The following is a 144,179-nucleotide window of genomic DNA, read 5'->3' as shown; positions in this document are numbered from 1 at the left end:
TGCACGTGACATAGCAGATTTTTATTTTTTCCTGATGTTAATTCAAAACCTTCAAAACCTCAGCTTATTGTAACAACATTATATTTTCAGCTAACTCGCCATCTCAATGGGTACTGTGTACATTGTGTACTAATTCTTAAATGACCTTGCGTTCTGCAATTTCATTAAATATTTTTGCAGTGTGCTTTGAGATAATGGCGACCATTTTCTCTGGACGCTGGTACATTCCTTATTGAGATAGTAGAGGAAGAATACGAACAGTTTGTAGAAAGTGAGAGGTGACAAAGGAGTAAACAAAACGTTAAAGAAAATATGCTAAAATACGTTTGCTCATAAGCACGTACTAAAAATGTTTTAAAACCTCTTGCATAAACGTGTAGAAATCATTGGCCCATGCGGCCTGTTTCATTCATTGCCGTGCTATACAGAGCAAATGCTAGCTAAACCTTGATTAGTATGCTCTTTTATGTATCATATTCTGGGAGTGCACCTCGACCAGAAGGAGCATCAATTTGTGTCGACTCTGATAGAACAAATAACAGGTAGGATGCTCCTAAGTGATGATTGAAAAATGATGGATTAGCACTATGCGGCAAGAAGCACATTGTTTTCTCTAGCACAGCAAGCCATTTAGTTTACAGTGCTTCTTAATGAAACATTATGCATATCTGCAAGTGGATCACTGCCAGAAAACTGCACGCAGCCGGGACAGCCTTTTATAGCTGAATGTTAATCCAAGGGAATCTTTCAACACAACTAATTCAAAGATAGAAATGCGAAGTATTGTCCTGAAAATAACGCGTATTAGTACAGTTTTAAAAAAACAGAGCAAGTAAACATTTTCTGTGACTTCTAATGTAATAGTGTGTTTCCCGTTTGCGCACATCAGCAACAATGTGTCTCCCTTGTGGGAAATAATTAGTGGTCTCAGGGTCCAGAGCCTAAAAGCAATTTAAAACGTTTCAATGTTCTTTCATGTTAACCCTTTTGTTTATAAAAATAGGAATGATCAAAGATAAAATAGCACACAAAATGAAATCATATTTAATTTTAGGAGCACTCTGAAGAGCACACAATCAGAGGAAGCAACAAGGCCGTTAGCCACAGTTGCATAAGTGCCATATTTTCACAGATAATTACCTTATGCCCTGTAGTGTACGTGCATTTCATTAGTAAGCACATGCTTGCAATTTTTTTAACACTGGAGCACGTCTGCTTTAGTTGCATTGATCAATATTTCAGTTTTGGCCTCCTGTAGGAAAGAAACTATTGAGATAACAAGCTAAAGGGCATCTCTTCAAGTCGCCATATGATAGGGCATTACATAAAAACACGATTGCACATAAGAGTGCATGCCAAACATCAAGCATTTCGTGAGTAAATGCACTAAACTAAGTTATATTTCATATTAACCAGCTAATGGGATATGTACTGTTTAGAACAAAACACTTTAGTAACATTTAAGTGTTCACGAAAACTCATAACAATGTATGAAATGCAGTTCATTAGAGCCTAACTTAAAGTGGAGAGCTGATGACATCACACATTATCAAGAACTTCACCTATGATAAATGTGACATATCAGTAAAGATCTATTAGGGCCGGATTCACAACGCTGGGTTTGCATCACATGTGACTGAAAAATCACAGTAGTGATTAACAAACTTTGAATTTGCACCCCTAAATGGATTTAAAAGTCCGACAGTATAAATGTGCTTACAGGGACAAGTCGTGGGTCTTGCTTTTACAAACCTTTCATTACCTCTACGTCCCTCGTCCTCGACCCAGTCATCACACATGAGGTATTCCACACGACAGGAAACAAAACAGGAAACACTTTTAGACTCCACCCACCCTCCTGTCAGGTGCTATAACACACCTCACCACCAGAAGCATATCCTGTTTTGTTTCCTGTCGGATGGAATTCTGATGGGGGACGCTTGCGTGAGTGCCGGGCACTTACCTGCTACGCCTGTCCTGTGGTTTCCTCCTTTGCTGGGCATTGGGGGTGCTCATGGACCTCCGTGGGGTGTGGAAACTGGGCTGCTGGGCTTCCTGTGCTTTCCTGGATTGCTGGGGACCTGGGTTGTGGGGCCTCTCGGGTCCCCGGGGATTTCGTCCTTTTGTTTGACTTTGGGGGCTGGAAATCTTTGCATCGACTTTCCTCGTGTCTTCGCTCGGATTTGACAGTGCCGGAAGGGGACCTGTGGCTTCGGGTTTCACTGACTGGCACGCCGTGGCTCCTCGCGCCCCGGCCATTTCACTTCTGGGTTGTCTCTGCTGGGTGCGATCGCCCCCTGGACGGGGGCTGCTTCTACCTCGAGGTGTCCGGTTTGGCTCTGCAGTGTACGGTGGCCGTTTTCGCCTTGGCTGCGGGGGCTGGAGGCTCCAAGACGTGTCGGAAGGCGGCTGGGAGGCTGCGTTAGGATTCTGCTCCTCATTGGCATGTGCAAGCACCTGGATGGGCTCCGGGATGCTTGTCTTCCATCCTGATTGGTGAGAGGGGGTGATGTCATCGTTTTCTTTGGAGGTTTCATTCGACGCCGCTGCTCGGCCCCTCCTTCCCCCTCATTCTTCCTCGTCAGTTCTTCTCTGTGGCTCAGCTGATGGGTGAGTGTTTCTTCGTATTTATTTGGTGGGATTCTGCTGTTCTGTCATTCCTTTATGCTGCTTGTGGTACTGCTGGGTGTCTCAAGTCTGCTCTGCTTGCTTGTTTGCTGTGCTGCTTTGCTATGGGGAAACACCACGGGAAGATAAAGATTGTCTCCCCTGTTCGGTCTTCATCTTCCTCCACGGATAGTGGGGATTCTGCTCCTGCTTCTAGGAGTGCCAGTTTGGGTGGCACTAAGCGTCTGAAGTGCCTGATTTTGGAGACGCTGTATGATCTCAAGGCTTCCAGAAAGGGTGCTGGGGGTCGCACTGAGCCTGCTGCTACCCTGCATTCGGATATTTCTTCCTCTGCTTCCTCGGGTGAGTCCACTTTAGGAGCGGTGGATCTGCAGGGTAAGTACATTTCCAAGGACCTGATGCCTGATCTTCTTTGTCATGTTAGGGAGAATATGGGCTTCCCTGACGACTCTGTGCCCAGCGCCTCCCAGGACACTGTTCTGCCGCAGTTTCGGAAGCCTGTGTCTTCTTCCATGCCCATCCACCCCTTTGTCATGGATGTCCTCCTTAAGGAATGGAAGGACCCGGACCATATTTCTATGCCCAGATTTATGTCAAAGCTTTATCCTTTGCAGGATATGGAGGTTGCCCTGCCTGATTCGGTGCAGGTGGACTCTATTGTTGCTTCTCTGGTGAGTCGGCCTTCCATGGCAGATGATAATATCCTGAAGAATGGCGTTGATAAAAAGATGGACTCTGCTCTGAAGAATTCCTATGCTGGCTCTCACCTGGCACTTCGGTCGGGGTTGTATGGTGCGTATGTTGCGCAGTCTTTGTTGGCTGACTTCAAGACTTTGTTTTCTACTATGCAAGAGGGGGGCGCTTGTCCGGAGTTGCTGGAATCTATGGAACGTCAATCGGAGTTCCTTTCGGACATAGCCTTTGACTCGGTCAGGGCTTCGGCTCTGTCTTGTGGTTCCTCTGTTGCTGCCTGTCGGAACTTGCTGCTCCGGGGTTGGAAGACGGATGCTGCGCAGCGGTCTATGGCCTTGAGGTTGCCGTTTTCTGGTACTCATCTTTTTGGGGACGCCCTGGAGGACAAGCTCCATAAGGTCTTCAAGGAGAGGAAGCATTCATTGTCCTTCGTCATACTCCTTCTCATAAGGGGTCCTCCTTCTCCAATGCCCGGTCCTTTCGCCAACCTTCCAGCTTTCAGCCGTCCTCGTTTAAGGGCCAGCGTGGTGCTCGTAGGTCCTTTCCTCAGAGATTCCAGAAGATGCCCCAGCCGGATGGTGGGTCTGACGCTCCTCGTTCCTGACTTCGCCGTTCCGGTGCCCGGTCTCGCTGGTGGTCAGCCCGTGGTTGGTGGGAGACTGCGGCTGTTCCTCCATGCTTGGATGCTGACGACCTCCGACCAGTGGGTGCTGGATGTTCTTTCCAGGGGTTACCAGATCGAGTTCCTGTCTCCTCCGCCTCCCTCAGGTGTTGTGGTGACCCCTTTGCCTTCGGACCCGTCTCGCCGTCTGGCGTTGCTGGAGGGTGTTCAGGTGCTGTTCGACAAGCGGGCGATTGTCCCAGTCTCCCCCCCCGGGAGCGAGGGATGGGGACTTATTCCATTGTCTTTGTGGTTCCGAAGATCACGGGGGTTACCGTGTTGTCATCAATCTTCGGGCCCTGAATTTATTTGTGCGGAAGATCCCTTTCAAGATGGAGACTTTGCAGAAGGTGATTCCCCTGATCCAGGAGGGTTGGGTGTTCACCTCGCTCGATCTCCAGGATGCCTACCTGCATGTTCCGATGGCGTTGCTGGATCAGCAGTTCCTGCGCTTCTGCCTGGAGGGTCATCACTCGAAGTTCTGCGTCCTTCCCTTTGGTCTCCGGTCCGCCCCCAGGGTGTTCACCAAGGTGGCTGCCCCCTTGGTGGCTCATCTCCATCGCCTGGGGGTGTCCGTGTTTCCTTACCTGGACGATTGGCTGCTGCAGGCTCCGTCTCCGGAGGTCATGTCTCGCCACCTTTCCATGACCATGCGTACGCTCGGAGATCATGGTTTCCTTATCAATCTGTCGAAGAGTCACCTGGTCCCTGCGACTAGGAGGACTTTCTTTGGGGCGGTGTTCGACTCAGTTCAAGGCAAGGTCTTTCTCCCGGAGTCCCGGATTCTTCGTCTTCAGTGTTTGCTGAGGAGGTTGCTCTCCCGGGTTTCGGCTCTTCTGCTGCAGTGGCTGGTATTTCAGGGCCACATGTCTGCCACTGTGTTCACAGTGCCCTGGGCCAGGGTTCATCTTCGGCCTCTGTTGTGGCATGTTCAGAGTTGTGTGCCATTTCCTGTCCTGGACTTCTCGGTTCCTGTGCCTGTGTCTCCAGAGTCGGTGTGTGCTCTCCAGTGGTGGCTGGATTCTTCGAATCTGTCGAAGGGCATGTGGTTCCATCCTCTGCCCCCCTTGGTGTTGATGACAGATGCCAGCGCTTCCGGATGGGGTGCGACTCTGGGCCCTTTGGCGGTGCAGGCGCGTTGGTTTCCTTCGGAGTCGCTCCGTTCTTCGAATTAGAGGGAGCTGTCTGCGGTGGAGCGGGCTCTTCGCCTGTTCAAGGATCATCTTCTGGGATGCAACGTGTTGGTGAGATCGGAAAACACTGTGGCCGTGGCCTACATTAACCACCAGGGCAGTACCCGCTGCCTTTCCCTGAACTTGGTGGCGTGTGCAATTGCGAGTTGGGCCGAGTGTCATCTGGTGGCCCTCACTGCTCTGCACATTCGGGGTGTGGACAACGTGGTTGCGGATTCCCGTCCTCTCTCTCCCTGTGTCTGGCTCCTCGGATTTTCCGGTTGATCTGCCGGAGGTTCTGGACTCCTGTGCTGGACCTGTTTGCCTCCCGGACCGATGCCCTGCTTCCCCTGTTCTGCTCCAGGACTCCGGTGTCGAGGGCTTGGGGAGTGGATGCCTTGTCGATCCTTTGGCCTCCTTGGTTCCTCTATGCATTCCCCCCCTTTCCTCTGATCCCTGCCTTTTTGCTAAAGGTTCAGCGGGTGGGGGCTCAGGTGGTGGCTGTTCTCCCTTATTGGCCTCGCCGCTCCTGGTTTCCTCTGCTGCTGAGTCTGGCGGTGGGCCCTCCGTGGATCCTGCCCCGCTACCCATCTCCTCTGGGTTCCCCATCTTCCTCCCTGTTGGTCCCTCTCACCTTGGCGGTCTGGAGGTTAAACGGCTGTCTCTTGGAGTCCGGGGTTTGCCCGACCACCTCATCACTGTGATGCAGGCTTCTCGTCGGAAGTCCACTCTTTCCTCCTATTCCAAGCACTGGGTTTCCTTTCCTTCTTGGTGAGCTGCCCTGGGCCTGTCCCCTGCCTCCTGTGATGTTTCTTCTGTTCTTCAGTTTTTTTTGGATGGCTTTAAAAAACGCTATGCTTTGTCCACTTTGAAGGGTCAGTGGGCGGCTGTACGAGCCTTTCGGGATCCACCTTCCCTTCTGCGTTCGGACGGGTTGTTGGTTTCCCGTCTGTTTCGGAGTTTCTCGCTTTCTGCTCCATCTGTCCGCTCCCCGGTTCCTCCTTGGGATCTTCCTTTGGTGTTGGGTGCCTTGCAGTCCCCTCCTTTTGAACCTTTGGAGTCCGTGGACTTGAAATTCCTGTCTTTCAAGGTGGCCTTCTTGGTGGCTGTTACTTTGGCTCGGAGGTTGGGCAAGCTGACGGTGTTGCGTTGCTCTCCCCCCTTTCTGAGGTTTCTGGATGACGCTGTGGTCCTTTCTTTGGACCCCGGATTTTTGCCTAAAGTTCGTTCTCGTTTCCATTCCTCCCAGGAGTTGATTCTTCCTTCTCTCTGTCCTTCTCCTTCCTCGCCTTCAGACGTCTTGCTCCATTCTTTGGATGTGCGGCGTGCCTTGTCTGTCTATGTGGCACGTTCTGCTGGGTTTCGGTCTTCTGACTCCTTTTTTGTGACCTTTGGTTTGGCTGGTAGGGGTAAGGCTGCCTCACGTCTTACTTTGGGTCGCTGGATCAAGGCTGTGATCTCTTTGGCATACCAGGGCTCTGGTTTGCCTTGTCCATCTGGGGTTCAGGCGAGATCTACCAGGGGTGTGTCTGCTTCTTGGGCCGCTTTCCATGGATTTCCCCTTGAGGAGATTTGTAGGGCGGGGACCTGGGCGTCCGAGTCCACTTTTGTGCGACATTATCGCTTGAATTGTGCTCTGTCTGGCCGCCCTAATTTTGGTTCTGGTGTGTTGCAAGCTGTGGGGGTCCCCACCATTTCTGATTTGTTTATTTCTGTTTGTTAATAAACGTCTGTCTTGCTGCACTCCTTGTTGTCTGGTCTGTTTTTGTTTGTGGTGTGCCAAAGGCCTTTGTGGGGTTGCTTTGGTATGCCTCATGTGTGATGACTGGGTCGAGGACAAGGGACGTAGAGGTAATGCTTTGATTACTGGGGGTAATCCCCATTACTCTTAGTCCTACTTGTCCTCGACCCAGTCATACATCCCGCCCGCCCTCCCTCCCTTTCCAGGCATTTGGTGCTTGGTACATCAGGATATGCTTCTGGTGGTGAGGTGTGTTATAGCACCTGACAGGAGGGTGGGTGGAGTCTAAAAGCGTTTCCTGTTTTGTTTCCTGTCGTGTGGAATACCTCATGTGTGATGACTGGGTCGAGGACTAGTAGGACTAAGAGTAATGGGGATTACCCCCAGTAATCAAAGCATTATATGGGTATTGAAATACATTTGGTAAGCACCGTTCTAAACCTGGTTATGATCCGGACTTTAATTATGACAAGAGCAGATATATTTTAAAATCCAGAGTGGGAATGGGGGTGGGGGCGCTCATGCAACATTACTTTAGTAAGCAGGAGAATGCTTTTCTTCAAAGAGAAAAATAAGTAGTTACAAAAAATAGCATGTGCAAATGCACTTGGAGCATGATACTTCTACATGCGGAAATGTGGACAAGGATACTTTGCTATATTTTAAAACAATATTAATTGTTTATACAAAAAGCTACTATCCTACACTGAATGCCACCATTGAGGAAGTGGGGTGTAAATGCCCTTTTTTTCTGCTCCTACGACAAATTGTCTTAAATAATGATGACCCTACTAAACAAATTATTGCTAGATCTAAAATGTTTCACTTCAACTGAATTCAATAAATATTGATGCTGATTATATTGGTGATCATTTTCCTTCGATAATTGTGCTTGTACTTTTCACAAGTTTAAGTACTTTGAAGTACATTTGGTTGGTTACAGGAATTCAGAGATATACTTATCATGGAGAAGAAATGGTTATTTTATAAAAAGGGTCAATGTTGTTAAGATGAATGACAGAGAGAATGATAATCTTAATGGTGCATGGCTATTGCCATTCCCTTTATAAGCCATTTCTCAACTGAGATAAAAGGACCACCTAAAGCAGGTGGAGAGAGAGAAGGATTGGAGAAGATCTGCTAAGGACTACGTGTCCCAACATTTCAGGTGGCCAGAAGGTAGCCCGCTTCATTGGTTGCACCTGCTGCCAGTGCTATATAACGCATTGAGAGGCTCCAGTGCGCGGGACGCGTCGGGTCAAAGGGCAGGCCTGTCTGCACCCATCGTGGCATGAAGAGGGTGGGCCGGCATACCCCTCTTGGGCTTTGGTATTTAACCTACTTAGCGGTGGGTGGACCTTGAGATTTCCTTGTACAGACAGTAATATGCATCTGCCCTTGGGCATAAGGCCTTTTGATGTCTTTTGCATTATCCTTAAAAAAAATAATTTGCCATTCACTTCGCTACAACAATAAAACTTATATTCTCCTGGAAGGGAACATCATGGGAAAAGGAAGGTAGCTGGGTACAAGAACCTTGAGAATGCGAGATATAAAGCTCATACTGCGCACCGCACAATTCTGGACACTTTCTTGACAGGAGCAGTTGGGACTGATATTTTGGCCATCCTTGGCTCTTTTAAATCTGGCTCTCCTTCTGACCCTTGTCCGGCTCGAGTCTTAGACAGCGTAGCCAAGGAGGTCTGTCTAGTGGTAGTAGATATTGTTAATCTATCTCTTCAGACGGCTGTGGTGCCGACCCGATGGAAACACGCAAAATTGCTCCCCCTTCTGAAGAAACCCTCACTGGACCCTTTGGTTCTTGCCAAATACCGACCTATTTCGCTGTTACCAGCCCTGGCCAAAGTCTGTGAGAAAGCTGTCTTATGGCAGCTGGAGACGTTTGTGGAGACATCCGGTGCTTTGCATCCTGCTCAGTCCAGATTTCGGTCTACCTACAGCACGGAGACTGCCCTGGTGGAAATGTCGAAGGCTATCAGAGAGTGTCTGGATGGGGGCGGCAGGGAGGCCCTGATTTTGCTAGACCTCTCTGCCGCCTTCGACATGGTGCCCCACCAGATGCTCTTGGCTAGGCTTTCGGCGGTCGGGATCTCGGACCCGGTCTGGGAATGGATGAAATCCTTTTTGGACTCTCGTTCGCAGCAGGTCTGCATGGGCCCATGCGCTTCCTCCTTCAGGAACCTGGCAACGGGGGTTCCACAGGGCTCCACCTTAAGCCCCCTGCTTTTTAACATATATCTTACTCCTCTGGTCTACCTGGCTGAGAAGCTGGGAGCAAAAGTGATAGCATATGCCGATGATACACAGTTGCTATTCACTTGGAAGGGCTCGGACCTGTCCACTGTAGCAACCCAGAAATGCCTAACGTCAGTATTCCGCTTGCTGGCCCAAGCCTCTCTCAAATGTAATGAGGATAAATCAGAGGTCCTCATCTATGGTCAGTTTCCTCTGGATTTTAGACATCGTCTATGGCCTCCTTACTTCCCTAGCCCACGCTCCGTGGAAGGAATAGCCAGAAATCTGGGGATTTGGTTCAGTGAGGATTTACGGTTTGCTGACCATGTTAAAAAACTGACGGGAGTCTGCTTTGGCACCCTCAAGGCACTTAGGAAAATTGTTCCTTTGCTTCCGCGGGTGGCTAAAGAGACGATCGCCTGTGCCTTGATCCTATCGAGGCTGGACTATGCCAATGCTTTATTCATAGGCCAGCCCGGCTATCTTCTGCGGCAACTTCAAATTATTCAGAATGCCGCGGCAAGACTCCTCTTTAGCGTTCTGAGGAGATCCAGCGCCCGACAGCACCTACGTGACCAGCACTGGTTGCCGGTCGCCCAGCGAGTGCAGTTTAAAGCAATTACCCTGGCTTACTGGGCCCTTAACGGCTCTGGTCCCTCCTACCTCAGGAAGAGGTTTGCCTTTTATGTGCCGAACAGCCCTTTGCGATCTACCTCATTCTGCCGGATGATTATCCCGCGCTTCTGCAGAGCTCGCTTGGGAGGCCAGTCACTTTCTGTTAAAGCCGCTGTTGCCTGGAACTCGCTTCCCCCAGAGCTGCAACTTATCCAAGAGTTGCAACTCTTTAAAAAGCACCTGAAAACACATCTCTTCAGTCAGGTCATCTAATGTACTTTTCGCTTTTGACCCCAGCCAACTCCCGCGCCAGGACACTTCTGAGTATCGGTGCGCGCTATAAATCCACTATAACATAACATAACATCTCGAAGCAAATCGACCTCACGGACAGGCATCTAACCATGGATTCAGGGGAATGTTCTCTTTTATTTCTTTACAAATTTTTTATTGAGCAGAATAAAAACATCTAAGAAGGCAATAAAAAATAGAAATAGAAATATTAATACAATTCATACTATACAATCCTTTTCATTAAAGAGAAAATGTAATCACCACAAATATTATACATTAGAAAAAGATAATTTCAGGGGGCAAGATGGCCGCGGGTGGATTGTGGTGAGAGGTCGCATCCACTCCTCTCTCCCATCATCAACATCATGTACAGAGCAAGACTCTGCACGGACTGAGCGATAATCCCTGATGGCCCCTGAACTTTGGCAGCATCCCCGAGGTCTATTATCTGTTGGAGCAGCTCTGAAATTTCACCTAACAACAGAATTGTTCTGGCTCAAGACGAAGCTGCGAGAGCTGATGAGTGCCATCAGCTCTAAAAGATCGGCACAGCTACAGCGGCAGTGGCAGACACAGGCGGCTAAAATGTCTTCACGCGCGGCGAAGAACGAAAGAAAGGATAAAGTCAAAAACAAAGACCAGCCGCCGCAGGACTCAGCAAAAAAGGTATTTACACAAGAGGCTTTGCTGCCTGCAAAAAACCCAGGGGCAGTGCGAAAGGTAGCAGCCCTACAGCAGAGAACGAGGACAGAGCAGCGGGGGAAGTCTAGCGCGATACCCGTCAATAGTGCGAGCAGTCCTGATATGCCCGCAAAGAGTACAGGAAAAATAAAAGGAACGCCTTTTAGGCAGCCTACCCTGACGGAGGTCTTCACCGCTCGATCGCAGAATATCACATGCAGTGGTAGTAACTCTGGAGGGCCAAGTAATGGTGGAGCCGGCCTCGAGGACGCCACGGATGCACTGAAAGCGGCGCCAGTGGTTGCTAAGCAACAGCCTGAGCAGGGCGCTGGGAGCGAGGAGATTACCGATTGTGGAACACAGGCAGCAGACATGGCTCAGGATCAAGAGCAGAAAGAAGCAGCTCCTGACTCAGCAGAGGTGCATGCAGAGACAGAGGCAGAGACCAAAGACAAGGGTGAGATTGGAACTGGAAGCGCTGATATGATGAGCGCTATTATCTTACTAGAGAAGGAATTAGCTGTTGCGAATAATGTCAAGCCCACATGGGGGAGCTCAATGAGCCTGCTGAATAATGATCTGTTATCTGGAGGAGGTACAAGGGCTCATGACTTGGCGAGAGTGGGAGAAGTCACGACAGTGGAAGGGGAGCACTTTTATTCCGTGAACGAGGATTCTGATTCAGTCATGCCTACTGAAGGGTCATCTGAGGAACAGGGTGACGATGATGAGGATGAAATTACTGGCCTTAGCTCCAACTCCTCAGACATAGAGATGGACAAAGAAACTACACAGAAGAAAAGACAGGGTAAATCTAGTAAAGGGGCGAAAAGCTCCCCCGGGGGCTCAGACAAAAGACTACTTTGGGATTATGCAGCAACTTCGCAGACTTATCAGGAAGAGGATACAGCCAGTCCCTCTAAGCATAGTGCCCCATTTGATCTCGTGTTTAATATGCTGAAGCAAATACAGACTGAGGCCAGAGCAGTAAGCCGGAAAGCAAGGCAGGACGCTAAAATAATCCAATTGGCGTTGAAAAAAACAAATAAACTCTATGATGATTTGGTAGGGAGAGTGACAGAGGTGGAAGAGAGGACCTGCAAATTAGAAGATGACCTTGGGAACTGGCAAACTTTTAAGTCAACGCAGGAAAGGCTATCAGAAGGCCTCCAGTGGAAGATGGAAGATTTCGAAAATCGCCAAAGGCGCAACAACGTTAGACTCTTAGGGGTGGCAGAAGGGCTGGAGGGCCAGGACACTAGGCGATTCGTGATAAATCTACTCAAGGGGGCATTTCCTGAGTCCGAGTGGCAGTGGGACAGGGAAATTCAGAGGGCGCACAGGTTCCCTTTTAAACAGAAAAAGCTGTATGGTGCAGAAAGAGGTGGTCAGGCTCCCTTTCCTAGAGCTATCCTAGTTTATATCGGGAACTTTTTGCTGCGCCAAGAAATTATTGATAAGGCTAGGCCCGATAGTAAAAGATCATTCGAGGGATCCACTTTTTTCGCCAGGCCAGACTTTTGCCATGTGACAGTCGAGAGAAGGTGGAGGTTGAGGCAGTTGATTACGCAGTTTCAGGCTCTGGGATCAGAGGCTTACCTGCTTTTCCCTGCTAAACTGAAAGTGGTTACAAAAGGGGGGGTTAGAGTGTTCCTCTCAGAGATTAAGGCACAGCAACACTTGGAAGAGTTAAAGCGGGTTAAGGAATAATAGACATAAGTCGGTTGTGTAAGTAGGGATAGTAACAGGGCTCACATGGGTGCCAAAAAGGGCATTAGTAGGTTTATTGGTGGAGGGGGGAATCGTCAGAGATGATGGGAGGGGGGTGCGACTGTCACAATTCAGAAACGGCCATACATAGGTCATTCATGACCTATTTGCCTGTAAAGGGGGGGAGGGGCAGAGGGGTTGGGCAAGCTAGGGGAGGGGTAGGGGGCTGGGGGGTTTTAAACATGGTTAAAGCTGTTGTTTTTTTGATTGCAATATCACACATATTCATTGAAGTTCAGTCACAGTATAAACAGTTCAGAATATACGTGAAGAAGGTAGAATATGTTTATATGTTTGATAATTTCCACTATGAAGGAAGGTTTATAAAAAGAAGGACATCTGATATGCTTTAATGTCTTGTAAAATTGCTTCAATCAACATATGTGGACTTAACGATCCTAATAAGAGGTTGAAAGTTGCAGGATTATTGAGAACTCTCCATTTAGATTTGGTGTGCCTCCAAGAGACACATATAGAAACCACACAGGTGCATCTTCTAGATCAGTTGGGATTCAAGGTATTAGCTGCTAGCAAACAAGGAACTAGGACCAGAGGGGTGGCAATTCTGGGGAGTAATAGGGATATGGAGGTCCATAGAAAAAAGGAGGATCTATGGGGGAGGTGGGCCATTGTGGAAATTCGCTGCAAAGGGGTGAAATTGACATTAGTTACAATTTATGGGTCCACTGACGACGATCCAGATGTATGGCAGTTTATGGACACCGAACTAGCCCACTGGCCTGAGCCCATTGTATGCTGCGGGGATTTTAATATCCACGACCCAGAAAGCTCGTTTGTGGTACCGGGGGGTAGATATATGGGGAGGAAGAGAAAGACATACAGGGCGTTAGCCAACATGGTACAACACAATTCGTTAGCTGATCCTTGGAGGGAGCAACATCCTCACTTGGATAGCAGCACTTTTTATTCGGCTCCTCACAAAATCCTGGTCAGACTGGATTACTTTTTAGTCTCTAATACACTGATCACCGGGGTGCAAGTGGAAAAGCTTCCTAGGATTGTCTCAGATCACAGCCCCCTGGTTTTAACTTTTAAGATGCCTATAGCCGAAATTACGAAAACACGGTGGACCTTTGAGCGTACCCTCCTAAAGGATGGGGCCTATCAGAAACATATGGAAGCCTGGATAAAATTTTATTGGGATATAAATAGAGGATCAGCATCTCCAGTGGCGGTCTGGGACTGCTTTAAAGCTGGCATAAGAGGAGAGACAATGAGCTATGTATTAGCTAAGCGAAAGAGGGAAAGAATTAGAACTGAAGAAATTCGACAAAGGCTAGCTGTAGAGGAAGAGATTTTAGCTGCAGCTATAAGGCAGAATAGCACGGTGGAGCCAATTTTACTTAAAATCATAGCCCTCAAAGGACAGGCCATAGAAGGTTTCACTAAGAAAATGGCAGAGAATTACTTGGCCAAAAAACAGGATGCGTATGAACTAAGTGAGAGGGTTGGACACGTCTTAGCGGTGCGAACTAGGCAGCGCACGGCGGCAGCTGATATAAAAGAGATTCTTGATTCACAGGGGGTGTCTGTTACAGACCCAGACTTGATTAGGGAAGTTTTTAGGAAATTCTATGATGATTTATACTCCTTGGATGAATCAATAAGTCAGAATCAGATAGACAGCTATTTATGTGATATCCCTCCCCCTTGTCTATCACCGGAAGAAAAGGAGAGGTTAGATCTACCTCTCGGTCTACAGGAGTTTACTTGGGCTCTGGGGAGTCTCCCCTCAGGGAAAGCAGCCGGGCCTGACCAAATTCCGATTGAGTTTTATAAAATATTCCAAAATGTTCTCCTGGCTGATATGTTTGAAATTATGGATTATACACAACGGGGAGGGATACCTCCTGAGTCCTGGGGCGGGGCAGATATTATTGTTATAGCAAAAAAAGGTAAACCTACAACACTTCCCGGTTCATACAGACCTATTACTCTTATGAACGCAGATGTCAAAGTTTACTCCAAGATCTTAGCAAAAAGGTTAGCTGGGAGTATCGAACATCTGGTAAGCACATCACAGCATGGCTTTATACCTGGGAAGGGTACGACCCAGCATGTTAGAATGGTGATTACGATGTTCGATGCTGCTGAGAACCTAGGAGACCCTATCGCTGCACTATTTTTAGATGCCGAGAAGGCCTTTGATAGGGTCGCCTGGAAATTCTTATGGGCAGTACTGAGGTGGAGTGGTATTGGAGAAGGGTTTTTAAAAGCCATACAAGTTCTGTATAATAATTCCACTGCAAGCATCAGAGTAAACAGAGGGCAATCAAATATAGTAAAAATTTTAAGGGGGACAAGGCAAGGATGCCCCGCATCCCCACTGCTGTTTGCATTATATTTGGAGCCATTTTTACGGAAATTAGAAAGAAATGGAGGGATTCCACCAATGAAAATGAATGGATCTACTGTTAAATCGCTAGCTTATGCAGACGATGTGGCTATATTGACTCCAAATCCAGATACTGCTATCAGGGGGGTGGAATTGGAAGCCCATAGATTTGGTCAAGTCTCAGGATACAGGTTAAACAAATCCAAGACGCAAATTGTTATAAATCAATTCACGAGGTGTGCTGACAATAGGGTGGCTAGATCAGCAACATACTTGGGGATCATAATTACCGCAAATTTGGACATGGTGGTGGAGTTAAATACGGCCCCTATATTGGCCAAAGTTAAGATGGATTTGGAGAGATTGAACAACTTGCATTTTTCCTTGGTCGGTTGTATTAATGTGCTAAAAATGTTGATTCTACCGAAGTTTCTTTATTTATTCCGCACAATTCCCCTTTTGTTTGATGCTAAATGGTTTAACACACTGGAAGGCACTTTAAATAGGTTTTTGTGGGCTCACGGGAAAACTCGGAGGGCCTATAGATTCATGTCATTGCCTAGAGAAAGAGGGGGTTGGGGAGCGCCAGATTTTAGGCTATATTATCTGGCGGCGGCACTACAATATATGCAGGGATTGATCGGAGGGGGTGGTCAGCTACAGAAAATAACAAATATGTCAACAGAAATATATGCAGTAGTGTTAGGACAGGAGGCAGAAAACTGTCTGTTATATCATATTGATCCAGGATATTTGAGACGGAAAAAATCAAAGACCGTAAATGCCGCCCTCACAATTTGGAATATCTTTTTGAAGAAATCAGGCATGGGCAGATATAATAGATATATCAAAATTTGTAACAATAAATCATTTCCCCCTGAAATATTCTCTGACTCGGTAATGGTTGCCTGGGAGGATAAAGGAATAAGTCAGATAGGGGACTTAAGGAATCAGGAGGGAATAGTGCAATTTGAGGATCTTGTAAGGAAATTTAGTATAGATAGAAGAGATTTCTTCAAGTTTCTACAAGTCAGGAGTTTTTTGGGCAATAAACAGGGGGGCCCAGCAGGTTATAATTGTAATGATCTTATGGAGAATATAGTTAGTGGTGGGGAATTAACTATTAGGTCAGTGTATGCTTTCTTGATGAGGGGCAAATCGGACGATATGGCTAAGTATAGCAACAAGTGGATGGAGAAAATAGGTGTGGACCCTGAAGCCTTTAAGGCGTCACTGGACCTGGGTCGTACTAGCCTGTGCTCAGCTCCTCTACAATCTCAGCATTACAAAACGCTATATTCGCTGTACCACACACCAGCTAGAATTGCTAAATGGGGGGGCTCTGAGGGGACCACGTGTCCTAGGTGTAACTCACCTAATGCCGATATCATACATATGTTTGCTATCTGTCCTCAGCTATACACTTTAACTAAAGATATTGAGGGCTTTCTTGATATGTCATTAGGGATACAGATAACTTTAACCCCTACTTGGATATTGTTGGGAGTTGGTCCAGAGGGGAGTTGTCCTGGACAGGCCGACTCCTTCATGTTTATGGCTATGGCAGTTTTCAGATTAATGATAGCAAGGGCCTGGTTGGACAAGACCCCTCCGGTGATGCAAGTTTGGCTGGCGAACTTAATAGCTGTGCATAACCTAGAGAAACCTATATATGCCAGGAAGGGAAGGATCAGGAGAGCACGAGGAGAGAGAATCTGGGAGCCCTTAGCTCGCTGGAGGGATGGGATAGGGTAATAGATGAAGGATTTTGACTTAGTATTACATACGATTTTGAATCATAACAGAGGGATCTCTGATTCATGCAAAGTACTTTGATATGGTCTTCTTTTCCTACCTTTTTCTTGTTTTTATTTTCAGTTGTATCTGGCTGTTGTTTTGCCTTCTGATGACAAATTACCCATGCTCATGTTTATGTATATTATTAATGTCATGATATTACAAGACTACCTTGATGTGATTGTTTTTCTGTATGAACAAACCATGGAAAATATAATATGTGTGAACAGAAGTAAAATAAAAAAGAAATAAAAAAAAGAAAAAAAAAAAAGAAAAAGATAATTTCATGTATACTAAAGTGCAAGTGCTAAAGTGCCATAAATCTGACAGAAATGTTACCCCTGGAGATCCTTTTCCATTTGATCAAAATACTTTCAGACTGAAATACATTTTCTAATAGCTCCCACCCTTTTCTCAAAACTTCGTCATAGGTTTTTACTCATTTCATTTTGTTATACCATTCAAGGAAGGTCGGGGCTTTAGTTGTTTTCCAATTCTGGAGAATCAGTGAACGTGCCACCAAGAAAGAGATAAAAACATTACCCCCCCTCTAGTTAAAACCTGGATTTGCCTCTGTTTGATTAAACCAAACAATGCCGGCTCAGGTTGTATCTTACTCCCGAGGGCACGGCTGAGCTCACCACACATTTTCACCCAGAACTGGCTCAGCCTTGAGCATGTACAAAAAAGATGCAACCAGCCACCCTCGCCGACCTGCTGGCACCGAAAACACTTATTTTCAACCTCTGGATACATTTTATGCAAATCATATCGGGTGTAATAAGCCGTCCAAGGGGATAGAAAGGCTATTCTTTTAAAGTTTGCAGCTCTCAGTGCCTTTCTGTCATGTTGGGAAATAGTTTGCCACTCTCTAATTGGAAAATTGCAAGATAATATGACAGCTCTCAGTCAACCCATAGTGTGCTGGGCCCCGGGATACCCATTGTAATTTCCCCAATGGCTTTCTGACAGAGGAGTCTCTGATGAGATCACAACCAAAAACCAAAACACGACCTGATCCTCTAATACTCTAATAAATATTTTTAGCCAATGTATATGCCATGCGGGCCAAACAGCAGGATCCGTTCTGGTTGGATTGCCTCACTAAATTTGATATTATTATGCTACAAGAGACTTGGTCCACAGATGAAACTGTATAGGATGGCTATGAAAGCTTCTCAGTTCCAGCTGTTGCTTCTAGAGGCCAGAGAGCACGGAGTGTTTTAATCATTCTGATAAGAATTTCAATGGTTTGTAGAATTGTCCCAATTGTACGCAAGCATAAGGGGACACAGATCTTGTGAATTGATTTAATTACTACGTTTAATTTCATCCTTGTGAATTTGCATAATTTATGTGGGATGCCAAATTGATGCCCTGTTCAAAATAATCTCGATCTTAAAGTCATGGTCATTAAACCTTTTTTAAATTAGTTTTGTATGCTTAGAGGTGGGGCTTTTACTGCTAAACTGGGCTGAAATCCAACACTGTATGATCCGTTAATTAACAGGGTAAGTCAATAACTTACCCTGTTGCCAGGCTGATTGTAGGGGTCTGAAGGTGCTCAATATTCTACACAACGTTGAATTATTGAACACTGCAGAAATCTTGGTAGATCTGCATAAACAACCCCCTACGTTTGTTGGCTGGGGCTAACGCTCAGTCATTGATTACATTCTCATCTCTAAGAATATGTAATCCTTTGCCAATTCAGGAATAGGGACCGAAAACACTTTTAGCGACCACAATCTACTTGTGCTTACCCTTAAGTTATCAGAATGTATCCAACCATCAGCCCCATCAGGTGTAACTGGTTTGACCCAGAAGAATGGCAGCCCAATGATAAGCTGGAGAGCTACTCCTATCACCACCCTGTTAAGATGTCTTCTTGGCTCTAATTTTGATTTTCTCATGTGGTCACATCTAGGCCTGAGTTGGTACACCACCATTTTACATGCTCATTTTTTCAATGTGCCATCTTTTCTTAAACGCTGGCATCTGCCACGCATTTGCTTGTGTGCCTCGGTAGGATAATATTCTCTGAAATGGCTTTGCTTACATTTACACTTCTTCATAGGCATATTATCAAGCATCTTGAACATTCTGTACAGGGTTAAGTTCAATACACAAAATGCTGTTGTTTGTCATTGTCCACTCAGCGACTGAGTTATCACAAAAAGCTTAACAATAGCATCCTGACTGGGGCATCCAGCATGATTGCATGAGTGTAGTTTATTATATAAACATCGCTCCTTTGTTAATGTAGAGGAGCATTTTACTGACACTGCTGAGGTCACCCCAATGACAGAATTCCAGCTCAACTGATTACTGTTTACCTCCTGCCAGCAATAATGTCCTGCTCTCCAGCAATACGAGCTTCCTGATGACACTTAACCAGAGGTAACTAGGATATTAGATCACCCTACAGGGATTCTGGCAGATTCATCACCCTAGACACACTAGGATAGGAAGCGTTTGTTTATCTTTTCACCATTCTTGTAATGCTGATCGCACTGTTCTGTTTCCTTCTATTGATTATTGCAGTACACATATTTTACCCAAGAATCATAATGCTTGAATTCATTTTGAAATGCCATGTTGTGTATTTTTTGTGTATCTCTTTGGGTATGCATGAGTTACAGAACGGAAGGGTTCTAGATCTGTTTCCATGATTTCCCTGAGGAGTCAGGGTTGCCATGTTCTGAGCTTGCACATACCACCTGTTACTTTGTCAGGTTACTAGTACAGATGATGAACTGTGAGCTAGGAGGACTAAGCCCAGCATATCCTGTGGTGTCCTTAGAACCAGTATTGCACAGTTTTGACATTTATGTTGTCCCCAACAAACGCATAGTTTTACTGAGAAAGTATGAACCCTAAAACAATTTATTTAGTTGCTTGTTAACTTTCAATCCCCCACCAATTACCCTTTTGGATGACTTTAGTCTCCTAAATCAAGCCATAAGAATTTTTATCCAGGGACCAATCAAGGAACAAAGGGGCACCAAAACATGGGTGGTTTGACAAGGATTGCAGAACTTCAAATTGCAGCCTGCACAAAGCCCTCATTGCTAAGCCCAGGAATCAACAGCATATAGCTGAGGCAAGGGTAGCCTACAAACTTGCCAAAAAATGGAAATCTGTACTTAAGAATGCAACCTGGGAAGGATTAGTCCATACATGCAAAGTTAGGGACTACAAGGGACTCTGGAAAAATTGTTAATGACACAGAATCCCTACCAGTTATGTCAGAAGGACTTGGATCTAATATCAACTCCAAGAACTGGTTAGAGCATATTAAAATCATCTTTTCATATGGGGATGCCCCACGACAGAGGACGTAGATGGCGATTCACACTTCACACTGGAAGTTAGCTTCAGTTTCGATGATGTTTCTGTTGCTAAATCGGTTAGCCCATTGAACAAGGCACAACCCATGGAACTTTAAAAGAATAACATTCAGCTGTGGGTGCCCAAAATTAATAATTTTCTAAACATTGCTGCCTTCCCTGGTATCCCTTCTTCTACGTACACTGCCACTATTGTGCCTGTTTTCCAAAGAGGTAATCAGCAGGATCCCTGCTGCTACAAGACCATTTCATTTCTGTATTCAGTGGTAAAGATTGTGGGGCAAGTTATTCTGCATAGAATTGAGGACTGGGTGGTAAAATGGCTCCTTATGGCTTCAGGGAAGGTTTGGGTACTGTAGAACAGTGTCTTAATCTGGCCTAATTTGTGGAATATCTTAACCAACATAGGATTACCCCTTACCTTCGTGAACATTCTTTGTGCCCGACATAATGTGGTTAGTGCATCTGTGAGATATGGAACAGAGAGGGAATGTACCGACTCCTTAGGCCTGTCTCGGGGAGTTCCCATCGGACGTGTCTTGGCCCCTAATTTATTTCTCTTATATAGAAATAGTTTAAGTTATTTTTTCCAATGACAGGGACAGATAGGCCCAATGTTAACTCGATGTTTATTTCAGCTCTACTTTAAGTTAATGACAGAGCCCGGCTTTCACTCACAAAAAGCTGTCTCAAGGGACTCATTGATGTGTTTGTCTTTTTTATGGACAACCTTGAGCTAGAAAGCAACATTGTCAAGACACATTATATTGTGTTATGGAAGGGTAATGCCAAAGTGATGGCAATATATATCAAGGGCAATTACATCATGAGGGTCATTGAATTTCCATACCTAGGCATAACGTTTGAATCTAGGATTTGTTGGTTGCCATGCCTTGCAAACTGCTGCCTGAGTTTTAACCAATCTGTGGGGGTTTTACTTGGGCTGGCAGCATGGGTGAGGAGCAAGCCTGCTTGACTTGTGATTTTCATTATTTTTTAGTAGCTAAGTTTCTTTTATGACCATGGATGGGGTGTAGTGATTTCCTTTTTGGGCCCAATGTGGTTCTCCCTTAGTTTTACATTTTAGGTGTTTTATGCTGACTCTAATTCGCATAGCCAGATATAATAGTTTTGTTTTTATGACATTATTTCCAGGAACACTCTGTACATGTTGTTTGTTATTCAGGGACTCTTCTTGCGATTTGGTCTGCATATCTTGTACAAGGTTGCTCTGAATACATCACAACGTAGTGTACTGTTTTTCTCTGCTCCTTCAGCAACAGCTTCTCATGTTAGACATAACATGTTTGCACAGCTGCATCTTCCAACACAGTAGTTTTTATAATATAAACTGTAACACATTCCCTTTGGGACTAAAGTGAAGGGTTCTGGCAGAGAGGACGGTTCTGGAATAAAAGCAGTGTCTGACATGCAGGCCTGCGTAAACTAAGTTTACATTCATGATACTGACCACCTAACTAAATACTCCCGGTATGGGGTCTGAGGCCAATCAAAGAGATCACATATATAGCCCTATGATCATACTGTGAGGGTAGATTTCACCAGATACATAATTTTCTGTGGTTTGAACGTTTGTCCTGTACACCCTGTTGGTAATGCTAATATCTGGGTTTAGTTGCATCTGCCTAATGATCGCAGCACATTGTAGATGTGGGTGGTTAACTCCGCTCCGCCAGTGGAGTTTGCAGAGTTTTGCCACTCCACGCTCTGTTTAGAGCACAGAGTTTGTTAAATACTCTGCCCACCATGACGTGTTGGAGTTTACTTGCACCCACCTCTCTTTAAGCTCAGTATGCAGTATTGGAATGTGCTTTTGGGCGAGTCATTATGGTAGGTGGCCCATCGCTTCCCTTTGTACCAGTGGCAGCACTAACACCGATTGGAGTAGAGAGGCTGCCTTCCCTCCCTGTTCTCCAGGGCACACAACTGTATCAAGTTTGTAAAGGAGGGCAGTTGTTGAAGGGAAGTGTGCCAGAGACTGAGCAGTGGTGCAGCAGGCACAGCCTAGAGGCCAGTTGGCAGTGTAAGCGCTATGCAGCACAAGAGGCCTGAATCTGCAGTCTCCATTGCCCACGACCATACCGTGGCCCAAAATGAAAAAATGTTTTGCCCTAAGGCAAGCAAGAGAACCACCACCAAAGTCTTCTGCTGGTCAGCGTCAAGCTGCTGCAAGCTACTGCTGATGGGCTGCACCAGCTCAGGTGTCCAGGCCAAAACGCCTTCTTTTGGCTGTCCCCAACAGCCCAGGAGCAGGGGGTGGGGTGAGGCAGAGAGACAGGCCACTGGCATTAAGGATCATGGACCCAGACATCACACGGACCTTCATATTAGTCTCTCTTCTATATGCACACAGTGGTGGGCCCTAGATATGGACATTATTTGCATATGAGGGGGTCTTTCCTTGATAAAAATGGAAACTAGCAAGTAGTGATCCATGGAAAAGTACTTGTCTCCCCGCAGTTCCTGTTGAAGCAGAAGCGCAGATGAGCATCAGCTGCCGAGTGGAAGCCTAGCAGCTCCTGCCACATAGAAGGATCTGGCCTCATAGTGCCTTGGGGCCATATGTATCAAGGTACCCATTTGCGATTCTGAAATAGCGATTTTTAAGAAATCGCTATTTCAGAATCGCAAATTGGTATGTATGTACAGATGCGCATTTTTTTTTGCGAATTCTTAGTATTCCTTAATCGCAATTAAGGAATACTTTCCCATTCATTTCTATGGGCCAGGAGGCCCATTGGAATGAATCGGAAGGTATTCTCAATTTTGCGATTCGCAATTTGAAAATCGAAAATTGAGAATAATTTCAAGGGTGCAGGGGTGTCCAAAGGACACCCTGTTGCACCCCTGAAATAAGCATGGGTGCACATGTATGTGCGTCACATGGCACTTTGAAAAATGCAAAAATGGGAATTTTTCAAGGAATTCGCAAATTACCACCAACTTGAAATTGGATGTAATTTGCGATTCCATAGGGACAATTTGCATTTTTTTTGCTTCATACATTGCATTTAAGGAATCGCAAATTTTGCGATTCCTTATTTTGCACCAGATTTTCCTTTATACATACATGCAAATTTCGGCATTTGCGACTGCGAATTTGCTTCATACATATGGCCCATAGAGCCCATTGCGAAGCAAGGCTAGGCACTTTATGAAAATACCAGGCTGATGGTTTTGAGCTGGTTTGCTACTGCTAGCACCTAAAGAAGGAAGATCCACCCAATCCACCACTACATTGTCCATCTTGTGCTCGAGTGTCTCCTTCACGTCATTGATAGCCAGGAGTATGGAGTCCAGTTTGTCTTGTGGGTCTTCTAGCATAACCTGCGAGGGGCCTATGTCCCCATCACCCAGGGAGGTTGTCACTGCTGCCGGACCAGGTGGCACTTTTTTCCAGTCGCACTGGAGTCCAAATGACTGCAGTGGGATGGTGCACAGTGTGCACAACGAACCTCTGCACTGAGGATCAGGAGGGCAAACACCGCACAGCAAAGTCCTACTGTGGACTTTCCAGGGGCTGGTCACTGCCCCTGCTTGATAAAAGGCCCCAGTGTTCACCACCGTTCACCACCAATTCTGCAAAGGAAGGACCAGAACACCTAAGAACAAAACAGCAGGAAGCAATGGCTTAAACCAAGTGAATAAGGTCCCAGTCCTTGTCTCCCTTGACAGACCTCACATATAGCAAGCTGGAACCTTGCTCTTAATGTAGAAGGGTGGCCCAGTGGTCCTCACGGACAGTGAAAGTCTCAGGTAGATCACAACAAGCTTGGGACCTCAGCCCCTGCCACCATGCAGACAGTACTGCTCCCTCACCAGCCACACAGGAAAGTCTGCTTGTCCACTTCACCAAGGAGTTCCACACTCACCAGCCCCAAAGGCTCTCTGCAGGCCATCAATGGGGTATTAAGGGGCCCCCAAGTTGCACAGGCCTCCCAGCGTTAATTAGGATTCAGGCAGAAGGCCCTCACAGTACTTTTAGGCCTCATATCAATGCTCCACAATTCCCGCAAGGTGCCCACTAAACCTCACCACCACATCAAGGAGTCCAAGGGAAGCATCAGTTGCTGCCAGCTGTACAGCAGCATGTGCAAACTGCGTCAGGTCTACCAGTCTTCAGTTTGGCCCACCTTGCTCTTCTTTTGAATTACTGAGTCTGGACGCTGCCATTTTCTATGTGGCCTGGAATGCATACCAGGCACGCTCAGCAGCAAGTCCTGGGGGACATGGGCTTGCACCTCTGTGTCTCTTGACAGGGGCAACAAATGTCAGGATTGGGCCAGATGAGAGAGCCCCGCCGGAAACTCCTCAATCCACGTCTCAACCCATTGGCATCAGACCAAACCCCATGTGCCCATTATCTCTGGTGATAGTTTTGGACAAATGGCAGGATTTTGCATACTATCCCATCTACATAGCTGTCACTTCCTCAGACTTGATCTTCCAGACCTGCCTATTTCTAAGAAGATTGTGAGGCTCGTTAAGGATCTCAGAAAATTTTATCATGTTTTCTGACCTAAGTACCCCCTGCGGTGGCTCCTGATAAAATACAAGATTCAGCATGAAGTTCACATTCCACCCACTGAGTCTTGCATAAGTCCAGCTCTGTATTTTTATCCCACTTGGTGAGCCACTGCCCACTTGTATAGTTGTTATCCAATGCCGTTTCTGTGCTCTGCATGCTACTATTTAAATGGTCACATTGTGGTAGCAAAGCTTTCCATAACTTAGGATCTAAACTCTTGAACAATGTCCCCCTGGAGATATGGACACTCTATTTTTTTTTTTAGTTTTTAAGGTGGCTGTGAAAGTTTTTCTCTTACCTAAGCTTTACGCCCTGTCTTATTGAATTTTCTATTGTTGGTTCATTCTCTCTACTCTTTCATCCCTAGTGACAAGGTGCCTCCATATATGTCTACTTAATAACTGATAATGAACTAATTAATAATAATGATAACAATGATAGAAAGAAGAGTAATAATAATAATAATAGTGGAGGTATATGAGATTTTCTGCTCTGAAATGTTTTACAAATTGCCTCTGAATACTATAAGGTGGTATTTCCAAATGTACGGATACAACAGGCAGATTTACTAATTTTTCATGCAATGCAAGACAGCAAGCAAAGTTGCTGTGCTGTTTTATGTGAAAGAGAGACAGCAGACTTGCACCAAATCAACTAAGGCATGGTTTATTTCAGCTGTTTCCTAGAGCTGGTGCACCGAGTGCTGCCTAATGCCAATAAGGGCAACCTTGCATTCTGGTGCAAGAGTGCCTGCCTCGCAGGCAGGATGATTTTGTGTAGGAAGAAGCACCGTCCTGCAAAATGACAAGTACATCTGTAGAGTAAATCTGCCCCCACATTTCCAGGAATTCCCAGACAGATATGCACTTCATCAGTTACAGAGATCATTAGAATCAGTCATTTTAATGAACTTCTAAGACCTATTGGTTTTGATAATGATTTAATCCATACCATACAGTACTGTGGCTGCTGTAGGCATGGCAAAAAAAATAAAGAAATATTCGATGAGGCAGCCACCGCATCATTTTGTAGGCTTGCTCATGCGTTTGGAAAGCTTCAAGATGAGGATTCTTTTTTTTAATTTACAATCTGAGATGAATCAATAAATCGAAATAAAAGTAGCTTTTAAATCAAAGCACAAATGTATTTCTTAAAAAAAAAGTTATTGAGGGGTTTGGAGGTGAAGCAACACAGCAGGCAGGTAAGAAGCAACAAAAGGTAGAGAACACATGTGAAAGAGAGCAATGTGGAGTGATTGGGCTGCATGAATGAATATATTTGTAAAGCGCAGCATTCACTCCAAGGAGCATCGGGTGAGAGAGAGTCACACAAGTGTGGGTGGGCAGAGAGAGTGAGCGGGGAAAGTGCATAAGGGAGACAAATGGAAAACACCTGCACTCTCATAAGTTGTGTTTAAGCAAAAAGAAAAAAAAAGTAATTCCCTAAAAGTGAAAAAAGGAGGAATAGTAACAAACCAATCAAAGAGATGGTAAAGAGGCTTTGCTTCATGGGCAAGACAAACGCAAGATTGACAAATACCCATCATATAGGAAGCAGCTAAATGAGAGTGACCGAAAAGCCAAGCAATGGTAAGTAATGGGCAGGCTCTAAGCCCCTGTATGTCCTTGGTAATCCCACAATATGTCTTTCACAAAAAGTAAACTATTGCTGTCTGGTAGGCCGGACCTAAAAAGGGCTTATACTATGTTTACCTTTCTTTTCTAGGGCCCTACTGCTCTTGGATTAACCCTGTCTCCCATTTTTTCCTAGTTGGCTCCATTTCGAAAAGCATACCCTAGTGTCATAAGTATGCCTGATAACATAACACTATACAACATAACATAACATACCAGCTGACAGCATAACATACCACAAAAACAGACAAAGGGCCATACGTATGAAAATTACTGCTTGCTAATTCCAAATAGTGATTTAATAGAAATCGCTATTTGGAATTTGCATAATTAGATGTACGAAGGTAAGTATTCCACTATTAATGATTCTGTCAAATTTGCCATTGCAATCAGGAAATTTCCTGTTTGGAAATCGCAGTGATGCAATTTCCAAATAGGAATTCGCAATTAGGTAAACCCACATTTTGGATGCAGATTGATGATGTAAGATCCAGGAAGTTTAAAAATACCGGGTGTGGCTACAACTCAGAAGCCTGGGAATGTGCTGGAAGGAAGGTTTTTCCCTGTATGACTACTGGCAGTGACATATACATTTCCCTACAATGATGGAAATAAGGACCTTGGCAGCAGGAAGAGGAAAGTTTCATTTTTTGATAAAGAGCAGGAGTTGAGGAATGTGTGACACACAAGGACCAGCTGTTTGGCATATCATCTTTTCTGTACCTGAGGCCCAGAAAAACAAAATTTGGAACAGCATCCTGTAAAAAAGTGAACTTTCTTGGTGTCACCCAAAAGGCCGTACCTGAAATAAGGAAACCCTGGTATGACCTAAGATCCCATACTATCAGGATGACTGAAGCTCGTGGCATAGGTGCTAGGCCCTCCAAACATATTCCTCCCACTGTCAGACATTCACACCTTCAATCCTGCAGACTCCAGCCATGGTAAATTATTTTCTTCTATAAATTTGTCCATGGCATATAGTACTAAGTTATATGGTATAGGATGTCACTGTATAAACTACATATATCTATGTATAATATTCATGTCAAAATCACATTATCAACAATACTATGCAAAGTGAGTAACCATTTGTTTACCATAACTATATACATAAATGTCCATAGTTCACACCCAGGACGTGTCTGAAAACATTGAGGCTGGTGAAGCAATTTACATGCAAGTGGAATTTGATGACAGCACAAATGCTACTCCTGCCACGCCCATAAATCAAACGCCAACTACTAGAAGAACAAACATGGCACCACTACCAGACTTTGAGGAAGGCGATGAAGAGGAAACATAAGGTAGGAACACAATTTCTTCTGTGCGAAGGACACACAGACAACTTAGAGTCCAACAACTAACAGTTCACAATGATGATGTCTCTGATGACATGTCAGACAATTCACAATGGTTTGGTGGCCTTGAGAAATCCACAGTCACAGTTCAGCGCCTGCAAGCCAAACAGATATAGTGAATAGGCATCTGAAAAGCATGTCACATTAAATGGTGCAATTGCAGGAAGGTCAAGAGCATTGAATTGCTTCCATGGAGAATGAGCAACCTATGCAAAGCCACAGGCACAAACAGCACATGGCACACTACGGTGCATTTATGAAATCAATAAAACAATTGGCTGTAGCCACCACCCCTCTTGCCAGGAGAACTGTGGACATCCAAAAGGATATGGGGTACTGCTGCCAAGATGTAGCACACAGGCTGGTTCGAGTGACTTGACTACAGCTCTGGAGAACATTCAAACACATAACCTGTCTGTCTCCAACATAGTGCCACCACGTGAAAATGAAGACGGCGCTAGGATCAGTGGCATATCGTGCTAGATGGATGCTGTACATGGCGAACATGCCATGACACATCTGACACAGATACATCCCAAAATCCACTGCCAAGTCCTGCTGAGAAGAAGGCCAACCCCAGAGGTCATAAAAAGTAACTTTTGTATGCACTCAGATGTATGATACGAGATTGCTATGTTTGTGTTTTCAAACTTCGTTGCTTTGTTTAAACAATGATATCCTATAGGGATAAAGTTGATCATAGATAATGAATAAAAAGGTTATCTTTCAGTAATGGAAAAACATTACCATCATGTTTATTGGCAATTTCTTAGATGTAATTCTTCTTACCTTAAAAATAGTTGTTTGCGATCTGTGTGTGTCATGTCCCGTCCTGCTGATTTTGTAGTGGTGGTAGTTCATCATCTGAGTCTGATTCTGGTTCTGTGTTGATTTTGTGACGACGCTTCCTCATGGCTATGTTGTGAAAAATAGCACATGTGACAATCGTTTTTCAACTGGTCTCTGGTCTGTAGAGTAGTGTTCCACCAGTCTTATGTGGGCATCTAAAACATGATTTTAGTATTCCAAAAGTCAGTTCAATTATTCATTGTGTTGTTGTATGTGCCCTTTTGTACTGTCTTTCACTTCTGGTTCTTGAATTCAAGGATGGTGTCAGCATCAAAGGGTATGAGAAGGAGAAAAACATTTGATTATTTTACTAACATGCAATTGAACACTATATGAATTGAGGTGGTACTCCTCTTACCGAGTATAAAACCATTGCCAAATTCACCCTGAGACAGATGGTTATTTAGTCCGCTGTGACGTAAAATAAAGGAGTCATGTATGCTGCCTGGAACTCTGGCTACAAGGTCAGTTAAAATGCATGAGACATCACACACTACCTGAACATTGAGTGAATGGGTGCTTTTCCTGTGTCTATAAATGAATTAATTTGCTGACAGAGGGCATATGTGTTCCATCATCACAACCAATAACGTTTGGAAACTGTACTACCCGATAAAAAAATATTTTTGTGTGTTTATTATCTTGGGGAGTGTTTGGAAAAAAAAATATTGGTTCAATATGCCAAGCATAATGTCTAAACAACTAATGAAAAAAAAAGAAAATGCCCTTTTTGGCAATCCCCCTGCCACTGCTCTAACTTCCTGGTAACTGCCAGAAGCTAAAACGTGTAGACAACACAATACCTGCATATGTGGTAGAATTGCACTGCTTCTGACTTTTGGAGTTTATAGCTGAGGAAGTAACTCAGCAAGTATATCTAAAATTATCTCGCTACTACTTTGCCGCTTGCCATGAAGGCTAATGGCCTAAAGACATTGTTTTCCCATTTTGTCTTGTTCATGAGCCAGTTAGATCCGGAAACCAACCTAACAAACACCTTTATTATTGTTTGTGGCCCACAAAACATAAGAACCCCTGTATTAGTACTGGGGGTGAGTGCCATTGAGAAAGTGACCCATTTCCCATATCTTGCCATAATGTATAAAAGCACGTGCACTTGTGCTCTGTGTGTCAGCAACAGAAAAAATTGTTTTCTGCATGCAGTTGGTTCAATTTTTTTCTCTTTCCTCCTCCATATGAAACAAACCCATACACTCTTTACTTGAAATCTATAGGAGGAAGAGTCTGCCAATACTGTTCTATGAAGCAATTGTATGGTGCTATAGGGGTGTGGGCAGTATCCAAACCGCGTAAAATAGAGTGCCTCGCATTTTGTTGGGGGTCCCTTTATCAACGTTGCATTTTGCTATCCACCAGGAACTGGGCCTGGAATATATCGAGGATCAGATTAACCTTGCTCCCCTGATGCTTTGGTGATCAGTTTGGTATAATGAGGAAGATACGTTGAACAGGGACATTATTTTGGATTTTCTTTCCTGCTGTTATGGTTACAGTGTGCCCTGGCTTAAATATATTAGGTAGACAACGTATGCCCTTGGTTGCTCTTCTATTTATGAAAAGCAATCAGATATTTGCAAAAAGATAGAGGATGGATCAGGGAGTGTTTTCTCTCTGGTAGAAGGGCCCAGAGAGAGGATAAATAATTATTGAAGACCTGAGTTAGGGAATATTGTCTCTTACAAACTACGCACTGGTGGCACCTTATCTGAGTCTGGTCCACGGCACTTGGGAACGTATGCTGTTATCCTAGTTTAGGTTAGGGTCAATTAGGTGGCTACTCTGTTTCCTACAAGGACAATTTACTTCCTCTGATATATGCAAACACCAGTGTGCTGAGATGTCTTCACAGACCCTGTTACATTTAATTTTCTTCTGTAAATACTATCTCCCCCTCATCATATGCTAGGCTTTGTCAAATCAATTGAAGATTTGAGACCAGATACCCAGTTCTCCTTGACATCAGCAGTTTATTTTTTAGGTTTAAGATCAATATGTTTAACATGCATAGTTCAAATTTATATAGACCATGGTATAAGCAACTAAGATGCTCGAAGGTTACCTTCAATTATTTAGACGTTAGGACAGAAAATGACTCAACATAAGAGTACACAAAATTAAACAAAAAATAGAGAATACGTAACGGGTACATTGTTAAAGTGATTTGTTGCTTCCTCGTTCATCTTCCTTGCAAGTCCCTATACTCTGAAGAATCCTTCAGTCTCACAGACATTTATTAAAGTTACGTCAATATGGCTATCCTTTACCAGAGTGCCTAAAAAGAAGACCTTTGTATGAAAAAATATCTTAAATACCTCCACTAGTTTGAGGTATTTAGGATATTTGTTCTTATTGTAGTAATGTTATTAGTATGTGCTTTGCTTCTTCCTCGTACAACTTGCAATAGCAGTCTCTTATATGTCATGTATGGTCTTAACTGTCTTGCACAGCAGACAAGACTGAACAACCTTTGAAACAAAGACTCGCTAAGCTGCTTTTTCATTCTGTGAGTGTTCAAACTATATTTGCGTTATAAAATGTTGAGCATTTCATACAATATAATTTTAATATATTTTAGGAGCTTTTTCAGAGTATTACATTTCTTGCTCTGCCTGTCCTTCCTATGACACCTCCAGTTAGGCTTTACAGTCCATGTTATCTTATTGCCTAGTAACTAAAGGGAGAAGCTGTGGTTGACTCCAAATTCAGCAACACAGAGAGTGAGGACAGACTCCAGGGGACATTGATGAAGAGCTTCCTTGCTTATCATTGGAGGCTCCCTCTTTATCAGCTTTGCAGCACATGAGTGAAGCTGCAGTTTAATTTGCATTTAAATACAGATAGGGATCCCCCCCTGCAAAAGTCCCCAGGGTTACAAACTGATGGAATGGAGGATGCCTATGTAGACCCTGATAAGTAAGAGATAAGCTGATCCCTTCATCTAGGGCTCAGAGCTTGTGGAACTCCAGCGTTTAAAGGAGCATTTGAACTTTCCTCCTCCTGTATCTAGTGGGGAGGATGAAGCCTTTTACTAAGCGTCTCTCCCATTGAACAGTGTCATCGTATGTGTCCGTATACCCAAATGGTAACAGTTGCCTGCCAGTGTGAAAGTAGATAACCTCATGGTAACATTCTCTTCATTAGGTATTGTAATTTCTGAGGACTCTCCTCCTGCTGAACCGGTGGACCAAAAAAGTTGATGGCACTTCCAAAAAGTTAATAGCTACACAAGTTAGCTGGCCCAATCACATTTCAGTGATTTTCAAACTTTTGCAGAGTGGATGTAGGAGGTGGTTGACTGTTCTTCCTTCTTGGCCATCATGGAACAACAGTTCTGCTTTATATCTGATGTCTCCTTTGACAACTCATGTGCATATGCAGCAGCTTCAGGGGATGCTATTATTGTGCGCTGCAACATTTGAATGTGCTTTTGGAAGACAAATGCTGCACAAAAGATCATTCTAATGAGGTTACCAATCAGAGGTTTCAAAATATTCAGATAGCAGCTCACTCAAAGATATGGTTAAGCAATCAGTAAAAAAGAAAAAGTTAGTGATTTCTTTCTGTTCATTTTACAGAGGAAAGAGCATTGGTTTTAAACAGGCTTTTGGTCCAGGAACTAAGAAAGGTAACAGCCAGCCTTTTTGACATAGGGGTCATGGCCAGGGGCCACTCTTATCAACAAGTCCCAGTTCCAACCTTTTTCACTAACCCCCTCCTCCCAAGGCATGACTATTCCTGTGTGGGGGTCATTGCCTGCTATTCCAAGAGATGTGGGATAATTCAAAAATGTATCCCCAGGTTGTTTTTGAGGGCTACATAACAGACTTCACCAGCTCTCCATTGCATTTTTTTCGCCAGACACCTCTTGCAAAGGATTTAGTTTGGCATCAGTCCATTTCTAACATGTATTCAACGCATGCTGGAAAATCGGTGATTTCTCCAGTTTCCCTCAATCAAAGATTTCAAGGCTACTACTGCAACTTGTTTCTGGTTCAAAAGACTCCTAGAACGTTTTGTCCTGTGCAGGACCTCAAGGCCGTGAATCAAGATATCTTCTGCAGAACATTCAAGAGGGATGCCTTGCAGAGCATTCTATCTCTCCATTCAAGTGGATTTTCTGACCTTGCTCGACATGTAGGATGCCTATATCTATGTGCCTATCATGTGTTTCACTGTGATCAGGAACTATCAGTTCTGAATGCTCCTCTTTGGCCTTTCCTCAGCGCTAAGAATGTTTACCAAACTTTTGGCTCCTTCGGTAGGTATCTTGCACTTCAGAGGGGTTCAAGTGTATCCTTACCTTAATGATTGGCTAATTGGAGTTTTTCTTACTCAAAGCAAAGGAGGACATTCATCACACCTGCAACCTTCTCCAGCATCACAGCTTCCTCTTAAATTACAAGAAATCTCACCTGCTTCTGTCTCAATCCCATCAGTTCATTAGAGCTCTGCTTCAGACAGATATAGGGGAGGTCTTTCTTATGGACAAAAGGTAAAGAAAACTCTCATCTCACCTGTGCTTCCCACTGGGAGGAAACCAGGCTTTTGCAAGACTCTGGTCCAGAATCCGGGGGGAGATGGTCTCAATACTTCCAGTGTTTCCCTGGAGTCATCTCTATTGTTTAATTCGTCCTCTACTGTGAGACCTGGCTTCTCTGGATTACAAAGCATTGGTTCCTGTTACCTCACTCCACAGGATCTTCAGTGGTGACTCAATACGGTGAACCTTGACAGAGCCATGAGTTGGTATGTTTTCCTCTGGTGATGCTTTCTACAGATGCCAGCAAGTTTAGCTGGGCACTGTTGTGAAATACTCAATAGCACGGGGTAGAGGGAGCAGTCAATAGAGGTCCCATTTATGCAACTGGAGCGAGCTAGTAGTAGTTCAGATGGCACTTCTTTAGTTTCCTCCTTTAATCTGGAAACAGGCTTATTGTGTCCAGATTAACATCCAGGGGGTGAGACTCTATGTCAACCATCAGGGAGGAATGCAGTGGTATCTCTCTCTTATTTGAATGGATATGCATTGGGGCAGAGCAGAATTTGCACTCTCTCTCAGCAGTGTACCTTCTGTGGAAGGATAAAGAGCCTGCAGACCTTCCTCTGTGTTTCTATGCCTCTTTCCTCTGCTTTTTCAGGAGATTGTCCTGAGGTTCAGCCATTGGGGCTAGATCTTTTTGCCATGGAAACCAACACCGTCCCCCACTTTTGAACTCTAATTCTACCAGAAACGTGTGGGTGATAGACACTGTGTCGATTCCGTGGCTTCCATGGCCCTCTTTCTTGTTATATCCTATTTCAGCTGCTTCCCAGAGTCCTTAGGAAAATTCAGGAGACCCATGCCATGGTCCCTCTGGTGGCTTGGGGTGGTGTAGCAGGCCTTGGTTTGCCCTTCTTCTTCAGATGGAAGTCCTTCCTCACTGGCAGTTTCTGATCCACTCGCTCCCCTGAGTCTTCTGTTTCAGGCACCGGATACCTTCTGATGCCTAAATCTGGAGGTATTGCACTTGAGAAGTTAGCTCTTATAGCCAAGGGATGCTCTAGTGTAGTAACTGAGAGCATTTAGCTCTCCAGAAGGCCCACTATCCTAAAATCTTACCATCGCTATTGGCGTAATTGTGATAAGGATCTATCCCCGGCTTTATCCCTGGCTTCCTGTCATCCTGACAGGGTTCTTGATTTCTTAAGAGATAGCATCCGAGTGGGCCTAGCAGTCTATACTATTAGGTCTCAGTGGGTGGCAATTCAGGCTTTTAGGGGAGCTGAAGTTTCTTCAATTTCCTCCCTAACCTCTTACTTGTTGCGGAATTTCTTTATCTGTAAACCAGTGACTCCTTGTCCCATTCCTTCCTGGGATCTTCCAGTGTTTCTTCAAGCCTTACAGGCCCCTGGAATCCTCTGAACTAACATTTCTATCACCAAAATAATCTTAGTAACCCTTTGTTCTGTTTGAAGGTTTGGGAAGATTAGACCCTTACTTGAATCTTCTAATTGTTTGAGACTTTTTCCAGAAAAATAAAAACTAAGGCAGAATACACTCTTTCTTAGCAGGGTGACCCCGAAGGTTCCATTTTTCTGAAGATATACTCTTGCTGATCTTCAATCCCAATCCTTTGTCACAAGGAGGAAGCAAAGCTACATACTACTTGATGTGCATAAATATCTCTAGATTTATCTAGATAGAACAACTCCTTTTCGGAAGTCTAATTCTCTGTTTATCTCTTTTGGCCTTTTGGTTAGGGATCTTCGCCCTGCCCCATATACTCTATCTAGGTGGATAAAAATGGAAATTGGCAAATCATATGTGATCTCGCGTTTATACTTGGCAAATCACATCCAAGGTACCTCTTCCTAGCCAGCTTTTAAGGGTGCTTCCCTTAAGGACATTTGTTGTGCTGCTACTCAGTTGTTTCCTCAGATTTTTATGATGATTACCATCTGCAGTTAGGGGGGGAGAGATGTGCAGATTTCAGTTCTCACGTGTTATCCTCAGTTCTTTGTCTCTAACATTGTAAATTTAGCTCGCAGAAATAAACTCACGATGTTGCATTTCAGATGTTTTGTCTGGACTTGCTTCTTATTTTTGTTAGGAAATCAAATATCAATTAGTTCCTTGTTGGGTATCTCAACATGTAAGGGCTATATAAGGGAGAAGGACGAGGAGTAATCACCTGGTTACTTACCGGTAATCTTCATAAATCTGAGTACAGGTCTTTCTCATCACAGTCTTGAACCTTTCCCACCCCACTTCCAGGTTCTGTGACAGATTTTTGTTTTCTTTTGATTGCCCTTTCCAGCCAAGTTTTCCTTGATGGTGACAGACAGTAAAAACTGGCCATTTGACCACCCACTCTAAATCGGGTGGGCGGTCATACACCCAAACCTAAGACAGCCTTAACCCCATTGGGCCATCAGAGGTGGATGTCAGTGATGGAGACAGAGCAGTCTCCATCACTGACATACTGATGGCTGGCCTGCCTTTAAATGAGGCGGGTCGCCCTTCAGTTTGGAGTAGAGGGTTCTCCACTGCAGTTGGAATGGAGTACCGTCTACGTCAAATTTTAAATCAGGCCAAAAATATCAGCACATGCACATTTGCTGATGTTGAAAAAGTAGGATATGGTTTTTAACATGATCCCTAAAAGGGTCTTTGGTATTTGTCATAGGAGGTGCTATTGTGTGAGACTAAAATAGTGTCATGTTGAGGGAATTTGTCTAACCAAAGCATATCTTATTCTCCTGCAGCCCAATGGTTTTTGGAATGTAGGAAGATCCATGGAGTTGTACACATTATTGGAGAAAGTGTCTGTAAATAGCTGAGAATTTGACTCAGAGTGGCAAGAATGTATCTTTAAATAGCGTTTGAGAGTGTCAGTGTGTCAGTGAAGCAGCCTATCTGATCTTTCATTACTATGAATAATTCTGCATATGCAGAAAGTGTTCCATATCTAAGTACCTCTACAGACATTGAAGTTATTCCGAACACATATGTGTCAGTAGCATACACACATGTCCTACCACTGTGGCCTTGTACCTCGGGAATCTCTTTAATAGATAAATGTGTGAGTGTGTCGTAACTTGTCCCTTCCCACAGCACTAAACCAGTACGCAGTGCTGAGGTACAGTGAAAAGAAAAAATAATTTGCAACCTAAATTTATGTACATAAGTGCATTTATTGTTTTAACTTGCCATAATTATTGCTATCATATATATAAACTTTCTAACTACTTACTTCCACATTGCAAGTTGCCTGGAACGGTATTCCTGAAGGGACGAGGTACCACTTCGAACAAATACAAGTTTTCCACTGTCTCCAAGGCCAGAACTATTAGGTCCTCACACTTCGGACCTGGTAATTTTAGGCCCAAAGTCTCAGGCCCCTGAGACTTCAGAAGGGCTGCAGTGGCTGCAGACAGCTGTTATGCCTGGCGCCCTTCCACTCTCATACTTCAGCTGTGTAGAGAAGAAGAAACTTCCCCCAACTGAAAATAAATTATATATCTCATCCCTCTCTCTTCAGACCAGCCCCACGGCCGAGGAAAAAAAATGATCAACCTTTACCGTTGGCTCTAAGGATGTGGTGAATACTCGCAGATCTGGGCACGTAATTGCCCTGGAAGGGGAAAAACATACAGAATTGGACACGGATTACTGGCTCCACACATAACTCCCCATTTTGGGAGAAAACTTGTAATCCTCCTTATCTCACACAGAGATATCGACCAGAACTGTTAAAGCCAGCCCTGGATCTCCAAGTGGAGAGAACGTGGAACTCATTATGAGGATCTTAGATATGTATATTTACCATCTATTTGTCGTACTCACAAAAATGTAATTTTTGTCTGAACTTGTTTTCCTGGTACCTGATTCCAGATATTCAAAAATAACACTGATGACAATGGTTTCTTTTATCTGGAATGCTGTGCATCTGTAACATGCAGGGCACCTTGGCTGCAACCCATACAAAGAGAAGACATACAGGAATGCCATTGTGCACGTCACAAATCCATTTTTCTTTGCAATTAACTTCTTTAAAATGGTTTGCTCAATATTTGCGTTCAGCGCGTTCCTTTGTCCCTCAGAGATATTTTTCTTTTCATTACACACTGCCACAACCTTTTACACCTGAAAATGATGGATTACTCTTTCAGTCTAGCAAAATATGGAATCAGTAGGAATCTTCCCCTATACTCCTCTGCCGTTAACCCGCAATCTGTATGCACACTGACGCTTCCACAGACTCTGCTTTTCCCTCTCATATATCTTCATGTGCGAGATGTGCACATTTAATTATGGTACTTGCACATTATCTTAAAAGTGAAAGGACAGAAATACATTTCTTGTAAAACATTAAAGACTTGTAATAAATGGTCAGTGTGAGTATGCTTGAGACGCAAGCATTATACATTACATTTTCATCATACAATATAGCAGGATGGATGACACTGAAGCAAAAAAAGTACAATGTATCAAATATATAGGGACTGGGTCAATATTATGACAATCCACCAGTTGACAATGGTCTAGTTTTTGGTTCATGCATATAGTTTAGTGCTAAGTAATAAATGTATTAGCTCGTAACAGGCAGCGCTCTACAATAATAAGAAACAAAGCATAGTAACTTATTGCTTGTCATGTATAATCTAATTTCAGAAGACTCAACAAAATGATTATACATGCACACAGTATCTATATTGAGGTGCATTATGCTTCATGCTATTGTAGGACGATTAGAACTGTGTGATCTGTATAGCCAGGCTATCTCTTCTTTCTGTTGCACCCAGTAGTCAGTATAAATGCGGGGTGTTTGTAAACTTTCATCTAGGTTAGCCTGCGCTATGCATGTGAGTCCAGCATAGTGATGTATTTTGTAAAACGCAGACCAATTGCCATTGTAACTTATACCTGCAGTCTTTAAGGTGAAACTCTGTAAAAAGAATGAAGCAAGGGCCTTCTTGAAAAAATGGCATTTAATATAAAACTATTGTTGCCGTTATCTATTGTATTTCAATATCATATGACTGACAAAAAATAATCACTAAAAAGCAACTCCAAGCAATTAAGTTGAAACCTAAATCCTCAGAAATTGGAAAGACTCGGGTTGTCTTGACTGAGAAAGCAACACAAAAAGCTGCGCGAAGGTCAGTGCCAAGGTCAATGAGACCAACATTATATGGGGAAAAAAATATTCTGGCCAGATTCAGCTGTGGATTGCACACCATTCCCAACTCCCAACTCACAGGAGGAGACCTGGACCTTGCACATCCCTTTCCCACACGGAAGTCCTAAATTGGCGCAGGGCTACTGCACAGAAGGCAAAACGTTATAGGATAAGCAGATACCCCTCTCATCCCGCCACTGGTTAAGTATTGCATGGGCAGTGAAGTTCTATCTAACGCACATATCCTTAAATTAGAGGTAGGGATGTAATTAACAGTATTGACATGAAAGAACCATTGACATCAGCAGGCCCTCATGGGTTTACCCTGGAGATTCTCAAGACCCAGTGCAGAGGGCCTAGGCCCTTTGGTGTGACATGCATGAAGATGTGTCTGCAAATTCAAGCACAGGTCCTGCGACAGTAGTCCTTTAACTGCAGATTCTGATTGTCTCCTATCATTTGAAAGGACATTTGCCTCTCACAAAGAGGGACACATTTTATGACACTTGTCTTTTGTATTAGGTTTTCATAGACAAGGGTGAGGAGCAACGAGACACCGTCCCTGTAAGCAGAAGTTCTCCTCCTTGTGTTTTTCATTCAGAATCACGCCCTTCAGTCACCACAATTGCAAAAGGTTTTAGATTCATGCCATTTTCGGGGCAAGATTTTAATTATTTTCCCCAAAAAATAGCGAAGGGTGAATGATTACAGACTTTGTTTCACAAGGTGTATTTATGGATTTAAGGTTGGTTGTGTACCAAAGATTGAGAAGACACTTAAGGCATCAGAAACATCACAATTAAAAACATCATCGTGCATGTGTCCAGTGATGTGCAACAACTGAAAAAACATATATCTGGCTGCTCAAATACCCAGGACACCATTGAATTTTAAAGGGCATAATTAGGCCGATTTATTTAAAAGGTGGGGATGAGCAAATGAAGTATTATCTCTTTAATTTGCAAATCTGCCTCTGCTGCACGTACCTTGCTAACTTCGTTATTTCTGAACATTCCCAAATAGTAATCCTGGAAAGTCATGTCAGGTATAGGCTTCCAAACATACTCTTTGGAAGGTGTTGTGAATGCTTAGAGTCCTAGGGGCAGATGTATCAAGATTCCATTTTGCGATTCCTAAATAGCGATTTTTAAGGAATCACTATTTAGAAATAGCAAAATGGAATGTATGAAAAAAATCGCTATTTTTTGCGATTCCTTACACTTCCTTATTTGCGAAATCGCATTTTGCGAATTCGCAAATAAGGAATAATTTCCCATGCATTCCTATGGGCCAGGAGGCCCATAGGAATGATTTTGAACTAATTCTCAAATTGCGAATTCGCAATTTGCTAATCGCAATTTGAGAATTATTTCAAGGGTGCAGGGGTATCTGAAAGACACCCTGCTGCCCCCCGGAAATGTACATATGTGTGCATATGGCGCACATACATGCCCCAAGGGCATGTGTGCGCGTCACATGCCACCTTAAAAAATGCAAAATTGTGCATTTGTTGAGGACTTCACAAATTACCATCAACTACAAGTTGGTGGTAATTTGCGATTCCTTAACCAAAATTCGCAAAAGAAAAATGCTTCATACATAGCATTTAAGGAATCGCAATATTTGCGATTCCTTAAATGCTATGGCAAATTAAGGAATCGCAAATCTTTGCGATTTCTTAATTTTCGAATTTTTGATACATTCAAAATCATGCAAAATGACCATTTGCGGAGTCGCAAAACGGTTGATACATCTGCCCCCTACTTTCCCTGTATCGAGTTCTCCATGGTGGCGAATTCCACACAGGAAGAATAGGATCCTCATGCTCAAACAAACACTTCTTTTCATCCATGGGGAAATTATTGTACTCCATGAAGAGAGCCTTTCAACTACACCCATGGTAAATTTGGGGGTTGGCCCATTTCCCTACTTCTTGAGTGGGATTTAGGGCTGCAGAAAAATGTGCACTCATTTTGCAACTTTCTGCACACCTAAAAGGGCTTGCACCTACTACCGCCCCATTCACAATTACCACAATCAATTGATATTAATGTAGCCATTCAGATGTTGAAGTCGAGTCTTTAACAAACAAGATCATGTTACTACAATTTATGTATTTTCAGCGTTACACAGACCACGAGTGAATTTGTATCATTTGAATCTGTTTCCATCTTTGAAGACTTTAGCGATTTGTGTCCCAAATGCCTTCACCTCTGTGTTTTTACGAAAGTGCACAACACCAGTCAATTTACCTACAGGCATAGCAGAACGATTTGAAACAGAAGTGCACATGGCCCATTTCAGTGGGACCGTGCTCATCAGAAGAGAGGAAAAAATAGGCCAGAGGATCAAGGGCTTGGTTGAAAGAGAGGTGGACATGTCTATCGTAGATTGGTGGTCATGGGCTAGTGGAAAACAGAGAGAGAAGCCGACTCGGGCCACAGGAAAAGAGACCACCAGCTTGTCATGAAGAGAGGTGATGCAGCCCATCTTATATTGTTTGTCACAAATTTGTTGGTATGAGATGCAGACTAAGGATACTGCTGTGGTGTTTAGGGACTTGTGAAGGATAGATGGAGCTCACCCACTGCAGATTGTTCCATTGCAGTGGTAGTTAAGGGCTTATTGGAAGATAGATCGAACACACCCACCTCAAATTGTTGGTCATTTGCTTGTCAGAAAGAAAAGTGCATGTGTACCATCACAGACTTCTCAAGGGCTTGTCCGAAGACAGGTTGGACATGGTCCATTACAGATTGCTGATCATGGGCTTCTCAAAAAGGAAGATAGATTTCGGTCCATGTCAGAGGTGGGCAAAATTGTTATATTCTGGTCTTCTCCTTCCCTGCTGCTCAGCCTGTGTGTGTGTGATGTCATTGGAATGTTCATGTATGCATGGTTTGAATGTGTGGTCAGTTTGAGTGAGAGGGGCTGAGCAGCCGGATGCTGCTCCCGGTGGGGCCTTCCTTACTACCAACTTATAACTAAGAAACCTACTTAAGAACACCTACGGCTATTGGATCTACTTCCCTTACAAAGTACTTTTTTCAATGTAACAAAAACCCATCACATGTTGGTGGTCACAGGCTCTACGAAAGAGAGGTGCACAAAGCGAACTAACGTTCAATAAGTCCACAAATATGTTTTTCGCTCTTACTTTCATTGTGAGGGTGAGAAAGTATGCTGAAATAGTCATGCAGGTTTTTAGAAGGACTTTCAAAATCTCACAGGTACTTGACCTCCATAGCATCCATTTAACAAGGTGACCTTGTGTAAAGGATATTTTTTAAAGAAATACCCCTCCATGGTTTGTGTGGGTGTGGAACTACAATTGTACAATATGTTTGGTGAATGCGCACTAACGGCTGAACGCGCCATATGCCACAGCCCCCCTCCACTTCTAGGATGACGGCGGCAGAGACGCTGCATCGCTGTGTGCACGTCCGAAATGGCCACAGACGATTTTCTGTGTGGGAGCCTGTGAGGCTCTAGTGCTCACTGTGAAACCGAGCATCGCTGTGGGGATAACCTCTTACCCTGGATGGCAGGAAGGGGTAGGAAGCGGCTGCATGAAAGGGAAAAAGGAAAAAACAGCAATCCAGACACAGAGCAACTGGAAGGAAAGCATCCTTAACTTCAAAAGCAGTATTTAAAGATTGACTGGTGGGAACCTTAACACCAACCAAGCTCCTGGGTTTCTATTTTTATTCCTGCTGGGCTGCTCTGGCATAAATACGGAGGAAGTGAAGAATATTAAGGATGCATTTTTTTAAACATCTGTTGGATTGGGCAGCGTCACCTCCCAGTATTCAAGCAGGCTTGCTACATCTGAGACTCGCTTTCACTGCGCCATCGGGGGTCCACCAGGTTTCTCTCCAAGGGGTAAGTGCATGTACTCTGCTGCCTGTCTGTGCATGGTGCTTTTGTATTACTTGGTAGAGGGTCGCTGGGGAGTTCTATGCGCTAAAGCCTTCTTTCTCCTTTCCTGGGACCCTCCGGTAATCTATCACGAGAAAGTAGTAGAAAAACTTTCCAGGACTCTCAATATGCAAAATTGCTCCAGAAATACATCGCATCTTGATTCCCCAGTCCTGGTTTGGAGGGTTAAAAAGCGCGCTGGACAAGCAGCGGCCTAAACTAATTATGCATCAACTTTGAGGAAAGAACTGTCTGCCCACAAAAAACTGGGAGATGGCCACCGCAGAGCTCTCCCAAAAACACTACCGGGGGGGTGGTCATCTGCTGATCTGGACACGAGTATCAGTCCCGTCCTTGTTGTTTCCCCTGGGGCCGAATCCCCAATTGCGCAAATTTGGAGAATCCAGAGGTGACAACTCCGCGGGGTGATGCTGTTGCTGGAATATCCAAGGAACTTAAAAAATACCCTCTAATTTCCAAAGCTGAATCTGGGTTAACATCTGACATAGAGGGGGCGGAGAGTGTTCCACCTACAGTTGAACAGCCTGTAGACTCCTGTGAGGGTATGTCTCTCGGTTGGGCAGCATTGTTCTTTTAAAATATCAGTTACAATCTTCTCATGGACAGGGTTTATAGGGTCTACCCACTTTTGAAGACGATGGGCAGGCAGTACCTGATAATACTGTATTTTCTATAGCATCCACCATTACATCTGTAACATCTGCAGTGCAATATAAAACTGGGACTGAATCAATTCAGAAAAATTCTTCTAAGGATGATAGTTCTTTTTCTTTGCAATGGGATGCTAAGAGCCTTCTCAACTTAATTCTGGAAGAGATTAGAGAGCTCAAAACCTCTCAATCCACGGAAATTGCTGCCATCTATGTCCGCCTCCCTAAAATTGATGATAACATGGTGTTCACCTCCTCGGACTTTCTGTTATGTTGCATTTTCTCAAACATGTCTGCCTCCACAGCTAAAAGGCGGAAATAATATGTTGTTAAAAGGCTGCACTGATTTAAAGAACCGGGGCACAGGCTATGATTGCACAACAAAGCAAACTAAAAGTGCTTGTGAAAGGTAGGTTTCACGTATTTTGCAATATCCACGAAGCACAGGAATTACTGAAACAAATCTCTTCAAGTAAGTCCTAGATTTCTCAGCTTAGGGCCTTTATAGTTGCCGCTATAATCAGTTGTACTTTTGTCTGTTTTCTCTTCCTTTTTTAGTCTGTTTTTCTATTTTCCTATTTTCCTTATAGAGTATTGTGGGGTTTAACTTTTGTCATTTTCTGAGTTTATCCTTTTTTCTTTTTTTTTTTGCCGGTCCTGGTTGAGGAGGGAGGGGTATGTAGGCTGGTAGTACCTGGCACAAGGTCGAGGTACCAGTTTTAGGGAGTTGGGTATGCCTGTCAGGCGTGAACAGGGACGGTGCACTGCTCACCACAGCTTTCGGGGAGGGGGGTACACGGGGTGGAATTGGTAGCAAGAGGAAAAAAGAGATCTATTTGTAAATTATAGATTCATCCATATTTTACCTATAAATCTATATTCTGTTAGGGCGAGCGGGGGAGTAATGACAGATTTTGTGTCCCTCCAGCAAACTTTAGCCCATCAAGTGTACCCTATAGGATCATATTGTGTAGTGTATTAATGGATAAAAAGGAAATCCTTAAGGTGGTCTATTTTAATGTAAACAGACTCAATAATTAAAGGAAAACCCGGCCATTATTTTAATTCATCACAGAGGGGTAGCTAGCAGATTCTTCAATGTTTAGGTCTGGGCAGCATACCGTAGCTTCTTCTCCTTCTCTGTATCACATTGCAGCACTGTGATTTTCTCGGGCAAAAACCTTCAAGCCATGGTGTTTAATTTTGTAAGTGATCAGGAAAAAAGGTGGTGTTGGGCGACCTGTAAATTGGGAAATAGATGTTTACCCTTTGCTAGCATTTATGCCCCAGTGCATGATAATCCAGCACCATACAAAGACTTTTTTCAAACCCTAATACAAACTCACAGGGGAGTGATTATATGGGGAGATTTATTTTCCTAGCGAATCCAAAAATGTATTCCTCAGCCATTTCTAAAAAAAAACTATTAAAACCTAAAACCTTTACAATTATGCACCGATTTCTTTCTCATATCGAAGACCTTGATTTTTTAGTCAGCAGAAAACCCTTTCAAATGGATTTTCAGATCATGCAATGCTCATTTTAGAGCTTGAGTTAGGTAAAATGTCGGCTCATTCTAAGAGATGGACCTTAAATAGGCAACATCTTTCGGAAGAAAGATGGGTTCTTCTCTGTAAAACAGATATAAAGGAGTTTCTCGCAGGAAATCGCAGGACGGCTCCTCCCCACATTGTCTGGGACTCTCTGAAAGCTTATATTCGGGGCTTAGCTATTGGGGAGGATGCTGAAAGTTCTAGAAAAAGAAGGAAAAAAGTGAAAATTAGAACAGGAGGTGCAGAGGTGCTATGACATTTTTCACAGTAGCCTCTTGGCCCCTAATCTTTTCGGAAAATCTTTTCGGAAAATCTTAAAAACATATCTGTATCCTGGTAAATAATGCCTCTCTTGCCTACATTTCCTTCTCTGGACACACAATCAGAATCAGAACACTCTTTTGTTACAGCAATAGCGCAGAGATACCCCTTCGGGGGTCTAGTCTGGCGCTTTATAAGAATATAAAATAAATAAATAAATAAATAAATAATCAATGAAAACCCGATCAGGCCAAACAGGATCTTACTGAAGCCTAATATGTTGAATGTGAAACACTTAATAGCAACCATAGGCAAAAGGTAAAAGGTAAATGAAGAGAGCAATTTCACTGGGAGGTTCCTCGCATGGCAGGCCTGGTAGCATGCCACAAGCAACCGGATTAGTATTTTGAGATGTTCTGTAACTGAGACCCGAAGCGAAGATCTAGCGGTCATAGGAGACATAATGCTTCAACACTATAAGAATATTTATGGTCAACAACAACCCATTTATAAGGCATCCCTGGACAAGTGTCTCCAGTAACAGGAAATTCCGGTACTTTCTGCGGCCAATAAAAGTAGTATGATTGCCCCTTTTTCTAGAGAAGAGCTGGGGGATATCATAAAAAACCTCCCAAATGGCAAAGCCTGTTGACCGGACGGTCTCCTGGCTGAGTTTTTAAAAACATTTTCAGATGTTGCTTTAGAAAATGTTTTGCTGGTTGCCAATTCAATCTTAGATGGAGATCGGATTCTGCTTTCATTCCAAAAAGGGAATGGTGGTAGTTTTTAAAAATGGGAAAAGACTGCGAAGACCCTATTTCATACCGCCCAATCACACTTTTAAACTCTGACTATAAGATCATCACCAAACTATTAGCCAACAGATTTAATGTTATAGCCACAAATCTGATCCATTCCGACCAAAATGGGTTTATAGTAGGGAGACAGCTTGTGACTAACACGCATTATCTCGCAGAGGCATTGGATTATTTAGAGACCAAGAAAATACCACCCTTGTTCTTTCTGTTAGATGCCGAGAAGGCGTTTGACCTGATGGTCTGGAAGACTTTATTCCATATCCTCTCCAGTATACCTCCTAAAATGACAGGGTTGATTCAGAGACTATATCTCAACGCAGAAGCCAATATTATCGTTAACGCCTCAGAGGCAGGACAAAAAATCAGTGTAAAACGAGGGACCAGACAAGGCTGTCCATTGTCCCCCATTTAGTTTGCTTTTTTTATTGAACCTTTGGCTATCGTTATTCGAAACAATGCAGAAATTTGCCCCTCCTTACCTACTATGGGGAAATTAAAGTTATATGTGGATGATATCGTGCTTATAATTAAAGGTGATAAGAGGGTCCAAGCAAAAGTCTTTGAGGTTTTGGAGCAGTTTGAACTGTTTGGAGGGTATATGATCAATAAAAAGAAAATTGAAATAATCCAGTGCGGATGCAAGCCCGATGTGTTACATTCTGATACCTTGTCCTGTCTAAATTCGAAACCAAAAAGATATTTGGGGGTTTACTTCTCCTCTCGAATTGTTGACTTGTATGATTTCAATGTTGTCATGCTTTTGCGGAAAGTACAGGATTTACTGCATTGGTGTAACTCGTTCCCGTTAACTCTTATGGGAAGGGTCTCACTGATTAAAATGTCCGTTCTCTTGCTATTTAATTATTTTACCACAAATTCCGTGTGTTCTAAAAGCACCTTGTTGGTCAAATTGTTTACATCCTTTCTTAGGGGAAGGAAAACTCCCTGAATGGCACCAAGCACTTTATATGAGGAGGTGGAGAATGGTGGGTTAGCTCTTCCTAATCTCAGGGATTATTATTTTGCATATTTTGCACAACATATGTCTAGGTTTAAGTCAGATTTGAACACAGGACTATGTGTAAATTATTTTATGAATTTAATCTGTAAAGAACATCAGATATGTTGTCCAATACAAATCTTGAAATCCCCTAAATTAGTTTGTTATAAGTGCAAGCAGTGGTTCCTTTATAACTGTCAGGACTTTTATAGAAGATCTACAATTCCAATTATTAATTCTTTACCTGCTATCCAAACTTACTTCAGTATTTGGGGCTAGAGAATCAACCAAAATTATTCAAAAATGGGCAAAGGCCGGCTTCTGGAAGATCTCAGATTTTATAAGGATCGATAGGTGGCTGAACATTTCCGAATTGTACGATCTAATTCCGAAAGATTTTCTTCTTCTCAGGTCATTTATTATTCTTATCAGGCTTCTTAACAATCTGAATCTGATACAGATTAATGAATGTAAAAATATGGCATAAACTTTCTTTGGAGTAATTACAGTCAGAAAACCAAGGCAGTGGAATTTTTTGTCTATCCCCTAACAGGGGTTCAGATCTCTCTGAGAAAGCAATAACAAAATGGGAATAGGGCAACGCGTTGGAGGTTACAGCAAATGTGTGGTCCCAATTAAATAAACTTAACTTTACAAAATTAAGGGGAGCTAATTGGCGCTGGATGCTATTTTTCAGAAAATGGCTTCTATATAGAGCCCCACATTCTTTATCGAAGGTTTACCCAAGCCAAACCGGGTGGTGTTTTTGCTGCTTAAATCATCCGATTGCCAATTGGACGTATATTATATTACAGTGCCCTTCAATTCAGGGGTTCTGGAATGAGATTTTCCTTGATCTGGAGGCTGAATGTTTCATCACAATAGCCTCCAATAATTGGCTGAAAGTCCTTGGCTATGACCCTTCCTTACTTCTCTCTGATAAACTGGTTAAATTACTACATAGTGCAATGGCAGTCGCCAGGTCACTCCTGTTTCAGAGATGGCGATCAGACCTGGTACCAACAAAATGTGAATGGGTTCGGAAAATTAAGCAGATTAGGAATAGTGAGTGCTTGTATGCATTATGAATTGGAGGGATTAAGAAGTTTTAAAAAGTCTGGGCGGCCCATTTTGACCGAATTTTTAATATGACCTTACACTTTTTAAAGGTTATACTAATATTCAGAACGTTTAAGTAATGTCGTATCTGTTGACATATTTCTATACTCATTTGCACTTTATTACACTGTAGATACTTATTTTACAGCACTTTATTGCATCATAGACGCTTTAGTTCCCTTTTTAAAATGGTTTGAGACAACAGGACAAAAATATTAATTATGACCTATATGTTGATATTTTTGCATAATTTATTGGACCTAATGCACTATAGACACCTTAAGCTCATTTTAGATTTGGCAGGCGATGTTGCATTTGTTCTTTAGCACGCCAAAACACCATAAGTAGCCTTAATTTTGGCAATACTTTCAGCCTTACCCAGACTTATATTTTACTGCTTCATGGGCACTTTAGTGATTAACTAGTTATTGATGAAAGAATACTGTATCTGATCTATAATGTTTTGTTTAATCTAAGGTTATCCTTTTTTTCTCGTACTATGTAACCTGTTTTTAAGATCAATATGGCTAATGTGAAAGGTTTTAATATTGGATATGTGTATTGTGGTATTTGGATGACTTTGTAAATTCTTGATGGATCTCAATAAAAAAAAATTAAAAAATGTTTCAAAAACTGTACAATATGTTTGGGATGCTTAGCCCCTCTTCCCAGAATAATGTCTAGACTACATTGGAAATGTAACTGGTATTTCATTGAAGTGAATGAAGGAATACTTACACTTCAGATTGAATAAAATTAAATCGGGATAATTTAATTTCCCCACTCACATTCCTGCTATATCAAGGTGTTTCTCTCAGTGCCTACCTTTTTCTTACCTCATTAGAAAAATTCATGGTTTGAGTTACTGCTCATCATCCACTGCCAATATACCCCCTCTATTTTCACTCCATTAGATGCCACTATACCCCCTCTGAGGAAACTCCCTCAGATATGAATGCTCCTCTGCACCGTTCACCCATTTTTAGCTTGATGCGCTTCTCAGGAATTCATTTTTAATCCTTAAACTATTGTAACTGTCGCTGTAATGGAGTTATTTCCTAGTGATAGCTTGATATCACAGGTAGGCCATAATGCGCTCAAGATAAAATACCTACCTAACCTAAAACGGAGCCAAAAATGTCAAACATAATAATTGAAAAGGAAACCTGATCTGTTTTTCTCTGATGTTTACATTTGTGTCAATAAAGGAGCGGTGGTTACTGATTTAATTTTCTTCACCAACAAAAGAGCACAATGGAGGCGATTCAATGCCTCAGTGCTCAAGATTAACACATCTAGGAAAACATCACATTGCCTACAAATCTACATAACAACCTCAACGATCTTCTTGGCCTAAGCTAACATCTCCCTTTACAACAATGGAAATGTTCTCATTCAATATTCTGACTGTTATCTAGAGCTGTTTGATGAAATATTCATGAGGATCAAAAATAGGATGTCCCTTTCTCCTTCAAAAGTCTACATCTCCCCTCTTTCTCATCAACAGAAACACAGACTTCTTCCAGCATCACCTTTGCTTGCCCAGGAACAATCTTGATGTTCCATCAGTGGAACCATCGCCGAAGATCACCTAAGCCAGGGGAAGACTCCTCCTCTTTCCCTTTATCTCACCTATCTGAACAGCCCTGATTCTTTGGGCATAGAATAAATAATACCCATAAAGAGAGAATGAACAATAACCTTAGGCCGAACATATTCATGAATGCTTTGTTGCCTCCCTCAATCAATGGTATACCCTCAACTGCCTCATCTGCTTCCCAGGGTTCGACCCAATCATTCATGTAGGACACCAATTTAGTTTTAGTGTCCAACTGACACCATGTGCTCCCTGATGCTCTGCCCACCCCTCTTCCTATCACCATGATAAGTAGACCCTCTCTTAACCCCAATCCTCTTATTATGTCACCCATTTCACCTCCCCTGAGCAGGCTGTGTTACTTACTATTCCTTCCCCTAGGATGGTGATCACTCATCTTCATTCCCTAGCCCACAAGCCACTTCCACAGGCGCTAACCATCTCCCTTCCCTGGAGAAGAAATTTTCAGAAATTAGTCAAGATCTTCAGTTAGACAAAACTAATCTTCATGAACCTTATTCATTACACCTCAAAGCTTGAGTAGATCTTGAAACTCAAATTGACCCATCTGGCTAACAGAACCACAACACCAAAAAACATAACACACCTCAATGCTCACCCTGAAACATTCCCAAACTAGGCCAGTGCCCTCCTGTGAATACCTTGGTATGGAAATATGGAGCAAAGATAAGATAGTATGCAACCTCCTCACGATTTATCACCCTCCGGGAAATAACCTATCTTTCATTGAAAAATAATGGAGACCATCTCCACTAACTCGGATCAGCACACTAAACATATCTTCCTCTGGGAGTTCAACATACATTGGAGTGATTCTAATGATCCGTCTAATGATAATGATCTTGAACTATTACAAGGCCTTCCTCACGGATCTCAATCTTACCCAGTCTTGTAATGACCCTACTTAAAACAGATGCTCCATCCTTGATCTAATCATCTCGAACATCAATACTATTGAACTAGAATCCATAACCCTTTCTGACTGGTCAGACCACTACCAAATCTCCATCCTTATCCTGGAGCAGTTGATGACTAAAAAGAGCAACCCACTTAAACCCAAACATTGGTCCAGAGATATGAGAAGCATTAATCTTTCTGATGTAACCTCTACCAGCAGCAACATCCTACAGCCTCCCACAAACATGACAAATGTGAATGATCTTACTGAACATTACATACAATCCATGTCAGAAATACTTGATACAATTTCTCAGAAACAGTTAAAAAGAATACAGATCTGACACTCCAAACCCTGGTTCAATGGCAGCCTTAATGAGGAAATATGCAAATTAAGGCTAGCTGAGAGAACATGGAGAAGTTCTCCCTCCATCACACACCTCAAGCACATGAGGTTAACAAGGAGTCCCTACAACAAGCACATCCAATGTTTCAAAGCAGAATACTGCAGGAGGCAATTAGACAATGCCAAAAACAAACCCAAAAATGGTTTACAAATCATCAATCAACAAGTAAGTAACAAGCAAAACTAGCCCACAATTGGTAGACACCAGATTCTTGCCAAGCAGTGAGTGGTTCTCTGCCTATTTGATTGAAAAGACAAAGTGGATTGACTCAGACCTGCTTCATGCCTCACAGTGTGTGTTAACCCAGGGCCAGTCCCTCCCCTACCTGTACAGCACCAGGCAATTTTCCCTCCTGTTGAGTATACTACTAAAAACAATGCTAATTAAGGTGCCTTCAAAATCCCAGATGAAGACCCTTTACTCACACTATTAACAACAATAAAACCCTACATCTACTTCAATGACCACCTTCCTTTCAGGCTCATCAAACAGTTTAGTCCTTCCATACTACCTCTTTGGACAAAGATTGTCAACGCATCTCTCTCTCAGGGCATAATTCCCGATTACTTAAAGATAGGACAGATCTCCCCTATTCCAAAAAAAAAATAAATGCGGACCTGTCTGTCCTTTACAACTACCACCCTGTCTCCAACATCCCAACTCTAGCAAAGCTGTTAGGAAAATACTTTTCACATGCAACTTTGCAATCTCATTGAACAATTTAAACTCCTTGATCATCATTAATCTGGCTTCAGGTCATTGCACTGAAAAGGCTCTAACACATATATATATTTTTTTCCAGTCGCGATTGGAGTTTCAGTCTGCTCAGGGAACCTCTTACCGATCTTTCGAATATCTCTAACATTAACTACCCCATGTATGTTGATTAAATACAACTATGTTTGATAATTACCTCCCTCAATGACATCAAACTGCTCATTTACACCCCACAGAAAATCCAACAATGACCGATCCTCAAACACCTCATACTTAACACCCTCAAAACTAATTCCTCCAGATCATACCTCACTTTGTCTCTAAAGAAGACTGGCTCAAGCAACTCACTGCTCTTAACTATGTTCCACACTTGATTGATTCCACCAGATAACATTGGACAAACACTTGAATATGCAAGATCATATCAGTACCACTACTAAGTGAGCCAAATACCATTTAAACATATTGAGGAAAGTTTTCAGTTAAAAGTCCAATCCCACATTTTAGGCAGCAGCAATTTCCGATGCACATATAAGATCCGCACATTACAGATTTAGAGAAGGATGTACTGTGAGCTATTGACTAATTTCTCCAAATTCAAGGGACATCACACAGCTTCCATATGCTCCTTGTGCGCACACACATTATTAAGCCCAACTGACTTGTGTACCCTAAGAAATGTAACTCAAAATATGGTGATGTCTAACCTTCAGAACTTCAAAGGCTGTTTCTAGTGAGTTATAGCACCTAATGGCCTGGCACAGTGTTTGGCCATAGATAAGGTGATATGTGATAAAAAAAAAAAAAATTACATAACACAACATTAGTAAATATCAACACATATGTAAACAAAAGATATATATGACTTGCTATAATTCTCTTGTATGTTCTTAAAACAAAATAAAAATTTCTTTAAATGAAAAAAAAAAAAAAGTCCAATCCGTAGTTATCTCCTGTTTAGATCATGGGAATGCTACTCTTGCTGGTTTACACAAACTACAGCTGGCTCCACCAAGAGCCACATTGAACTCCGCTGTCAGGCTCTACACTGGATCCAGGAGATTCACCCAAATCACACCTGATCTCAGCCATCTAAAATGGCTCCCTTTTTTTTAAACCATAATCCAGATGAAGATAGCTTGCATGACGCACAAGGCCCTTTCCCAAAACACATCTGTCTACCAGGCCAAACAACTTGTACTATCCAGAGGTAGTCACTCCTCAAGATGTTCTAAGTCCCTACTGCTGAAGCCACAGAAGTTCAAAAAGAAGAAGTGCAACCGCTCCTTCTCTAGTCTAGCTCCTAGAATATGGAACTCACAACCGCCTAAAACTAGGACAAACCACCTCCTCTACCTTGTCCAAAAAGGAAGAAAAAAATATTCGGATGAATAGATTCCTTCACTAGTCTTCTTTGTTCATTCAGCCTCATCGTTAACATGTTGAGTCCTGGGGATCATGCATCCTCCTAACTTCTTTGATATATTGTATTTATTTGTGGTTTTGTTCTCCGCTTTGTCCCTCTTGCATTTTCTCTTTTATGTATGACCTGTAGAGCGCTCTGACACCCTGAAGGGTCATGGCTGTGGTATATAAAACTCTGCAATTAAATAAATAAATAAAATATATGTGTGCAGCTAAAAATAATATGTGTTTGTGTTTGTATTTACATATCGTCATCTAAATGTGATTGGTACAAGTTACACTGTTTGGTATCCTTTGCGTACAAATTCTCAATCACAAACAGCACAAATCTATTTTCCTTTTCACAAAAACAGTGCTCTCAAAGTTAATTTCAGCTTTTTTCCACACTTTTATATGATTGCACACTTGGCTTGCCACTCTAGAAGTTGCGACATATCAAAATCAAATGCAGGCAAAGGAAAAGGAGCAAATGCTTCTGGTCTGGATCCCCCACTGTTGCCCACCCATCAAAAGTATTCCCTTAGAGAGATGTGCAGGTAATAAGCCCAGCACACAATAGAGGCAATACTATTCAGTTGTTTGAGTGTGCTAAGATTAGCATGTTTAAGCATGTTTGAACATTCCAAGGGCAAGTATATGAGGGCACTGAGCAGCACATCCTTCTCACTCATGATATTTTAACATGCTTTGACAAATGCATTGGACATAGAAATAGACAAATACGGTAAATATAAAAATTCGCAGGAATTAAAGTCTGGATGGTAAACATCGTTTACAACGCGGTGTTTACACCGCAGTGCCTTTACAACGATGCCATTACAACACAAGTCGTTACTACGACTTGCGCTGGATGGCGCTGTTGGGCAAGGAATGTTGTAATTTTATATTCCAACACCTTCCCTACTGTTACGTGGACTGGTGTTGGAATATAAAATTATAATATTCCAAAATCCGCGCCCTCCAACGCAAGTCGTTGTAACGACTTGCGTTGTAATGCCAGCGTTGTCAAGTACCGCGATCTTTTAGATCACGTTGTACTGACATACATCCGTCTGGATAGCATGGGAACATGACCTGCCACACTAAGAGAGATTAAAAGAAGTCGGCACTTCCTTACAGAAAAGAAGATATGTACGAGAGCACACATGAAGAAACAGTGCGACATGAAAGAACCAGTTTAGTTCATAAAACAGCTGGGCCCTCAAGCAGAAGAGAAGGACAAATGGAAGGGGGAAACTTCACAAAGCAGGCTAGTGGGGATTATTAAATATAAAGACCATAATGAGAAAATACATGAAAAAATAAATATATTCTAGAAGATCAAAATAATAGTGGGCGAAATGAATAGGGGGTAGAGGTGAGAGCTTCACATGGATTGGTCAACATTATTGATAAACAACTATAAAACTAACTTGATACTCTAAGTATAGTGTTTCATCTCCAAACAGCATCCCAAAAATTCGAGCACTTTTCTCCCCGCACCTTCACAAATGATGTTGTTTGTGAATGGGTCAAGTTCATTGATCTGTATTCTGCTTATTATGTTAAGCTAACTTCACATCATCACACTCAGATTGGTATTTTACATGAGTCAGAATAAAAACGTGTTAGGTTAGGCTGCATATTTTGGTGATGTTTATGAGTTCAATAGTAAAATCTCATTTACTGCGCTTAGAAATGCAGGAAGTGGTGTATAACGTACAACACATAAAAAAAGTTGTCATTATTCATTTGCATAAAGGTTTTGATGAAGAGATCTTTCCCACAGTATATCACTGTTTGCCACTCTCTTAACTGGCATTTGCCCTTTCTCTAATAAGTGGGTTGAATATCCAGCAGTGAGCTGGCTACTAGTTTCAATAGGGATCACTGTGAGCAAGGTTTGCTGGGGAGTGATTTAAGGGGGATTTTAATGTTCACAGTTTTTCAGATCATTGGCACCTTCAACATGTTCACTATTTCAAAAACAATTTTATGATATTACTGTGAATTCCAACTGTATACTCTAGGTGGAGATGTATTCTTTTTCTGGATTGTAGTCAATGCGGACTTTGCGGGAAGGTTGACTTTTTTCCATGTATGCGCTTGGAATCTCTCCCTACAACCATCTGATTTCTCCGTTTTGGTAGTTAGCAAAAGTCCCAAGTTGTTCATTCGTGAGAGTGACTAAAACTTTCTGGGACTGACCTATTATTGTCGGCTTGTTCCCTTTCAGCTGTGCCATGTCCTGCCTTTCTTGAACCTCTCAGAGGATTTGATGAAGGCTATCCCGCGTATTTCATTCCCCCAGTGACTAAATCACTAGCTAGGACTTCCTCTTGGGTCAGAATAAGCACATCCGTGTTGCTTAAAGTGCAGTGTCATAAAGGTCTGAAGCAGGGAGCAAAAGTGTACCTTCTTGTACATCTTTCTGTATTTTCACTCCCCTACTACTTTGGCTCAATAGTAACTAGATTATTCGATCACTCTTCTCATCAATGATCTCAGCGAAGACTCCAGAAGTTATCAGGAGATTTTTGTGATGCTGCTACTATCATTGCATGCCTTATCTTTTGCTTGCTTGTCCTTGGCACAATTATAGGCCCATCATTTTTAAATCCTTCCACTTCCACAAATGTCAGTCTTTGAGAAACACATCCCTCATTATTTACTTTAAGCATTTTAGGCAGCAGCAATTTCCGATGCACATATAAAATCCGCACACTACAGATTTAGAGAACAATGTACTGTGGGCATTCTGAGCCATTGACTAATTTCTCCAAATTCAAGGGACATCACATAGCTTCCATATGCTCCTTGTGCACACACACATTATTAAGCCCAACTGACTTGTGTACCCTAAGAAATGTCACTCTTAAAAGAAGGTGATGTCTAATCTTCAGAACTTCTAAGGCTGTTTCTAGTAAATTATAGCACCTAATGGCTTGGCACAGTGTTTGGCCATAGATAAGGTGATATGTGATAAAAAATTTAAAAAATCACATAACACAACATCAGTAAATATCAACACATATGTAAACAAAAACATGCATTCCGATCCCTTGTTATGTCATTGAATATGGTACTTTGTGATGCCATGTGTGACATCATGTTAGTGGTCACGAGCAGTGCATTGTATGCAATTTCTGGTTGTATTTCTAATAATAACTGAAGAATATAATTTAGGTACTTTCCATTTTTGTAACAATTGGCTTTCTCTTCGAAGTATTTACACTTACTTAACACTCAACAAACTCTTTTTGAGAATATTTGTAGGTTTGTAATGATAAGATTATTATTCCCCTGACAAAACAAATAGCCACTGCTGTAATTAGGTGCAGCTGCAAGCCTACATCTAGGTTCTGTGGCCAGCTCCATCCCACTTAGGTTAGCTGTGCAAGCTTTAGGGCCCCATCCCACTTAGGTTAGCTGTGCAAGATCTATGGCCCCGAACAGGGGTTTCTGCATGCAGAGACTGTCTTATGGCCAAGCTCTATGCCCAGCTCCTGGCCACCCAAACCACCAGACTAGGGCTTTCAGTAATGTGCAGCAATCTCTGAGTGCAGAAGTTGGCTTATAACCCACTTGGGCTCTCCCTCATCAACCCTGGAGTCCGGTGATGTTCCTAGTGTCCCCTTACACCCCCTAACAAATGTTTTGTCAAGCCTCAGGTTTGAATGGCAGGGCCTTATGCAATATAATAAAAAATCCATCAGTCAGTGATGAATTCCTAATCATTTCTCCTAGAAAAATCACCAAACCTGGACTGTTTTCTGGTACCATTGGTTAATAGTTTATTATTATTTCATTATTTTGACACAGCACAGCTTCCTTTCTCATGTATTACACAAAACCGTCACTGGTCTATAAAAAAATGTAAAACATTCTCATCCAAAATGGAATTGGAAACTCATTGAATTCATAATAATATCATACCTAACTTATGTAACCATGGAGAAGACTAAAATTGTACATTAAATAGAGGCCCAAAAAATATTTAGAAACCCTTCTTTCATTTAAGTTTTATATCATCTTGTAATGGACACCACAAAAATATGGTCAGCTACAAGCACATTTTCAGCCACAACTAATACATAAGATCATCTGAGGTTTTTATAAATTCCACAATTAACAGAGGTAAACAATGTTCCTTTGTACATATTAATTATGTATGTCATTTGTTTAGCCCAAACCCAGTAGGGAAGTAACACAGCACTGAAAATCAGTGAGAGCCCTAGGAATGAGACAATCATTTCACATGAAGCAGGCAATAGGTATTCTCAGGGATTTACTGTGAGGTGCACCTTGAAGAGTTATGTTTTCAGTTTCATAATATTTCATTGAAGTAGGATCAGAGCAGTTTTGGTGATGAAGAGGATATTGTTCTTGATTCTAGGTGTGACCGTGGAGAAGACTTGTTTTCATTTTTCCTTTTTCTGCATCTTGTTCTCTCTATTTTGGCAATGCCATGGCTTCTGGTGAGTCGTTGTGTGCAGCAGGTGGTCAATTTATGGAGCACATATGTTGGTGTGTCATATCCAATGCTTCTATAGGCTAAATATCTGCCTAAACATGCCTAGATGGGTTGATGTGGTTGAATTTCTTCAAACTTTGATGAGATGTGTCACTGCAGTGAGGATGTGGTTCGCAGTTGGTACAATGGCACATGGGATTCCATTAAGTTGATTGCTGCCTTTGCCCAGAAGGGAGAGCAACAAGTATTGCACTGTTGTTTGGAAATCGTCTTGAGGAAAAAGGTTCACTTTCAGCATGAGGGAGAGAAGGTGCCATGCTCTTGGCTTTTCTGCCAAACTATTCTTTGAATGTGAGGTTTGGGTGAAAGGTAAATCCAAGGCACTATTTGTAGTTTGTCAGCTGGGGTTGAGGCCATCTATGTGGGTTCAGATATCACAATCTGTGATTGCTTGGCACAGCTGGGGATCAAGAGGAATTCTGTTTTCATTGGGCTGAGCTTCCTTGAACTCATCCAAGTTGGATGACTTCAAGGAAGGATCTGAGTCACTGAGTGTCAATGGTTGTGGATATTTTCAGTTAAGTATTGTGGGGGCATTGATGGAATTCAATGCAGTGGTCAATGAGTAATGAAACAAGGGTACCATGTAGTGGTTGCTAATGATCAGAGAGTGCGGGGAAGTTTGTGATGAATTCATAGGAGATGTTGAACTTCTGTAACCTTGAAGTTCTTATCATTATTAGATGATATGATTGGTGAGGTAGGAAGTAACCTAATGTCGAACTCTATAAAAGAAGACCATGCATTGTTTTAGGGTGTAGATCAATGTTTGACTGTGTCAAAGGCTGACGAGATACTGAGCATGCTTAGGAGGCAGGAGTAATTTCCATCTTTGATTTGGGACATACAATTGGATTCAGTTACTTTTCAAATTTAGGATATGCAAATCCTCCATACACCCAGATTTGTGACAGTCAAGCTATCTCTGTAATTTAAACCTTCAAAATCCTCCGACTAATATTTTCTGACACATATATCACGGAAAAAAATAAGTGGCTCTGCAGCAATCCACAAAATGTCCCTATTCTGATTGTAGTTATAGTTTAATGCTTAGTTTGGTGTAATTCAGTGCAGCACTTTTATGTACAGTGGAGAGTAAAAATACATTAAGGATCTAAAGATAGTGATTCTAAACTTGCCCTTCCCTCAACTTTCACCACTTTGAAAAGGTTTATGTGAAACTTGACTGTTGAATGAAGCCAGAAGCACTAACTGGGCACTAAGGCCCTCATTAGGATGGCTGGCGGATTGCCCCAGCCAGGCTGGCGGTAGCCACCGCTGGCCTGGCGGGGGCAATCCGCCCGCCATCCTCTCCGGAATGACCCCCCGCCATATTAAGATGGCTGGGGGGTCCGCCCCCACGGAGAGGCATGCGGAGGCTCCCTGCGGGGGCCCGTTGCGGGCCCCCAGAGACTCCGGGGGGTGGGTGTTGCACATGGGGGGTACCTATGGTACCCCCCAGCATTTCAAAGAACAACATGGCAGGCACCGCGCGGTGCCTGTCACTTTGTGCTTTGAAGTGCACAACATGTACCTTTACAGTACCGCCCGCCGCAATGGTAAAGACACAGGATGCGCCCGCCACTGTGGCGGGCGCATCCTAATACCATGCACAGGACCCCCACCCTTATGGCGGGCGGTCCCAAGTACCGTGAGGATGACGGGCGGGCAAAGTCCGCCCGCCATCCTAATAAGGGCCTAAATTAATTACAGGTTTGTCAAATGACACAGAGCTATCAGAAAACTGCATAAAAGCCTTTTCATTGGAAAGCAAAAACCACTGATTATATATTCATGACATGGTGGCTGTGGAATTGGCATCTGAGATGCCAGGCAACATGCAAGTGGAGAACACATTGAATTTTCAAGTGCGCTGGTAGCTATACGCACCACAATAAAGGCTGTTCCTGACCTTTCATGGTGAGAGTTTGCCCAACATAAAACACCCATCAATGTGTTCAATCTTTGCCCCTTACTACATTAGAGCCACAAATCCCATTTTCAGTGTTAACATCAGCTTGCTCTTAAAGCAGGATTACAAGTCAGATATGCAATGAATATCCTTTTTTTTCTTTCTCTCTCTTCTGTTTTCCTTATTTTTATCTTGCCCTTTCTGTAATTCTTCTTTAATTACGTTGTACTATTTTATTATATACCATCTTAAGCTGAATAAAATTCCTATCTCCATCCCTGTCTGTGCAATGTGGGGTCCCTCAGGGGTCGGCGCTCAGTCCCACCCTTTTTAACATCTATGTGACCCCACTTGCTAGACTTATTAGATCTTTTGGGATGGAGGTAGTTTCCTATGCGGACGACACCCAGATTCTCGTGTCTCTCTCCCAGTCAACCGAGCTGACAGCCTCCAATTTTAGATCCTGTATGGAGGCTGTCAGCCAGTGGATGATTCACAATTCACTGAAATTGAATGGGGAGAAGACCGAGGTGATGGTGTTTGGCGGAAAGGAAGAGATCTGGTCTATGGAGTGGTGACCTGACTCATTGGGTGCCTGCCCAAAACCTACATCCCTGGCTAAAAACCTCAGGGTCATGATCGATCCCATCCTTGGTATGTGCCAACAGGTCAATAGGACTGTATCTACCTGTTGGGGAATCATCCACATACTAAGAAAAATTAGGCACTACCTTTCTTGCCAGGCAAGAAGGCAACTTGCTGTCGCCCTTCTGGGCTCCCGATTGGATTACTGCAATGCGCTGTATGCTGGACTGAACAAGAGCCAGCTGCAGCGCTTGCAGGTGGTCCAGAACGCGGCAGCCAGATTTGTCCTTGATCTACCCCGTCGTTCCTCGGCCACGTTGGCCAGGAAGCAGCTTCACTGGCTTCCGATCAAGGAGCGGATAGTCTTTAAGTCCATGTGTATGGTCTACAAGGCTTTGGCGAAAAGTAGCCCTACGGGTATCGGATCCATCCTGTCTTACTATAACCCTGGCAGGAACCTCCGCTCCTCTAATCAACTGCTTCTCTGTGTCCCGCGTATTCGGAAAGCCAGATGGGGTGGGAAGGCTTTTTCCCATCTGGCTCCTAAATGGTGGAATGATCTTCCGATAGAATTAAGGTCCCTTCCCTCCCTACAGACTTTCAGATCTGCTCTTAAAACATGTCTTTTTGTACAAGCATATGAGTAGCTTGGCCTTGCATTTTAATCTTTTTGGTAGGCGCCTTGATACCTTCGGGTTTAGTCTGCGCGGTATAAGATGCAAAATAAATAAATAAATTAAATAAATAAAATGTATCTTTAAACTTAAAAAAAAGGATTACAAATCAGAAATTGTATCGGATCTGGGTGTTTGCGCTTGCAATGTGCATCGGGTTAAACCTGATGGAACATAGTGGTAGCAAAGAGCACACCTGCACTATAAGGACACATTATGAAGAGTAATTAGAAGCATTATTAATGCACTATTCCCCGTGATGAATTTTCAAACTCAGAATTGTGCAAATTCACACCCTACGCTAAAGTTAATGGAAGGTGTACACTTGTCCCCGGATATTGCGAATCACCTGTAACTGGGCCCCTTGAGTGTCGATGAGCCGAAATCCACTGATTAATTTGTAGTCAAGTCTGTGTTGGAAAGAATGACATCTGTTCAATATTTAGAGACATTCTTTTCAGGTGCATAATGCTCAGAATATGCACAGAACATAAGGAATTCAAATTACAACTGTTTTTCATATTGCGCTCTTTACAATTATATATTGTAGACCTCTTGTTAAATATGAATATCTTTCAGGGGCCGAGTAATCATGTAAATACCAATTCACAAAAGGTGGGTTAGAAAAACTCAGAAATATTCTCGTTTAGGACCAATGCTACATTTGGAGCAACTTCTGATGATTAGGAATTCTTCAAGAAATCCAGGAGCACTGCTGGCAAAAATATATCAACCACAATTTTTCCTGCCATGCTCACATGTTTAAAATGTATGCATGCAGATTTTCCGCCGTGAGGAAAACCTGCTTGTAGAAATGTAAATGAATGACAAAGTCGACATGTAATTTTTTTTATATAGCTAATGGAAAATATTTTTCTAAGGGCTTATCATATACCAGCGTACAGTCTCTTCATTTCTAAGTATGGAAATCCACTTATTCAAAGCCCTGTATGGATCTGGGGCCGAATACCTGCGGCGGAGACTCGCCTTCTATCGACCAGCCCGCTCATTGCGTTCAGAATCCCTTTATAAAGCGGTGGTCCCGCGGGTGAGGAAGGCTCGCGCGGGAGGGCGCTCTTTCAGCTGCAAAGCTCCTCAGCTGTGGAATTCGCTCCCTCTCACGCTTCGCAGCACTGCCAATTTGTTCCAGTTCAGGAAGAGCCTGAAGACCTGGCTTTTTAATCTTTAGGCTGTTCTCACCATTTTCTGTTTAGATCTTTTCTTATTTTTGCTGTGTTGTGTTATTTTTATCTTGAGTTGCAGGTGGAAAGCGCCGGGACACTCTTTTCGAGTAGCCGTGCGCTATACAAAAGCGTTATAACATAACATAACATAACATAACATCCTTACTCTTGAAAAATGTGTAACTCTTTACATACCTTTACTGAGAGTAATTCCCTTGAATGCCACAAAACTTTCAACAACATAACATTTTCCAATGTTTAAATGCCATGCCAGGATACTGGCAGAATCTCCATGTTCACGTACCTTATTTCTGACAATTCAACCAATCCTGATCCTGTGACTCAGAATTGGGTTTTATTTAACAGATAGGATGAACCTAGGTGAGCGACATGCTTAGTGAATGAGGCCAGCTCCTCAGCGCTAACACCATGAATTCCGGGCTTAAAGAAGAGGCTTGTGATTGTCACCACACAGCATTGGAATTCTCACACCTGTATCACAGGTATCACACTCCAAAATCCCGCTTCAGAAACATGAAAGGCTGAGTTGACCTTGAGTCTAACGACAGTGCTTTGAATCAACATAGAGGCACCGTGAGGTATCTAAATGGCCTGTTAGGGAAGAGGTGTGGCGCAGCGGCCAGGGCGACTGACGCTGGAATCTGGGGATCACGGTTCGATCCCCGGCTCCGGCGGCAGGTTAGCCCAGCACCATGTGACTCTGGGCAATAGCTTGCTTAATCTTCCCGACGGCCCCCAGCGCCTAGAGACCCTAACGGGTGATTGTGCGCTTTACAAATGTGTTTGGTTTATGTTATGTTATGTTAACTGATTTTAAATAGTGCACGGCTGCCTCAGCAAAGAGGTGTCCCGGCGCTGCCAGCGTCAGAAAGAACCAAGAGGCTAAGGGACCAAACCAGAAAACACAAACAACATACAGCAAAGCAATGAAAAACTAAACAGAAGGAAAGAGGAAAGTTTTGATCGCTTTCCTGAAATCCAGCAGGCGGTCCAAGCTATGAATCTGGGGAAGCAAGGAGTTCCATAGCTTAGCTACTAAGTAGCGGAAAGAGCGACCACCAACCCGAAGATGCTTCACTTGTGGGACTCTAACCAGGTGCTGTCTCAAGGAGCGCAGCTGGTGAGTTGGAACATACAGGGCTAACAAGTTGACTAAGAGGCCAGGCAAAGCCAGCTTCAAGATCTTCAAAGACAAGCAGAGAGCCTTAAATTGAATCCATTTGGCCATGGGTAGCCAATGCAGTTTCCGGATGGCATCCGTTGAGGGGCACTTACACGGAAGCCCCAAAAGGGCTCTAGCGGCAGCGTTTTAAACACGCTGCAAACGCATAACCTCAGCCTGATTCGCCGCCAAAAGGAGCGAACTAGCATAGTCTAGTCGAGATAGAATGGCAGTTTGAACAATCAGCTGGCGCGTAGTAGGGTAAAAAACCTCAGTAACTGCCTAAATCCCTGAAGGAGCCCAAAACAGGTGCCAGACACATTTTTGTGTGCTCTTGGAGAGAGCAGAAGGAGTAAACATTGCAGTCATACGTTTTACCACACATTCCCTATGCTTTTTTTTTTTTGCTTTATCTGTTGTATTACACCTCTGATAGTGGATTGCAATTATCTGTACCCGTAAATGAAGTAATTCAGGATATGAAATTTCTAAAAAATTCTTAGGTACACATTTATAAAGAATTCACACAGCCCAACGCAGCAAGCCACCTTGCTGTGCTGCGTGAAAGAACAGGAATGTAATGTATTTAATATAATATGGTGCATTCCTGTCCTTTCCTTGCACTACTGTACAATGTGCTGCCTAGCGCCAAAGAAGGCGGCGCAAGGGTGTCTGCTTTGCAGACAGGATTGTTTTTGTGCAGGAAGGGACACCTTCCTGCACAAAAACAATCCTCAGAGGCATTTTCCTCTTGCTATGTGTGCTGTACAATGCTCACCCATAGAAAGGGGAAATAACTAGGCTAAATAAAGATATTTCTCCTCATTACACAGCGCCTGCAGAGGTAGAGCATATTGACACGTTTCGAGGTCTGCCAGTAATGTTAAATCTGGGAATGCCAAAATACATGGGTGGATACATGAGATCACCCAGGCTCCACCCATAGAACGCCTCTATGCCACAGAGAAACGCAAGGCAGGTATTTACGCTCCTTTGCGTTACTCTAGATTTATAAAGCCACTCAGGCTTGGCACAAGGTGAGGAAACTCATTGATAAATATGCCCCTAAGTGTCCAAGTGAAATGGAAATGAAATGTAACACAGCCTGAAAGGATACTTTGAAATACAATGCAGAATAAAATGAAGGCTTCCTGCATATATTTTTCAAAATGTAGATTTTCGAAAAATTGTACAAGAATGAAATAGGAGTTGCAAATTCTTATAGCCGGTTGCAACTTTATTTGTACAGCATGTTTGTTAAATTTGATAAACAGTTCCTGTAGGCATTTTTCTTTAGGGGGAATTAAAGACACACGTATTGATTGATTCAAGGCCAGCCTCAAAGTTTGATATACACAACTGCAACACCTCATTAACAGACCTTTAATGAAAGGGGCTAGGGTATTGACTGCCAATATACTAAGACTAGAAATTAAGGAAGTCTCTGCAGTATATAACAAACATTGAAAGAGTCAAAAACAGAAAAAAGAAATAAAAGCAACTTAACTACATACACATCAAGACACAGTGTGGTGGTTAAAAGAGGAAAATACATAGGCACAACTTCTGGATGAAAGGTTAGATATTTCTGTCCTTAGGTTAGAGGTGGTGCTAAAATAGTTTGTTTGGTTAAAGGCCTAGCGTGGCTGCCCATTCATACATTGTGAACTTCTCTCTCCATACAATCATTAGCATTCAGTACTAATCTCTTCTTGTTCCTCTTCTGTCCTCTCACTCCACCATCTTCCCTTTGTCTCACTGCTTTCTTAAACACCTGCCTTATTTCTCAAGTCCCTTTTCCATTCTCTTTCCTCCCTTCCTTACCTTTTTCTCGCTCCTTTCTCCGATCCCTTTTCACCACCAACATTGTTTATTCCTATCTCATCAGTCTTGCCATTAAGAGCACACACAAACAAAGACAATGGCTTAAATAACACAAGCAGGGAAACACTGGCACATACTCTGTAACTGAAACATAAATCCCAGTGTACACACTGAGGTGTCAGTGTAAGACCCATATCATGAGGCCACGGTATGATCTCGGAGTGAAGGGTGGCTGACAGTGGGACAGAAAAACATGGACCATGTATGCTGGTAATGGTTACAAGGTCTCTTGGAAGATGACCTCAGTCCTCATAACTCATCCCCTATGAAGGAACTCAACCAACAGACAGCAGTCTGCCAATAAGCCGTGGAAGACACTGCCCAAATAAACGAGCCTCAAAAGGTACCAAACCTTCCACGTGTCTTAGTGATATGTCACAGGCCTCAATCATCTCTAGGAAGTGCGCCAATTGGAAAAAAACCGCTACCAGCAGACAACAATATGTACATCATACACCAAAAAAATGCCAAGAGGCCAAGGAATTGGTTAACACTGTGCTGTGAAAATCCATAAAACAACAGGGCTTATTCAAAACAAATATCACTGTACCGAGTAGTGGAGGGCAAACAGTAATGCAGAAAAGCCTTGTCTCTGGAAGCAATTTTTTTTTAATTTAAATTTTAGGGCAATGTATATAGTGATATAGTGATGATCTGGTCCGAAGGAAAGGGCGGTACTGTGTAAGGGACGATCATATTACCTGGGTAAACATGGTCACAGAATGTCTCTTAGTTTTCAAACATTAACCCTGAGGGCTTACATATCAATGGCACAGGCAGTCATTATTGCGATATAGTCATGTGCAGGTACAATTGCTGTCCTGTCCACGGTTTTCAGCATTTCTGACTTTTTCTATTTCTGCACCCTGGCTTAATTTTTCCCTGAAAACTGACAATACTTTGCTACTGGTGCAAGTTGCTGCTGAAAATAGATTAGCAGTTTTCTCACGACTTTACTTTAAAATTGTTTCCTGGCGAACCTTCAAACTGGGCAGATTAAGGTGGGGGGTTAGCTCTACAGAAATTAACAGAGGCTGACATTCCTCATTATAAAATGAAAACGCACATGCAGAAACGTTTGCGAACTATTGGGAGGTAACTTTAGAATGTATAAGAATTACGGGAAGTTTGTGAGATAAAATCTTGCAAACCACTGATATCCAAATATTATCTTCCAGATTAATTCGGGGATGACCCGGTTACATCAGTACAGGTGTTTGGTACTCGTCCTCAATATAATAAATGATTCACTTACATTTTTTTTTTAAATGAATATAATCAAATAATTTCTTCCAGTGTGCCTGCCTAATGCAAAAATCTGTTATTTCCGTTGACAGTCAACACTGTTTAGAAAACCTCCGATTTTGTGGTTTTGCCGAAAATGTTGAAATCCCTTTAAAAAAAGATGTAGATTAGACAACTCTTCACAACATTTTAAATTGACAGACTGCCGATTGAAGCAACCCTTCCAAAGCCTAGAATGTTGTCAAGGGAAGAAAGTATTTGCAATTGATGAGGGAATGAAATTCTGCATTTAAAGCATGTTTTCTTTGTCTGCGTTAAAATAATAATGCATTTTCATACATCGAAGAGGTTTCGTTAAAGAAATCTAGTGCATGTATTAAAGGGGCACTTAAGATATTAATGTCACTGACTACTGTACATACCTGTTTTCCCACAGTGCTCTCTGTTCTTTCCTTCCTAGTTTTCGGTCCAAGTATGGCTGTTTTGAGAACAAGGGCAGTCATCGAATGATTATGGGAGAGAAGCTAGTGTTGACGATTTCATGTACCATAGAAGTGTGTTTTATTACACGCGTGGATGTAGTGAGAGATATGTTAACCCTCAACTAAGTTACCCATAGGATGTTAGGTTTTTTCACACTGTTTCAATGTGGTCTTTAACAGCATCCATGATTTCCTTTGTATTTTATTAGTTTTACTCACTTTTAATGGGCTTGCCTGACAAAAACATAATGTTCAATGCGAGGCTTTCCAAACGATTAAAAGGAAGAAACTTTCAAAATTCAGGAATGACGGCGAAAACAAGAGCAAACAATACTGCTACATTTTGCTCTGTTCTACACTGTACTCCAGCAGGAATAGGAACTGGAAGTCCTTGGCTACCCCCTGCTGGCCTGCAGGGTCACAGGTCTTGCCAGAAGCAGAAGCAGCAGGAGGCATCATCTACCACACATCACAGTCACACTTTTCCCAAATGAGCCTGTGGTGTGAAGTTTACCGTCAGATTCATTAGAATCGTTAAGTTTAAGACTAAATTAAATGTTTCTCACATTATAGATGCATGCCTTAACGGGAAGAAGGAACCTGAAATGCTACAGGCTGTATTATCACAGTTCCCCTGGTTAGTCCATTAATTTCTGGAAAGCTGAAACTAATTTTTACTAGTGCTTAGAGCAGTATATTTTGTACATGATAATAGTGAGGGCATCACTGCAGCAGGCACACGCACATTTAAAGGATAGTTCAATACTTTCTAAAAACGTATCTTGTAACACAGCAAATTCTTACTTACAAGGCCATGCAAAATATAGTATTGGAAATAATTGTGGATCACCAGCATTCTATGACACCTGTGTCTTTAAGGTACAGATGTAAGGAAATCAGGGTGATTGCATATTATGTGGCAAGTGCAGTAAATCCAAAAATATCTATTGCTTTATGAAAATATATTTATTACAAGTAAACACAACCTAACCATTCAAATTGTAATCTGTACATTGTTAGATTCACTTTTAATAAATCCTCATTTTCAAAGTAACCACCCCAAAATTAACATGTAATATCAAAAATATGCAACAAGCAACGTGTAATGTGGTCCAATATAGCTATCTTAGGGTTCTGGTGACATTTTCAAACTTCTCGGCCTATGACTGCTTGATGTATGATAACTCCAGAACCAGACCCCCTTGTGGCAATATATATATTTGGGGTGGGCGGAATTAGAGGAGTCGCGCTATGCAAAGCTCCGCGAAATGGAAAAAAATGTCCGCGAGCACGCAAAAGTTCTGTGAATACGCTGAATTGCTTGTTCCACCCATTTGCGATGGTTTTTGCCTGTTTGCGAGCGCTGTTTGTGTGCTCGGGGAGAAATATCTTGCAAACACACATTTTGAAAGACCGAACAAGCAAAAAATTCCACAAAGCTGCTGATCGCGGAATTTTTGGCAATTCCGCATTCTCCACGGAACGCAAAATTACCCAAATACCACGAGCAGAACTGAATTTACCACCCAGGCCTAATATATATATTATATATATATATATATATATATTCGCTGAAAAAACCATAGGTTATAGACCATATATAGTTAGGAATTAGCATTTAAAAAACCTTATTTTACTCACACAAAACCATTGAAATTCCATATATAGTTAGTTGTACTAACTATATATCGCGCACCCGCAATCCACTGCTGATGATGTCACATATTACATCATTCATGACATGGTCAGTGACATCACTGATGACATCACTGATGACATCTCAAATGACATCACTGATGACATCACTGATGACAACATCCAGTGACTGTATGTTTCTTTAAAGTTAAAATATGTCTTATATATTGAAGAATGAGTGGATGTATAAGTGTCTGGATGATGTATTTAGTAGGTGCATGACTGACTGTATAAGTGAGTGATTAAATGTGTCTCACTGAGTGCATGGGTTAGTGACTAAACTGTTTTAAATTGTGCACCATTGTGTCTGTTGTTTTGTAATCTGATGCATGTGTTGATCATTAGCTAAATGACTAACTATATGGGTTATTGATTAGTTGGCCAAGTATTTGTATGGGAGACTGAGTGTGTGTGTGGGTGGCTGGGAGGTGTATGACTCTGTGCATAGATGTGTGAGCAGTTGATTCACTAGATGTATGGGTTCAAAAGTGCATGTGGAAACAGCTGTATGGGCGGTTTACTGTGTGCATGAGTGTATTGGTGAGTGAATGGATATCTCAGTGCTACATGTCAAAGTAAGTACATATGTAAAACACAGTACATGTGGTAGTTGACATATATAAATAACTGTGCATAAGAGCCAGTGAATGTGTGAGTGGCTGTATGGATTATTGTGAACTTGTATCAGGGATTGTATAACAGAGTAAATATGTGTTATTATATGTTTCAATAAGTAAGGTGTGTTTAACTATATAGTTTTCGGAAATGCAAGACTGATTAGGTGTGTGAGTAACTCCATGGATGAGTGACAGTCTGTGAGTGTCTGTTTACACTGAGTGTATCTACGTTTTTATTAGAGTCTGAAGAGGTTCATCGTATCATCACATGAATGATGTCATGAGTAATGTGAAATGAGATGTCATCAGTGATGTCATCAGTGATGTCATTTGAGATGTCATCAGTGATGTCATCAGTGATGTCACTGACCATGTCATGAATGATGTAATATGTGACATCATCAGCAGTGGATTGCGGGTGCGCGATATATAGTTAGTACAACTAACTATATATGGAATTTCAATGGTTTTGTGTGAGTAAAATAAGGTTTTTTAAATGCTAATTCCTAACTATATATGGTCTATAACCTATGGTTTTTTCAGTGAATTTTCAAGGTTTTGTAAATGCTAATTCCTAACTATATATGGTCTATAACCTATGGTTTTTTCAGTGAATTTCATAGGTTTTTTAATAGCAAATCTTTATAAAAATAATACATTTTAAATTTATAATTTTTTTATTTTTTTTTAATATTATTTTTAGTGCGCTCCCGGGGCGCGGACAGGTGAACGCACGGGTAAGCGCAATCTTGCGGCGCGCCCCGGGGCGCGTACTAATGCGCGTCCCGGAAGCGCTATTGCCGAGAACGAAAACAACATCGTGACGTATCGCGTAGCCGCCACGCCTTGCGTCATAAGACACGTATCGCGTAGCCGCGAGATGCGTCTTATGACGCACCGCGTAAGCGCACCCGGAAGCGCATACGATCGCGCAACGTAAGCGCCCCGATGCGCTTACGATACACGCCCGGGACGCGCCCCGGGGCGCGTAGCGTAAGCGCGTCAAACCATGTGACTTTAAAATAACACTTTTCATTGGTTCAGAACTTTTTTTTTTCCAAATTGTGTGAAACCCACCCATTTCTCTCACTATTGCTTTGTACTTGGAGAGAGCAAGAGCTGTCGTGTCTACTCTATCTCCTACTTTTCTGATCTCCAGCAATGGCTGCAAGAGAGTCATCCAGCAGTGATTCAGAGGGATTTTTAGATGAGGACCCTCCTCAGCAAAAGAAAAAAACCCATTTCATCTGGAAATTTTACGAAATCCCAGAAGGACAGAAAAAAGTCAACGCTCCCAAAGTAACATGCAAAATATGTGGGAGTAGTTTATCCAGAGGCAATCCTCTGAAAAAATATAGTTTTGGGAATGCTAATTTGATCCGGCATGTGAAAAGAAGACACCCTAACAACTTTGCCAGGGAGAGTGTCAGAGAGCTGGCACGGAATGTACCCACAGATGGCGGCAGCACCTCCACTGGTGGAGCAACACCTTCGGGACCACCCCGTGGAAGAATGGTTCCTAACATTCAGCCGGTGTTTGCGGGCATCAAATTTTTGTGCAAAGAGTGTGACGAACTGCTCTGCTATGGGGAGCAGAGTGTTGAACTGATTGCCCTAAAGAAACAGCAACACCGCTGCTCTTCCAGTCCCTAAATTTTCAAATTTTTTTGCTCCTGTTGAGCAGTTTTGGAATCCTTGTTTTTGTTTTTCCCTTGAAAAAAATCCAAAAAAAATATAAAATTGTTTTAAAAAGTCTAAAAAAATATAAAACAACAAAAACAAAAAAAAATATATAAAACAACAAAATCAAAAAAAAAGTTCTTTTCAGAACTACCTCCATTTTTTAAAAAGAAGCTTTATTTTTTTAAAAGTCTGTCATTTTTAATCTCCATGGTACGCTCCCCCGTACGCTCCCCGGTGCGCGTACCGGGCGCTCACCCCCGCGAAAATCGAATTTTTTTTAATTTTTTTTTTCACCCGCGGGAGCCTTTTATGGCCCCCACATGAAACCTAGGGGGTCAGGGGGTGTGTACCCTGCCCCCTCTTGCTCATTTCCCCCTTTGATTTTTGCCACCTCTTGTGTCTCAATCCTACCGAGACACAAGATGGCGGCCGCTGCGGACTGTTTCGAATGTTTACAGACACCCGAGAACCAATCAGCTTGCCGTGCGCAAGTCGCGTGGCGCGCCTGAAGCGCTCCCCGGTACGCGTACCGGGGAGCGCTCCAGGCGCGGCTCTAGATATATATCTTTTTTTGAACGTTAATTTCTCAAAATCCACTGTAGCACATATATTGAGACCTACAAAAGGCACATCGGGCTACCAGTCCCTACAATTTTGCCAAGTTTCGTGCAAATCCATTCAGCCGTTCGGGCTAAAAGTGAGGCCAACCGCCCTATGGAAAACTCAATGTTAAAAACACGTTTTGGGACCCCCCTTTTTTCTCGGCCCCCCCTGGACGAACACCCCCCAAATTTTCAGGGGCTGCTCAGAAACAAAATGTTCCATTTTCCAGAAAATTTCATCCAATTCCGTCCACAAACGCCAAAGTTATTAGACATAGAATTTTCAAAAATCCCATAGGGAAAAAATCCTAACTATATATACCTACTGGCGACCGCCAGTAGGTAATATATATATATATATATATATATATATATACATATATATATATATATATATATATATATATATATATATATATATTGCGCTCTTCACCATCCCAGGGTCCCGGGAAAGAAATGACAGCACTCGGGGGTATCTTGCTCACACGGTAGTTTATTAACTACAAGTACGCCACAGACGCGTTTCAGCACTAGGCCTTCGTCAGTGTGTTTACACATGAAAAAACCGGTACACTTAATATAGGTAATTTCGTACAAAGGTTGCACCTCTCAGTCGACATTGACAGAGGACTGCAGTCCTCCCAGTGCACGCCATCTTGTAATGGTAAATATATACATATATACATATCTATATACATATTCTCAACACCATATATTGCATGTTCTCAACATATTACTACCTATAGATAGGTAAATGTGCGTGTTAAGGGAGAAAGTTTGTATGTTATGAAATAGATCTTCAGTATGATGTTTGATAAAGCCGTGGATCGGCAATGGTCCTCTTAAACTAGTGAGAGGTGGCCTGCTATACACAACCTATGTACATAATATTTACACTATGATTGCTCAGATGTACCCACGTTTAAGCAACTAGCAGAAGGCGCGAGGTGCCAAAAGGCTGCGTGGATATGCCACTAAAAACTATCCAGTTAATGTTAATCTAGCATATCTCAATTGAATCAAAGAGCCCCTTGATCCATTAAATCGCCACTTGTTATAACAAGAGGGGTATGTATGTAAAATTAATTCCATCCCACCCACCGGGTGGGGACAGTGAGTCTACTAACAGGAGTGAAGTTTTCTCAATCCATCTTAATTATCTCCTCTTATAGATATGTGACCACATATGCTTTATATACACACCCATATAACCAAGTGACAATATATACAGTGCTATACATACAGAATTAGATCTCATAATACAAAACAGATCCATCAGAACAGAGTACATATTGGCTTGAAGGTAATATAATTACGGTTTGCCTAGATGGAAGACCATTTCTTCCCCGCTATTCATCCCTTTCGGCCACTTAGTGGAGAGGTCTATAATGTAGCGTGACTCCAGCCTACGGAGACGTCGCAATTGGTCACCCCCTCTAGCATTGGTTTTGATGGTATCAAGCCCAAAATACTGGAGCTGGCTACGATCCCTGTTATGTTTTTCGGCAAAGTGCCGGGCGACCGGATATGCCTGATCGGCCTTGTCAATGGCCCTTAGGTGTTCCAGGATCCGCAACTTGAGCATGTTAATAGTGCTCCCTATGTAGCGGAGGCCACAGGGGCAAACCAAACAATACACTGCTAGGGGAGTGCTGCAAGTTATAAACTGTTTTATATGCAGTTTCTTGCCTGTCTCTACGTTCTCCACTACAAGAACTCTCCTGCTTCCAGCACACGCTTTACATTTTCCGCAGGGAAAGAATCCACTCATCGATTTTAGGGTGTTACTTTTCGGGAGTGGTTTTTCTAAGTGGCTGGTCACCAGATAATCCCGAAGGGATCTGGTTTTGTTAAATGTTATAAGCGGGTGGGTTGGTAAATCATCTTTGATGATGCTGTCAGTAGTGAGAATGTGCCAATTTTTACGCATCATTGACCTAAGGTCCTGTGCTCCAGCCGAGAAGGGAGTTATGAGTCTAAATTTTCCTTTCTCATCTTCCCTTTCCTTGATGGCAGATTTCGGGGTGATTAGGGAGTCTCTAGGGATAGCCCTTACTCTCTTTAAGGTGTTTCTCAGAATGGACTTCCCATACCCTCTCACTTCAAATCTTTCCACACAATCCTGTGCTGCCTTATCAAAGTCCTCCAATCTTGAGCAATTCCTACGGAGCCGGAGTAGCTCCCCGTAAGGAATGCTCTTGATTAATTGAGGGGGGTGGCTGCTGCTGGCAAAAAGGGTGGAATTGCCTGCAGTTGATTTTCTATGTAGAGCCGTGTGGATCTGATGGTCTTCTGCAAACACTTTCAGGTCCAGGTATTCTGCAGATGAATTGCTTACAGTCCCCGAAAAGTGTAAATTGTAAGTATTCTCATTCAGTTGATTAATGAAGGCTTGTGCTGTTTCTAAGGAGCCCCGCCACACAATAAACAGATCATCAATATATCTGTACCAACCTTCTGTTTTGCCCTCCACTCCATCCACCATGCAGCTCCTGGGTACTTGCTCCTCCCACCAGCCAACGAAAAGATTCGCGTAGCTGGGAGCGAAGCAAGTACCCATCGCCGTCCCAGACACCTGTCTAAACAGTTGGTCCTCGAATAAAAATATATTATTGTTCAAACAATACTCGATGAACTCGATGATCATATCATTGTGGGTTGTAAACCTCAATTGTCTCAAGTTCAGAAAGTGTTGAACAGCTTCGAGGCCCTGTCGGTGATCAATGACGGTGTATAGGCTTGTGATGTCAAGTACAATTAGCAGACAATCCTTGTCCCAATTCACATTCCTTATAGAATTCAGGAAGTGCTTGGTGTCCCGTACATAAGAGGGTAATGTCAGAACCAAGGGAAACAAAAATTTGTCGATCAGTCGGGACATACTTTCGGTAAGGCTGCCAATCGATGACACAATAGGACGGCCTGGAGGATGCAAGCTGTCCTTATGTAGTTTTGGCAGATGGTAGAAGGTAGGTGTGAGGGGTTGAGATGTCCGGAGATAGAGAAATTCATCTTTACTCAGCATATTTTGGTTATGCCATTTCCCTATCAATTTATCGTAATTCCGGATACTTTCCAAGTATACCTCGTTGGTGCACTTTACATAGAACTTGGTGTCAGATAGTTGGCGCAATGCTTCAAGTCTATAGTACTCCCTAGTGAGAATTACGACGTTGCCCCCTTTGTCTGAAGGTTTGATGATGATTTTTTCATCCTTCATGAGATTTTGTAGGATTCAGAATTCAGGAATGACGGCGAAAACAAGAGCAAACAATACTGCTACATTTTGCTCTGTTCTACACTGTACTCCAGCAGGAATAGGAACTGGAAGTCCTTGGCTACCCCCTGCTGGCCTGCAGGGTCACAGGTCTTGCCAGAAGCAGAAGCAGCAGGAGGCATCATCTACCACACATCACAGTCACACTTTTCCCAAATGAGCCTGTGGTGTGAAGTTTACCGTCAGATTCATTAGAATCGTTAAGTTTAAGACTAAATTAAATGTTTCTCACATTATAGATGCATGCCTTAACGGGAAGAAGGAACCTGAAATGCTACAGGCTGTATTATCACAGTTCCCCTGGTTAGTCCATTAATTTCTGGAAAGCTGAAACTAATTTTTACTAGTGCTTAGAGCAGTATATTTTGTACATGATAATAGTGAGGGCATCACTGCAGCAGGCACACGCACATTTAAAGGATAGTTCAATACTTTCTAAAAACGTATCTTGTAACACAGCAAATTCTTACTTACAAGGCCATGCAAAATATAGTATTGGAAATAATTGTGGATCACCAGCATTCTATGACACCTGTGTCTTTAAGGTACAGATGTAAGGAAATCAGGGTGATTGCATATTATGTGGCAAGTGCAGTAAATCCAAAAATATCTATTGCTTTATGAAAATATATTTATTACAAGTAAACACAACCTAACCATTCAAATTGTAATCTGTACATTGTTAGATTCACTTTTAATAAATCCTCATTTTCAAAGTAACCACCCCAAAATTAACATGTAATATCAAAAATATGCAACAAGCAACGTGTAATGTGGTCCAATATAGCTATCTTAGGGTTCTGGGGACATTTTCAAACTTCTCGGCCTATGACTGCTTGATGTATGATAACTCCAGAACCAGACCCCCTTGTGGCAATATATATATTTGGGGTGGGCGGAATTAGAGGAGTCGCGCTATGCAAAGCTCCGCGAAATGGAAAAAAATGTCCGCGAGCACGCAAAAGTTCTGTGAATACGCTGAATTGCTTGTTCCACCCATTTGCGATGGTTTTTGCCTGTTTGCGAGCGCTGTTTGTGTGCTCGGGGAGAAATATCTCGCAAACACACATTTTGAAAGACCGAACAAGCAAAAAATTCCACAAAGCTGCTGATCGCGGAATTTTTGGCAATTCCGCATTCTCCACGGAACGCAAAATTACCCAAATACCACGAGCAGAACTGAATTTACCACCCAGGCCTAATATATATTATATATATATATATATATATATATATATATATATATATATATATATATATATATATATATATATATATATATATATATATATATATATATATATATATATATATATATATACTAGCAGCCCGTCCCGACCTTGTCCGGGAGCATTCAGGCTTCCCCTACCCCTGCCTCCCCCGACATTGCCCAGCAGCCCGTGCCCCCGCCTGCCCCGTCCCCCGCCTGCCCCGACCCCCGCCTGCCCCGACATTGCCTTTCCTCAGCCGATCTGTTTTCCCGCCTGGCCCGACCCCCGCCTGTCCAGAGTCAATGGAGGTCGGACAAAATATTCCACCCGTCACCTTGATAGTCCCCGTCCCCCGCCTGCCCCGACCCCCGCCTGCCCCGACATTACCTTTCCTCAGCCGATCTGTTCTGTTGTAACTCCCCGTCCCCCGCCTGGCCCGACACCCGCCTGCCCCGACATTGTCCCCGGAGCCTTACCTCAGCCGCCGCTCCTCAGTTCACCGCTCCTCTCCCGCGCCATGTCCGCCGCTCCTCGGCCGCCGCTCCTCCCCGTGCTCCTGACGTGAGCACGCACGTCACGGCCGGCGCTACTTTGGAGGGACTACTTTTTTTTATATATAAATTTTGTAAAAAAAGTTTAATTTTTTATATTTATATAGCCTATAACCATCTACACACCCTGACGATTTCAACGGTGTATCGGGTGTGTAGATTGGCGCCGTGGTTCCCGAGTTTACCCGCCTCAAAGCCTGAAAGTTCTTACTTTATTATAGTAGTATAGATATATATATATATTCACTAACACCACTCCCACCTCAAACTCCGAACACAGGTGCTGTCTCCATGATGAGGGTGGGACCTCATTTTTGCTACACAGCAACTTGAAAACACATTTTTGGAGCACTCGCAGGGTCATGTTGGCTTGATATCTTAACGGCAGACGTATATATATATATGTTCCCAAAGGTTGCCCAAGCAATGAGAGGCGCACTCCTCCAGCTGTTGGTTAACATAACCTTTAATTCATCTGAAACAGCGCTGCAAATCCGATTTTTCTTCCCATTTGGTCTGACACGTTTCCGCGCAATCGTGCTCCTTCCTCAGAGGCCTTCTGTCTGCACATCGAGTACAGGATTTCACAATTCCCAGTGCTTTCTGCATGTTTTGATTAGCCTCAGGTGTGCATTTTTCCCATGCACGCTGGGACTTGTAGTGTTTATATCCGTATTTGTAACCTCCAGTGGCTGTGTGCATGACAAACAATTATGGGCCAATAATAGCTCTCCAGTTGGCGTCGGGTTTACAGTCCTGTTCCACGCTCAAGAGACAGCTGCGCCGTGCTTTCCCAGACAGTGCCGGTATGCCGATCCCCGATACTGTTTTAGGTGCAATGCAATCTCTCTGCGGCTGGACTTGCCGCGTACAATATTCTCAAAGGTTGCCCAAGCAAGTCCCAACACTACCCTCTACAGTACACAAACCCACTGTGCTTCCCTGAACCCTAAAACACTACCCCCAGCATGATCCCCTATACTACCCAAAGACGACTGCGCTACCCTAAACTGTAAAACACTACCCCAGCATGACCCCCTATACTACCCAAACACATCTGTGCTACCCTAAACCCTAATACACTATCACAGCACAACCCCCTACACTACCCAGACACCACTGCACTACCCTAAACTCTAAATCTACCCCCAACACGACCCCCTACACTACCCAAACACCATTGCGCTACACTAAACCCCAAAACACTACCCCTACACTACACAAACACCACTGCACTACCCTAAACCTAAAAACACTACCCCTACACTACACAATTACCACTGCACTACCCTAAACCCTAAAACACTACCCCAGCATGACCCCCTACACTACACAAACACCACTGTACTAGCCTAAACCCTAAAACAGTACCCCCAGCACAAACCCACAAACACTACACAAACATCACTGCACTACCCTAAACCCTAAATCTACCCCCAGCTCGACCCTCTACACTACCCAAACACCACTGCACTACCCTAAAAACGAAATCTACCCCAGCACGACCCCTACACTACCCTTACACCACTGCACTACCCTAAACCCTAAAACACTAGACCAGCACGACCCCTACACTACACAAACACCACTGCACCACCATAAACTCTAAATCTTCCCCACCACAACACCCTACACTACACAAACATGACTGCACTACCCTAAATCTACCCCACCACGACCCCCTACACTACACAAACACCACTGCACTACCCTAAACCATAAAACACTACCCCCAGCATGAACCCTTCACTACACAAACACCACTGCATGACCCTAAGACACTACCCCAGCACGACCCCCTACACTACCCAAAGACCACAGCGCTACCCTAAACCCTAAATCTACCCCCAGCACAACCCCCTACACTACCCAAACACCACTGCATTACCCTAAAACACTACCCCAGCATGACCCCATACACTACACAAACACCACTGCGCTACCCTAAACCCAAAAACACCACCCCCCGGCACGACCCCTACACTACCCAAACACCGCTGCGTTACCCTAAACCATAAAACACTACCCCCGGCACGACCCCCTACACTAACCAAAAACCACTGCGCTACCCTAAACCCTAACATGCTGCGCCAGGCACGACCCCTCACACTACCCAAACACCACTGCGCTTCCCTAAACCCTAAAACACTACCCCCGCACAACCCCCTACACTACCCAAACACCACTGCACTACCCTACACACTAAAACACTACCCCCGGCACGACCCCCTACACTACCCAAACACCACTACGCTACCATAAATCCTAAAACACTACCCCCTACACTACCCAAACACCACAGCGCTACCTTAAACCCTTATACTCTACCCCCAGCACGACCCCCTACACTACCCGAACACCACTGCGCTACCCTAAACACTAAACACTACCCCAGCACGACCCCTTACACTACCCAAACACCTCCACACTACCCTAAACCCTAAATCACTACCCAAGCACGACCCCCTACAGTGCCCAAACACCACTGCACCACCCCAAACCCTAAATCTACCCCAGTACAACTCCCTTCAATACCCAACACAACTGCACTACCCTAAACCTTAAAACACAACCCCCTACACTACACAAACACCACTGCACTACCCTTAACCCTAAAACACTACCACTTACACTACACAAACACCACTACACTACCCTAAACCCTAAAACACTACCCCCAGGACAACCCCTACACTACACAAACACCACTGCACTACCCTAGACCCTAAAACACTACCCCCGGCACGACCTCCTACACTATCCAAACACCACTGCGCTACCCTAAACCCTAAAGCACGACCCCCTACACTACCGAAACACCACTGCCTTATCCTAAACCCTAAAAAACAACCCCCGGCACGACACACTATACTACCCAAACATCACTGTGCTACCATAAACCCTAAAACACTACCCCGGCACGACCCCTTACACTACCCAAACACCACTGCACTACCCTAAACCCTAAAACACTACCCCCGGCACGACCCCCTACACTACCCAAACACCACTGCGTTACCCTAAACCCTAAAAACTAGGAAGAATCACGAAACACGTGTCTAGGGATACGAACTGAAACTGATAATACAGCACTGGCTACAAACACTTTGAATTGAGCGAGAAAGAATGAACTTCATGTACCATCATGCTAAGAGGTAATTTCGTTGGGGCGTGTCTGGTGCGCTCCCCACCCCTTGAACTGACTAAATCTACCCCCAGCACGCCCTCTTACACTACCCAAACACTACTGCGCTACCTTAAACCCTAAAACACTACCCCCGGCACGACCCCCTACACTACCCAAAAATCAAAGCGCTACCCTAAACCCTAACACACTACCCCAGGCACAACCTCTTTGACTACACAAACACCACTGCGCTTCCCTTAACCCTAAAACACTACCCCCTGCACAACCCCCTACACTACCCAAACACCACGGCGCTACCCTACACCCTAAAAAACTACCCCAGCATGACCCCTACACTACACAAACATCACTGCACTACCCTAAACCTACTGCCAACACGACCCCCTACTCTACACAAACACCACTGCACCACCCTAAACCCTAAATCTACCCCCAGCACAACCCCTACACTACACAAACACCACTACACTACCCTAAACCCTAAAAGACTACCCCCAGAATGACCCCCTACACTACCCAAACACCACTGCGCTACCCTAAACCCTAAAACACGACCCAGGCATGACCCCCTACACTACATAAACACCACTGCGCTACCCTAAACCCTAAAACACTACCCCCGGCACAACCCCCTACACTACCCAAACACCACAGCGCTACCCTAAACCCTAAAACACTACCCCCGGCACGACCCCCTACACTACCCAAACACCACTGCGTTACCCTAAACCCTAAAAACTACCCCCGGCACAACCCCCTACACTGGACAAAAATCACTGCGCTACCCTAAACCCTAACACACTACCCCAGGCACTCCCCTCTACACTACACAAACACCACTGCGCTTCCCTAAACCCTAAAACACTACCCCCGCACGACCCCCTACACTACCCAAACACCACTGCGTTAACCTAAACCCTAAAACACTACCCCCGGCATGACCCCCTACACTACCCAAAAATCACTGCGCTACCCTAAACCCTAACACACTACCCCAGGTACGCCCCCCTACACTACACAAACACCACTGCGCTTCCCTTAACCCTAAAACACTACCCCCGCACGAACCCCTACACTACCCAAACACCACTGCGTCAACCTAAACCCTAAAACACTACCCCCGGCATGACCCCCTACACTACCCAAAAATCACTGCGCCATCCTAAACCCTAACACACTACCCCAGGCACGACCCCCTACACTACACAAACACCACTGCGCTTCCCTAAACCCTAAGGCACCGCCCCCACACGACCCTCTACACTACCCAAACACCACTGCGCTCCCATAAACCCTAAAACACTACCCCAGCATGAATGATTGAATGAATGGGAGTTTGTATAGCGCGGACTAAGCCCAAGGGCATCAAGGCGCTGTGAACAGACAAACCTACAGGCACAACCAGCATTACGTACTCAAACCTGTCTCGCTGGAAACAACCAGGTCTTGAGGGACATGACACCCTACACTACACAAACACCACTGTAGTACCCTAAACCCTAAAACACTACCCCCAGCACGAACCCGCAAACACTACACAAACACCACTGCACTACCCTAAACACTAAAGCTCCCCACCCCTTGAACTGTTTAAATTTTGTGAGCGGACGAGCTCGGGAGCCTGCACCTTCATGCTGTGAGTGGAACTGGTTCTGAGAGACAAGGCAGCACGCACTACAACCTATGAACGTTGCTTTTTCCCTACTGATGAGTGAAGAATCACGAAACACGTGTCTAGGGATACGAACTGAAACTGATAATACAGCACTGGCTACAAACACTTTGAATTGAGCGAGAAAGAATGAACTTCATGTACCATCATGCTAAGAGGTCATTTCGTTGGGGCGTGTCTGGTGCGCTCCCCACCCCTTGGACTGTTTAAATTTTGTGAGCTGACGAGCTCGGGAGCCTGCACCTTCATGCTGTGAGTGGAACTGGTCCTGAGAGACAAGGCAGCACGCACTACAACCTATGAACTTTGCTTTTTCCCTACTGATGAGTGAAGAATCACGAAACACGTGTCTAGGGATACGAACTGAAACTGATAATACAGCACTGGCTATAAACACTTTGAATTGAGCGAGAAAGAATGAACTTCATGTACCATCATGCTAAGAGGTAATTTTGTTGGGGCGTGTCTGGTGCGCTCCCCACCCCTTGAACTGTTTAAATTTTGTGAGCTGACGAGCTCGGGAGCCTGCACCTTCATGCTGTGAGTGGAACTGGTCCTGAGAGACAAGGCAGCACGCACTACAACCTATGAACTTTGCTTTTTCCCTACTGATGAGTGAAGAATCACGAAACACGTGTCTAGGGATACGAACTGAAACTGATAATACAGCACTGGCTACAAACACTTTGAATTGAGCGAGAAAGAATGAACTTCATGTACCATCATGCTAAGAGGTAATTTCGTTGGGGCGTGTCTGGTGCGCTCCCCACCCCTTGAACTGTTTAAATTTTGTGTGCTAACGAGCTCGGGAGCCTGCACCTTCATGCTGTGAGTGGAACTGGTCCTGAGAGACAAGGCAGCACGCACTACAACCTATGAACTTTGCTTTTTCTCTACTGATGAGTGAAGAATCACGAAACACGTGTCTAGGGATACGAACTGAAACTGATAATACAGCACTGGCTACAAACACTTTGAATTGAGCGAGAAAGAATGAACTTCATGTACCATCATGCTAAGAGGTAATTTCGTTGGGGCGTGTCTGGTGCGCTCCCTACCCCTTGAACTGTTTAAATTTTGTGAGCTGACGAGCTCGGGAGCCTGCACCTTCATGCTGTGAGTGGAACTGGTCCTGAGAGACAAGGCAGCACGCACTACAACCTATGAACTTTGCTTTTTCCCTACTGATGAGTGAAGAATCACGAAACACGTGTCTAGGGATACGAACTGAAACTGATAATACAGCACTGGCTACAAACACTTTGAATTGAGCGAGAAAGAATGAACTTCATGTACCATCATGCTAAGAGGTAATTTCGTTGGGGCGTGTCTGGTGCGCTCCCCACCCCTTGAACTGACTAAATCTACCCCCAGCACGCCCTCTTACACTACCCAAACACTACTGCGCTACCTTAAACCCTAAAACACTACCCCCGGCACGACCCCCTACACTACCCAAAAATCAAAGCGCTACCCTAAACCCTAACACACTACCCCAGGCACAACCTCTTTGACTACACAAACACCACTGCGCTTCCCTTAACCCTAAAACACTACCCCCTGCACGACCCCCTACACTACCCAAACACCACGGCGCTACCCTACACCCTAAAAAACTACCCCAGCATGACCCCTACACTACACAAACATCACTGCACTACCCTAAACCTACTGCCAACACGACCCCCTACTCTACACAAACACCACTGCACCACCCTAAACCCTAAATCTACCCCCAGCACAACCCCTACACTACACAAACACCACTACACTACCCTAAACCCTAAAAGACTACCCCCAGAATGACCCCCTACACTACCCAAACACCACTGCGCTACCCTAAACCCTAAAACACGACCCAGGCATGACCCCCTACACTACATAAACACCACTGCGCTACCCTAAACCCTAAAACACTACCCCCGGCACAACCCCCTACACTACCCAAACACCACAGCGCTACCCTAAACCCTAAAACACTACCCCCGGCACGACCCCCTACACTACCCAAACACCACTGCGTTACCCTAAACCCTAAAAACTACCCCCGGCATGACCCCCTACACTACGCAAACACCACTGCACTACCCTAAAACACTACCCCCAGCATGACCCCTTCACTACACAAATGCTACACTACCCTAAACCCTAAAACACTACCCCCAGCACGACCCCCTACACTACCCAAACACCGCTGCACTACCCTGAACCATAAACCAGTTCTCAAGCATGACCCCCTACACTACATAAACTCCACTGCGTTAACCTAAACCCTAAAACACTACCCCCGGCATGACCCCCTACACTACCCAAAAATCACTGCGCTACCCTAAACCCTAACACACTACCCCAGGTACGGCCCCCTACACTACACAAACACCACTGCGCTTCCCTTAACCCTAAAACACTACCCCCGCACGAACCCCTACACTACCCAAACACCACTGCGTCAACCTAAACCCTAAAACACTACCCCCGGCATGACCCCCTACACTACCCAAAAATCACTGCGCCATCCTAAACCCTAACACACTACCCCAGGCACGACCCCCTACACTACACAAACACCACTGCGCTTCCCTAAACCCTAAGGCACCGCCCCCACACGACCCTCTACACTACCCAAACACCACTGCGCTCCCATAAACCCTAAAACACTACCCCAGCATGAATGATTGAATGAATGGGAGTTTGTATAGCGCGGACTAAGCCCAAGGGCATCAAGGCGCTGTGAACAGACAAACCTACAGGCACAACCAGCATTACGTACTCAAACCTGTCTCGCTGGAAACAACCAGGTCTTGAGGGACATGACACCCTACACTACACAAACACCACTGTAGTACCCTAAACCCTAAAACACTACCCCCAGCACGAACCCGCAAACACTACACAAACACCACTGCACTACCCTAAACACTAAAGCTCCCCACCCCTTGAACTGTTTAAATTTTGTGAGCTGACGAGCTCGGGAGCCTGCACCTTCATGCTGTGAGTGGAACTGGTTCTGAGAGACAAGGCAGCACGCACTACAACCTATGAACGTTGCTTTTTCCCTACTGATGAGTGAAGAATCACGAAACACGTGTCTAGGGATACGAACTGAAACTGATAATACAGCACTGGCTACAAACACTTTGAATTGAGCGAGAAAGAATGAACTTCATGTACCATCATGCTAAGAGGTAATTTCGTTGGGGCGTGTCTGGTGCGCTCCCCACCCCTTGGACTGTTTAAATTTTGTGAGCTGACGAGCTCGGGAGCCTGCACCTTCATGCTGTGAGTGGAACTGGTCCTGAGAGACAAGGCAGCACGCACTACAACCTATGAACTTTGCTTTTTCCCTACTGATGAGTGAAGAATCACGAAACACGTGTCTAGGGATACGAACTGAAACTGATAATACAGCACTGGCTACAAACACTTTGAATTGAGCGAGAAAGAATGAACTTCATGTACCATCATGCTAAGAGGTAATTTCGTTGGGGCGTGTCTGGTGCGCTCCCCACCCCTTGAACTGTTTAAATTTTGTGAGCTGACGAGCTCGGGAGCCTGCACCTTCATGCTGTGAGTGGAACTGGTCCTGAGAGACAAGGCAGCACGCACTACAACCTATGAACTTTGCTTTTTCCCTACTGATGAGTGAAGAATCACGAAACACGTGTCTAGGGATACGAACTGAAACTGATAATACAGCACTGGCTACAAACACTTTGAATTGAGCGAGAAAGAATGAACTTCATGTACCATCATGCTAAGAGGTAATTTCGTTGGGGCGTGTCTGGTGCGCTCCCCACCCCTTGAACTGTTTAAATTTTGTGAGCTGACGAGCTCGGGAGCCTGCACCTTCATGCTGTGAGTGGAACTGGTCCTGAGAGACAAGGCAGCACGCACTACAACCTATGAACTTTGCTTTTTCTCTACTGATGAGTGAAGAATCACGAAACACGTGTCTAGGGATACGAACTGAAACTGATAATACAGCACTGGCTACAAACACTTTGAATTGAGCGAGAAAGAATGAACTTCATGTACCATCATGCTAAGAGGTAATTTCGTTGGGGCGTGTCTGGTGCGCTCCCTACCCCTTGAACTGTTTAAATTTTGTGAGCTGACGAGCTCGGGAGCCTGCACCTTCATGCTGTGAGTGGAACTGGTCCTGAGAGACAAGGCAGCACGCACTACAACCTATGAACTTTGCTTTTTCCCTACTGATGAGTGAAGAATCACGAAACACGTGTCTAGGGATACGAACTGAAACTGATAATACAGCACTGGCTACAAACACTTTGAATTGAGCGAGAATGAATGAACTTCATGTACCATCATGCTAAGAGGTAATTTCGTTGGGGCGTGTCTGGTGCGCTCCCCACCCCTTGAACTGACTAAATCTACCCCCAGCACGACCTCCTACACTACCCAAACACTACTGCGCTACCTTAAACCCTAAAACACTACCCCCGGCACGACCCCCTACACTACCCAAAAATCAAAGCGCTACCCTAAACCCTAACACACTACCCCAGGCACAACCTCTTTGACTACACAAACACCACTGCGCTTCCCTTAACCCTAAAACACTACCCCCTGCACGACCCCCTACACTACCCAAACACCACGGCGCTACCCTACACCCTAAAAAACTACCCCAGCATGACCCCTACACTACACAAACATCACTGCACTACCCTAAACCTACTGCCAACACGACCCCCTACTCTACACAAACACCACTGCACCACCCTAGACCCTAAATCTACCCCCAGCACAACCCCTACACTACACAAACACCACTACACTACCCTAAACCCTAAAAGACTACCCCCGGAATGACCCCCTACACTACCCAAACACCACTGCGCTACCCTAAACCCTAAAACACGACCCAGGCATGACCCCCTACACTACATAAACACCACTGCGCTACCCTAAACCCTAAAACACTACCCCCGGCACGACCCCCTACACTACCCAAACACCACTGCGTTACCCTAAACCCTAAAAACTACCCCCGGCATGACCCCCTACACTACGCAAACACCACTGCACTACCCTAAAACACTACCCCCAGCATGACCCCTTCACTACACAAATGCTACACTACCCTAAACCCTAAAACACTACCCCCAGCACGACCCCCTACACTACCCAAACACCGCTGCACTACCCTGAACCATAAACCAGTTCTCAAGCATGACCCCTACACTACATAAACTCCACTGCACTACCCTAAACCCTAAAACACTACCCCTTTCACTACACAAACACCACTGCACTACCCTAAACCCTAAAACTCGACCCCCCAGCACAACCCCCTACTCTACACAAACACCATTGCACCGCCCTAAACCTTAAATCTGCCCCAGCACGGCACCCTACACTACCCAAACACCACTGCACTACCCTAAACCATAAAACACTACCCCCTACACTACCCAAATACCACTGCGCTACCCTAAACCCCAAAACACTACCCCAGCACGACCCCCTACACTACCCAAACACCACTGCGTTACCCTAAACCCTAAAAACTACCCCCGGCATGACCCCCTACACTACGCAAACACCACTGCACTACCCTAAACCCTAAAACACTACCCCCAGCATGACCCCTTCACTACACAAATGCTACAGAGTAGCAGAGTAGCTTTCTTAGATACTCAATCCAAGTATTATAAAAACATAAAGCAAGCCAGGAAACAACATCTAACGCAGCAGATAGCACAGGCAGGCAATTGCTCTAAGGAGCTTTTTAACATCCTGCAGAATTTTATTAAGCCGACTGCTTGTGATAGCTCAGAGGACTTCTCACAAGACCTATGTGATGAAGTCTCAACATATTTTGAGGACAAAATAAATAATATCTATGAAAAAATAGTAGCAGCTAATGGCGCTATAAAAATTACCAACAAAGGCCATCCTCATACTCCGGTAACTAGCAACAAACCCACCCTAACATCTTTCCCTCCGATTACCAACACAGACCTCCTCGCCCTCTGCAGCCACATTAAATCTGGGTCGCCTGATGACCTTATTCCAGCTAAAATGGTTGGCCCCATGATCTCTTTTTTGGGACCTCCCATACTGGATGTGATTAACATCTCCCTAACGAAAGGCCAGGTCCCAGCAGACTGGAAAAGGGCGGTGGTGAACCCGATTAGAAAAAAAGCATCTTCCCCTTGGACAGACCTCTCCAACTTACGACCTATCTCCCTCCTACCCTACCTGGGCAAGGTTACGGAGAGGCACGTGAACACCTATCTTTCTCAACATCTTGAAGCGACGGATGGCCTGGACTATTCACAATCTGGTTTCAGGCTAAACCACAGCACAGAATCAGCCCTTCAGACAGTGACCAATAACATCAGAATGGCACTGGATGATGGCAGCTCTATGATTCTGGTGCTGTTGGACCTTTCCGCCGCTTTCGATACGGTGTCTCACACGGTGCTTCTTGACCGCCTAGGTGAGGTGGGTGTGGAGGGAGAGGCTCTGACATGGATGAAGAGCTTTTTGACTGGTCGTTTCCAAGAAGTTAGGCTGGGCTCCCATAAATCCACACTAAGGGAGCTCAATAAGGGAGTGCCACAAGGCTCATGCCTAAGTCCTACACTCTTCAACGTGTATGTGGCCCCCCTAGCCAACTTTGCTAGATCTTTCGGGTTCACCCCGGTGTCGTATGCCGACGACACCCAACTCCTTTTTCCTTTCAAAACTCTCACATCTGCAATAAAAAGATCCTTTGCAGATGGCATGAGAGCCATTGCAGACTGGATGTCAACAAACTGTCTGCAGTGTAATGTGGGGAAAACGGAGGTTATGTGTTTTGGACAAGCGGCAACATATTGGTCATCTGACTGGTGGCCCTTAGAGCTAGGTCCTGTCCCCACCCCCAAGAGTACTGTTAGGAACCTGGGAGTGCTTTTTGATCAGCAACTCACCTTTAAAGGACATGTAAATCAGGTTGCTGGTACCTGCTTTCGGGCTATTGGGATGTTGAGACGAGTCTTCCCCTACATACCGGACCGTCACAGAAAAACGCTTGTGCAGGCTCTGGTCATCAGCAGGGTGGATTACTGCAATGGGTTGCTCCTCGGAACTAACGAGGAGCAACTTAGTAAATTGCAGGTAATCCAAAATACAGCAGCAAGGATTGTCCTGAATGTTCCATCAAGGACTCCTTCCAGTCCCCTGCTGGTGAGACTCCACTGGCTTCCAGTGAGGAAACGGGTCCAATTTAAAACTCTATGCACTATTCATAAGAGTATGATAGGGGAGGGCCCTAAATACATGACCGAAATCTTTCAGCCTTACATCCCTGGGCGGTCTCTGCGCTCCAGCCATCAGCAGCTCTTGCAGACACCCAGAGTAAAAAAGGCCAGACAAGGCGGCCGTGCATTAGCTTATGCCGGACCAGCACTTTGGAATTCTCTGCCCCCAGAACTTAGATCTATTTCCAGTCATTTGAGTTTTCGGAAAACTTTAAAAACGTATCTGTATCCTGATAAATAATGCCTTCCAGCTCTCATTCCCTCTTACTGGACACACTCTCAGAATTAGAACACTCTCGTGTTGCAGCAATAGCGCGGAGATACCCCTTCGGGGGTCTAGTCTGGCGCTTTATAAGAATATAAAATAAATAAATACACTACCCTAAACCCTAAAACACTACCCCCAGCATGACCCCCTACACTACCCAAACACCGCTGCACTACCCTGAACCATAAACCAGTTCTCAAGCACGACCCCCTACACTACATAAACACCACTGCACTACCCTAAACCCTAAAACACTACCCCTTTCACTACACAAACACCACTGCACTACCCTAAACCCTAAAACTCTACCCCCCAGCACAACCCCCTACTCTACACAAACACCATTGCACCGCCCTAAACCTTAAATCTGCCCCAGCACGGCACCCTACACTACCCAAACACCACTGCACTACCCTAAACCATAAAACACTACCCCTTACACTACCTAAATACCACTGCGCTACCCTAAACCCTAAAACACTACCCCAGCACGACCCCCTACACTACCCAAACACCACTGCCCTACCCTAAACCCTAAAACACTACCCCAGCACGACCCCTACACTGCACAAATACCACTGCACTACCCTAAGCCCTAAAACACTACCCCAGCATGACCCTCTACATGGTGAGGAATTTATGCAGTGCCTCGTTTCGTATCCCCCTTTACAAACATGTCTGTTTGCAGTTTCACGGTTTCACTTTTAGCATAGTTGGTTTCCGTGCCTCTAGACTGAGGAAAAGTGTTTCACTAGAGCAATGTCACATAATTGAGCCCTCCATTCAGACCTATGAAAGTGCCTCAGTCCTTTTTCAAAGGTTAGTCACAGATATTTCTGCAGGCAGCTTGTGCAAATGTAGAAATTATTCAGAACATGGTAAGCAGTAGCACAGTGGATCTCTGATAGATCGTTCACCACTTAAACGGTAAAGCAGGTGTAAAAAAGGGGCGTGCCTCGGACAACCTCTCTGCAACGCAGCTCTGTGGCGCTTACTGGAGGTACCTAGTGGGCCAGTTGGACCCCAGGGACCCTGAAGATTCAAGGGGACTTAATCCCCCAACTTAAAACGCCCCACAGGCACGTTTGCACAGTGGTGAAGGAAGGGAGCTGGGCCTGAAGTGACGTGTGCAAACAAGCCCTGTGATGCGTTTTAAATTGGAGAATTAACTCCCCTTCAATCCTGAAGGCCCCTGGGGGCCAACTAGCCGACCAGGCACCTCAAGTAAGGGCCAGAGGCCTTCGTTGTAGAGTGGTGGTCCAGGCCATTCCCCTTTTTACACCGCTCTGCAACTCAGCTCCGTGGCGCTTATTGGAGGGACCTGGTGGGCTAGTTGGACCCCAGGGACCCTCAGGATTCAAAGGGACTTAATCCCCCAACTTAAAACGTGCCATGGGGCGTGTTTCCACAGTGGTGAAGGGAGGGGGCGGGCCTGAGGTGATGTGTGCAAACACTCCCTGTGGCGCCTTTAAGTTGGAGAATTAATTTCCCTTCAATCCTGAGGGCCCCTGGGGGCCAACTAGCCCACCAGGTACCTCCAGTAAGTGTGAGAGGCCTGCATTGCAGAGAGGTGGTCCAGACCATGCCCCTTTTTACACCTCTGCCATGCAGCTCTGTGGCGCTTACTGGAGGTACCTGGTTGGCTAGTTGGACCCCAGGGACTGTCAGGATTCAAGGGGACTTAATCTCCTACTTAAAACGGTCACAGGGCGTGTTTGCACACATGTCACCTCACGCCCCCCTCCCTTCACCACTGTGCAAAAGCACCCCGTACAGCGTTTTAAGAGGTGGTTTTAATCCCCCTGCCCTATTATGTACTAGGGCCTTACAGAGGAGGTCAAAGTTTACAGAGCAACTAATAGAGATCATAACGGCCAACTCCGACTCTGCTGCCAACAACATTTTCCTGGGGGACTTTAATCTACACTGGGACGACGCAAATGACAAAACGGTTAACCTGCTTAAAGAGTTCCTCGCAGAACTAAACCTTACACAAGCTTGCACCCAACCCACACATGTGCAAGGAGCGACGATTGACTGGATTATTGCAAATAAGAAAGAGACATCAATACTCGCTATTGATCCTTGTGATTGGTCGGACCATCACGCCATAACATTCGTGATTCCCACAGTGAAAAAGGGTAGGACTGTGCAACCCCCCAGGTCCAAAAAAGCGATACGAGATACAAAAGTAGCGAACATTGAGTTACTGGTTGAAAGGTGCGAGAAGGATTTAAAGTCACCTGACGACATGAAGAATGTAAACGAGTTGACTGATCACTACCTTACCTCAATTGGAAATATCTTCAATGACACCATGCCACTAAAACTGAAAAGAGTCGCAGAAAAACCAAAAAATCCCTGGTTCAATGGTTCACTGAATGAGGAAAGGCGCAAATTGAGAACGGCCGAAAGAAACTGGAGACGACACCCTTCCTCTCCTGAGCTGAAAGCCCTCAGGACCACCAGAAGTCAATATAACAAAAAGATAATCAATTCGAAGAAAGAATATATAAGAGCAGAACTTGACAATGCCAAAAACAGACCACGAAAACTTTTCGAGATCCTAAAACATCAATCAGACAAACTGGCCAAATCGGCACAAGAACATTCAAAGACCCCCCTAAGCGGCGAGGAATTCTCTACATTTTTCACGGAAAAGACCAAATCGCTAGAGGTAGAGCTCGCAAAGGCCGCGGCTATCCTCCCGACCCAACATATGCCGACGAATGCGGCCCCTATGACAACTGAGAGGATTAAAGCAAAAAATAAAGCGAATTGGGACACATTTGAATTATATGACCAGATCGTGATCGCCAAAACGCTCTCGGAAATTAGACCGAACAACCATTATCACGACCCTTTACCGGCAAAGTGTGTAAGAGAGATCAGCCACATCCTGGTCCCAATCTGGACCAAAATAATAAACGCGTCACTTGCACAAGGGATCCTCCCAGACTGCCTAAAAACAGGACAAGTGGTGCCAATAATCAAAAAACCAACAGCAGACACAACAGATCCGAATAACTATCGTCCAGTAACCAACATCCCTTTATTGGCCAAACTTATTGAGAAATGCGTGCAGAGCCAATTGAATCAACACATCACCAAGTTCTCCTTACTAGACGAATGCCAATCAGGTTTCAGAGCAGGGCACAGCACGGAAACAGCGATCCTGCACATTGTCGATGATGCGCTACAAGCCCTAGACCAAAAGCAAGCTTGCCTACTGATTCTTTTAGACCTATCAGCTGCATTTGACACGGTAAACCATGAAGCATTATTGTCCAGACTACAGGACAGGATGGGATTGTCCGGAAATGTACTGAAATGGTTCAATTCTTTCCTACACAACAGAACCCAACGATTCCTGGTTAACCAAGCAATCTCACCCTCATGTCCTAATACAATTGGGGTCCCGCAAGGCTCAACCCTATCCCCAGATCTATTCAACCTATATGTCGAACCTCTTACAGACATTCTTCGGAAATCACAGATCTCCTACCACATGTATGCAGACGACACACAAATATACTTGAAGATCGCCAATCTTGAGGACATTGACCTAATGAATGAGACGCTAAAGTTGGTTCTGGAATGGTTAACCTCCAATCATCTGAAACTAAATGCCCATAAAACAGAATTCTTGCTAATTTCACCACCAAGGAGCAACTCTGAAATAAAGGAATGGACCAAACTGCTGACGGCACTAAACTGCACCCCAACGCTAGTCAACTCAGCGAAATCACTTGGAATTACTTTAGATGAAAATCTTGACATGAAAGCTCATATTAATTCAATGGCGAAAAGTGCCCGCTTCCACTTCAGTTACTTAAGAAAATTAAAACCATTCATCTCGGAAGCAGATTTAAAACTGGCTATTCAATCTTTAGTTATATCAAGGATCGAATACGGTTGCTCCACATTAGCCGGCCTACCAAAAACTTCCACAGCCCCATTAAAAGCCTGTCTCAACGCAGCGGCAAGACTCATCACGGGGTCTAGGAAATTTGATCATATATCTCCTCACTTGAAAGTTCTAAATTGGCTACCTTATGAGGCTAGAATTCAAATGAGGATAGCATGCATTACCCACAAAGCGGTGCACTATAACACACCAAGATATCTAGCCAAGAAAATCAAGCTATCGGGTGGAATCAGACCAACCAGAAGCGCCAAGGAGCTATTGTTGCGGCCAGCTATCTTCCGAAAGAAAAAGTCTTATGACCGATCATTCTCTGGAGCTGCCCCTAGAGTCTGGAACTCTCTCCCTCCAAGCATCAGGAAGATTCAAAATATTGTTCAATTCAAACGGGAATTGAAAAGTCATATGTTGAGGAAATACCTTGACTAGGGAAGCTAACGGAACTCTAAGACGAATATTCTTATTCCGATGAAGGGCGGCCATCTTCATGAACAAAATCATCGAGAAGTGAATGACTTCACCCACTTATAGGAACTGAACTTTGTCCTCACTGCCATCTCCTTACTAGATGAACCGATAACTGTTTTATAGCAGAAAACGATATAACCTCTACCTCTTCTTATTTATCGATATAGATAGGGATATAAGCTAGCCTTAATTGCACATGCATGTGGAATATATATATTTATGCACTCCCTCATAGCCTTAAGTTCTTCTACCTCATATCTGTTTTGTTCTATAATTATTATTGTACTGCCAATTTGTAACCGATCTCGATGTTAAGCGCTCTGATACCCATGGGTCTTGTTCGCGCTATACAAAACACTATAATAAATAATAAATAAATAAAAATGCTAATCACATGGGTACCCCAACGCATAGTATTCCCTTGTGTATGTAGGTGTTTTCACTGTAGTCTAAGTGTATTTTAGAATAACACTGGCTCTAGGCCTGGTTAGTCAGTCAGTTACCACCAGTACCGTCTGAAAAAGTTGTGGGCACAGGATGATTTTGTAACAAGGCCTCTTTCTGCTCCTCTGTTGGTTCTTTCTGCACATGTCTTGCTTCCTCCTGCACTTTTCTTCGTCTTTGTGAACTTCTGCTGCTTACTGCATTTCTTTTGCTTCTTTCTGTGCGTTTTTTCTTCTTTCTTCACATGTCCTACCTCTGTAGGCATTGCTAGAAATTAGCATTTAAAAAACTTTCGAAATTCACTGAAAAAACCATAGGTTTCAGGCACGTTATAGTTAGAAATCAGCATTCAAAAAAACTTAAAAATTCACTGAAAAAAACATAGGTTTCAGGGGTGTTACAGTTAGCTGGACATTTCACTTATACAAAACCATAGAAATGCCTCTGTTATAGTTAGTTCTGCTAACTATAACTCGCACCCCTGCAATGCGCTGCTGATGACGTCACATATTACATCACTCATGACATGACATTTCTAACTATAACGTGCATGAAACCTATGGTTTTTTCAGTGAGTATATATATATATATGTATATATATATATATATATATATATATATATATATATATATATATATTTACTTCGATTCCTCTCGTCTCCACGTTTCTAGACAGAAGTCACGGCACCACAGCAGTAGGTGAATTAAGTTATTTTATTGTTATTTCAAACACCATGTGCAATTGCAAAAAGGACGGCCTACGCATTTCGACTACATTTAGTCTTCAACTGGACCATAGAGTCCTCTGTGTCTAGAACATTTATAAAGTGCTCTGTGCTAGTACCCTCATTTGTTTCCATACCTTTTAAAAACTACTAGACTACCAACCTTAAACACATTACATGGCGCATTTTCGTCGCTATTTTGCACTTCATTCTCAATTACATCATTCTTTATATACTGTAAAGTACTTTTTTTTAAATGTATTAAGAAAGTGCAAGGTGCATAGTGCAAAAAGTTCATAAGTTCATAGATTCATGATTCATGTAAAGTACATTTTTCCATATCATATTAATTGGTTTGCAAAAATTGAGATTAATTGATTCATTCAATGTAAGAGTGTAATTAAGAAAACTATATCTTGTCACGCTGTACAAATAGGCTGGTTCAGTGTTCTTTCATATGGTATTTTTTGCCTATCTTCAAAACAGGAGTTGCTTTTATTTCTATTTCGTGTTCTCATCTTGTGTTATAGATCTTTATTTTGTTTCAAAAAGGTTTTTCGTGAAGTACCTGCCACAAGTTTGAACATATTTTAACTACCTTCTTCCTTCCTTTGAGTAAGAGTCCAGACCATTTGTGGTGTTATGATACAGTTTCTTATGTCCACATAATTTATACCCCTTTTCAGTTGCAATTTTTTTGAATTGATTAAAAGTTTTCATTCACTATGCACTTTTGTGGGGCTGTTTGCTGATGAGATCATTTTTTTATACTTCTTTATATTCCAATGGGGGTATGTACATTTGTATACATTGCATTGTAGAGAGTTAACTTTTCATTATAGGTGGTCACTTGGTCATCAATGGTCATTTCTCCAGGTGTACATGTAATTCTGCATCTAAATTATGTCCATGCAGGTACTCAGTTCCCATCCCAAGGATCATTCTACTTTCCATTTTTCGCAATTTCAGAGTGGGATCACCTCCTCTTTCAGATATTTTTGCGAGCTTCATCCCCGAGTATGTCAATTGGGTGCAATCTCCTTGATGTTGTTCGTTAAAATGTTTCGCCATGGGATAGTTTGGGTCGTTGTTTTTTATTGCACGCAGATGTTGGAGAATCCGCAATTTTAATTTATTAATAGTGCTCCCAATGTAAGATTTTCCACATGGGCATTTGAGTCTATAAATCACATACCTCGACTCACAGGTAATGTGATCTAAGATCTTCTCAGTTTTTCCATTTTGCAGTGTGTACTCCTTTATGTTATGGCCATGCTCGCAGCTTTGCACTTTGCACACTTCCAAAAGCCTGGTGAATTCAGCCATGAAGTCTTTTCCTGTTGCCTGATTTCCAGATGACTTTGAGTCAGAATATCTCTTTAGGACAATGTCTTTCTGTAGGATATACTCGGGTAAGGTGTTAAATATTCCTTCAGCGTTTCATCATTCATTTGCATTACTCCCCTGAGGCAGAAAGCCGGGGGCTTAGATCTTCAGTTCTGTGTTAATTGAACGTGGTTTTTAACTGTTTTTACATTTGTACAATTGCTTTAATAAGCTCACTGTAGCCTCGGTTGTGATCCTACCTGCAGCCTCGTACCCGCTCCCCGCGCAGCCGACTAGGTGCTGACGCGGTAGGAGACAGGGGTCGACGACATCTTGGAGGTACGCCGAGGGCAGCGCTCTAGCTGTTGCCTGCCTCCCCCTCCCCCTGGATTATTTAAATCGCGCTTTTCACCCGGCGCTTAGATTCATTTGCATTACTCCCCTGAGGCGGAAAGCCGGGGGCTTAGATCTTCAGTTCTGTGTTAATTGAACGTGGTTTTAACTGTTTTTACATTTGTACAATTGCTTTAATAAGCTCACTGTAGCCTCGGTTGTGATCCTACCTGCAGCCTCGAACCCGCTCCCCGCGCATCCGACTAGGTGCTGACGCGGTAGGAGACAACGGGTGGACAACATCTTGGAGGTACGCCAAGGGGAGTGCTCTAGCTGTTGCCTGCCTCCCTCTCCCCCCTTGCTCTGTCCTATATTATGACCCCTAACCCCCGACCGCGCAGCAGGCGGGTGCAGCGGGCGCGCCGGCGGCGGGCCAAAGGCCCTGGCCCCGGCCCCGGCCCCGGTCCCGGCCCGTCTGCGCCCGTCCGTGCCGGGACCGGGCCCAGGGCCATGACCCCTGGACCATCGGCTATACGGACTCAAATTGTCTATACTAGATCGGAATTAATGCGGCTGCGTCATGGCCCTGGCAACAACTGCATCTTGAAGGAACCTGAGGACTTATTGACCAAACAGGTAATCAACTGCCCTCACTGTATAGCAACCTTGCCCCACTATCATTCTGTCACAAAAACGAACGAGATCACTGATAAGATTTGTTCCAACCTAAAACTAGCTCTTATTAATGTCCGCTCATTGGGCAAACATACACAAGAGATAGTTGATATAATCACTGATAGAAACATTGACATACTGTTTATGACAGAAACCTGGATGGATAAGGCATCAGACCCTGATCTTGTGGTCGCAGTTCCTGAAGGATATGGAATCCAGAGGCAGGACAGACTTAATAAAAAAGGTGGTGGATTAGCGATTATTTCCCGCAATCTGTTTCCAGTTAGAATAGATCAAATTGTCTCCTCTCATTGTGAGGCATTTCGCTTTTCCATTTCTCTAACCCCTTCACAAAACCTTAAAGGAGTTCTTTTAGACAGACCTCCAGGAGCGCGTAGTGAATTCCTAGCTTCTCGCAATGTACTGCTGGAATCAGTAGCTATTGATGAGTCATTTCTTGTCCTTGGCGATTTTAGTTTTCACTTGGAGAAAATTGAGAATAATGACACCTTTACTTTATTGATCAAAGAGGACTAGCTTAAGTTGACCAAAGTGTTGCAGTACTCTAATTAGTTCTGTCACGGGCACCTTGTTGGTGTATTCATGAAGCCCTCACCCACCAACCTAGTTGGTGGCATGCTTCATCATCGGGCCCAACCAGTGACACCTAGTATGTCCCGGGTGTGCTACGACGCCTGATTACAGTGGAGCTGGTATATTGCTGAGAGTGCAGTGAGTGAGGTTGAGTGAGTTGTGATTTAAAACGGCTTGGTGGTGGTCCCAGTACCCGAGGGTAAATTACATTTTAATAACTGGGCCGTCACCAGCAGTTAAAAGTAAGGCTACAGGACGCGTGAGGGTGGCGAGTTACTGCCCCCTGCGTCCTTCAGATGGTCGACATGTTTCAGCCAGTGCCTTAGAGTATTCTGGCTTTCCTCAGGACCGTTTTTTAAAAGGTGTGGTGAAAATAAAACAGACTTAGTGTTGTGGTACAGACTATGTGATACACTCACTAAGGCGTTTTTCTATATGTGAGAGGGGGATTCCCTTCTCATGCATACCTGTACAAATAAACATTAAGGACAAGGACAAAACATTTACAGAGATAGTCAGTAGTCAATTTAGACATATGGTCAACAATGCTTTGGTGGCCGGATCTATAGTGCAAGGTGAGAGGACTATAGTCGGCTAGGTGTGATGGTACTGGTGGTGCCATCAGAGTGAAAATATGCAACTAATTAGGAGCGTGGTGTGGCTAAAACACGAAAATCACACTGTAAGGAGTTGACTTAGTGTGGCAGGGCGCAAGAAAATTGTTCTTACGCTTTGGGTTATTAGCCAAGGCTTCCTGGAGGGAAGCGGTAAGGGGATGACCCTATGGGAGAAAAAGAGATAGGCTGCAGGGGTTAGGGACCTGTGAGGAAAGAAGCGCTTACCCAGTTTGTTGTTTGGAGGCTTGTCAGGTTTGTCATACTCACAGTCTTTCTGGTCAGTGCCTGCCTTGTACCTGTTGTCCCGCCGTCTTCCTCCGGTAGAATGAGCCTGTCGACGTGTGGGCTTTTTATACAATGGTTAACAAGGTAATGATGAGCACCTGTGGGAATAGTCAGGGTGGAAAGACTACCCCTTTGTGTTGATGCTGCTCATGCTCGTGGTTTGCACACTAGTCTCTCGTGCATGCTCAGTATGATAGCGAGATTGCTATGTTACTGCTCATGCTAATGATTTGCACACTAGTCTCTCGCACATGCTCAGTATGATTGCGTGATTATAATGTTACTGCTCATGCTCATGATTTGCACACTAGTCTTTTGCGCATGCTTAGTATGATAGCGCGATTACAATCTGTGTGATAATACTAGGTGTCACTGGGTGGGCCCGATGATGAAGCATGCCACCAACTAGGTTGGTGGGTGAGGGCTTCATGAATACACCAACAAGGTGCCCGTGACAGAACTAATTAGAGTACTGCAACACTTTGGTCAACTTAAGCTAGTCCTCTTTGATTAATCACATATAAACCCTCGGGGACACGGACTAGCTATCTAGTCCTCTCTCTCCCTCTTGTTACACGCATATATAGGCAGCGCACAGCTGCGAGAGTTTGACAACATCACCATGGCTGAGAACCATGGCCTTACCTTTACGGAGGAGGAGGTCAACGATATTCTCGCAGACCCCTCTTTTCAAGTTGATTTCAACATCGCTAATTCCATAGCCCAAACAACTGACTGGGAGACCCTCACTGAGAAAAAGAGAAACAGGATCCGCACCATCCTCCATGGAGTGATCCTAGCCCAATATGTCAAAACCAACACGGCCCCAAGAGGACTGATTGTCACCAACGCACCCAGGATCTTCCTAGATGACCCCACCTTCAGGAAGGACTGGGCCCAGATCGCCTGGCACTGCACCAGGGACTGGATGATACTAATTATAAAAACTGCCAAACGCCTTTCAGAAGCCATCGTAATTGAAATCCAATTAACAGAAAGCCACTTCAAAACAACCCTGACAGCCTACAAAAAGAAATTAGACGACCAAAATAAAGGAATTAACGAGTACAAGGAGCACCTGACCCAAGCTAAAATTAAGAAATTTGAGAAAGACCTCAAAAAATGTAGCTATGCCAAAGTCTTTCCATACTCTGAAGAAGACTTTACCCCACCAGCCAATAACTCAAATGCCTCAGACTCCTCAGCAGATGACAGTTCCGCATCCAGTGACTCTAGCAACAGCTCACACAAACGGGGTGGCAGAGGCCGCCGCGGACAACGCTGGCCAAACACCTGGCAGGGAGGACAACCTGGACATTACTTCGGGCCCCCAACGAACTTTGGCCCAATGCAAAACCCCTACTTCGGATACCAGCCAATGTATACACCTGGCCCAATGCCCTTATTCCCAGGAAACCATGGACCCCACATGCCTCCTTTTTTAGGACAGGGCAGAAGAACACGCAAAAGGAGAAGACACAACCCGCAACCACAAGTACACTGAGCCGAAGACGGGAACCCAGTGAGCGCGAACACTCGCCAGAAGGCACCCAGCCAACCGGGAACCAGCAAACCATAAACCAAGCAACCCATGAGTCCATGGTGTTTAACCTTTCTAACATTTCACTGACACCCAAACAGGTCTCAGTACTAGAAAAGGGACTATCCTTCACGCCAACGACTAGATTGGACAAATTTAAACTGCACGTGGAACTGGCGGAGTTCATGAGGAAACTAAAACTCAAGGCCTTCTTCGAGAAACCCTCGAGGGACGACTCAACTCCCACTGAAAACCCTAATATCACAGGCCTGAGGACCAAATCCACCTTCACCCCGCCACCCTCCACAGTGCCCCCAGAGATCACCACTTTTGAATTGGCTGTTTACAATGATGTCGAGAACCTAAAACCAACCAACCACTTCAACAACCTGTCGAAGGAAGACAGAGAAATCATCCAGGAACTAAAAAACAATCCCTCTATCATAATAAAACCTGCCGACAAGGGAGGAGGCATTGTGCTCTTAGATAAACAGGACTATGACACCGAATGTCGCCGACTACTAAGCGACCAAAGAAACTATAAAAAACTGGAACATGACCCAACCAACTTACTACAAAGCTCTATCCAGGCACTAGTGAAGACCGCCCATCAGGCGGAACATATCTCCAAACAAGAAGCAGAGTACCTCTGCCCCCAAAAGATAAAAGTACCATACTTTTACACAGTACCAAAAATACATAAAGGTATTCTCCCCCCCCGGGCAGACCTATAGTGTCTGGCATCAACTCCCTTCTGGAACCCCTCTCTCGCTACTGCGATTTTTTTCTTAATCCACTGGTCCAGCAAAAACCCAGTTACATCAAGGACACCAAACACTTACTACAAGTCATCAACAACACTGAATTCAACCCAGAAACCCAACTCTTGGTGGGCCTGTATATTGAAAGCCTTTACACCAGTATCCCCCAGGACGCCACCATCCAAGTCCTGAGACAGGTACTCATGGAGTCCCCATGGCCGCACCGCACACCCAGAGACTTCATCCTCCAATGTGCCACAATAGCACTAAAGGAAAACTATTTCGAGTATGAGGTAAGCCTGTACCTCCAAACGGAACTTCAATGGGCAGCGTCTTCGCCCCCAGCGTGGCAGGACTCTATGTCCACCTCTTTGAGCAGACCCACATCACCCACAACACCAATCCCTACACCGGGAATATCCTCACATGGCGTCGATATATAGACGACATCCTTATGATCTGGCAGGGATCAGAAATAACTCTACAACTCTTCGTCACTTGGCTCAATGAAAGAGACCCATACCTGAAATTCACAAGCACCTCAAGTGCAAGCCACCTGGCGTTCCTTGATCTGAACATATGGGCCAAAGATGTCCAATTGATCACTACCACCTATTACAAGCCTACCTCAAGGAACTCACTCCTCCACTACACAAGTTTCCATCCCCGCCCTTTAAGGGAAAACTTACCATTTGGGCAGTTTCTGCGTATACGCAGAAACTGCACTCAGGCAAACGACTACAAAAATCAATCGGCAGACCTGTCTAAGAAACTGGAGGCACGAGGCTACCCCCGGGCCATCATTAACAAAACCAAGAAAAGAGCCTAGGAACCAAAATAGGGAGGCCCTTCTGGAAACTGTACCCAAGGACAAAAGTGACCAACCCATCACGTGTGTCACCACATTCAACACTGCCTCCAATGAGGTGGCGAAGCTCATACGCAGAAACTGGAAAATCCTAAACTCTGGACAACGACAATGGGAAACCCCTAGGTTTGCCTACAAAAGGTGCAACAACCTGAAAGACCAACTCGTGAGCACCCGCCCCAGACCCCTGACCAATAGAGAACCCAACACTATCCTGAATGCGTGGGGCCTACCTAAAATTTCTGCACATTATCCATGCAATGACTGTAGCGTGTGCCACCTTACCAGCCATACGAAAACATTGATACTAGAACCAGACAAAGTGTGGACTCAACGCAGCCACACAAACTGTAATTCACGTAACGTGATCTACCTACTTACCTGCAGCTGCGGCCTCCGATACATCGGTATGACCGCCCGCAAAATAAGGACTAGAGTCACAGAACACAGGAGCACAATCAGGTGCAAGAAGAACATTAGCAAACTGACCAGTCATTTCATCACCCAGGGGCACACCCCCAATGACCTGACCTGGACCATCATCGAACAACTACCGGAACTGGCAGTGGATAATGAGAAGAAATTACTCAGCAAGGAACAACGTTGGATATATCGCCTATCCACCCAAACCAATGGCCTCAACGACGCCATACCGTGGAACTCAGTCACACCCTAGACCTACACTAGTCACAGTTACCTCGCCTTTGTACAGTGGTCAGTCCCCCGTGCCATAGTCCCTCTGTACATAGACATAGATCATGCTCCCCCTTTTGTGCACCACTAGGCTGCCATAATCATGGGCACATGCTTAAACCCCCTTAATATTGCCATGTCAACTTTAGCGCGCAGCGCCCAGCAGCGCATGCGCATTATGCAGTGATTAACTGGCCGAACCACTCTGGGAAGCGGCGCGTCCCACAGGCATGTCTCCCCAACATTAGCGCATACGTGGCCAACACTGATCCCTTCGCGCCTGCGCAGATAGACCACGCCACACCTAACACGGGTGTTGCCCCTTTCCCTGTACCAACGGCGGCATATATTACCTGCTAAATTGTTGCTACATGTACCTTAATTACTTTATCACACAGATTGTAATCGCGCTATCATACTAAGCATGCGCAAAAGACTAGTGTGCAAATCATGAGCATGAGCAGTAACATTATAATCACGCAATCATACTGAGCATGTGCGAGAGACTAGTGTTGAAATCATGAGCATAAGCAGTAACATAGCAATCTCGCTATCATACTGAGCATGCACGAGAGACTAGTGTGCAAACCACGAGCATGAGCAGCAACAACACAAAGGGGTAGTCTTTCCACCCTGACTATTCCCACAGGTGCTCATCATTACCTTGTTAACCAGAGTATAAAAAGCCCACACGTCGACAGGCTCATTCTACCGGAGGACGACGGCGGGACAACAGGTACAAGGCAGGCACTGACCAGAAAGACTGTGAGTATGACAAACCTGACAAGCCTCCAAACAACAAACTGGGTAAGCGCTTCTTTCCTCACAGGTCCCAAACCCCTGCAGCCTATCTCTTTTTCTCCCATAGGGTCATCCCCTTACCGCTTCCCTCCAGGAAGCCTTGGCTAATAACCCAAAGCGTAAGAACAATTTTCTTGCGCCCTGCCACACTAAGTCAACTCCTTACAGTGTGATTTTCGTGTTTTAGCCACACCACGTTCCTAATTAGTCGCGTATTTTCACTCTGATGGCACCACCAGTACCATCACACCTAGCCGACTATAGTCCTCTCACCTTGCACTATAGATCCGGCCACCAAAGCATTGTTGACCATATGTCTAAAATGACTACTGACTATCTCTGTAAATGTTTTGTCCTTGTCCTTAATGTTTGTTTGTACAGGTATGCATGAGAAGGGAATCCCCCTCTCACATATAGAAAAACGCCTTAGTGAGTGTATCACATAGTCTGTACCACAACACTAAGTCTGTTTTATTTTCACCACACCTTTTAAAAAACGGTCCTGAGGAAAGCCAGAATACTCTAAGGCACTGGCTGAAACACGTCGACCATCTGAAGGACGCAGGGGGCAGTAACTCGCCACCCTCAGGCGTCCTGTAGCCTTACTTTTAACCGCTGATGACGGCCCAGTTATTAAAATTTAATTTACCCTCGGGTACTGGGACCACCACCAAGCCGTTTTAAATCACAACTCACTCAACCTCACTCACTGCACTCTCAGCAATATACCAGCTCCGCTGTAATCAGGCATCGTAGCACACCCGGGACATACTAGGTGTCACTGGGTGGGCCCGATGATGAAGCATGCCACCAACTAGGTTGGTGGGTGAGGGCTTCATGAATACACCAACAAGGTGCCCGTGACAGAACTAATTAGAGTACTGCAACACTTTGGTCAACTTAAGCTAGTCCTCTTTGATTAATCACATATAAACCCTCGGGGACACGGACTAGCTATCTAGTCCTCTCTCTCCCTCTTGTTACACACATATATAGGCAGCGCACAGCTGCGAGAGTTTGACAACATCACCATGGCTGAGAACCATGGCCTTACCTTTACGGAGGAGGAGGTCAACGATATTCTCGCAGACCCCTCTTTTCAAGTTGATTTCAACATCGCTAATTCCATAGCACAAACAACTGACTGGGAGACCCTCACTGAGAAAAAGAGAAACAGGATCCGCACCATCCTCCATGGAGTGATCCTAGCCCAATATGTCAAAACCAACACGGCCCCAAGAGGACTGATTGTCACCAATGCACCCAGGATCTTCCTAGATGACCCCACCTTCAGGAAGGACTGGGCCCAGATCGCCTGGCACTGCACCAGGGACTGGATGATACTAATTATAAAAACTGCCAAACGCTTTTCAGAAGCCATCGTTATTGAAATCCAATTAACAGAAAGCCACTTCAAAACAACCCTGACAGCCTACAAAATAGAAATTAGACGACCAAAATAAAGAAATTAACGAGTACAAGGAGTACCTGACCCAAGCTAAAATTAAGAAATTTGAGAAAGACCTCAAAAAATTTAGCTATGCCAAAGTCTTTCCATACTCTGAAGAAGACTTTACCCCACCAGCCAATTACTCAAATGCCTCAGACTCCTCAGCAGATGACAGTTCCGCATCCAGTGACTCTAGCACCAGCTCACACAAACGGGGTGGCAGAGGCCGCCGCGGACAACGCTGGCCAAACACCTGGCAGGGAGGACAACCTGGACATTACTTCGGGCCCCCAACGAACTTTGGCCCAATGCAAAACCCCTACTTCGGATACCAGCCAATGTATACACCTGGCCCCATGCCCTTATTCCCAGGAAACCATGGACCCCACATGCCTCCTTTTTTAGGACAGGGCAGAAGAACACGCGGAAGGAGAAGACACAACCCGCAACCACAAGTACACTGGGCCGAAGACGGGAACCCAGTGAGCGCGAACACTCGCCAGAAGGCACCCAGCCAACCGGGAACCAGCAAACCATAAACCAAGCAACCCATGAGTCCATGGTGTTTAACCTTTCTAACATTTCACTGACACCCAAACAGGTCTCAGTACTAGAAAAGGGACTATCCTTCGTGCCAACGACTAGATTGGACAATTTAAACTGCACGTGGAACTGGCGGAGTTCATGAGGAAACTAAAACTCAAGGCCTTCTTCGAGAAACCCTCGAGGGACGACTCAACTCCCACTGAAAACCCTAATATCACAGGCCTGAGGACCAAATCCACCTTCACCCCGCCACCCTCCACAGTGCCCCCAGAGATCACCACTTTTGAATTGGCTGTTTACAATGATGTCGAGAACCTAGAACCAACCAACCACTTCAACAACCTGTCGAAGGAAGACAGAGAAATCATCCAGGAACTCAAAAACAATCCCTCTATCATAATAAAACCTGCCGACAAGGGAGGAGGCATTGTGCTCTTAGATAAACAGGACTATGACACCGAATGTCGCCGATTACTAAGCGACCAAAGAAACTATAAAAAACTGGAACATGACCCAACCAACTCCCTACAAAGCACTATCCAGGCACTAGTGAAGACCGCCCATCAGGCGGAACATATCTCCAAACAAGAAGCAGAGTACCTCTGCCCCCAAAAGATAAAAGTACCATACTTTTACACAGTACCAAAAATACATAAAGGTATTCTCCCCCCCCCCCGGGCAGACCTATAGTGTCTGGCATCAACTCCCTTCTGGACCCCCTCTCTCGCTACTGCAATTTCTTTCTTAATCCACTGGTCCAGCAAAAACCCAGTTACATCAAGGACACCAAACACTTACTACAAGTCATCAACAACACTGAATTCAACCCAGAAACCCAACTACTGGTGGGCCTGGATATTGAAAGCCTTTTCACCAGTATCCCCCAGGACGCCACCATCCAAGTCCTGAGACAGGTACTCATGGAGTCCCCATGGCCGCACCGCACACCCAGAGACTTCATCCTCCAATGTGCCACAATAGCACTAAAGGAAAACTATTTCGAGTATGAGGGAAGCCTGTACCTCCAAACCAACGGAACTTCAATGGGCAGCGTCTTCGCCCCCAGCGTGGCAGGACTCTATGTCCACCTCTTTGAGCAGACCCACATCACCCACAACACCAATCCCTATACCGGGAATATCCTCACATGGCGTCGATATATAGACGACATCCTTATGATCTGGCAGGGATCAGAAATAACTCTACAACTCTTCCTCACTTGGCTCAATGAAAGAGACCCATACCTGAAATTCACAAGCACCTCAAGTGCAAGCCACTTGGCGTTCCTTGATCTGAACATATGGGCCAAAGATGGCCAATTGATCACTGCCACCTATTACAAGCCTACCTCAAGGAACTCACTCCTCCACTACACAAGTTTCCATCCCCGCCCTTTAAGGGAAAACTTACCATTTGGGCAGTTTCTGCGTATACGCAGAAACTGCACTCAAGCAACCGACTACAAAAATCAATCGGCAGACCTGTCTAAGAAACTGGAGGCACGAGGCTACCCCCGGGCCATCATTAACAAAACCAAGAAAAGAGCCAGGAACCAAAATAGGGAGGCCCTTCCGGAAACTGTACCCAAGGACAAAAGTGACCAACCCTTCACGTGTGTCACCACATTCAACACAGCCTCCAATGAGGTGGCGAAGCTCATACGCAGAAACTGGAAAATCCTAAACTCTGGACAACGACAATGGGAAACCCCTAGGTTTGCCTACAAGAGGTGCAACAACCTGAAAGACCAACTCGTGAGCACCCGCCCCAGACCCCTGACCAATAGAGAACCCAACACTATCCTGAATGCGTGGGGCCTACCTAAAATTTCTGGACATTATCCATGCAATGACTGTAGCGTGTGCCACCTTACCAGTCATACGAAAACATTGATACTAGAACCAGACAAAGTGTGGACTCAACGCAGCCACACAAACTGTAATTCACGTAACGTGATCTACCTACTTACCTGCAGCTGCGGCCTCCGATACATCGGTATGACCGCCCGCAAAATAAGGACTAGAGTCACAGAACACAGGAGCACAATGAGGTGCAAGAAGAACATTAGCAAACTGACCAGTCATTTCATCACCCAGGGACACACCAACAATTACCTGACCTAGACCATCATCGAACAACTACCGGAACTGGCAGTGGATAATGAGAAGAAATTACTCAGCAAGGAACAACGTTGGATATATCGCCTATCCACCCAAACCAATGGCCTCAACGACGCCATACCGTGGAACTCAGTCACACCCTAGACCTACACTAGTCACAGTTACCTCGTCTTTGTACAGTGGTCAGTCCCCCGTGTCATAGTCCCTCTGTACATAGACATAGATCATGCTCCCCCTTTTGTGCACCACTAGGCTGCCATAATCATGGGCACATGCTTAAACCCCCTTAATATTGCCATGTCAACTTTAGCGCGCAGCGCCCGGCAGCGCATGCGCATTATGCAGTGATTAATTGGCCGAACCACTCTGGGAAGCGGCGCGTCCCACAGGCATGTCTCCCCAACATTAGCGCATACGTGGCCAACACTGATCCCTTCGCGCCTGCGCAGATAGACCACGCCACACCTAACACGGGTGTTGCCCCTTTCCCCGTACCAACGGCAGCATATATTACCTGCTAAACTGTTGCTACATGTACCTTAATTACTTTATCACACAGATTGTAATCGCGCTATCATACTAAGCATGCGCAAAAGACTAGTGTGCAAATCATGAGCATGAGCAGTAACATTATAATCACGCAATCATACTGAGCATGTGCGAGAGACTAGTGTGCAAATCATGAACATGAGCAGTAACATAGCAATCTCACCTATCATACTGAGCATGCACGAGAGACTAGTGTGCAAACCACGAGCATGAGCAGCAACAACACAAAGGGGTAGTCTTTCCACCCTGACTATTCCCACAGGTGCTCATCATTACCTTGTTAACCATAGTATAAAAAGCCCACACGTCGACAGGCTCATTCTACCGGAGGACGACGGCGGGACAACAGGTACAAGGCAGGCACTGACCATAAAGACTGTGAGTATGACAAACCTGACAAGCCTCCAAACAACAAACTGGGTAAGCGCTTCTTTCCTCACAGGTCCCTAACCCCTGCAGCCTATCTCTTTTTCTCCCATAGGGTCATCCCCTTACCGCTTCCCTCCAGGAAGCCTTGGCTAATAACCCAAAGCGTAAGAACAATTTTCTTGCGCCCTGCCACACTAAGTCAACTCCTTACAGTGTGATTTTCGTGTTTTAGCCACACCACGCTCCTAATTAGTCGCGTATTTTCACTCTGATGGCACCACCAGTACCATCACACCTAGCCGACTATAGTCCTCTCACCTTGCACTATAGATCCGGCCACCAAAGCATTGTTGACCATATGTCTAAATTGACTACTGACTATCTCTGTAAATGTTTTGTCCTTGTCCTTAATGTTTGTTTGTACAGGTATGCATGAGTAGGGAATCCCCCTCTCACATATAGAAAAACGCCTTAGTGAGTGTATCACATAGTCTGTACCACAACGCTAAGTCTGTTTTATTTTCACCACACCTTTTAAAAAACGGTCCTGAGGAAAGCCAGAATACTCTAAGGCCCTGGCTGAAACATGTCGACCATCTGAAGGACGCAGGGGGCAGTAACTCGCCACCCTCACGCGTCCTGTAGCCTTACTTTTAACCGCTGGTGACGGCCCAGTTATTAAAATTTAATTTACCCTCGGGTACTGGGACCACCACCAAGCCGTTTTAAATCACAACTCACTCAACCTCACTCACTGCACTCTCAGCAATATACCAGCTCCGCTGTAATCAGGCGTCGTAGCACACTCGGGACATACTAGGTGTCACTGGGTGGGCCCGATGATGAAGCATGCCACCAACTAGGTTGGTGGGTGAGGGCTTCATGAATACACCAACAAGGTGCCCGTGACAGAACTAATTAGAGTACTGCAACACTTTGGTCAACTTAAGCTAGTCCTCTTTGATTAATCACATATAAACCCTCGGGGACACGGACTAGCTATCTAGTCCTCTCTCTCCCTCTTGTTACACGCGCACCTTTACTTTATTGACTGACTTAGAAGCCTTTGGGCTATCTCAGTTAGTCAAATCACCAACACATGAAGCTGGACATGTCTTGGATGGTATTTTTTCCAATGTTAAAGGGATTTTCATCCAAGATATCCTCCCTCTTCTCTGGTCTGACCACTACGCTATTATTTGTAGATTAATCATTAAAGGCCCCCCGACTAAGAAGGTGGTAGCACCTGGCCATGACACCTTTAGAAATTGGAAAGATATAGACAATTCACTTTTTTCCACAATATTGACAAACACCTGCCCGATCATTGCATCTGATCCGAACATAGCTACTGAGCAATTCTTGAATTGGATAAGTAACGCCACTAATCAACTCGCACCAGAAAAAACAATCTCTAAAAATAGATTGTCTCCCTTTGCTCCGTGGTTTACGGACTCTCTTCGAGAACAAAGACAGAGGTGTAGGAATTTAGAAAGGCACTGGCGAAGATCTTACTCGTTGGAACAAAAGATGTGCTATAAGAACTTACGAAGTATAAAAAAATGATCTTGGAAGAAAAAAGAAAATTCTACACACTTAAGATAGACACATCAAAAAACTCATACAGAGAATTGTATCAAGTGGTGAAACAGTTATCAGGTAGAGCGCCTGATCCTGTCCCTGTGCCATCTCAAGCATTCACTGATGCCTTAGCGCTGTATGAAAAGGTAGATAATATTTATGCAGAATTTTCCTCCAAAGTCTCTATCCATTCCGACCTATCAAGTACTACTCCCTCTGATTTCCATTTTTTACAATTTACAGATATTACAGAACAACATACTAGGGAAATTTTATAAACTATAAAATCTGGGTCTGCACTGGACCCATGTCCACCTAAAATTCTCTCCCCCGTAGTCAATTTGATTGCTCCAATGATAACCCAGATATGTAACGCCATGTTTGAGACAGGGATTTTTCCAACGAGATTAAAAAATACACTTCTTAAACCACTTCTTAAGAAACCCAACCTGAATGCAGATGATTTGAAAAATTATAGACCCATAGCTAACCTGCCTTTTCTGGCGAAGGTTGCAGAAAAAGTAATGAACATGCAACTGTCAGAATTTATTGAGGAACATCGTCTGCTGGACAATACACAGTTTGGGTTCCGCAAGCTGCATGGAACCGAAACGGCTCTCATCAAGGCTTCAGAAGACATAAGGATAATTAGAGACCAAGGAGGCACTGCAGTGCTCATATTGTTGGATTTGTCAGCAGCCTTTGACACGGTCGATCATGACATCCTGATCGACCGTGTCTCGGCACTAGGCATCCAACAAAGAGCTAAAGATTTGCTGTCTTATTTCCTGTCAGAGAGAACACAGACAGTTAGTCTAGGGCCATATCGATCGGCCAATTTAACCCTTCCCTGCGGAGTCCCACAAGGCTCATCCCTTAGTCCGACACTTTTTAACATCTATGTGTCGGACCTAGCTAGAGTGATAAAATCTTATGGGATGAGCCTTACCTCCTATGCTGATGATGCTCAGCTGGTGTTGGCTATAAATAGAGATGGAAACACCGTAGCAGAATCCTTCCAAAGAGGCATGCTGGCCGTCAAGGATTCGATGGCCAGCAATTGCCTCAAGGTTAACACCGAGAAGACGGAGGTGGTTATTTTTGGGAAACTGTCACATGTTTGGTCCAGTTCCTGGTGGCCTACTTCATTGGGGCTAATACCTCAACCGGTTTCAATAGTGAGAAATCTGGGAATAACATTTGATAACAATCTAAACTTTGTTCCCCATGCTAACCAAGTGGTGTCCACCGCTTTCTTTAAACTAAGAATGATTAAAAAACTCATTCCATTCTTACCAGAAAGCGCAGGAAAGACCCTGGTTAGTACGTTAGTAATATCATCACTAGATTACTGTAATGGACTATTTGCAAATGCACAATGTAGAGTTATTAACAAAATGCATATGGTCCAAAATGCAGCTGCTCGGCTGCTTTCAGGAACCCCAAAATTTCAGCCAATCTCACATGTTATCCGGAACTACCATTGGTTAGCGATTAAGAACCGCATAAAATTCAAAACCTTATGCCTGACCTATAAGGCTATTCACAAACAGGGTCCGCAGTTTCTAATTGAACAACTAGTTTTTCAATGTCCTTCAAGAAATCTTATATCCAAGACTGCACTTCAGCTATTGGTTCCCCGTACTAGAACAGTCTCTTGGGGAGATAGACGTTTTGTGGTGACAGCAGCAAAGCTATGGAACACATTACCTTTAAACATCCGCACTACTTCGTCACTGCTTCAATTTCGTAAGATAATAAAGACCTGGCTGTTTAACCAGTAAAATCTAAGCTTTAACATCTCGCATAGAATCTGTAGCGCCGAGACGCCTAAAGGCATTTGTTTGCGCTTTATACATTTTAAAAATAAATAAATAGATAAATAAATAAATCTAGTAATAGAATTTCCCAATTTCTTTGTATAACCTTTTTGAGATTCTGACTCTGGTTGTTGAACTCCATGATGAGACGTGTTCTGCTTTCTGGTTCTTCCATCTCTCTTTTTTTGGTTTCTTGGACTCCCATTGTTTGTTCCCGCTCTTTCCGTGAGACCAAGAGGTCCGATCTGTTCTTCAGGTGCATCCGGGATTTCGCTGTTGTGAGAACTTCCATTGGATATCCTCTTTGTAGGAACCGGCCAATCATCCTCTCAATTTCCGCATCCAAGTCTTCTTTTTCCGAGCAGTTTCTCTCAGCTCTCAACATCTCGCCGTACAGTATACTCCATTTTAAGTTTGAAGGATGACCGCTGTTGGCATGGAGGATGCTATTAAAGGATAGGATGTGGGTTTTCGATGCATCCTTGTGCACAATCTATTGTTTCGTATGCTTACTTCTACATCCAAATAGATCACATTGGTGTTACTGATGGTCGATGTGAAGTGCAAGTTATACTTATTGTTCTCCAGGGAGTCAATGAAGGCCTGTAAATCTATCTGGTTCCCATCCATATGACAAAGAGGTCGTCGATGTAATGACACCAACTACTTATTTTCCGATGTTTTTTGTTTTCTTCCAACAGGACTTCTGTTTCCCAGATGGCCATTAGTAGATTTGCATACGTGGGGGCGAAAGATGTCCCCATCGCCGTCCCTTGTTGTTGCAGGTACAGTATATATATATATATATATATATATATATATGTATATATTCACTGAAAAAAACATAGGTTTCAGCCACGTTATATTTAGGAATTAGCATTTAAAAAAACCTTAGAAATTCACTGAAAAAACCATAGGTTTCACACATTTTATAGTTAGCTGGACATTTCACTCATACAAAACCATTGAAATTTCCCCGTTATAGTAAGTTCAGCTAACTATAACTCATGCACCCGCAATGCACTGCTGATGACATCACATATTACATCACTCATGACATGGTCAGTGACATCACTCATGACATCACTGATGACATCTCAAATGACATCACTAATTACATCACTGATGACATCATCCTTTTGAAAGAGTGGGAGAGCTCCTCTAACCCTAATATGACCTTTGATACACACATTCAAAATAGAAACTAACATTTTCAAAAAAATGGAGATACCAATACCAGTTACAACAACCTATTCACTAATTCCAAAATCTACATACACATCCACTCATTCACCAACGGTTCTATATAGTCACTCATCATATGTACTCATACACCTATACATCCTGTTACACACCGACACTCATCCATACAGTTAAACATCCATTTATTTGCATATACAGCTATACACACACCACTACACTTACTTTTACAGAAACGTACACATACTTACTCTCTTAAACAATCACTTATAGAAACACATACTTATTTATACAGGAACTCTTCCAATCGCTCACTCTCACATATAATCACTTATATACATCACTACTCACATATACTAGATTAAAACATATGTAGTTACTCATAAAGATACTATTGAGACAGTCATTCACTCACTAACACACCCATACACACTCATCCACCCATACAGTCCTGCACACGTGTTGTCTTCAAAACACATACAAACAGTAAGTCACTCATTCATGCATCTATATGCTAAGTAATATCCCCCACCGAACCATACAGACACTCATACTGATACTCAAAAAACAGACTAATAACCCATATAGACACTCATGTAGCTACTCACTAACCCATGCAGCCACTTATAGACAAAGTGAGAAACTGATACAGATATTTACATATTTAAACATTACTCGCTAATACATATATTCCCTAAGATACACTTAATAAGCCAGTTATGCAATCATTTTGACAAAAAAAATCCATTCAGACACTTATTTACCCATTTATTCTTCCATCGACCTTTAGATATACATCTATAAAAAATATGTATTTTTCAGAAAGACACACATTCACTGGATGATGTCATCAGTGATGTCATCAGTGATGTCATTTGAGATGTCATCAGTGATGTCATGAGTGATGTCACAGACCATGTCATGAGTGATGTAATATGTGATGTCATCAGCAGTGAATTGTGGGCGCGCGAGTTATAGTTAGCTGAACTAACTATAACGGGGGAATTTCAATGGTTTTGTATGAGTGAAATGTCCTGCTAACTATAACATGTTTGAAATCTATGTTTTTTTCAGTGAATTTCTAAGGTTTTTTAAATGCTAATTCCTAATTATAACGTGGCTGAAACCTATGGTTTTTTCATTGAATTTCTAAGGTTTTTTAAATGCTTATTCCTAACTATAACGTGTTGAAACCTATGGTTTTTTCAGTGAATTTCAAAGGTTTTGTAAATGATAAATTTTAAATGTATTAATTGTTATACTTTTTTTATACTAATTTACTACATTGTTTTAAAGTATTTATTTTTAGATATTTTAATTTTTAAATTACAATTACATTACATATTTTTAATATAAATTGAAAAAAAAATGTTTTTTAAACTAATGAAATTGTAATATATTTTTTTTTATTTCATATTTTTTTATTTATATATATATTTTATATAGGAGGCAATGATATCATATTGAAGGAAATTCAAGTTACTGTAACTACGATTAGAATTACTTTTCAGGATCAGTAGTGGGCTGAAAGATGCAGCACTGAGGTCTCTCCTGATAACAGGTGAGTAAATCGGAATTCGTAGATCGGCTGATTTTTGAGGAATTTTTTTAAGTTCCAAAACTGTACACTTAGAAAAATTTCCAAGTGAAATCAGTCAACGTTAGCCTATGAAAGGAAATTCAAGTTAATTTAACTACGATTAGAATTACTTTTCAGGATCAGCAGTGGGCTGAAAGATGCAGCACTGAGGTCTCTCCTGATAACAGGTGAGTAAATCGGAATTCGTAGTTCGGCTGATTTTAGAGGAATTTTTTAAACTTCCAAAACTCCACACTTAGAAAAATTTCCAAGTGAAACCAGTCAATGTTAGCCTATGGAAGGAAATTCAAGTTACTGTAACTACGATTAGAATTACTTTTCAGGATCAGTAGTGAGCTGAAAGATGCAGCACTGAGGTCTCTCCTGATAGCAGGTGAGTAAATTGGAATTTGTAGTTCGGCTGATTTTAGAGGAATATTTCGCTCAATAGTGAAGGAAGGGGGCGGGGCCTGAGGTGACATGTGTGCAAACACGCCCTGTGGCACGTTGGAGGTTGGGGACTTAATTCCTCTTCAATCCTGAGGTCCCCTGTGAGCCAACTAGCCCAACAGGTACCTCCAGTATGCACCAGAGAGCTGCGTTGCAGAGAGGTGTTCAGAGGGCACCCCCCCTTTTTACAACACTCTGCAACTCAGCTCCGTGGCACTTACTAGAGGTACCTGTTGGACTAGTTGGCCCCTAGGGGACCTCTGGATTGAAGAGGAATTAATTCCCCATCTTAAAACGCGCCACAGGGCATGTTTGCACACATATCACCTCAAGCCCCGCCCCCTACCTTCACCACTGTGCAAACACGCCCCGTAACACATTCTAAGTTGGGGGATTAAGTCCCCTTGCATACTGGGGGTCCATGGGGGCTGACTGGCCCACCAGGAACCTCCAGTATGCACCAGGGGGCTGCGTTGCAGAGAGGTGTAAAAGGGGTGTGGCCTCATTACACCTCTCTGCAACACAGCCCCCTGGCGCGTTTGCAGAGGGGGAACTAATTCCCCTTGCATACTGGGGGCCAACTAGCCCACCAGGAACCTCCAGTATGGGCCAGGGGGCCGTGTTGTTCACGTTTCTTTTGCTGCTTTCTTGTGCCTCGGTTTTACCGAGGCACAAGATGGCTGACAACACTTCCTGGTTTGGAGTGTTGGCAGCCAATTAGCATAAAGCTGGTGCTCGGGAAGGTACAGAGTACGGTACTTCATACGGTACTTCATCTCTAGATATATCGATGATTTTACTTTTGATTTTCTCAGAAACTACTGAACGGATTTACACCATTTAACAAAAAGCGTAATCTGCGAACCAAACTCTACCTTTTTGCCAAATTTGGTGTAATTCCGTTCAGCAGTTCGGGTTGTAGCCGTGTCTAAACGTCCCTATGGAAAATTGCATGGGGAAAGCATGTTTGAGATTCCCTTTTTTCTCAGCCCCTGCTTCACGAATCACCCCGAAACTTTCAGGGAAGGAGTGGAGCGAAGCAGGCCATTTTCTTGGAGAATTTCGTGAAGATTCGACGACCTGCGCCAAAGTTATTCCAAATAGAATGTTGCGGATTTCCTATGGAAACTAGGTCCTAACTATAACTACCTACTGGCGACCGCCAGTAGGTAATATATATATGTATATATATATATATATATATCGCAGCACATATCAACTCATCCAGTTGAAAAAATGGCAAGCACGCTGGTATCCGATTTCATGAGTGATTTATTGCAAACCCCCCTTCACCCCAGACAGACGTGTTTCGCTATACAAGCTTCGTCAGTGTCAGTTTGTGTACAAAAATGGTCGCCATTTTAAACCCCACCAATCATTGCTTTCTTCATCAACATAGAAGGTGGTATCAATGGTAAAAGCAGTGGCCATCTTACAGTGTATATGACTCTATGCATTTCATTGGTTAAAACGGCGAGTGATAAAGTGCTTAAGTGCTTATATTAAAAGTTTTTTTAAAACAACAAACAATTCATTATTAAAGTACATTCCAGAAAGAAATTAATCATGTGTATTAATACACAAAAACTGCCAGACAAAAAATACGCATTCCTTAAATGTTCGGAGTGTATCCCCCACTTATTGTCTTTAGTAATTTTTTATGCAGGATTCGGTCACAATACAATTTTTCATATAGATGATGTTGCCCTGTATGGGCATTGATTTATTTTCGGGTGACCTGAGCTGTATTGTCTCATGTTAGATATACGGGTTTTTGGAGAATACAGTTATTGTTATAGATTTTAATTACAATTAACAGGTGGGATGGGCTTGTAGTACACATGATCCCATGTGTGAATTTACAGGTGAACCCACATCTCCTCATCATTATTAGGACCCCAAGGTGTCATTGTTTTGAGGTTAATAATATATCTGGACTCTAAAATTCGGAGTGCCTTTTCCCTGTCCCGCCCTCGTTCTAGGCGGGTCACTTGATCTATACAATAGTAACTTAGGAGGTCCCTATTGCTCTGGTGGTATTCCGAAAAGTGACGAGCAACCGGATAAGTTCTATCTTTATTTGCGATTGCTCGCATATGTTCCAAAATCCTAGGTTTAGTAGGGTTGATAGTACTCCCTATACATCGTTTTTTGCAGGGACATTCTAGGCAATAGATCGTATAATCCGAATTACAATTTAAGAGTTTTGTTATTTTTCTGTTTTGTTCACCTGTTCCCGTTCTACCTGGATAGTCAGAGGCTTTTTTGCTGTATTTACACACTTTGCAGCGGAGACAAGGAAAAAACCCCTTCACACTTGTTAAGTTCGGGGGCTGAATTTAGATGAAAAGTGACTGTGGACTAAATGGTCCGACAATGATTGGCATCGGCGGTATGTAATTAGAGGTCTATCTGAAAGATGTCTTTTCAGGACGTTGTCAGTGGCTAGAATATGCCAGTTTCTCTTAAAGCTTTGCACCAGCTCACCAGATTTTGTGTTAAAGTTGGTGATAGTTCTTACCTGGTCCTCATCTTTTTGGGCATTTTATGACCATCAGGAGATCCCTCCTATTTACTATTGCCACTTTTTCAGCAGCCAGCTTAAGTATGTTATTGGAGTACCCCCTATTTTGGAACCTTCTATTAGCCTCTGTTTGAGCCAGTTGGTAATCTGTATCTGCTGAGCAGTTCCTTTTTAATCGTAAAAGTTCTCCATAGGGTACATTTTTGATCAGACTCTTCGAATGATAACTTGCCGCCTGCAGCACGGCATTTCCCGCCGTAGGTTTCCTATAGAGTCTAGTCTGTAAAGTATTATTTTGTATAAATACCTCCAGATCCAAATAACAAACACTGGTCTGGTGAATCTCAAATTCTGGTCATTATTATTTAAAATGGCGATGTACTCCTCCGCCGAGGTTTGGTCGCCACGCCACACAATAAACTAATCGTCTATATACCTAGTCCACAGTAAGATCTTGTCATTCCATCTGTCATTAGCCAATCCCCATGCCTCGTGCTTCTCCCACCAGTCAACGAACAAGTTCGCATAGCTGGGGGAGAAGCACGAGAAAAAAAATATATATATATATATATTTATATATATATATATATATATATATATATATATATATATATATATATATATATATATATATCCCACCGGCGCTTGCAGTAGGCAGTTATAGTTAGTAGTTAGGATATAGTTTCCATAGGAAGAGATTTTTTCCATTTACCAATAACATTAGCGTCGTTTGACGAATCCTCGTAACATTTTCAAAACTAGTTGGATGCTCAATTCAGCTGCTAACTTAAAAGTTTTGGGGTGATCTGTGAAGCCGGGGACAAGAAAAAGGGGGTCCTAAAATGCGTTTTCCCCACAAAAGGAACTCTAAACATGGCTACAGCCTATATTGAACCAAATTTTGCCCAAAGGTAGATGTTGATTCAGGGATGTGCTTTTTTGTGATTATGTGTAAATCTGTTCAGTAATTGTGGAGTAATTTAAAGAAATCTCCAATTGTATATGTAGGGACATGGAGGATCCACAACTCTTTCCAATCTTGTTCCAAGTTCTGATTGGTTGCCCACACTTCAAACCAGGAAGTGTTGGCAGCCACCTTGGGCCTCAGCCTTACCCGAGTCCCAGAAAAAACATTAAAAAAAAGAAAAGGCCACAGGGTAGAAATAACCTAATCCCCTAGTTCTACACATGAACCCCTCACTTAAATAAAAAATAGACGGGATCTGCGAGGGCCAGGTCCCAGTGTAAGTGTTTTTAATAGTTTATGGGTGTTAAACATATATACTAACCTACTACAAAAGTTACATTAGTATAATAGGTACACTACTACTGAGTGATACTACTTCTAACATATATTGGGTGAGTGGATGTGTGATTGTATGTATCCTTGTGTGTATGGGTGTATAAGATGCTGAATGGGTGTATAAGATGATGTGTGAGTAGCTGTGTTTTTGAGTGAGATGCTGTGTGAGTGGTATTGGGGAGTGAGTGGGTGTGTCAGTGACTTTATAGGTGAGTGAGCAGGTGTCTGAATGGCTGCATGAGTGAGTGACTCTGTGTGTAAGTAGCTGGATGGGTGAGTGAGTGGCTGTTAGATGGGTGAGTAAGCGGATGTGTGAGTGCTTGTATGATGTGTCAATAGGTATATAAGTGGTAGTGTGGATATGTGAGTGAGTGTGTGATTGCTTGTATCGATGAGTAAGTGGATATGTTGAGGGGCTATATGGGTGAGTGAGTGGGTGTGTGAGTGACTATGTAGGTAAATAAATGGGTGTGTGAGTAGCTGTATGGGTGAGTGTGGGGCTGTGATTGGCTGTATGGGTGAGTGACTGGTTGCATGAGTGGTTGTATGGGTGAGGGAATAGTTTATGAGATGCTTTTCGAGTGAGTGAGTGAGTGGGTGTGTGTGTGAGTGCCTCTATGGAGGAGTGAGTGGGTATGTGGGTACTTCAACTGATAACATTATTGACAAATATGCAGGACACAGAAATAATGCAAATGTTTCCTTGTATCATCTATCAATCAAGATACATAATGAAGAATATAAACTGCCTTCTTTAGGCCAAGTATCTAAAACTGCACCATAAGGATGAAAAGGGTTGAAAAGGCTGATTTCCGAAAAAGAGGAAAGGAGTAAGATGAGGGAGGGGTGGGGCAAGGGAAATGGGAAACGGGAAAGAGAGGGAAATCACCTTCTTTCCCAGTTCCACCCAATCAAACAGAAACATAAGCATAAAGAATCCTCATAAAAGGTATTGGGAAGGAAAAAATGAGAAGAAGGAAACCAGTTAACACCTAACTTCAGAGGTGAACATAAAAAATGTCACAACGATGTAGAGTATCTCTCCTTATGCCATAATGGTGGGCAGTCAGAATCAAACAATAAGAAAAGTCATAGAAGGTCATAGTATCACTGTTACAAATCATACAGTAGGAAAGAGGAGGTAGATGCATTCTAAGATGTTACAGACTATACATGCAGTGCATGTTAGAAGCTGTTGTCAAACACAGCAACACTATCAGATGGGAACAAAAGATGTATCTGGTGCTGAAGTAAAGGGGAAAGTTAAAAATCACAAACCATCCGGACCCAAGTATATGCTGTCAAGCACAGTGAGTTGCGTATTCAGGTTGTGGACAGGTATACCTCACATGTACCACAGCCTTCCCCACATCTATGAAGATCTCAATAACAAATGCATAAGTAAAATGTATGTATTTATCTATCTGCCCCAGTTGCATAACAAAACTTGAGACCACCCTGCAAAGTAAATGGAGTGAGCTCCCATGCTCCATACCCAATAAGGAGCTCTCAGCTGCCACCCGTGCACAGTACCAGAGGGCCCCCCTGGAGGTCGGACTGCGGGCACTATTTTTACACCACTGCCATGCCCCACTAATCACACTGAACATAGTCGAGTCAGACAGGAGCCTAGGTAGATCCAGATCACCACAATAAAAAGTTCCTTAAATGTCAGTCAGCATCTCAGGGCAAAAGATAGGGATCGATAAGACACTGGCCTCATAAAAGATTAAAAATATCAAATAGATTAATTATGCTGTATGTAACTCTCTTGCAGGGGCCGATCAATTGGAGTTGTTTCAGCCATTCATCACAGGTAAGGGGGTTACACTTAATCCAATGGTGAAAAATGCAAAATACAGAGCTTGGCCGCTGCCAGAGATGTAGTGAGCCACTTATGACTATGAGTGTTCAAACCTGTAAAGTCCACCATGTTGTGTAGAAAGGCCAGAACGTGCAGAGGTGGGTAGCGTCAGCTCCATGATGGAGGTTTGTTTAGACCACACAGCACACCAATATGTCTCAGTCAATGGGATATGATGCATATCACAAGCCTCATATGCAGGTACAGAGGAGCCCGGTACAAATTGTTGGACTTTATAGAGGTTTGATTTACTTTTTCTAATCATAAGCAGGAAACCTGTTGAACTTTGGAGGGGTTACTTTTACTATTCCCACTCCAATGTAATGTTGGAGGGGTTGGCTTTACTATACCCATGCCAATGTACTCAACAGTAGGGAAAGTGTTGAACTTTATATGGTTAGACTTGCTATTCCTATTTCAATCTAACAAATAGTCAGTAGACTGTTGGATGTTGAATGTTCCGCTCCACTCTAAGCAACTGTAGGAAACGCATTGTACTTTGGAGGTCTTAGATTTACTATTCTTACTCCTATTTAACCAACTGTAGGGAAAGTGTTGGATTTTGGAGTTTACTATTCCCACTCCAACGTAAGCAAAATATGAAAAAGTGTTGGACTTTATAGTTGTTAGCTTTACTATTCTGACTTCAATCTAAACAACAGTACAGAAGTGTTAGACTTTGGAGGGGTTATATTTTCTATTCCTACTCCAATAAGCAACAGTATGAAAAGTGTTGCACTTTTGATGGGTTAGATTTACTAATCACATGCCAATCTAATCAACATCATGGAAAGTGTTGGACTTTGGAGGGGTTAAATGTACTATTCATACTCCAGAATAAGCAAAATCAGGGATTTGGTTTGCCCTTAGGTTGAGTTATATGTACCATTCCAAATCCTAAAAATCTTTAAATAAACTATTAATTACCTAAGAAAATAAAATTATTAAAGCATATTCAAAATAAACATATACTATATAAATCAATAAAATTAAATGTAAAAAAGAATGACTAATACAAGAATAAAAGAAATTAAAAACGAAATTAAACAAATGCATTTCTCTCCTGTTACTGCAAAAATCAGAACCCCCAAAAGAAATGATGATAAATTATAAATACAACTATAATAACTTTAAATTATCAATTAAATAAGACAAATACAATAAAAGCAAAAATATGTAAAATACATATTAAAATGTTATTATTAAATACACTAATTATTAAATGAAATAGTAATTAAGATCAATATAAAATTACGTAACATAATCAGTTTAAAGGTTAACATAATTAATTAACAAACAAATATTTAATCAAAATGAAAACAAACTAAAAGATATTCTGTTTAAATAACTGCCCATACTATGCCCCATAAAAATTAAACAACCTGCAAATAAAGTAAAGGTTACTGATTTACCTATACAAAAATACAATATACATTAAAAATCATAAACTATATGAAAACAATTAAAGTAACAAGTAATCAATTCATCCATTTTCATACGTAATCACAATTAAATATGTATTAACATAAAAAATAATTACAAATATAAAACAATCATATATGATTTAAATATAGTCCCACTCTATTCTCCTATAAATTCAAGTACTACTGAGTTATAAATTACTAATTAGACATTGAAAATATTAATCACACATTAAACATTACAGAGTATACTCAAAAGTGTTTAAACAATTACATTAATAGTAATAACACTTACAATTATTATAATAGCCCATATGTATTAAAATAATTCAAAACAATATTTAATACAATTTTAAAGTAAATGATATTACATTCATCCATTTTTTTTAAAACAATATTACATTCTAAAAATATATTTGTGCCTTCTATATTTTGTCACTCTACATTTTTCTGATGACAATCTTTTTGACATGATATTCACTAGGCACAATATTTTTTAATAAATATTTTTGTCCATCATCAGGCAGTGTTTAGCTATGATAGATACACAGCATTCCTGACATGGTTCTGTGCTGAGTGCCTGGAAACAATGTTATCTGCGGCATCATGTAATTAAGGCAGCGCTTATTTAAATATGGAGTTAGTTGTGCTCATTCACCCATTTTTTGGAGAATGCACTAAATCCAAGAAGCACTTTTAATGTGTTCCAAGATCAATACATTTACAGCTCCCCAATCCATGGCTCCTTTTTGATAATAGGAATTTTGGACCGATGCCTGTACATAGAAAAAGAGAAACAAGCCCATTAATTGAAACTGATATTGGCTATAGAATCCTGACTGGTTCAAGGAATTGCAAATGGAGTGGTCACAGTGGGGGAGTGAATGTGAATAATATTCATGTATATTTTTTAAGGTAACCACCATCCCCATCCTTTTTTTTTTAAATAAGCATCCTAGGAATGGGATATTTCAGTTAGGTCATTATTTTGTCTTGTGTGGGTGGTTAACTTTGAAGTGTATAGCTAACCATCACAGAGGGTCGAATGTGCATGTGACAGGCGGCATGCACCATAAAACTCACTCAACGGACAGCCTTGGAGGAACAAACACCTTCTCTTTACATCTATCTAGCAGCTCAGACAATGTCACTGTGACTATTCATAGCATCAGCACTGCCCAAGCATGGAATCCCCTAAGAAAATGTAAGTATTTGCATATCTCTCCAGTAGAATCTGAGCACTAGCTTCTTTCTCACTAACCTAGGATTGTGCCTTTATGAGATTTATAAAATATAAGTTATGTGGTGTTGAGATTGTTTTCAGTAAGTTAAAACCTAAATTAAATTCATAATCAACACAACTATAGGGGGTTTCGATGAACTACCACAGGTGTTCCCATTTTTAGGGCAAAGCTTTTTAGAAGATAGATTTATTCTTCAGCAACTGGATATTTCTCCCTTTCCTCTTCATAAGATGGAGTGGCATTAAATTGTATGTGATTTTTATGCACAATTTGTAACTCCTGTCTGCACTGTATGTTTTTCTCACATGTTCTGCTGAGGGACACTGCAATCTTTTCTGCTCCACATTGTTATGTTTCATAATAAAAGGAAGTAGAGACATGTGATATACCAGGTTGTGGAAGCTGGCTTTCAAGGGTGTACTCAGACGTAGCTGAATACTCACTTTCCTCCAGCTGGACCAATCCCTCCTTGACTTTGATTCTGATGCCAAGGGTGTAGGGAATGCAACACCATTTCAGTTTTATGGTATTTATTTTCTAACATTTCCATCTGTATTTATGTAGATCTAATTAGTCTTGTGGTATTGGCATACAGTGCCGGCTCCTGTAGGGCGTTCCACTGGGCAGTGATGTGGGGCGAGAGAGGGGCAGGGTGGGGGGTGTAAAATACGGGAAACGGATGATTACAGGTAAGTAACATAAAAAATAAATAAAACAAATGTTGTTGCATGCGCTGCATCGCATTTGGAGTTGCAGCGCGCGCAACGAAAGTCATTTTATTTATTTTTTACATTACTTACCTGTAATCGTCTGTTCCCGTATTTTACAACACTCCACCCTGCCCCTCCCCCGCCCCACTTCACTGCCCAGTGGAAGGGTATACACGAGCAGGCACTGCTCACTTTAGACGTTTTTGATCTAATTTAAAAAGGCAGATTATAACTCCATAATGGGTGTGTAAACAGCACCCCTATGTCTGTATTTTTTCATTATTAAATATAAACTGAAATACAAATTATTTTACGCCTGTCTTTCCTTGTAAAAAGAGGGAAATGAAAAACTTGGAGCATCAATCAGAACAAATATTTAGGTGGAATCTCTACGTGGTTGTGTAACAAAATATAAATCATGAGAATAGTGTGAAACAAAAATGTTGTTTTCAAAACATTCCATCATAAACAACTTAGGAGTGACTCTGTGAGAAAGAAAATATATTTAAATATGTGTTAATCCATTTTACCCCCACCATAAAACGGTGAACCAGCTTAAGGAAACACCCACAATGGGCAACCTTTGCCCTTGTGTATTCAAAAGAAAAGAGAAAGTCTTTCTCTTTATAAAAGGACCCTCACTCACCACTAATTGGTGACATGCTTCATCATTGGGTCCCCGCCGGGGCGGCCAAGTGCTTTCAAAACATTGACAGCAGAATATCAAGTTTACATAGATTGAGGGATGGAGTCACAGAAGGCAATTGAGAGCATGTAAACTAGCACTCCAGTAGTACTACATTGCATGTTAATAAATGCAGTTCACAAGCCAGTGGCAGGAGATCTCTACCTCCGCCTCACCTATATGTCTGTGTGGAGATCTCTGCCCCGTTGGCGGAGATCTCAAATCACATTATGGAAGGGACAGGGGTGTGATGGAAAAACAATTAATTACTTCTAACTGGAAGGGATATAGGAAAATTTAAGAAGGGGGTTATGGAGCGGCATGCTAATACAAAACACACACCCACAAAAGACTATTGCAATTCACAAAATGCACTTCATATCCAACTATAACTGTGACAGTGACAAAATAGGCTTAAATATACTCCAGTCAAGCATAGGCGTAAGTCAAGCATCACACATGGCCAACCAGTGTTACTGCAAATAACTTCCATTGAAAAGAATGGATGTAGGCTGCAGAGGATAATATCAAATAAATTACATTAATTCCTAATTTAATATACAAGTTAAAAATGTATTATCAATCAATCAATCAGAACATTTGTAAAGCGCACTACTCACCCGTGAGGATCTCAAGGCACTGGGGGAGGATGTAGCTACTGCTCGAACAGCCAGGTCTTGAGGACGCCTCTAAAGGTCAGTAGGTCCTGGGTCTGACATAGAGGGATGGAGAGGGTGTTCCAGGTCTGGGTGGCGAGGTGTGAGAAGGATCTGCCGCCGGAGGTCACTCTTCAGATGTGGGGTACAGTGGTGAGGGCGAGGTCGGCAGAGTGGAGCTGGTGGTTGGGGGTGTAGAAGCTGAGTCATCATGTGAGGATTGCTGGTCCGGTGTTGTGGAGTGCCTTGTGTGCGTGGGTGAGGAGTCTGAAGGTGATCCTCTTGTTGACGGGGAGCCAGTTCAGGTCTCTCAGGTGTGGTGTTATGTGGCTGCGGCGAGGGACGTCGAGGATCAGGCGTGCAGAGGCATTTTGGATGCGTTGAAGTCGTTTCAGGAGTTTGGCAGAGGTTTCCGCATAGAGGGCGTTTCCATAGTCCAACCTGCTGCTGACGAGGGCCTGGGTGACTGTTCTTCTTGTTTCAGTGGGGTTCCACCTGTAGATCTTGCGGAGCATGCAGAGGGTGTTGAAACAGGAGGATGAGACAGCGTTGACCTGCTTTGTCTTGGAGAGAGTAGAGTTGAAGATGAACCCCAGGTTGCGTGCGTGGTCGGTGGGTGCTGGAGCTGTTCCCAGTGCCATTGGCCACCAGGAGTCATCCCAGGCTGTGGGGGTGGAGCCAAGGATGAAGACCTTGGTCTTGCCTGAGTTTAGCTTCAGTCAGCTCTTCATCATCCACTCAGCGATGGCCTTCATCCCCTCATGGAGGTTGGTTTTGACCCTGAGGGAGTCCTTGGTGAGGGAGAGGATGATCTGGGTGTCATCGGCATAGGAGATGATGTTGAGGTCGTGCAGTCGGGCGACGTGGGCAAGCGGTGGCATGTAGGTGTTGAATATTGTGGGGCTGAGGGATGAGCCCTGGGGTATGCCGCAGATGATCTCTGTGGCATTGGACCGGAACGGGGGAAGGCGGACTCTCTGTGTTCTGCCGGAGAGGAATGAGGTGGTCCAGTCCAGGGCCTTCTCTTGAATCCCAGCATCATGGAGGTGGGTGCGTAGTGTGCAGTGGCAGACCGTGTCGAAGGCGGCAGACAAGTCCAGGAGGATGAGGGCCGTGGTTTCTCCGTTGTCTAGCAGGGCCCTGATGTCATTGGTGGCGGCGATGAGGGCGATTTAGGTGCTGTGGTTGCTTCGGAACCCAGACTGGGACAGGTCCAGGATGCTGTTCTCCTCGAGGTAGCGGGTCAGTTGTCTGTTGACGGTCTACTCAAGACCTTCGCCGGGAATGGGAGCAGGGAGATGGGCCGGAAGTTCTTGAGGTCTTTGGGGTCAGCCTTGGGTTTTTTGAGTAGGGTGTTGATCCCTGCGTGCTTCCAGCTCTCCGGGATGGTCGCTGTCTCGAAGGAGATGTTGATGGCTTTCCGGAGGTGGGGTGCGATGGTGGTGCTGGCTATGTTGAAGATGTGGTGTGGGCAAGGGTCTGACGGAGATCCGGAGTGGATGGTGTTCATGATTTTGATGGTGTCCTCGTTGTTTATGTTGGTCCAGGAGAGCAGGGGATTGGTGCGGATGGTGGTCGTGGGGACGGAGGTCTCAGTGGTTGTCGGGATGGTCGTGATGTTGAAGCTGTCGTGGATGTCTGTGATCTTGCGATGAAAGAAGGTGGCGAGGGAGTCGCACAGAACTTGTGAAGGTGGGATGTCGTTGGTGTTGGAGCTGGGGTTGGAGAGTTCCTTCACGACGTTGAAGAGCTCTTTGCTGTTGTGTGTTTCTGTCAAGGCGGTCTTTGAAGGAGGCCCTTTTGGTGGATCTGATGAGGTGATAGTGTCTGCAGGTGGCGTTCTTGTGGGCTGCGTAGCTGTATGGTGTTCGTTCACGGAGCCAGTTCTTATCTAGCTTTCGGCAGGTTTGTTTGGAGGCCTGGGGGTCCTCGGTGAACCAGCTGGCTTTCTTGCTGGTGCGTCTTTTGGAGGGTTTCTTGATCGGTGCGAGGGTGTTGGTGCAGTCGTCGATCCACTGTCTGACGTTGCGGGCAGCGGTGTCGGGGTCGGTGGGGTCCATGGGTGGGGTCCGGGCGAGAGCGGTGGTTAACTGGTCTTCGGGGACTTTTATCCAGCAGCAGCGGGGGACCTGTTGGGTGCGGTGGTGTGTGGTGGGTTTCCAGAAGGTGAAGTGGATGCAGTGATGGTCTGTACAGTGGAGTTCGGTGGTGTGGTTGAAGGTGACGTGGGAGGTTGTGGAGAAGATGGGATCAAGCGTGTGGCCGGCAGAGTGGGTGGATGTTGTGACGAGTTGTCTGAGTCCAAGGTTTACGACGTTGGCGATCAGGGTGGTGGAGTTGGTGTTGTTGTTGTTCTTGAGGTGGAAGTTCAGGTGCCCGAGGAGGATGTAGTCCGTGGAGGCGAGGGCATGTGTACTGACGAGGTCAGCGATGGAGTCGCTGAACTGTGGTCTGGGTCCGGGGGGTCTGTAGACGTGGGTTCCTCTGAGGGTGGTGTTGAGATCGGTGTGGATCTGGAAGTGCAGTTGTTCGGCGGTGCTGAGGGTGTCATCGGTGTTGGTCGAGATTCTGAGGGTGTTCCTGTGGACGATGGCGATACCTCCTTCTACTCTGTTGGTGCGGTCCCTGCAGGTGATCTTGTAGCCGTCCAGGATGGCTATGGCGATGTCGGGTGCCGAGGTGGGGTTCAGTCAGGTCTTTGTCAGGAAGGCGACGTCTGGGGAGGTGGAGTCGAGTAGGTCCCAGAGTTCTACGGCGTGTTTGCGGGCGGAGCAGGTTTTGCGAAGAATGCATCTGAGGTGGTTGCATTATTTCCCGGTGGGTGGATTTGCGGATCGGATGCTGGTGAAGTTGCAGTTAGGGCAGGAGAAGGGTCCTTGTGTGCGTTTCGGAGCGGCCAGGAAGCAGGTGTCTGATTGTCCAGTGTTAAGTGCGTGGAGGGTGCTGGCAACGTAGCCGTGTCGGGCGTGTGGCATTCGTGGGGGCCAGGGGTCATGGTGCTGGGTGCGGTCCAGGCGCAGGCGGGCTTACCCTAGGCGTGCCTTTGGGCCATCAGCGGCGGGCCCGCTGCACGCGTCCACTGTGCAACCGCGCATCTGTCGCCATAAGAAGGGGAGTGGGCGGGAGCAGAGCCAGGGAGACGGGAGCGTCTGGGGCAGGGGCGGGGCCGCAGGGGCAGCAGTGGCGCGAAAACAGGAGGAAAAGGATACAAAGAGGGTACAAGGCAACAGAGTATGGGGAACAGAATGACAAAAAGAATGCAGCAAATAATCACTAGGAATGCAGAAGTACACGATAAAAAAGAACCAGAAGTAAAGCCAAACGGCCACCAACAGAATGGGGGAGCACGAGGGGTTAGTGGGAGCCAGAGGCATCCGGGTGGGCTCAGGCGCGCTGTGCCAGGTAGCTGGATTGAACCCTGCGTGGGGATGGGCTCAAACCTGGCGGCAGAGTGGCAGAGCTGCTGGGGAGAGTGCTGGCCTTGGCCCTGAGGTCAAGGTTTCACGCGTGCTCCCCCACAGCAGTCGCCATAAGAAGGGGAGGGGCGGGAGTGGAGGCAGGGAGGCGGGAGCATCTGGGGCGGGGCGGGGCCGCAGGGGCAGCAGCGGCGGGAAAACAGGCGGAAAAGGATACAAAGAGGTTACAAGGCAACAGAGAATGGGGAACAGAATGACAAAAGAATGCAGCAAATAATCACTAGGAATGCAGAAGTACACGATAAAACAGAACCAGAAGTAAAGCCAAATGGTCACCAACAGAAGGGGGAGCACGGGGGTTAGCGGGAGGCAGAGGCAGCAGGGCGGGCTCTGGCGCACTGTGCCGGGTAGCTGGATTTAACCCTGCGCGGGGATGGGCTCAAACCTGGCGGCGGAGTGGCGGAGCTGCTGGCGAGAGTGCTGGCCATGGCCCTGAGGCCAAGGTTTTAATATATCACTTAAATGTTGTTAACATTTTAAAGTGAACTATACACTCCAATCTAAAAATAATGAAATACTTTTTTCAGTTAATTTAAAAGTTAAAAAATATCAAGATAAGTTAAAAGCATAACATAACCAAGCTTGTTAAAGATGAATTAACTATAAAAATGGGGATGAATTTAATTGCAAACTTATTTTTGAAAAATTGTATTGAAAAAGTAATTGTTATTTAAGATGATTTACGAATAAACCAAAGGTAATTGTAAAAGGTAGTGTGTGTCTTTTGCTTTTAGGTGTTTTAGGTGAATAATATTATTTGCTTAAGATTATTTTACTTTTTTTTTTACATTAACATAAATTGAATATTTATTTTTTGAAGAAACGGTAAGCTTTATTAAAATTCCCTATGTTTTACTTCAGCATGATCTGCATTCCAATGGTATAGAGCTCCACTAACAAATAGATATCTAGCAATAGTAACATTTTAAATGTAAACGTGTAAATTCAGTCATAGGGCCCCATCCATCTAATTGCAGGAATGCTGCGGGTGAAGTACTTTGGAAGCGCTGAGGTCCATTCCGATTAAAAAAATATTAGTCCCTGAGAATTAAAGTATGTATTAATGCAGAACTTTTGAATACTGTACACTGCTCTTTGGAATAATAGGGCAGAGGGAACTAAGGTGCAGTGTTGCTGAGGCAGCACTGAAGGACTGAGATAAAGTGGTGTGGGAGAAAAAACAGCAGTGGAGGAGTCATGTGCAACCCATTTTTCCATAAGTCCCTTGGATCCCAACATAACATATCCACCCTGACTTATTTAACATTTTCAGATCCTCCTCCTGTCACACCCCATGCAGCTCTTTTTTTAATCACGTGATGCCCTCCACTATGTTTACTTTCAAACTATGACAACTGTACAAATGCGTGTCCTTTGCCACCACATCATTAAAGATGCATCCAGGTACTCAACTTCGAAATGCTGGAAAAATAGCTCAAAAGAGGCTGGATTGATTGTAGTGCTGAGTTTTTGTTGTTCTCGTTTCAAAAACGGAAGTTACATCCACCTTTGCTTATTATCCGGAAGTACAATAACAGCAGCAAATACGCCTTCCCTGTGCATCGGCAGGTAGCTTAGTAGGAACACGGCTTTGCAATGACCACAAAGGCCAACTACGTCATTAGTAAATAGAAGATGGAGTTCGTCTTCCGGCAGTTCAAATTGAATTTCCAGACCTCCGGATACCTGTTTTTGTCTCATTATTTTATTTTAAATTGTCCTGCAGATGCACCAAAAGTAAAAGCAGATAATAAATCAGAGACGAGAGATTACATTATGAAGTATGGCACCGGGTTTGAAATCGGATGCCAGGAATTAGCTTCAAGACCTGTTTTCGTCGGAGGGTCGCTGCCCCTGAGGCAGAGATGCTTAATCAAAATTCAAACAAAGGGATTATGTGTGAATCCAAAACCCACACATGCCTTTCATATGCTCCGCGTTTCTAGCTTCCTTTAGGACAGTAAAGCATGCATGTCAGCGTGATCCTTCCCTGGCCTCTGAGACAACAGCAGGCCAAGTTTAACTTCAAATCCAGGTGGAATTTATGAGCCGCTGCTGGCTGAACTCGAGGATTCGAGTATTCGTCGAGGTGCGGGGCTGTCAAACTGCACTTTGAATGAAGCTGTCTGAAAAGACTCCGAAAATCATATTTAAACGCTATAACATTTTCCAAGGAGGATCATTATGCTTGTGTGCGCTGCCGTTAAGCCCACATTAGGCGGCCATTTTTTTTCTCAACTGTGAGTTTTTTCTCAAAATGACTCACGCTGGCTGAATGAAGTGCGGCACCGATGTTGTTCTTGTCTGGGGTGAAATAGAGTGTGTGGGGTTTGTCATGTAGACAGCATAGAAAAAAGGCTTTTTGAAGCGAAACCAAACAATAACACAATTTATATCGTCTAGGGCACAAAGACCTAAATAGTACTTCAATTAACTAATCAGGTTAAAAGATAGATATGAAGAAACGACTCCACCGTAATTATTACCTCGATTATGTTCGCAAAGCAACAGCAGTTGTTCCTTTCTGAGAAAGGTCAAAGAGAATGTAGCTTTTCGCAAAAAATGCCTAATGTAGAAAGATCTAATTATGAGAAAATAATCAGGCGGTAATTATGGTAGATATGCGCCTAACTTCTGTCCCTTCTGTCTAGATTCTTATGTAGGATGGGGTCAGGGAGCAGAGGTCAAGCGTGACAGTGTCATAGAACAAGACGAAAAAATTAGCAAAGGAGAAAAAAATTACAGAAATTCGAATCTCGACAATTACCACCCGCAGATCGTGAACTGCTCACTGCACTTTCTGCACCGGTAGGGATGAGGGCACTGCAAAAGGCCTAGGAAGAACTCAGTCAACATGCTTAGGTTTGAATTGTTAAACTTGAACATGCTCTCTTTTTGGCCTCAGTCCGCTAAGAGGTGAATGCCTTTGGGGCAGTCGAACAAATCCGGCTGATCCCAGATACCAGAAAGAGAATGTGCTACAAGTATTAGGCAGGGAAGGAACACATTATGCAGCAGGATTGACTGATCTATGCGTCAAGAAAACGCAATTTATGTAACGCAATGCAGCTCTTTTTGTGACAGTATTACCTCACAATTTTGTCATTTTTTCCCGGTGCTTATTAAAAAAAAAAAATGTGCCAGGGCTCTCCTCAAGAGACCACTGCGGCTTGCATCACACATTGCCCCTGCCATGCTGCCAATGACAGTAAAAATACAACTACTAACCATCACACTCCTTCAAGTGTGACAATTCGGACAGTTTCCTCCCCCAAAGCTATAAGAATGGCTTGGGTAGCAAGTAATAGTTATTTTAATCTATATTGAATTAAGAATTAACTGTTGTTGTGATCATCTCTAAAGTAGCCAGTCACCGCCATCCTGAGGCAGCTTGTCACAAGCACAGGTGTTGACAAATAAGTGCTGGTGCCAAGCACCAGAAACCACTGGCTCAAATTAAGTGCTGCTTTTTTTCCAATGTAACATTGGCAAATGTTCCACCTCATTAGTAGCAATTCATCATCCAAATACAGTAAAAAGAAACAGAAAGTTGACCAGTGAACCTTTGAATAGGGCCTTCGGCTTGACGACATCATGTGTTGCTGTGATTTTATCTCCTTGCATGCTCAGGACGGCCCCCTACCGTCCTACATCATGCTGGGCGTGTGCTCAAGATGGCCGGGGCCATCCAAACGCCGGCAATTCCCCAGCGCGGCGCGAATTCCGCGCCTGCTCTGAGGAATTAATTAATGGGCGGAGTTCAGACGGCCGGGGGCCGTCCTGCGCACACGCCCTGTGTGATGTAGGATGGCAGGAGGCCGTCCTGAGCACGCAAGGGGTATGGATCCCCTAAATACATCCCCGCACCGTAGCAAATTATCGCCGCAGTGAAGGGGATAATACATTGGAGCGAGAAACAGCCATTTTTTGTAAAAAATGTGTAGATTATACAGCCGATGATGGATTATGTGGCAAATGCAGCAAATCCATAATTAGGTGGAAAATGTAGGAAACCAAAATCACATAATTCCTGGGGCCCTGGTATGAGGTTATCGTTTTCTAATTGAATTCTAATGGCCTGAGGGCTGTTAGATGCCCTTAGTCATAGACATGTGCAAGGTATCTAATAAAACGCTGAGAAATCAATAACAGCTAATTCATATGTTGGGCTTCTGCAATCATAAATTGGACCTCAGTGGTAGCAGACAAGCCACGGTTGTAGAATATTACCGCAGCAGCAGTGTCTAAAAACTGTATCCTCTGGGATGTTTATCCAGGCCTCTCCTGGCAAGGAAAACGTTGCACACATCAGATCAGGCCAAATGCTATGTGATGATAGGGTCGTTTTATAATACATGGAACAATGCCACCCCTATAGAAAAAACTCTTTCTCTCATTAAATTAATACACTCTAGTTGTGACATTGTGACTCAGCTACAATATGAAAATTGCATTGCGACTCTACTGTGTTAGTTTATTAGATCACGATGCCTGCTGCCAGAAGCAGGAGACGCTGCAAAATGCAACCTCCTGAGCAGAGCTGCAAATTACATTTCAAAGTGAAAACTAGCTTTTCTTAGCCTTTTTTGGACTTTCTTTTTTATTCAATATTTATTGATGATTCGCCATACCAAACGATGAAAAAGAAAAAAGAAATATATAATATGCTACACAAATCTGATAATATAAGGCAAAGAGTAATATTAGCTCAGATCATTTCATATTTAATATTCATACAGTTAATAAAAGGATTCCGAGACATTCACGGGCCATTCTCTTCTGTAAGTTCTTTCAGAGTTCTCATTAAAGGGAATGAAATCAGCATCGAATTTAAGCCAGACTTTTTATGTCTTTATGCCTTCTCTTGCTTCAGCTGATCTGGGACCAGATTTATTACTTGTTTAGTCAACCCTGCTCAGCAACCAATTTTGCATTTCTTCATTGCACAAGAGGGGTAAAATAGCGTGCAGCCACATCTACTAAAATGAAGTTGCTGATAATCCTTTGTGTTGATCGTCCAATAAGGCTGACTTGCATGACACACACCCTCTCATGGTGGTGCAGAAGTGAGTGTGAACTGTCTAGCATACATTCCTAAGCCTAGACAAAATACAGAAATATCCAACACATTGGAAATGTGCAGTGTACTTCAGCACATGCAACGAATAGGGAGTTTTGAGAAATGAAAATATTTCTCATTGTTAACACCTGCTTCAATGAGGCTTTATTTGTTTTATACAAGGCATGGTTTGGCTACCTAAGTAGATTGGACTGTGTCAAAACCTATGAGTGTTTGCACTGATCCACCCAAGTAATGCGCCCTTGACACAAAGTGACGGAAAGCAGCATAAATCAATTTTGCTCTCGGAAAATGGCACCTTTTCAGTGTAAAATAAATGTTGCACTGGAAAGTAGGTATCAGTTATTCACATATTAAAATGAGCACCAGTGTGTAAGTCTCATTGAAGCTATTCCACTGCCCAGTGAAAGATGGATGCTCAATCTGCCTCCAGCCTTTTGCTATTAAATTCCCGGCTAATGTTGGTGCATACACCATTACTGGCTTGCCACTCTTATCAACACTCGTAGTTGAGGGTTTCAGCTTGTAGTCAATTGTAGTCACATGATTAAGAGGTCTGAAATCTGGATCGATCCAATGGGGTTGCAGGACAGCATCTGCTGCAAACATTTGCATCCTATTTGCCTTAGGATCACAAATCCCGGGCATTGAACGGGGTCACTTGTTCGCCATTTCAATATAGGGGCTATAGGATAATGTATAATTCAAAGACAGTGTGTAATAGTAAAACCATGTGGTATTGGGAGTCAAAAAGCAAATCAAAATATAGTTTATTCATTTTTTTTAAAGAAAATCATATAAGCAGAGTGGGATTCAAGATATGATGCATTTCTGACAATGTACCTATGTTATGAGTGTCGTTGCTTTGTGTACTGAGTAGGGGTGGGTGAAATTGTAAAAAGTTTGCAAAAAATTCACAAACGTATGCACAATTATACAAATTACAAATCTGGCATTTTGACCTATATTTTAGCATGAAATGCATCCTTTGTTATGTTTCATATAGGTATCTTAATATAGGGTAACATCATACCCTTTCACCTACAACACCTCCCCTACACTACACAGTAATGGGCCTTTTAGGATTGAACCTTTACCTAGTTCTAGTCCTGGGCGCAGAATGAGGGTTACCCTGAACAATGGCATTCTATGATCCCATCTTTAGACTGACACAGTATGAATGATTATTCATAAGGGTACTTGTAAACCAGGCCGAGGCTACACCACCTTCCTCCCCATATCTACGTACACGGTTCACCCCATACGTTATCCTAAAACCTAACAATGACTAATACAAGTAACAAGGGACAAACGAAACTTAGATACTTTCTGTATAAATACAGCACCTCTTGCTAGTGTTAGCTAGAGGGAACCAAGACTTCCAGGCCGTCACACTTACTAGAGACGCTGAGGCTCCTGCATGCAGATGCTCCAGCTGACAGCAGTCTAAACATCCCTTGCAGGGTGTCCAACTGAAGACCAGGACGGGGTCTCACAATCTCTTGCTTCAGTTAATGGGGTTAGACTAAACCTGGAGGGATTCTTAGCTTCACACCTACTCACATGTTAGGTACACTTAGGTACAGCTGATAGGCATCGTAGGAGTACACGTGCTTTCTTTTATAATGCATTTTACATCCATGTATGTGTTCATGACTATTCCAAAATGGTACAACTGTACTATCCTTTTATATTCGCTGTACTGCTGATCATATATCTCTGCTACTGTCTAACGGTTGTCGCAGCACATATATTATACACTAGAAGAAAAACTGTGCAATAAATACTTATTGTAACATGCCCGACTGTTTCTTCTTGGTAACTTTCTGAGACGAAGTAAATGAGCACGAGTGACTGAGCGAAAGGTAGTACATTGTTTCCACTATCCTTGGGGATCAGGGTTGTCCATTTCTAAGTTTGCCTGGAAACTATTCTCTCCCTATAAGAGGCGATTCTAGTGGCACTGTGAGCTAGCTAATGCAAACAGGATAACATACTCGATGGGGGTGCTCAGAGTTAGTCTGACACCAATCCTACAGTTTATGTTAGCCAAAAGCGCAGGTCCAGTATGGGTAACATAGGAGCTACACTACACCTTGTGTTCATTTTGGATGCAAAGATGCATTTTGAGCTAAAGAAATAGTGCAAAAAAATACAAGTGCAACAAATGATAGCTACTTGTATTCTGGTCGTTCACCATGTTCCCATGCTACCACAGTAAAATCTAGAGTAATTCTAAAAAATGGAGCAATGCCATTATTTTGGAAAGTGCACATAACAAGAATACAGTCATATTCTGAAAACTATTTTAAAATTGGTTAAAGTGGAGTCTTTTCTTTAAAAAAACCACTATCTGGTAGTATGATGACATTGTCATATGTAATAACTCTCAACAAGAAATCTCGGCTCTGTAAAAAGTTATAAAAAGAAGCACTAGGAAGTCTTAGTTGTTTTTTGATATTAGGAAATGGATTGAGGTTTATATTACTATAAAAGTAATAGCTCGAAATTAGCGGTGGAACCAGCACTCTCTTGACCAAGGCAGCAGGAGACTACACCCCCCAATACAATATCACTAGCCCCAGGAGGCGCCAACAAAATCAACCACGCGCCGGCCTTCACAGGGTTCCAGCGGCGCAGGAGCTCGAAATTATCAACGGAACCAGCACTCTCTTGACCGGGGCAGCAAGGGACTACATCTCAAAATATCACTAGCGGCAGAGGCGCCAACAAAATCACCCACGCACCGGAGGCGCATAAAAGCCATCACAGGGCTCCCCCCTCATGGCACTTGTGATGGCGTGCCCAGGCCATGCCTGTAAAAGGCCAGAGGAGGATGGGCTGGGCAAAAATCCATAGGCCTATCCGTGGAAAATATTGGCCCAAGAACAAATCATCCGGGATGGAACCCAAGGTTAGTGCCATTACTTCTTGTCTGCCCTATTATTCTGAGTGGGGTCTAGCAGTCGCCTCTTCTTCCCTTTTGGTGAGTGGCCCCATTTGTATGTAACCCTCGATTAGTCAATCCACCCTAGCTCTTATTTTTAATTATAGCCAAGTGTCTGAGCAGAACGTGTAGTTTGGCTACTTCGATGTTTACAGTAATAATGGGAAAGAACTCTTGTGCAGGAAAAAAACAAGCTGTGGCCATGCAGTCCCCAACAACCTATCAACATACCTCAATTGATAAGATGCTTCAGAGGGCCATAGGGGTGGAGTCAACTGAAATTGAACTGACTAAAAGGCGCCTATAGCTAACCCTGGACTTAGCCTTTACCCTGACTAATCACGATACACAACCGACACCGCCAACTGTGGTTTCTGATTCCCCTAAGCCCCAGCCGAGGACACGTGCTCTGGTACACAAAACACCCAACACGGATGTGAACATCGAGGCCTCTCCCCCAAGTCCAGTTAAAAAAGGGAAAACTAAACCTGCTGTAAGGGCTGGGAGCAAACGGAAGAAGTGTGCTACGGAACATATAGTGAATGGTGACTTTGAGAAGGGAGGGCCAGGTGGCTGTTTAGCTGCAGGTACAGAACAGCCAACCTGGGTGTCAAACCTGGTGATGGAACTTCAGACTCAAATAAGGGACATTGTTAAGGACAAACTTAACTTTCTGAATACTCGGGTAGATAAGCTCAGAAGTATGGTAGGGACTCGGGTGGGTAAGGCAGAAGCAAATCATAAGGTGGTTGAGTCCCCACATGAACAGGTACTACAAGCCCCTCCTCCTTATCACTGGGTGAATCATACCTCTGCAATTAACCTGAGCCCCACCCTACCAAATCAGAACAGCCAGTGGTATGTAAACAGAAATGTGATTTTTCCAATAATTCAACAGATAAGGATAGTACACAGTGTCAGGGCCCCAGACGGGGGTTGGAGGTTGGTAATAAACATAGATCTTGTCCAGAATGCCAACAGTGGGAGCTAATGTGCCCCGATTGGTGACAAGGTTTAGGGCTGACAAGGGGCATACTGTATGAACAGAAGCACCCGATGCAAGACCAGCCCTACCATGTATCAATATTCCCCTGGACTCCCCACCATATGTCATGAATCTAACTGGAGTAACGTTATGGAATATGGGGCAATCACACTTCAAACAAAAAAACAAATGTATTTTTTGGCTGGCTAAGCAGCTGCAATTCAAATTTTGCTCACACGAAGGGTGGGATGGGTGGGTCAGAGGCCGAACGATGTACCCGGGGATAGTATTGTGATCAATTTTAGAAATCCCTGGGTTGTAAGGGATCTCCTAGACTCCAACCAACAAAGGCAGGTGGGGGGGTATAAGGTCCTTTCTGTTGGGTTATTTCTACCCCCTAGAACGAGTGATTGAAAATAGAATCTCAACTGCCCACGGGGCTGGGATTAGGCAGCAGACCAAGCAAAGGACCATCCTGGGACAGGATCAACCAAGCCCACTCCACTACTTTTCAATTTACCACTCACAAACAGATTTGCTTTCTAGAGTCAGTAGATTGACTCAAATGGTATATACCACGATAAGGGAACTAAAGTCTCAAAAGTGAGCCCCAGTGGGTCCCACAGATGGGGGGAGACTTCTCAGAGTCCCTTGTGCCCTAGACAGGAAATAGGAAAGGATACCACGGGGGCTGATGGAGTGGGAGGTGTCCAAAGCAACTGGGCGCAAGGGGCTCCTAGTACTCGAACTACACTTGGCTCATCTCTCAGGTCAATGCAGGTATTGAACGGTCTTCAGTGGGCGACTTTAGAACCTCCAACCCCCATAATCGACCACTCTGAAGCCGGTAATGGCATACGGCCATTCTTGAAGGAGCCTAGTGCCCCCCTCAGCTAAACAACGGCATGCCCAAGTTTCAGGTACTATCACGGAACGTTGCTGGCCTCACCTCCAAACTAGACAATCCGCAGTGGGGGGCGTTCATTGAACAAAATGAGATCTTCATGTTTCAGGAAACCTGGTGCTAGGGTGGACACACACAGACTAGGCTAAACGTCCTTTAGCATAGCAGCCACATTTGGGGGAAGGGGTAGGCCTGCAGGGGGACTCTGTACCTGGCTTGCTGTGCACTTGGGGTGCACAGCAAAACTAATAGAAACATCTTCCCATAATATTCTTTGTATTTTTTTTTTTAGCTTTACTGCAAAGATTAGAATGGCTCTGATTAATGTATATTCCGGACCAGTTGGCTATGGCCATGAGTCAATGACCCTTCACCAATTGCCAACTATTCCTGATAATACCTTGGTAGTACTTGGTGGTGATTTAAATTGCTAGTCTGAACCCTTGAGTGGCCTGAATGCGGGTAACCCCAGTGATGAGGACCTGCACTGGGCCATTCCAGAGCCCAATATCCTGCCAACGTGGGCTTGGACCCCACTGGTACTACAGATGAACACCCTTACACTGAACCATTCAATTAGGGCAGGAAATGGACGCACAAAATCTGACTCTCCGACAAATTATACTTATAATAGATTGGGGTGTGCCTCCATTTTAGACTACATCTTTTATGGTCTTAACGGTCGAAATAAAGAACACTTGACTGACTGACTGACAATAAAAGTTGGCAATGGTCCAAAAGTTTTAGACGTCAGCCAAATTTTAACGAATCATGAAAAATTTGAGGTGTATCTGTGTGCCCCCAAAGGATGCCTGTGACATCCAGGAGTGAAAGTTTCAGAAACTTCTTTATCTCTTGCCAGATATAATTTTTTTTTTTTTGCAGAGTTTTATATAGCGCGAACTACACCCGAACCGAATCAGGTATCAGAGCGCTTTACATAGCACCAGTTACGTTACATGAGGACAGACACACATTCATTTTAGGCACGGGGAGATTAAGTGATTTGCCCAGAATCACAGGAGGTTTTGACGTCGTTACCGAGACTCGAACCCAGGTCCCCAGGTCCGAGGTCGAGCGCCCGAGCCGATTAATTAAAAGGCACAATTGTCTTTAATATACCTTGTTTAAAGAATATGGTATTACCAAATTTAAATAGAATATAGCATGGTTAAGAAGCGAGAAATACATCAAAGAAGGATGGTGCTGTTTTAGACCCATATTACCGATATGGTGCACTTTCCATGTTTGCACCATGTTGCACCTTTAAGCAGGTGCACCGGGTGCAAACATGAAAAGTGTGCCCTATGAGGAAGAATGCGATCCCTTCGGGGCAGCCGCAAACTCACACTGCGCAGCACAATCAAGAGATATACTGAGCAGCTGTATCTCTGTGCAAACCGCCTGCACTTTCAAATAGAGATAGATCATTGCAGGCGGGTGCTGTGAGTGACTGCACCCGCCTGGAACGGGATTTCTGGGGTTCCATGGGACCCCCTTTCATCCCTTTAGAGTGTAGCATTTAGAAGGCACTCTAAAAGTGCACCACTTTTTTGTGGTGCACTTTCTATTCACCTTCTATAGGCATGTTAGCCTCTGCATCCATGTCAGTAATACGGTGCGGACGCAGAGGCAAAGCGAGTGCCTCATTTGCTTGGGGCTACATCCCTATGCAAATAAGGGACCGCCCTATAATGATAGCACTTGGACTGTATGTGCACCAGCACTAGATGTATTACAAAAGGGGCCGTCCAAGCATATGCGACCCTTCTGTAATACTAAAGTGCCCGGGGTACATAAAATGGGCGCAAGTGCCCGTTGCGCCCCCGGGGTGCTTGTGTAATACGGCCGCTAGTGTTCTTCCATGCATAGTTGTACCATTTTATGTAATGTCGTAGGTTTTTAGTTCTGAAAATAAATGTCTCCATCAATGCTTCTGATTTACATAAAAAGCTGAGCAGCATATTAAGTGACAAAGCTTGAAATAATGAGAGAACTTAGGCAGCATTTATGATATTAATCCTGCCGGTTGAAGATCCCAGGAGACAATTTCATCATTCGATTAAGGCAATAGTTTTGGTGAGTAGATGCTCCTATTGTTCTGTAAAAAGGTCTTGAGCATTACTATTTAAAGATACCACCCAGTATTTAGTTTTCTTTAAAACTGTGTGGTGGTAATCAGTACTTTGGCAAGGGTGTCAAAAAAGATAGTTTGGATCCAGCTTAGAAAAGTATGGCCTATGTCCATTCTGTGCATTACATCCCATAGGATCTGCCAGGACACATGTTTAATGGCCTTTTCGGCATCTATTAAAATACTTGCCATGGGTTATTTTACTTATTGTACATATTCGGTCAGGCTTATGGTCAGGTTATTTGGGAAGTTGTGTCACATTCAGGTATAAAAGCTTTCAGGGAATTGTGGACCTAATGTGGGTGTTTTTTTCAGGACACTCTGTGTAAGGAACATTTTTTGGGGAAAAATAAAAACTTCAGTCATTTCAAAAGATAGGGTGGCAGGATCGACGTTCTTGTGGGTCCTTCCCCTTCTTCCAGAAAACTTAGATCTTTGCTTTTTTCAGGAAGGAAGAATTTTAGTTTTGGTCATAATCTTTGCTACCTTCTGTATGAACTGAAAAATCTCTGGAGACAGCCGATTATAGATTTTAACTGGTATAATGACAAGACCAGGTGCCTTTTAGCTGGTAGACCTTACAGTGGCTCTATAGTTCCTCCAGAGTTCACTTCAAGGTGACTTGTCTGTATTTCAGATAAAGTGGAAAATACACATGCATCTAAGAACTTTAGGATGTCATGAACTGGGTGTTGGATCTGTAGCTTCTTAATATATAATTCCATATACTATTCCAAAAATACTTCTACAATCTTGCTGCTCTTAGTGCATGTCATAGCCTTATTAGTCTATGCCTCTCTAATGTTCTTCTGATTATCTTGTTCTTTGCACATCAGAGTGAGAAGCCGACCTGGCATTTTATTTTTTCAGATTATTGTATCACCACAATGTGCCCATTTACTTTATTATTTTATTAAAAAAAACTGATTTGCATTAGGGTAATTTGGTGTTGTAGCCTGCATGCATTCTACGTTGTGATGTATTCCTATAGGTTCTGTATCGATCCCCCTATTCCTGACCCTGTTCTGGTTAACAAGTTAACTAGCAGCCATCCCATGATGCAGAAACCGTTATCTGATGAAGCCACACCACGGCACAGGAACGTGTTATCTGATTAGGTCATAACGCTTGCCATCTAATTAGACAAGCAATATTCCTCCAGCCCCTGATAAGGCATACGGAGTTCTCAAAACAAATCAAACCTATGACAACCTGGGAAAAACCCTGCGGCCATTGTTTTGATTTCACCGAGAACTTCAGCAAAAGAATGTGCTAACGACCAGCTCGTATGACATCCTTATTGACGTATCTATGTCCATCCTTACGTCAATCTCGGCACCTTACAGGTATAAATATTACCGGTATTGCCTTAAGCAAACACACGCGGTGGTGACGAGATCGGAGCAGCCAGACTTGCCGAAGCCCAGAGCAGAGCAGACCCCGCTGGCGCAGCCCCGCCTTCCTGACGCGCTGAGAACGAGACGCTGCTTTCTCCTGCCGAGAAATCCAGCTCCGGCGCTTCCAAGCAGCCCTCGCAGGCAGCTTGGAATATCGAGACCAGAGACGAGAGATACCATCCCTCAACCATCCTAGATTCATGGTACAGAACTGAATAACCCCTTGCAGAGAATTCTTGAGTCAGTCACTTGGCAAAACAAACTTAACTTAAACTGCTACTTTCTATTCCCGCCCACGTATTAGGCTTAGGTCAGGTACACCGGGGTAGGCGTAGTTAGAAACACCAGTTGAGTACGATTAGTCAAATGTATATGTGTATGTATCTATTTTATCGATTTTAAACCACCTTATGGCTTAGAAACCATATAAATGTTTTTACAGTATTACTTTATACTTCTGCTTTTATTGTATGCACTTTACTTAACCATAAGTATTGCGATAATATCGATCCATTTCTCTTGTATGAGAAAAGAGACTGATCAATAAATAACATCTTTTATTGAACACGCCCGTCTCTTCCTTTTCTCTACAATCTGGTGAGACTAAGAATGCACGTACTGACTGAGTAAAATAAGTTGTCTTTTGTTTTCACACGACTCTAAAGATACACTCTTGATTAGGGGAGAGCAAAGTTGTCATGTTCTATGGTTGTCAGAAACTAAATCCCTTCTTGTCTATCCAGGGAGGTTCAACTCCACCTTGCCTATTCGAGAAAGTTTCTAGTGAACTCTGAGCTAGCTGGCAAACCCAAAACTTTAAGTCTAATATCGACAATAGAAGACCTAGTTAACGTCTGGTCTAGGCCTATACTATTGAAGGTATTATTCCAATGCGCAGAGCCTATTGGGATAATAGGAACTACACTACATGGCGCCCAACCGTTTGGAAAGGCGATAAAACTAACGCAAGACATTAGAGTAACTCAGTCGTGCTTTTTCACTCAGACCCCTTTTTTCCCATAATACTCCAAAGACGTCTGGAGTGGGTGAAAGGTCATATCCGCCAAACCTCGCAGGAGGAAACTCCTATATATGGTTCTTGGTTTAGTCAACGTTGAAGGATACACTGTTCCAAAATATTGTGCATCTAATCTTTGTTCCCATAAGAAACCTGATCTGTAAACAAACAAAATAACCTTCCTGACAGTAGAATGTCAGACACTGAAGAACAAAGAGAGATAGCTAGAGTAGCAGCTGAACTCGTAGCAGCTGATAATACTATGCAAGAAGCAGACCCGGATATAATACTCATCCCGGTCAACAAAAGGAAATCTATAACTTTAAAACTTATAGAAAATGGACTAACACCTAGAGGTGGCACAGTCATATTCGTAATAGAGGCACACGAATATCGGCAGACAGAGGTATTCTATTCATGGATACACTTTCCAGCAGCAAATGCTGTAACAAAGGTCTTCCACTATTACAAAACAGAGGAACCTCCTGATGAATACACTCCTTTTGAGGAGGTGGAAGTACCACTTAAATTTCAAGAGCACGCGCTCTTGTTTAATGGCGCCCTAAAACACAACAATCACATCACCAGGCTCGATCCATTAGGTAGACCAGGAGCAACGTGGCCGGTCCTAGCCGGATACACACCACATCCAGACATCGAAAGAATGTCTGCAGCAGATCTTCTAATACAACTAAAACAATTAATAAAAGTACATAGACAATTAGTCCAATATGTAATGCGGACTTCAACAATCCAACCAGCAATTAAAATTCCACAGCTGACCCCTCATCAGGGGAACACAAATAAAATTACACCACAGAACATACAGTCCTGCCTAGGTAAAGTACCAGCTAAAAGGGAAAAATACCATTCTGGTTAGCACAAAAAATCACCCAAATAGAGGCGGTGTTTCCAGACACCACCCCTGTTGATAAACACAGGATTCTGACTATCTGTCTTCCAATGGGAATCGCACCACACGTGGAGGACTGTGACACTTGGGGTACAGTCTTTGCTTCCATCTACACAAAAACGCACGGTGTTCCATCCATTTCGGTAATACCAGATGTGCTAAAACAAATTCAAGACGAATACGGTCCAGAACCCGCTTTAACTCTTGGTATGAAATTACTGAAAGACTTCAAGCAGGTCTCGGCTATATTACTAGCCAATATAAAGGGAGAAGCAGCAAACGTGGCGATCCGCCAGAGGTTAAAAGAGACAGATATAGCAGACCAACCAGCTGAAATTGCCAGAATTATAGAAAAATCCTATGAAGAACTAGGTAGAGATAGTTTGGGTGGAATACCGGTGAAGCCCCAACTAATTGAAAGTCCTGAAAAAATATTTATTAAAAATAACCTAAACAGTCAAAAGAAGAACTGGGATGGAAACAAACAATCCAATCCAAAAGAAAAGAGATTCCAGTCCAGAGGAAGGTCTCCTCGGCGGAGAGAAAGATCTCCGGACCAAGGACCCAAGTCTCCCCAAAGTGAGCCCTCTGTGAAAAAATACAACCTTAGAAATAGGGATAATATTAAGAAGCCTGATAGATATCAAGAAATTGATACACGCCCCTCTCAATCTTTTCAGACTTCCTCGCAGAAATCGGAAAGAAGAGGACGATCAGAACAAAGAGAAGAGCACGCCAAGTCCAAAGACAAGGAACCTGCTCATCTAAAAAAGAAATTACAATTTCCAAAAAAGAAGGTAGCCTGTATTAAAGTAGTTAACAATGCCGAGAATACTGAGGACACAACTGAAAAACGGAGAATGGGCTCAGACAATGCTAGACAGCGCAGCAGAAGTGAGCATAGCTCGCAAAGTCTTTATGAATCATCTGGAGACAGTGGACACGAATGAATATCTTCAAGTGGAAACTGCAGACACCAGAGTTAGCAAACCTCACAAAATATATGAAATAACTTTACGTATAGAAGGGGATAAGACTAGAAAAATAA

This window comes from Lissotriton helveticus, chromosome 6, assembly GCF_964261635.1.
Source record: "Lissotriton helveticus chromosome 6, aLisHel1.1, whole genome shotgun sequence".
Lineage (NCBI taxonomy): Eukaryota > Metazoa > Chordata > Amphibia > Caudata > Salamandridae > Lissotriton > Lissotriton helveticus.
Note: the sequence above shows the minus strand (reverse complement) of the source record.